At 38.6% G+C, this 126,202-nt stretch overlaps 7 protein-coding genes and 1 non-coding gene across 12 annotated transcripts; 5 read left to right on the plus strand and 3 right to left on the minus strand.

The window, feature by feature from the left end:
• Positions 1 to 2,117: 2,117 nt before the first annotated feature.
• On the minus strand, positions 2,118 to 61,182 carry LOC137943982 (lysine-specific demethylase JMJ17). Of its 4 annotated transcripts, none has more exons than XM_068789454.1 (35): positions 61,080 to 61,182; positions 58,747 to 60,123; positions 53,169 to 53,226; positions 52,946 to 53,068; positions 51,951 to 52,008; positions 51,734 to 51,870; positions 51,292 to 51,450; positions 50,878 to 50,964; positions 50,532 to 50,714; positions 49,134 to 49,286; positions 48,851 to 49,039; positions 48,563 to 48,628; positions 47,572 to 47,667; positions 40,357 to 40,440; positions 40,151 to 40,267; positions 32,204 to 32,411; positions 32,057 to 32,121; positions 25,252 to 25,310; positions 25,020 to 25,151; positions 24,774 to 24,933; positions 23,700 to 24,035; positions 16,373 to 16,555; positions 16,221 to 16,282; positions 8,634 to 8,709; positions 7,799 to 7,948; positions 7,588 to 7,718; positions 6,040 to 6,160; positions 5,891 to 5,964; positions 5,171 to 5,315; positions 4,462 to 4,611; positions 3,985 to 4,080; positions 3,809 to 3,904; positions 3,524 to 3,732; positions 2,963 to 3,220; positions 2,118 to 2,639 (listed from the first exon to the last, which is right to left on the minus strand). In XM_068789454.1, the coding sequence occupies exons 2-34, from the start codon at positions 60,081 to 60,083 to the stop codon at positions 2,986 to 2,988; spliced, it is 5,535 nt and encodes a 1,844-aa protein (XP_068645555.1). In that variant the 5' UTR covers positions 60,084 to 60,123; positions 61,080 to 61,182; the 3' UTR covers positions 2,118 to 2,639; positions 2,963 to 2,985. The 4 variants fall into 4 exon arrangements, with proteins under 4 accessions (XP_068645555.1, XP_068645554.1, XP_068645556.1 ...); XM_068789453.1 differs by having other exon boundaries at positions 2,946 to 3,220; XM_068789455.1 differs by lacking the exon at positions 2,118 to 2,639 and having other exon boundaries at positions 2,898 to 3,220; positions 16,373 to 16,552.
• A 2,250-nt stretch (positions 61,183 to 63,432) lies between these two features.
• Positions 63,433 to 73,047, plus strand: LOC137943983 (probable serine/threonine-protein kinase BSK3). Its single transcript, XM_068789456.1, has 11 exons — positions 63,433 to 63,859; positions 64,345 to 64,742; positions 64,822 to 65,039; positions 65,516 to 65,651; positions 65,846 to 65,979; positions 66,072 to 66,177; positions 68,068 to 68,153; positions 68,356 to 68,544; positions 71,184 to 71,348; positions 71,506 to 71,619; positions 72,296 to 73,047. Exons 2-11 carry the CDS (start codon positions 64,661 to 64,663, stop codon positions 72,539 to 72,541), a joined length of 1,476 nt encoding a protein of 491 aa, XP_068645557.1. The 5' UTR covers positions 63,433 to 63,859; positions 64,345 to 64,660; the 3' UTR covers positions 72,542 to 73,047.
• Positions 73,048 to 75,199: 2,152 nt separating this feature from the next.
• Positions 75,200 to 80,740, plus strand: LOC137943890 (glutamate--cysteine ligase, chloroplastic-like). The gene is made up of 16 exons (XM_068789312.1): positions 75,200 to 75,284; positions 76,733 to 77,046; positions 77,452 to 77,602; positions 78,118 to 78,225; positions 78,376 to 78,468; positions 78,611 to 78,694; positions 78,775 to 78,843; positions 78,923 to 78,993; positions 79,092 to 79,160; positions 79,250 to 79,343; positions 79,518 to 79,607; positions 79,695 to 79,775; positions 79,893 to 79,985; positions 80,248 to 80,328; positions 80,398 to 80,467; positions 80,567 to 80,740. The coding sequence occupies exons 2-16, from the start codon at positions 76,742 to 76,744 to the stop codon at positions 80,653 to 80,655; spliced, it is 1,548 nt and encodes a 515-aa protein (XP_068645413.1). The 5' UTR covers positions 75,200 to 75,284; positions 76,733 to 76,741; the 3' UTR covers positions 80,656 to 80,740.
• A 150-nt stretch (positions 80,741 to 80,890) lies between these two features.
• TRNAG-CCC (transfer RNA glycine (anticodon CCC)) lies at positions 80,891 to 80,961 on the minus strand. Its single transcript has one exon. It is a non-coding gene; the product is annotated as a tRNA-Gly (tRNA).
• Positions 80,962 to 81,016: 55 nt separating this feature from the next.
• Positions 81,017 to 83,464, plus strand: LOC137944508 (pentatricopeptide repeat-containing protein At1g06140, mitochondrial-like; the record flags this gene model as incomplete). Its single annotated transcript, XM_068790193.1, is given in 3 exon segments — positions 81,017 to 81,068; positions 81,071 to 81,561; positions 81,962 to 83,464. Coding segments are annotated over 3 exon segments (2,046 nt in total), but the record flags the coding sequence as incomplete, so codon positions are not given.
• Positions 83,465 to 83,970: 506 nt separating this feature from the next.
• LOC137944346 (uncharacterized) lies at positions 83,971 to 88,091 on the minus strand. Its single transcript, XM_068790004.1, has 3 exons — positions 88,044 to 88,091; positions 85,120 to 86,969; positions 83,971 to 84,506 (listed from the first exon to the last, which is right to left on the minus strand). The coding sequence occupies exons 1-3, from the start codon at positions 88,051 to 88,053 to the stop codon at positions 84,177 to 84,179; spliced, it is 2,190 nt and encodes a 729-aa protein (XP_068646105.1). The 5' UTR covers positions 88,054 to 88,091; the 3' UTR covers positions 83,971 to 84,176.
• Positions 88,092 to 96,476: 8,385 nt separating this feature from the next.
• On the plus strand, positions 96,477 to 114,617 carry LOC137944044 (uncharacterized). Its single transcript, XM_068789540.1, has 23 exons — positions 96,477 to 96,677; positions 97,783 to 97,947; positions 98,715 to 98,871; positions 98,964 to 99,048; positions 100,301 to 100,340; positions 100,431 to 100,679; positions 102,219 to 102,318; positions 102,406 to 102,480; positions 102,707 to 102,805; positions 103,003 to 103,119; positions 103,216 to 103,331; positions 104,919 to 105,018; positions 105,251 to 105,609; positions 105,780 to 106,107; positions 106,218 to 106,408; positions 106,694 to 106,912; positions 107,072 to 107,258; positions 110,775 to 111,025; positions 112,135 to 112,227; positions 112,317 to 112,418; positions 112,531 to 112,888; positions 113,279 to 113,416; positions 113,624 to 114,617. Exons 3-23 carry the CDS (start codon positions 98,740 to 98,742, stop codon positions 114,248 to 114,250), a joined length of 3,966 nt encoding a protein of 1,321 aa, XP_068645641.1. The 5' UTR covers positions 96,477 to 96,677; positions 97,783 to 97,947; positions 98,715 to 98,739; the 3' UTR covers positions 114,251 to 114,617.
• Positions 114,618 to 117,598: 2,981 nt separating this feature from the next.
• Positions 117,599 to 121,400, plus strand: LOC137944051 (4-hydroxybenzoate polyprenyltransferase, mitochondrial-like). 2 transcript variants are annotated; one of them, XM_068789552.1, is made up of 9 exons: positions 117,599 to 118,063; positions 118,408 to 118,543; positions 118,991 to 119,112; positions 119,691 to 119,760; positions 119,848 to 119,997; positions 120,063 to 120,198; positions 120,309 to 120,405; positions 120,558 to 120,629; positions 121,118 to 121,400. In XM_068789552.1, exons 1-8 carry the CDS (start codon positions 117,648 to 117,650, stop codon positions 120,622 to 120,624), a joined length of 1,194 nt encoding a protein of 397 aa, XP_068645653.1. In that variant the 5' UTR covers positions 117,599 to 117,647; the 3' UTR covers positions 120,625 to 120,629; positions 121,118 to 121,400. The 2 variants fall into 2 exon arrangements, with proteins under 2 accessions (XP_068645653.1, XP_068645654.1); XM_068789553.1 differs by lacking the exon at positions 118,408 to 118,543 and having other exon boundaries at positions 117,959 to 118,063.
• Positions 121,401 to 126,202: the final 4,802 nt, after the last annotated feature.

The following is a 126,202-nucleotide window of genomic DNA, read 5'->3' on the forward strand; positions in this document are numbered from 1 at the left end:
CAAAAAACAGCTAACCCATTTAATTATTTGTCTAAGATTCTTTTCTATATTTATTAACCTATCATATACTCTTATGAGGAGAGGAAAAATGAGAAAAAAAATTATATAATAACTTTCTCATTAACTCTTACATTCACACTCAAAATATGTATCAGTATATGTTTAGGGTTAACAATAAAGACCGCGTAAATAGATTCCACTCTCTTCCTACCTTTTTAGAACGAAGTTGAAGTCAAGTTTATGCACCGGAAAAAGAAAAAAAACTACAAACCCTAATTTTTTGGAGCTTCTCTCTTGATCATTTCTCCTTCATCTACTATCATCAAATTAAAAAAGATTAATTTTTTAAAGAAAACCAGTAGTTCCCATCATTTTATCTTCTTTATGGTAAGGGTTGTGAACCCAATATAATATAAGATTCTGATAAGGTTAAGTAATGGTCCCCCTTCTTCAAACCAACATCCCATAACTTAATTGCTCCCAATGGTAACATTAAAGAAGCAGAGTTGGAGTTATATAATAATTAATGACAAGGAGGAAATAGGGTACCAATGGGCAGCCCCACTAACTGCTTTGTGTCTCCTGGTTCCCTGCTGCCAATATATCAGTAATAGCAACAGCTGCAATAACACCCAGAAAGGCAACAATGATAATAAGTTGGTAGCAGTGGCTTTTAATTACATCAAGAATTCATTCTAATCACATGGTCATTTGATGAGACCAACTGGGTGGGTTGCTGAGTGAAAGAGACTGCAGTGCAAGTCCTGCCATGAAAATGCTGAATTGGAGCAGCTGAGAAGAGGGATTCTACTGAGCTGCTGTTTTTTTTTTTTTTTCCCAATAGATCAGTGAGAATTACTGTCAGTTTTTACCAGTTCTTGGTGTGTCGGTTTTGGGTACTGGGAGCTGTATATTTTTGCATGATGGTGTGCTTGCCTAATTGTATTACAAAACTCATTGAGGTTTGGTAAGAGTTGCTTTCAAACAGCTAGATGGATGTGAAGACAAAGAGCACTTCATCCATCTTGGAAAAGGACCTCTCTCTCTCTCTCTCTCTCTCTCTCTCTCTCTCTCCTGATTTATAGACTAAAGTGTCTGATTGAACTGTGAAAACCAGAATCACCACAATCGACTGAAATAACATCACTTGTGTTGCAACAGTTATCTAGTAATCTTTTGAGACTTTTCCCTTTCATTTTTTAAGAGGATTTGAATTGATTTGAGTTCCTTCATCAGGTGAAGAACACAATATTTCATTCAAATGTTAATCCAAATCAACTAAACTTGATCAGTAATGGAGAAAGGAAGAACAAGGAGAAGATTCTGTCTTCCCCAAGAAGGAAAGGACACTCTTAAGAAAATTGACTGTGTCCTTCAGTGCTCTAAAGTGGACTAGTGGTACCCATATACCTCCAATATAGGAAACATTTAGCAAAACATGGGGAAAGAGTTGAAAAAGTCTCTGGTCCCATGAGAGCCTTCCTACTCCCCTCCACACACACATGATCATGACAAGACTTTTGAGGCACTAGAAAGTCTCACCGCGTGCCATGCGCAAATCTCCACGAGATGTGCCGATGCCACCGTGTCCCCTGGATTTCGCACATGTGGGTCCACCCCTGATTCCCCCTCCACAAGCACTAAAATGGGCAATCTTGATATGGTTCTCTCGTGGAACGTTTTTTAGCCGGATTGTCAAACCATGAAGATTCCCCTTGGTGTGGACTTCTTTTGGGAATCATTCTTATGGTTGCTGTGGTGGAAGAGAAAATGAATCAATCAGCATTATTGAAGGGTTAGGTGTGCAATCTATCCCCAATTATGTAAAAGAAAGTGGTGATGGGATTTCGCCCATGAAAGACTTTTGACAAGAATGTGGGACACTACAGTGAAGCTTTCCCCATTTGATGTGATGCTACATTGAAACAATGACCGGATTTGCAAAATCTCCTTTATTGGATCCAATGTGCACTCTCTTGGAGACTTCAAAATGAAATGATTTGAAGTTAGTTGATTCTGCTTGCCCTGCCAAATCATTTATCCCTTCATTTATGCAAAAGGTCGTCAGAAATGCAGATTCACTATTGACAATGGTACCATTTGGCGAATTAGACCAGTCGTTGCTCAGTGGAGTTATCTGGATTCTTTAGATAAGATTACATGCACAGGATGATTCGTCCTGAGGACGTAACTATCCATACAAAAAGTAAAACTGCTGATTAGCCTGCAGCTCTTCACCTTTGCAGACAACATAAGGATGACTTTAGCTTTAGTTAAAGAGAAATACTAAACTGTTTGTGGCCCTTACCTCTTCTTAAGTTTTTCTCTGCAACTAGACCAAAGATAACATGTTTACCTCTTGTAATGATAATCTACATTTCTGTCAGGATTCATGTCAAACGATACATAGTGGATACAGAGTTGCCTGCCAAGGTTCCATATCAACTGTATTTGCTGGCACAGATCATTGCACCTCCCACTTAGATCAGTTCAGATCTAATTTTGTTTTTCTTTCCCTTCCAGATGCGTCTCTCCACCAGAATGACAAGTCCGTCTATAGCAGAAACGTGGAAAATCCATAGAGAGCTTTGGTGTACGATTCCCTGATGCACCGCATGCTTGCATTCTCAAAATCCCACCTGCATTCCAGGATACACAATGCTCGCAATCTGATTAGACGTACAGAAGACTCATCTTAGTAAATTTGAAGCCGTGGTTGATTGAATTTTAGATATACACTCAGTTCAATAGCCTGCAGTAGTTTGTCTTATGATCGTTGATCAAGATATAGACGTGCTCCACCTTGAAGTTGGGTAAGAAACAGGATTCATTTATAAAAGAAAAAGAATAAGTGGAAATGGGTAAACCTAAACAATGATGCCATTACGCTGCTATCATGGTTGGTAAAGGACTAGCTTAAATTAAATAAAAGAATGAATTATTACTTTATCAAAAAACGAACCATGACATCGAGAATTATTGTAATCAGATATTGTGGGAGAAGCTTTCAAACTCGCTACGTTTTCTAGCTGTTCTTCTCAATGGCTTCTGACTTTTTCTCCACAAAAGATCAGTTTCACTCGAAAACCTTAAGATGTTGACCAGATCTGTAGCAACCATCATTTTCTGCTCCAAACTAGACCTAGCTTTTGTGGGCGGTCTTCTCTTCAATTCCGTATGCCTAGGTGGTGGAGTCTGCAGACCTTCATCGGTGCTTGACCTGTGTAGAAGATATAGAATTTAACATCCTAACAACCACGGCTGTCACTTAATAGATTACCCGCAAAATATTGGGAAATTAAGTTCTAATGTCTAAGAAACAAGGGTTCATACTTTCACTCGTCAAATAAAATCAAACATTGATAATAGCAGGTTTGAGCAAAAACAGCAGAACATATTAAAAGAAAGTAACAAGAATTTATCTTATTTTCCTTCCTTGAACCAATACAGATACTTAGAATCATTGCTACGAGTCAACAAGAAACAAAAATTCGAGACTTAGATGCTCAAATGTCAACACTACCTGTCTTCATCACATGTCAATGGTGCAAGAGATGCAGAATCTGTATCTGGTGGTTTGCAAGCCGCACAAATGAAGCTCCTTGGTGATGGGTCCACCAAACTAATGCAATCAAAGTGATACCATTCATCACACCGATCACAAGCTATCATTGGTTTATGATCATATGGTTTTCGGCAAATACAGTAGAGCTCAGTTCGAACTCGAAGTAACTGCATATCAAGACAAAGTTAGAAATGGTGTTTCTATAATGAAAGTAGCACTGCCATATAAAATTTTAGAGCTAACCTTAAGTTCCTTCTCAAAATAGATGGGCAGATTTTCTCCTTCCCGAATAAGATTAAATATTCTATCCAACTCAAGCCGCTCTGAATCTGAAGCTACCTGAATAAAGCCAATAATTAAGAGGGTGGAGCTGTTTGAGTATGTGATTTACATTTACACAGAATGAGCTTGTACCATACTTTCTTGGCAAGACTTGCCCACTGCAGACCTAAGTGCTTCACTTCGGTCAACTTTTTCATGTAGTAATCTTGAGACGATATATTAATTGCAGTTCCCTGTCAAATCAACATTAACTTGGCTTAGCAAGAAATTCCTTTACAAGACAAAGTAGAAAAGCATGACCCTGAAGGATCCACTGTAAGTGGTGAAAGAACAAATGCACCAGCAAAAATGACACAACCATATGACTCAAACACAGCAATTGGTCCTTCATCGAAGTTCAAGCAAGCATGGAGTACTGAAGCTGATTTCTTTTCAATGTATATGATGGTTGAAGTCAAAAAAGACCACCAGGACATGTACCCCGACTACGCAAAAAATATGACGTAAACATCTAATAGAACTAGAACAAAACCTTGTAAAGAAGCACAAACATCCATCATGCCTTTTGATGTGTATTCTCGTGTGTACCCACACAGAGCAGCATAGAAGCATACCTCATCCAATAAGTGAAGAATCTGTTCAATGGATGGCTTGTTGGAACCCTCTAACAGCTTTATGACTCTCAGTTTCCATGAATGCCGGGTCAGTGCCAAAAGAAGGTTACAACTACCTTCATGGTCATACACACCAGCCATTGCTGCCACCTGGACAAACAAAACTTGTTCACATCCAAAAACCTCAATGAAAAATTAAGCTAACTTTCTTTTGAACATTGTATTAGCACCATGAAGATACAAAATAAGGTAAATCATAATTATGAAGATACTCAATATGACAAGCGATAGTGACACAAAGCTTGACTTTGTCAATGCAAGACATTTAAATGAAAATATTTGCCCACCAGTTAAAGTTTGAGCCAAAATTACCCATGATACAGTAACCTTTCTTTAGTCTTGTCTCGCAAGCCAGTCAATGGAATCCATTCATACACCAGCAACCTCATCTTAGATCCCAAGTGGAGGCCACTGGATGGTAATTAGGATGCCCACCAGTGGGTGCTCGTGAAGTTGCCCCACATAGGGTAGACCCACTGACTGGTGCACCTGAGACCCACATTAGCCACATTATGCTACAAAAAGTCTTCCAAAACACAGAACCTCTAGCCCTAACAATCTCCAACCATCAAAAGAAGAAAGCAATTGATAGCTCCTAAGACTAGCCATTAACAAAAGGAAAAGGGCAGCGCAAAACAGAAGAATAAACCTTCAATGTGACCAACAGTCTTTTGGATGTACAACAGAGATCTTTCTGTGTGTGAGAAAGAACATTGTCCACGGTGTCAGCCAAGTGCAACTTGCATGCCAGAGATCGTTCCACAAGTTCTTCGACAAGATCTCTTTCTTCAATACTGCCAGTTATAATAGCTACTATGAAATAATATAACTATGATGAAGAAAGAAAAAGCAAAGACAGACATTAAAGTAGTCACACCCACTACATGTTAAATTAGCATAAAGCACCCCCACGATACTCATTCAGCCAACCATGCTACACATTGAAACCACTAAGGCCAGCCTGAGAGAACCCTAGCATGGATGAACCATCTAACAATACAACCAAAATATGGGCAAGTGACCATCAGATTCTGGCGAAAATCCAGATTTTGATGGCAAACTCAGATGGAAAGGCCATTGTCCAATTGACTTTTTTTACTATGGCCAACTTACAAACATCTCTTTCAATCAGTAGGACAAAACGTAAGATGGAGCCCCAATTCACATGGCATGGATCAAAGTTTCCAACATCCACTACCAAGAGAACATAATATAAGGAAACTATATGTTCATGAATATTTCAAATAGAGAACAAGATAGAAGAATGACATGAAAATGATACTGGAGAACAAGATAAGAGGAATGACAGGAAAATGATACAGAAAGTACCAATGCATCCTCAACTGGACAAGAAAACGTGAGACATTACCCTTCATAAAGATTCTTGGCGTCATGTAAAAGTTCTACAAACATCTTCAATCTGGGGCGGTTTCTTCTAGAAAGCTGTAACATGAAAAAAATTACGTCAAACAATGCCATTTTGTCCAACTAGGTAGACGTCTTCACAAATTTACATACAAGATGCCATCCTGATTTTCCAGAAATAGATCCACCGTCCATGCAAAGACAGAAAGGGCATATGTATTCTTTAACTCCACTCCCAATTGCAAGCGATGGCCCCACACATGACAGATGGTACCTACACAAATCAATTAAATTCCATGCCTTATAAGAATAACTTTAAAATAATAGCTAAACAACACATAATAGTAATCAAATATAACAGTCAAATAGACTAGAAAAAAATGTAAACAAAACCTCTAAAGACGAGCAAAAAAAAAATAACCATGTCGAAGTCCTTTAAAAACGAAAACAAAAACAACAAAACTATCATCAAACTGTCTGGGCTGGGAGCAGTTTCAAGTTAAGTGGATAAATATCAGATGCAACTGTAACGCAGAATTCCTCTAGGATTTCTGATAGATCAGAGATGGCCGATGGTTAAAGAAGCTCAACGTCATGCCTAATTCACTGCAATTCAGGGAAGACTAACTTGAAAAAAATAAATTCTTTGTTCAAAGCCCAAGACTGTTCATTTGGAGAAGATGTGAGAGCAGAAGTCACCCCTTGTTGTTGTTTTCCAATTTTGCTACTTTTGCTAGATAAAGTGAACGAGATGGCATGATATCATTCATACTTTCAACCTCATATTTTCCATTGCACTTTCGGTATGTTCATTGAAGCTTAGTAGTAGTAGTACTATAATAATGATAACTAATGTTAATACTACTAATAAATAATACTAAAGATAATAACAATACTAATGATAATAACAACAACGACGACGACGACAAACAGGAAACAATAAATAGATAAATCTAGAGAAAGTAGATCACCAGAAATAAACTTCCATTCTCTTACCAAGGAAATCCTTTTCAGCCATGCAATAGCCTTTACCTTAAGTGGGTTCATAACGTTTAATGTAATAGAAACTGGAGAACAGCTTTGAACCGGAACCTTATTTTAGTTACTGACCCATTCTAAAAAGAGGTTTAATAGACAAAAGCCAAATCGCCGAAATACAAAATGATTAACACAATCAAGAATCTACCATCTAGAAACAACATAAACCAAGAACTAACTAAATAACAAGAAGGGACAAGCCTTTCACAGAAATTAATATTAGTGCTCTCAGAATTAACTGTTCATACTAGTGCACAGAAACTGGATTTTTCTAGGAGGTTGTGTTATTTGGTGCAGGGACAAGCACTCAAACACTTGTCAGGATGACCTCACTAAAAAGTTTTCTCCGCAAAGGGCTCAGCAATTGATTCACAGGCCAGGCCCAGTTGATTTGAGTCTTAGGTTCACACCACTTCATAAATATATCGCAACCATTCTCAGAAAAAAAGTGATCTCAAGTTCTTAATATTGCAGTTAATATAATATGAATTCATAAGCAGAGCAGATGATGCAGAGATCCAAAAGGCATCATTTTTTAACACAACAATGCATAAAATTTCTTGGAATGTAAAACATAAATGCATCCTCACAGATTTTGAAAACAAACCAATATACATACATTAACCAAATATACAAACATTAGAAAAAAGTTAAGTACCTTACCAGTTCTTGCAGGTTGAACAAGCCAATATATCATGCTCAGGGTTACTGGAGAAGCATAAACAGAACACCATACTCCTGCAGCTCTCAGACTCGCCAATTATACACAAACTTCTATCCAAGGTATTTTTAATCTGCAAAAATATAGAATGTAGATGAAAAACAGAGCCTCAGGAACCTTACATCACTTTATAGTAAGCAGAGGAGGTAATACCTTTGTGAGAGCAAGAGACAAGGAGCCCAGATCACCAGTAATGGGCACCACCAGGTCCTTGCAACGCATTATCCACTTGTCAACTTTTGCAGTCTCAGATGTGACTTTGTGCAGCTCCATACTATCAAGTGCATCAGATTCTCCAAGATCCTAGATTTATCCACCAAACAGATGAGCAGGGGTAGAGAGAGAAAGGGAGTCAGGGAACAACAAGGTTTTAACTTAAAGGAAAAATTTTTGTCAACTAGAGTACAATTTGCTTCCAAGAGAGAAGTGAAGTTTTTTAGTTTTAACCATAATTCTATCTGGAAGAACATTTGTTATTCCGAAATCACTTTCATCTTCCACATGCTTTACATCCAAAACGGATGTAACTGAAACATGAGTTCTTTGTATATAAAGGGCACACTGGTTCAAAACAAATTGCGATATCAGCCCTACTCAAGTATATTAACTATTTACATAGAAGTACCTAAGTTTTATATATATACACACACACACATATATTTTACATAAGAGTCCAATTTTATACATAATGCCTTAAGCTGTAATGAGGAAATCAAGATAAGCTGAACCAAAATAGCAAGAAAGGAATGTATAAAGGGTCTTTTTGCAAACTATTATAATAAGAGCAGGCATCAAAGCAAAAAGTAAAAAAAAAAAAAAGAAAACACCCTTATCATGCATGGATTTGCAAACTTTTCAACATAGTAGTACCTCCAACAGAAGAAACAAAGTGAATAAAGACATAAAAAAATAAGGATCCACGATTCCTTGACTGCAATCCCACTCAGTGATACAAAGAGATTATCTTAACCTTCGCAACGTGATTTACCTTGAGTTCTAACAACAATGGCCATAATTGCTTCCCACTGCTACTGAAGAACTCATTTACCTTCTGTTGCCAAGACCTGCATTTAGAAATTTATGGGAAATGAAAAAAACTACTAAACGAAACAAAACAAAGATGTCTTTAAGAACAAATGGTAAAGGGAGAATGATACAAAACATGGGTCTTTCGAAAAAATTATGCATTCAGAACAGTCAAATTATGTATATTTATTCATAAGGGGCATCCTTATCATTATAAATTGTTTATTTTCTTTTTATTTCTTTTCAATCTTTATATCATTTGCAATTAAATTTACAAATAATAGATTTAGGGATCGACTTGTTCCCTGATTAGAGTTTTCTCGCCAAAAATGGGTCAATATGTTGCTCATCACCTTCCACATTTTCAACCTATTACTTGCTAGTTTCAGATCTTATATAGAATTAGAGCAGGCATGGACCCTTTCCGGGTAAGAACTCTCTAATTCCTTTCTTCTCCCTCCTTCCACTTCACATATTCAGATTGGAAAAGCTAATTTATTTTTGTCTCCATGACTTTAAGTTTCAATCTTTCTGTCTTTTCTGCCACGACCTTAATGGTTGATGGCCATATGACTGCTGGTGTTGATTAAGGCAATGACTAGATGAGCTAATTATCAGAAAAAGGAGTAAAGTGCTGCTCCGGTTTCTTCCTATTTTCCATTAATGTCTTTTTAGTTGGTGTTTGCATAAAAATAGTGGATTGTTTGGTGCAGTAAGATTTCAAGTAGGATCAGTTTTAAGTATTTATTGGAGTTGTTGCTAATGCTATCTTGCTGTAATTTGTGCTGGTGGGTGCATATTCGGAATCGGGGTGTGGTCAACTTGTGAACCTTTGGCTCAAGAGCCACATGGGGAGGTTTCTAGAATGAGTTCTTAGGTTTAGGTCGCACAAGGGTATGGTGTTCAACATTCAAAAACGGAAAGAAGAAGAAGAAGAAGAAGACGTTGTGGGTTTGTTCAGTATTGTTCATTGCAGCAAAAAGGAGAATAACATTTAATCCCTTAAGAAATTTGATGAATGGTCTAGGAATAATTAACTTTTTATGGCTGGTTCTTCTATGGTACAAAAACCCATGTCAGTACTAATGCAACGTTCTAGGGGGCTAAAGGTGTTTTGGATGCTCTGTCAGGAATTCCCATATCGATTCTAGTGGTATTCATTGTTAGTAGTTGTACTTGCCTCTGGGGTTCCCCTTTTATTCTGCTAATGCAATGTTCTAGGGGGCCTAAAGGTGTTTTGGGATGCTCTGTTAGAATTCCCATATCAATTCTAATGTTACTCGTTGTTAGTAGTTGTATGTGCCTCTGAGGATATCCTTTATCACAATAAAATTTTCACCTTCTCCCCTGCCCCTCAAAATAAAGATCCTATAGACAGATGCCGGGACAAGCTCAATAAACATGCATGGTAGGATTTCTTTGCCAGAGACCTTAATCCATGTTCACCTTGTTCATCCATGGTTAAGTTGTAAACCTAGTTTAGTCCTTACTGAATTAAAGCTAGGGTAAACATGCAATTAAGAGTAAGGGGCATTCATTATACAGATGCAGTGCTGGCATGGGATACCCTACATTAATTACTAGGTTTAAGCAGTAAGGGAGTGCTAGAGGGGTACTTTTTGTCATTAAAGGGAATTAGGGTTAAAGTTAATTAAGAAATTTTAATTAGGGCTAAAAAAAGGTCACATACCATATGTTGGATATTTGGGTTAAGCCTTGTTCCATACCAAAATGACTAGTCACTTAGGAGGCCTATTACTCAACTTCTAACCAAATAATTTTTCATCTCATTTTTCAATGTGGATCTTTTTTTCCCACTCAACACTCCTTACGTCCAGGCCTACACATAACTACGGGTGGCACTGAACCAAACCGACTCACAAGCTGAATTGAGCTCGACTCAAGAAAATCTCAGCTCAATTCAGTTTTTACTTGAGCTTGGCTCGAGCTCAAACTTGGAATAAGGCTCGTTAAATATAACCAACTGAGTTTGAGATTTTCCAAACTCGACTTGTCAGCTCATAAGCCGACTCGTCAACATAGATTTCTTACAAAAATACTCTTTACCTTAATTGCTCTCATCAATTCTCTTTTAGTTGGTTGATGATTTCTCTTATTTACCTCATACCTCAAAAGACGATCGACCATTTAGTCCTTTTGGGTCCCTCAACATCCGATGTTCCTGTTTGCAAATGGAATAAAACACTATTGATGGAGAAGTTTACTCTTTCTATTAGGTTTATTAAGCTGGCTATTGTACATTAGTATGCCTCTTGCAAAGTCTTGGACTCCTCTGCAATAGCGTGCAATTCAATGGTACCAAGCTCATCACCAAATTTCTTTCTATTTATTTCTGTAACTTTTTATTTTTTTTAATTTTAAATGTATATTGAGCTTGAACCAAGCTCAAGCTCAAGCTCAAGCTTGGGTTTGAGTTATTTAAAATTGTCAAGCTCAAGCTCAAGTTCAATTTAAGGCTCAACGTTAAGCTCGAGCTTGAAGTCTTAAAGGTCAAGAATAGCTCAAATCTGCACCAAGTTCAAGCTTGGCTTGACTTGATGCCACCCCTATACATAACAAGCTCGAGACGTGGGCAAAAACCGTCTAATGGGGCACAAACCATAATGGGACACACAAACTCCTTCATGGAGCCCACAACATACAAACTCCTACCTTATGGAGCACATAATACACAGATAACCTAGGGAGCACAAGCTTGGCCTTTGCCCACATACACAGCCTACTCTGATACCATGTTGAATTTTTTGGGTTGAGCCCGATTCCATCCCAAAATAACTAGCCACTTAGAAGGCCTATTGATCAACTTTATAACCCACTAACTTTTTTCTCATTTTTGAATGTGGGACTTTTTTTCCCACTCAACACTTTATTGGAGAAACATTTGTTAGGGTGACCTAATTTATGTTTTCTTTGCATCTCTTTGTCCCTCTTATACACAAGGTGTGGAATGTGGACTAGCACCACTAGCCCCAAAATGTTCAGCAACATTTCAACGTAAAGAGGACAGTGTCATGAACATCCCTAATGTGTTTGGTAAATCATTCTTGCTAGCCTGTTGCCCATAGTCATTTACGAATGGAGCAAAACAAGGCTATTCAAGCATTATAAATTGGATGGATAGCCTCACCTCCCACACATGGACAGGTTCATTAAATGAGACAACCAAATCAAAGCCAATCTGATAGAAATTTGAATAAAAACTCAAGCCTCCCAGTGTTAACTCAAACACTCACACGGTCGATGAGAAATTCAATGATCAGCCAAATAGAGTTAAGAAGACAAAATGATTGCAAATTGAACATGATTTTTTATGACATGGGCAAGCTACTCCAAGGGGACCAGACAACAACAAGCTAGACAATAGCAACGCTGAAGACTAACTAGTCCGCAAGAAACGTAATGCAAGTCCTATGCCCAGAGGAAGTTTGCAGCCTACACTCCCCAAACTCGACTTTCTACAATTCAAGATCATCAAGGACCCAACCATTGGGCTTACAAGACAGAGCAATTCTTCAAGTTCCACCAAACCAAGGAAAATCAAAAACTTTTATTGACCTCTTTTTATTTTAAAGGGGAAGCTAACAAGTGGTACTTTGCAATGAGACCAAGTCTAGATTGAGAGACCTTTGTGTGCGCATTATGTGTGATCCTTGGGCAACCAAGTACAAAGGGTTCAATATTTCCCTATCAAAGCTCAGACAAATGGGTAAAATCAAGGTCTATCAAGCAGAGTTCGAACAATTAGCGAATCACATCGATTGGTCATGGACGACAGAAGTTGCAGAACTTGCTACAGATATGCAGGTTTACTAGCCAAAAGCACAATAGAAGAGATTGAATTATTGCCCATGCATGTGGAGCACCAAGCAGCATTTCATGTCCATGAGAAGCTGAATACCGGAAGCTTTGTTAACTTGCCTCGAGCACCTACAAGGCCAACAAATGCAGCTCCTGTAACAACTACAGGGCCAGTTCCAGCAAGTACTTAAAGAAGGTGAGAGATGGCGCTTATCTGCAGCCACATTTGGCAGCTTCACCATCACTGAAGCCTGAGTTGTTATCTATGCAGTGTTGTATACTTCTTCAGGAAAGCCGGGCAGAATGCAAACAAACCTTGCATGAAGGTCGACCATGGCATTATCCATGGGAATGGAAGATCCTAAGAGTGGCAGACTTATTTGGAAAGTTTAATTAAACAAGCCTCAGTTGTAGGCAACCCCCTTTGCCATGGAGCCTCAGTTGTAGACTCAGCTGTGTTTGGCAATTTGGGCTTCCTCCCAATCATTCTAAATATAAAATTTAGCTTTTGGATAATTCAACCTTCACTTTCTCTTTGATTCACCATCAGACAATGAACTGCTGCTTGAAGCTCATTCAAATCAGACTCTGATCAGCCATAGCCCATATATACCAGCAGTAAATCCATCCATCCATAAGGAGCATCTTGTTAACAGGTTTCTGGAGCTATACTGAACCCGAGAAGGCTTTAGTACATACTACAATAGTCTGTCAATCAATTGAAAGGAGTCTCATTCGTTTGAAGCTTCGGTGCTGCTGCTTGCAACAAGCTTCCCACATGACCTTTGATACTTCTAATGTTGGTTTCTTCACTAGAAAAATAGGATCAACAAACCAATTGCTGTGTTAGAAAGTAGACTCTTAGATTTTTCTTCCAAGGAATAAACTAATGCAAAAAAAAAGAAAAAAACAATTCTTGGTGATGAAAAACCTGAGAAAAGTCGGTTCTAATGCCAAATTGTTAGAACCACCTAAAAAGAAAATAAGTTGGTACCTGAACTCAAGAAAGGGAAACTTGAGATGATTTTTTGGGGTTTAGAAAAGCTATTGGCATGAAAGAAAAAGGAAGATAAATGGTGAGATTGAGGGGGGAGAGAGAGAGAGAGAGAGAGAAGGCTACAGGGACCAAGCTGGCCCATACAATCATGTGGTCATCCATTTATACATTCCTTTCACATTGTCAGTCAAGTACAAAACCTCTCCTCGAACAGCTAGCACTCCTCACATAAACCAACTCTCTTTGTTGAAAAAAATCTGTGTAAATTCTTAAAAGCTGTATCATTATTAGGTAGCCAGCCCAAACTCTGACCTCCATTACTTGTGCTTTTTTATTTTTTATTTTAAATAAATGAGAGTTTTATTAAGAAAGCCAAAGAATTATAAAGCAAGGTAGAGGGGTACTCCCTCGACACAAGAGATTGAAGGTAGGCACCCTGCTTAGCAGGTGAGTCGGCTAAAGAAATACATGAGACCAAGAACAGAGAAATAAAGATACAATGTCAGGAATTTGGTGGAAGATGGTCTTGTGTCTCCAAGGCGGCTCAATGAAGGAAGAACACCAACTAATCACCACCTGCAAATCACCCTCGATGAGGAAGGGGCCACTGAGATGGTCCTGAAAAATGATGAACCCTTGGAGGAGGGCAAAGAACTCTGCAGAAATGGAATCCGCAATACCCATCAAACCAGCATAAGAGGTGAGAGAAGCAACAGTTGAATCACGAAAGAACTCAGCAAACCCAGCAATGCCTGGATTGCTGCAAGCGCTTCTATCGAAATTGAGCTTGATCAATCCAGCCAAGGAAGTTTCCATGCAATGTTGGTAGGAGGGCGAGAGGGGGCAGACGTGTTAGCCAATGCACACCAGTTATTGCAGAGAGAGGTGCCCATCAAGCTAGTGAACTCCTTGGTGTGAAGCCAAGAAGAAATCTGCCTAACGATGATGCAAGAAAGCTCATCAGCATTTCTGAGCTTACAATTAAATCTTCTGTTGTTACGCTCTTTCCAGAGAGCCCAAGGAATATGGGCATGCAAAGATCAGAATCTTCCCCAGCTTAGGTAGCGAGATGCCTAGGATGAGCCGACTAGGGCTGAATTGCAAAATTGTCAGAAATGACAATCAATACATTTAAAATACATGGCTACTGTATCTCTAGTCATTGTTTCGTTCACTATTTAAAAATAAATAAATCAATCAAACAGTTGATTAGGGTGAAGCTGTTCTCCCTGTATGTTTCCCTCTTTTTTACTTTTTTATAACAGATTTCTTTCTCTATGTTAAATGGCCAAACTCCTTTCAGGTCTAATTTCCTCAGTCCCTCTCCATTGTTTGTATCCAAGCTTAGGCATTGTGTCTCCTCAGTCAACAAAATGCCTTTTTCTTGCGTTAGTATCACACAGAAATAGGTGTAAGTGTTTTCATGCAAAGTCTTGTAAATTGTGTTAGTGCTAACCACACACTCTTTAGTAACACAACCTATTTTTTCCAAAGTTGGTAATATTACTGATTCAAATTTTCCATCTGCATCCTTTTTGTTGCATGTTACTTTGAAGGATGGTCGAATGTTATCTCCCCCCAATCCACTTCAGGTGTACATTTAGGAATAAGAACGCACAAGAGGCTCCTGAAGGTACTCTTAAACAATCATCTGCTGGATCAGCTGAAACGAGCTGCTGCTTCAGGGATTAGATTGTTTTCCCCTCCTTCAAGTGTGGTACATCTTGCTCCTTATAGTCCTATGAACCTTTCTTTTCTCTATCTTGACATAATCTTCTCCTCATTGAATTCCCAAAGAAAAATGAAAAAAAGTCATCCACTTCAATTGCAGCTCCATCTATTCACTTGTAAGCTATTCTGATCTAGCATTCCTATTGCTCTTTAGAATGATGTCAGGTCTTCAATCGAACATTAACTATCGAAATGTGTCTTTTCATGTGCTGTCTATTTCTTATTGTTCTTTTGCCCTGTCCTTATCTTCTATTTTTGTTTCAAAATCTCCCGCAGAAGGCTTGGCTCATCTACCTAGGAAGAATAAGAAAACGAATGCACGCCTAACTTTTCAGAAAAACATGGGAACTTGCTGAGCCTCCTATGAATAATATAAATAGCTACGACTGTGTATTTGCTATTAATACCAGTTGCTTGGTTTGGTTCAATGGTTCAAAGCCAACTGATAAAAGCTATACCTATGCATATGGGGTTGATTACCTGAGTATCTATCCAGTGGCTCAACTTTGTTCTGTTCTTATTATTATCTCTGTTGTTGTGAACAATAGCCTGTTTACCAACTAGATGTTTAACAGTCATTTTTTTACAGATTTCTCAAAGTGTTTAAAAAAAAAAAGCGAAAATCTTATTAAAAGAGGAAGTCTTCTTGGGGCAACCACCAAGGTTTCTAGCTCAGGGCAAGATAAGCACAGTATGCACACTAAGAAAAAAAATTATGATTTAAAATAAAACCAAGAAGCATGGTTTGACAAATGCAGTTGAGTTTTGTTGGAATTTTGTTTTAAGAATTCTTTCAAAAAAAGTCGTTCAGATCACTTCACTTTTGTGCTTAACATGTAGCAGATTATTTTACAAAGCACTAAAGGAAAGCCAATAAATCAAACATAACACAGTATTTCTTTTTTTTCTTCTTTTTTTTGAAAGAAGGAACACAACATTTTTGTGTCACTTGAACGAAAACTAAACCAAGGAAAAAAGGAGCTCAAACACAAAAAAACTTACTTATGCTTCTCGATAACAGTAACAAGTTCAGTAACCATTGCAGATAGTGGAATTTTGATTCTCTGAATGTTGAGGCATTAAAAACAAAAAAAAAGTAAGTGAACAAAATATGGGTATAACAATTAGTTGCAAAGCAGTACAGGAATTAATACCTGAGCTTCTTTAAGAAGTGCTTCAACATCACTTAACTTGTACCTTTTCACAGTACTTGACTTAGAAGTTACCATAGAAGCTTGTTTCATCCACTTCACTCCATCAATTAACGCACTCACAAAGATGCTACTTTCATAGGCCTCAGGAAGATGGCCTGCTTCCTCTATCAATTTATCCACCTTCTGTACACCAAAAGTATGTATCAGTTTTCCAATGTAATGATAGGCATGTATTCAACTTAACTGCTCTAACCAAATTACCACTACCAAAACTTTGAAGATCTCTAACACATTTTCAGCATCTTTGTATAGGAGGCAAGTCACTATGGTCATAGCAGTGACAGAAACATAATGTAAGTTTATTTCAATTCTAAGAGGTATTTCTAATCCTTCTTTGTAGTAAGTATAGAACAGTAGGAAGAACCGTAAACTTTGGTTCAGTCATTTTAACAGCCTAAAATACTGCATCTATGCAACAACTGCTAAGTGAACAAGACAATATTCCTCTGTCTTCAATTTTCTTTTGAGAAGTTAGTTTTCATTACTTTAAAAAACAAAAGAATAGAGAATTTTGGAGAGAATAGCTCAACCCCTAAACAGCAAGGGGACGGGAGTCTCTAACAAGCATAGATTGGTGAGAGACACCATCCTTAGCAAGGCCATGTGATACATTGTTAGCTCCCCAATGGATATGCTCCCAAGTAATTGTAAACTGATTATAAAGGTCTTTAATTTCCTCAAAGACATAGGCAAGCCTCCCTTGGGGAGGTGACCTTTCCTTGGCTTATTATATTTGCTATGTCTCCTTCAATGACTAGCGGAGAGGAGAATTTATGGGTGTACAGCTTGCTTCCACTCAAGAGCCATCTGATCTGCTTTCACTGAATTGCACATGCCTAGGGACCCAAGAAAGTTTTTTTTTTGTTTTAAATAAGGCACTTTATTAAAAAGCCCAAAGGCAAGAACATCAAAAGGGGGGGACTCTAAAATTGAAGAGAACTCCCCTCCTTAGCAAGAGCATCAGCAATACAATTTGCTCACCTAAGAACATAAGTCCATTTACACACTACAAGACGAGACAATTCTGAATTTTAAAAAAAACAAGGTCAATGATGCCAAGAAGGATCCTTGGCTCTTAAGCACCAACAGATGACGTTATTTGTCCCTTAGACATGAAGGTGGCCTTGAAATTTCTTTGGAAGGTCAACAAGCCGTACCTAAGGGCCTTCAGCTCAGTAGAAGTTGAATTAGAAGTGCCAAGGGGGGCAGCATCTCCCCCAAATCATTGTGGAAGACACCCTCAAATCCGAGAGGCCAGGGTTCCTAAGCAAGTAACCGTCAAAGTTGAGCTTAATCCACTCCAACTCGGAGGAAACCCAAGTAACCAGAGGAGGAGCTTTCTTGGGGCGTAGGATAGAACAACAACCAGAGCCTAACTACTTCTAAGGAGACTGCACTGAATGTTTAAATAACTCGAGGGATTAGAGCCAAGAGATGTTGAGATAAAAAATCCGATCCGTAACCACTCTCTAAGAAGAAGAAGCTTGTTGAAAATGTCTCTTGTTTCGCTCATACCATATGCCTCAAACAATGAAGCGAGGCAAGCATCGAGCATAGTTTTCCCAAGCAAGGGAAGAGGAAAATGCAAAGAGTGATGAAGCTGACGAGCGAGCTTGGGAAACAGAGAGAAGTCTCAAAGAGATTGACAAAGAAGCTCCAGATTTGCCAAGAAAAGCTGCAATTGATTAGGAGATGATCAACAGATTCATCAACAAGAATACACAATATAAAATTTACAGTAAATTGTCACTGATTAATATCCAATGCACTCCAAAGAACTTGATCTTCAATGCGACAGAAAGGGACTGCTAAGGTGAGAAACTAGTGCTGTGAGAGGCTGAGGCCATCGTGAATTTCCCGTCCGGATCAGAACACCAGATCATCTTGTTAACACTGGATTGCTTGATGTAAAATTGATTTATAAGAAGAATAAGACTGCCAATAGCGATTGCTTCATTATCATTGTTAAAGAATAGTCCCACATGGATTAATGAATACAAAGATCTTTAGTTTATTAGCTGGGAAAGAAGTTTCCTAAGTTGGCTAGTCATTTTGGGATAAGCCTTGGACCCAACTTAACATTGTATCAGAGCAGGTACTTATATGTGGGCCTACACCTAAACTATACACTTGTAGAGCCACAAAAGAGGGCCTAAACCTAAACTATCCACTTATAAAGCCACAAAATAGGGCCTATATCTAAACTATCCACTTGTAGAGCCACAAAAGAGGACCTATACCTAAATTATCCACTTGTAGAGCCACAAAAGAGAGCCTACACATGAAGGGGAGTGTTAAGGAATAATCCCACATGGATTTGTGAGTACAAAGATCTTGAGTTTATTAGCTGGGAAAGAGGTTTCCTAAGTTAACTAGTCACCCAACTTAACAATCATTGAGCACTCTCCAAAGATAGGCATCCCAAGTGATATTTTGTCGACTGTTATGGCTAATGAAATTGGCAAGCATAGTGTCTGGATTATTGGCCAAGCTGCAAAGATGAGGGTAAGCAATCTTTACAGATTCAATGAGGAGCCATGGGTGAAGCCTAATGCTACTACTGTTGTCAACTGAGAAATGGATATAGAGTAGTTTTATACCAGCTTATTTTATCCAGAGATAATCTCAAAAATGTGAAGTAGAGCTTTGATGCGCCAAATTTTCTCTAGAAAACCTTCTCCGAATATGATAGTATCATCAACAAATTAGACCATTGAATTATCTAATCTGTCATCTATAAAACAAGGTTAAGCCAGTAAAGTTCTCTTGCTACTCGGAATAGACCAGTAAGACCCTCAGTGATGATTTTAAAGAGGATAGAGGATATAGGAACTCCTTACTGGATCCTCCTAGAGCCCCTAAAGTAACCGCACGCACTGCCATTTATAAGGATAGAGTACTTTGCCTAGGAGATGCAACTTTGGACCCCTTCTACATTTTCTTTCTTTGGTACAAGCACAATGAATGATTTGTCCAAGTTCTTGAATGTAATCACATTTTTGAAGAAGCCATTCGTCATCTTCTCAAAATCCCCAACAATACAACTCCATGCTACTCTAACGAATTCCCCATTGAACCGTCCAACCCAAGGGCTTTATCCCAAGGCATCGTCATGACAACAATTTCAGTATCCTTCTAGGTGAATGACTTCTCTAATTCCACCCATTGAGAATCATATAGTCTTGCCAAGGTGATGCCCTCAAGGAAAGGCCTATTATGACATTCCTTGTATAGACCTTCCTCAAGGTGGTCGAGAGCATCAATTTGGAATCGCAGATCATCTGCCTAAGCGGAAAGGGAGACACGGTTGACTATGGGCAATTGCTTGAGCTTTGCTCGAGAAATTTTAATTTCATAACAATGAGGCCCCCAACATTACCATCAACCGAACACTCTTTCCACCACGATTCCCTTCGGCCATATCAATCTTAGTTTTCCAGCCAAGAGTTCTCAAACCAACAAGGCCTTCAACCCCAAAGAGCTTGTTTTGGTGTCAAGGAGAATTGGCCAATGATCAAATACCACCTTCCCCAACACCATTGTGGAAGAATCAGCATAGACCGGAAGCCAAGACTCCATTGCAATGAAGTGGTTGAGTTTGGATAGGACTGGGTTCCTTTGCATGTTGCTCCATACAAAAGCCTTTCGAGCTGTAGGATTTCCTCAAGACCACAGGCATCGATGAGATAAAAAAAAATACACTTGCATCGAGGAGGCAATACGACATGTTGGAGGAGATTTTTCATTGCAAAAATGAATAGAGTTGAAAACCCCGACAAGAAGCCAAAGAGGGTTCCAGGAATTGAATGCTTGAGTGAGCTCCTCCCACAACTCCGATTGACGTCTATAGCCACTCTGCCCATACACACCCCTGAGACACCATGAAATGCCCGCTTCCTTGTCTTTGAATTTGATAGCAAGAGAGAATTCCTTGAAGTTAATATCCAGCAACTCCAACACAACCTTGTTCCAAATTATTATGATGCATCAGCCCAACCGATGGCATCCAAGGTAATCCAACCTGGCTGAGGGTTGTCACATAAGTCCCTTAGAATTGCTTCAATCATGGCGTGAACCTTGATTTCTTGTAGAATGACCAATTGTGCTTTCCTCTTCTCTATGATAGCTCTTATTATGGACCTCCTCTTGGATTTGACAACTCCTCAAATATTCCAGAAGAGGAGAATCATTTCCTACCTTTCATTTTTTTTGTTACTCCTTGTTTAGTCACTTTTTTTTGCAAAGTCAAGCATCTTAACCCAAGCATCCTTATTGTTAAGGAATAGTCTCACATAGATTAGTGAGTACAAAGATCTTGAGTTTATTAGTTGGGAAAGAGGCTTCCTAAGTTGGTTAGTCATTTTGGGATGGGCCTTGGACCCAACTTCACACTCATCATATATTCTTTTTGACTCATAATAGATTCAAAAAAAGAGCCAAGCATTGGCTGTCCTCCTTCTAATTTCTTTGTTGGGAGAGCTGTCATGGATCTTCTTTTCTCCTTCCTCGCCACAAATTGTCTTCTCTTGCTAGAGAGACTCAAAGTGGTTTGCTTCAATCTTGCCCCAATCTTCATTGCAGATGCTGGCTGCAGATAAAGAACGTCCTCCGTGGCGGCATTGGGATATGTATTACGATATATGTAATTTAATTTCTTCTTTAAGTTGTAAATGGAATTATATTCCTAGATTTGCTAATCATTTAGCAGATGCCCAAGCTAAATTAGGCGTCTCTCTCCAACACCTTGTTGTGGAAGGAGGCACTGTTTAGCAAGGTATTGTAATCTCTCTTTTCTTTTAATTCAGCTTACACATCTCATTTCAAAAAAAAAAAAAAAAAAGATGTTGGCTGCAGATAACTGATTAAATTTGGCAAGCCTGGAAGGCTCTCCCTTTGGGGAAGAATAGTTTTTTGAGGAGGAACCAGTACTATGGGAAGGGGAGGAGACCATGATTTGGCCAAGGTCTATGTAGGGAGAGTTGTTGCATAAAGAAGGATGGTGAGTTTGTGGAGATCCAAGTGTACTTGGCCAGATGTCTTCTGGGTATTATAGACAGGAAAAGTTGGTGTCAATGGAGATTGGAATTATGGGGCTCCGATGTTCTAAAAAGTGTGTTTTATTTTCGCCTGTTTCAGGTTCGTGGTTGATTGGATCAGTTGGGCTTGATGAAAATTGTTGCTCAATATTTGGATCGGGGTTGATGGGAGGTGATGTTGGGGCTGGAGTGTTAGGCTGGTCACCAGTTCAAAAAAAAAAACAAAAAACAAAAAATGACGTTCTTAAAAGTCCACTTAGACCACATGAAAGTGTGAAGAAATCCTAGGAGGTGAGACTTCTATCAAAAGGCTCACATGCTCAATCTGCAAGCCACACTGCTCAGAAAAGTGAAGACCATGAGAAGTCTGACAGATGTTAGAGCCATAACAGATCGGATAAAGCAGAAAATGAATGGATAGGAATCACTTGAAATAAATAGTAAGGTGATAGAATCCATTCTTTTAGTAAAGGGAGAATTTAATTAAGAACGAGAAAGAATACCTTCTACAAAAAACGAGAAAGAATACAAAAAGGAATAAACCCAGCCAATACAAAGTTCAGCCCAAAATAAAAGCAAGCTCAGCCTGTATCTAAAGAAAATGAACTACCCACAACCATGTTTTGTAAAGTAACCCCCAATCAAGCTAAAGAATCAGCAATACAATTAGGACTTCGTACTAGATGCTTCCCAACAAAACACACCCCTAACAACGGTAACAACTCTCATCACGAACATGAAATGGGGGACTTGCCCAAGTTGTAGGACAACTAATCACCACTACAGAACCCCCTTCCATGATGATGGAAACCACAATTAAGACAGTAATTTAGTTTCTTTACTCAGAATTTCCTAGTTTTAGAAAGCTGTGTTTTGTCATTCGTATTTTTTTTTATGGAAAGTGTGAATTTATAAAGATAAGTAAAATGTTACAACCTAAAGGGGGGGGGGGGGGGAGGGGACTCTCACCACATCAAAAGTTTGGAGGGATGTGCCCCATTTAGCTTGAGCATCAGCAAGATGATTAGCGGATCTAGGTACATGATTCTAAATATCAAGAAAGATGTCCCAATGGCACCAGGCAGGAGACTTGGACTTGGCGCAGCAATCAATAATCACTTTAGAGTCACCCTCAATGATGAGGGGACCAGAGAAACGATCACGAAAGGATGTTAGGTCATGAAGCTACCCAGCAAGTTCCGCCGAGGTGGAGTCCGAGATACCCAAGGGGTCGGCGTAGGAGAGAAGGAGGTTGATGTAGTTGTCATGGATAACACCAGCAAACCCCGCAGGCCCAGGACAGCCGAAGGAGCTACCATCAAAGTTAAGTTTAAGGAATCTGATAGGCAGAGGGGTCTAGGTAACCATAGTGGGAGGGCGAGATGCCCCAGCCATAGCAGCGAGAAGACACCAATTTCCCTGAAGGTAGGAGCTTCTTAGATGGAGGAAATCTTTCTTTGTCATTAGTATTACTACTTAATAAAACCAACGTTTTTTAGTATCTTCTTTCACCAGAGAGACTTTTCTTATAGCTTTCAGATTTTCCTATTTTCCTATTTCACATTAGTTTGCATTTATTACAATTTTCCTATTTCTAATAGTCTTTTATAAGTTTTAATAAGTCCAACATCTAGTTGTTTCTATGGGCTCCCCCATTCAGATGTTTCTATGTTACCCTTCTTTCATGTTCTACTTTTCTCTTTTTTGTAATTAGTATTCCAGCCATTACTTTTGTACTTTTGTACTTTTGGCTCCTCTTAATAATATATCTCCATCATTCACCCAAAAAAAAAAGTCTATAGGAGGCGGTAATAAGATGGTGCAATTTTAGTGTAAATAGGTCTATTTTACCCAACAATTCCTTGTCTTTATTCTACATCAATAAAAATGACACAAAATGAAGGAGTAAAGTTCTTTTTGAGCTTTCATCTCTTCTCTGCCAGTTCCTGAACACATAAGCCATATGACCTAGCTAAAAGTGAAGCATCTAGACCAGTCATTGCTGAATGGGTATAGCTGTCAATTGGGGCATGAGGACTTTCCTCTCCCCCACTCATTTTTGTTATTTTTATTTATAAATACAACATCTCCATTAGTTAAAAAAAAAAAATACTAGAGTAAAAAGGCAGTATAAATTTAGTTGTCAATAAGTTACATATTAATTCCTTGTATTTATTATAAATCAATAGATATATGGCACCAAATCAAAAGAGTAAAGGCGTATAAATTACCTGGAATGAGACAGTAGCATAGGAGAGAGTAAGAGCCTTCAAACACCATCGTAGAGTAGACAGTATGTTTTGAAGCTTAGGCAAATCAGGTAAAGCAAAACCTAAGGAACGCCCAACTTCCAGAAGACTGGTAACCTTAGACATTAGATTCATAATTCCTGCAGAGTCTCCACATTTTATGCTGCGAAACATCTCGTTCATATCAAATAAGGAGTTCACATGCTTAAGCAAGGAGTAGAATTCACACTCCCATCCCTCTATATTTCCAAGAATGCTTTGAAGTGTTTCTGAGTCTCCCAAAGAGACCTTCAGATGTTTTGATCGGCAAACCAACTCCTACAGATAAAATAAAATAAGATCAAATGCTGGAATAACTTCTCAGATTCATGTAATTTTAGTTCAACTTTACTAGGCTGACAGTATAAATTATCTTTTAGAAGACTAAGAAGTACTGCATGTTGGACGCACACATCAAAACATGGATCATTCTTTCTGAATGGTAAAACATGGATGATTTTGATTGATAATCGTAGCCATAAAAAATGAGTCTTAAGTTTGGGTGGAACTCAGAGGAATTACCACGTAGCAGCCAAGCAAAAATAGAGTCAGAACAAACACTCTTCCATTATTCCACCTCAAATTTGATAGACTCGATTATTTTTCTTTTTTGAAAGGATGAGACATCAGAATTAGTTGATTCATCATAGAGTTCATTGAATCAACTAGTTGGAATCATGATGCTCATCATTCAAACTGACCATCAATTACTATTCCTTCATTAGTTGGGTCATTTTATGCAGGGGACAAAATCAAGCAAAGAGAAATGTTAAATATTATGGCAGTACAATGTAAACACAGAATAGCTGATTCATTAGCAGCTTTTTTAATTAAAAAACAAGAAGGATTAGCAGATCAACAAAACAAGTTCACTGATTCAAGTAGCTGGAATCACAAAGCTCATCATTTGCACTGAACCACTAATCACTACTCTTTTATTAGTTGAATCATTCCAGGATGGAGTCAATGCCAACAAAGGAAAGGTAATTGAACATTATGAGAGTAGATAGTAGAAACCTTCAAGGCATCAACATTCAGCAAACAATTTGAAGCATGCTTAGAATGAATAGTAGACATCAAAAAGGGTTCAGACTCCTGTCTCCATGATTCAGCCACCGACACTGCATCCTTAAGTTCTTGAAGAGAAGGCAAAACCACAAAGATATTTTCCGCCAACCTGAAATGCAATAATTTAGGTAATGAATAAATAAAAGCTGAAGAGCACTATACACATGCACATATAAGAAAGAATTGAATCCAAACCTTATACAATCCTCAAATTCAGACATCTGACCACAATCACTAAGAACATTTTTAGCTTTTTCTTCCCAAGAATAGGCTGCTTCAAGGACTTTAAAAATATTAACAAAAACCTCCTCACTCTCAATTTTTAACCTGAAAAGTTACATTCAAGTATAAACAGCAAATATGATAAAAGCACATTATTTGTTAAGCAAACACAGATATTGCAAGTGTGGAGGCAAGGATAACATACGAAGCAGCCTCCTTCACTAATTCCTGAATAACCTGCAATGGCATTTTTGTAGAAAGTGCCTGCAGAAAAAATAGTTGAATGCTTTATTTAAAGAATAACAGAAAAAGTAAAGATCGAATGTAATTGTATAGAATAATGTAATAGTAAGAATGCCAGCTGTGATAAAAAATACATTTGTTCCTTCACAACTGGCCCGCCTTGAAGGATGAAGTATACTATTTCTATAACAAAAGCTAGACAGTCTAGGTGCATAAACCATCAACTAGGTGAATAGGTCACTTCAGAAGCGGAAAAGAAGAAAGAAAAACACTTAGTTTTTCCATATGATAACTTAGTAAGTTCACTTACTGGATACAACAATGAAGAAAGTTAGAAGATTTACAGATAGAACTTGCCATACAAAGACAGTTCTAAAAGAACATGTAGAAAATATGTCCCTTTACTTGTGTTTTTTCTGTTTTATAGGGTAATAAGCTTTCCATATAAAAGAGCTCATCCGTACCAAATATAAAGAATGACAAGAATGACAACTTTCAACTAACAGACTAAGCCCACTAACAACTAAATAAATTACAGAAAGGGCAATGCTTTTCCATTCTCAAAAATGACAAAATTGAGTTTCAACACTCCATCTCAAGGAGGCAAGTAGAGAGTTGTTATTCACAGCTAGGTAAAACTTTCCTGAACTAGACTGTTTGTCAAAGGCTTTGCAAAGATCCTACCAACTGATTCTCAGAAAAATATACAGAGTAGAAATCAGCATAGCTCTTATCTATTGCTGAACAATATAACAGTCTAGTTCAATTTAATTTGTTCCTTGATTTGTTTTAAACGATGAGGAGCAGTGATTCAGAGGAAGAAGATAAAAGGGAAACGTCCAATGGGAAGAAATGGTACAAGGTTTCCCAACAACAACCTGGTTGGATGATCCTACACCTTGCAGGACAGCCAGCCAACTGATTTGCTTCCTAGGGAAAATACATCCATGCAATAATAAGCTGGGTACCAATGCCAATTATCTTGTCAAAAAAATAAATAAATAAAGAGGTGACCCAACCAAAGTGGAGGAGAATGCCTAGAAGCCCTGTTGAGCCACTGCAGATTCACCATCAACTAAGAGCAAACAGAAGAAAGAATCCTGAAAAGTCTCTAACTTTAAAGGAGAACTCATAAATCAGCCTCCAAAGAGTTCCTAAATGGTAAAGATATATAAGTTTGAGGGCTCCAACAGGAAATTATTGTCCCATGACCTCCCATCAAAACTTAATTTCACTCATACCCCACTTGAAGGAGACTAAACATGCATTCATCCAAGAGAGTGGAAGCTGGTACAATCCTCTAACTGTACCAGGTGACAACTCCAAGGAGATACCTGATGGGGATCAAAAGTTTCCAGTTCATTCAACTAAAAAACAAAAAAGATATTTGGCTTTTTATTTTTTTGAATGAGATGATTAATTAATCACGAAACAGAATACAAACTAAAGGAAGACTCCCTTTACAACAAGAGATTGCAGCGAGACTCCTTGTCCAGCCAAAGAATCAGCAACAACATTTGTTGACCTAGGTATACGAGTCCAATACAATTAAAATAAGAAACAATTTTAATGATCTGATGAAAAATTGTCCAATGATGCCAAGGTGGATCAGCAGTTTTTGAACACCAGCCAATGACAATCTTGGAGTCTCCTTCAATAACAAGAGAAACATTGAAATGGTCACGAAAAATGAGAAGCCCCTGAAGAAGAGCAAACAACTCAGCTGAAGTAGAGTCTGAAATTCCCATAGGTCCTAAATAAGTAACAAATTGAGTTCTAGGAAAAATAACGAATAACTCCTCCAAATCCACTCTGACCAGGATTCCCAATAGCACTACCATCAAAATTAAGTTTTAAGTATCCAGGAGACAGTGGAGTCCAAATAACCATGACAAGAGGATGAGAAGGAACAGTCGTATTGGCAAAGGTGTTTCAGTTGTAGCAAAGAGAAGAATCCCTCATACTAACAAAGTTAGGTTGAATTATTGGAAGAGTATCGACTGAGATCTGATATCAATTGGGCATTGAGAGAAAAAATAAGAGGAGCAATGTGCGACTCGTGACACGCGACGAGCAACGAGCGAGTCGACCGCCGCAAGTAGGGGTGGCTTCGAACTGAGGCAGCTCGAGTTCGGCTCGGTGCCGGCTCGGTTCGATTCATTATCTCTCGAGCTCGAGCCGAGCTCCGAAATTGGCTTGTTTAAATTAACGAGTCAAACTCGACCGAAGCCCGGTTCGGTTCGTCGGCTCGAGGTGAGTCGGGATCGGGATCGGGAGCAGGGGAGCAGGAGCGAGGGGGGGAAAAAATTTTCCTCCCCTCGTCACCACCAAGCCCGTCCCGTTGGCTGTTGTCACCGCCTCTATCGTCGTCAACAACTGCTCACCGGCCGCCTCTGTGGCCGTTCGTTCTATTTCTTCCTCTCCTCGCCATCGCCTCTGTTTCCGTTGCCGCCGTCATCGCAGTCGTCATCCCTGACGACAGGTCCTCCCCGGCGCCGTAACCCCTTCCCTCCTCGTCGTCTCTGCGGAAAACCAGAACCAGTAAGTTCAGGGGAGAAATAATCTCCCCCCTCGCCCGCGCGAAGATGATTTCGCACATGCGAGATCATAAAGTAAAAAAAAAAAAAAACTTTTTCCTTAAACTCTCCTTCCTCATAGCTCTTGAAAAAATTAAAAATACATTTTATAGAAATAAGTTTCGATGACCTATTAGTATCTCATGTTTTTTGTAAACATTTTTCTAATTGAAAATTCTTATTCAAAAATCATATAATTTTCTAAGTAAGATTTTCCTACGAAGATGGGGTATAAAACTGTATAGAAAATTTTTGAATACGTATTTAACAGTTGATGCTGTAATACTTTTAGCATGAAGCAATTTTCATTGCAATTTTGTGTTTTGACATTTTATTTGATTAAAAATGTATCGATAAGTACAATAATATATTAGATTGATTATTAATTTTTATTTATTTCCCTAGAAGAGGCAATAGTCCATTTAACTTTCCTAAGAAAAATTTAAAATATTTCTTGTAATTTTCTAATAAGTCACTAATAGTAATAGGATTTTATTTAAAGGATTTATAGTTTTGACTTGGGTGATTGTAAATTGATATTGATATTTCATATAATTTTGTTGCGTTTGATTATTGTATGGAGTTTATTCATAATGTTATGCAGTGTATGGAGTGTTTAGACTATTTTATGGTGTGTATGGAGTGTATAAACAATTTCATGGAGTGTTTATGGAAAGTATAGACAATTTTATGGAATGTTTATGGAGTGTTTATGGAGTGTGTATGCAGGTATTATGTATATAGATTATGCCCAATTTTAAGTAGAGGTCATGCCGAATTTTATATAGGTATTATATTCATAGATTATGCTCAATTTTAAGTAGAGGTCATGCCCAATCTTATACATGTATTATATATATAGGTTATGACCAATTTTATGTAGAGGTCAAGCCCAATTTTATGTAAAATGTATATATAATTTTATATACAATTTAAATTATATATATTTTTTGAAAAATTTTAAATGTATGTTAAAGTTCAAGCTCGGCTCGAACTCGGTTAAAATTTTTGGGCTCGAGCTCGATAACAATTTTAGGCTCGAGACGAGGTTCGGCTCGAAGCTCGGATCGAAATATTTAAATCAAGCTCGGCTCGAACATAGGCTGGTTCGGGCTCGGCTCGGCGCCACCCCTAGCCGCAAGCTAATCAAGCGTAGAGAGACCAAAGTGAGGAACGAGAGGCGCCGGAGCAGGAGGGACAATCATCGTCCCCGATCGGAAACTCCTTCCGATCGCAATGAACATCACAGTCGCCCTCACCGCTGTTCTCGTGGAAGGAATCTGACGGCCCTTCCCAACTCCTACAGCCGGCGAGAACCAGTGACAGCAGCCGATGACGACCGAAGACATGTCGATGCTCTAATTACACCTCATTGCCGCCTTTAGGACGACGCAGAGAGGACTTCCAGACCTGGCAACCCAAGCAATATTCCAAGGACTGAAGATGACGATGGCGACACCAATTGGAGTACCGTTCACCACCGGAATCATCGACGATAGCATCCCCGTGGATCTACGATACCCCCCAATGCTCTATTGTGATTCTTTTTTGGCCCTACCATGTTGTTGTCACATGAGTGGCTCTCTGCAATGCTCCCTGCATTCGAGTGACAGAAAGGACAAGAGATCGAAGGGCTTTCACCACCATTCCACTGGCCGCCTGCACTTCCTCTTGCAGTTCTCAATTGCCACGGCTGCAGACCACGACTCCCTACCGCAAACCAAGGAGATCTAGTCTGGCCCTTGGCACTTCAATTTCCGCACGGACTGCCGGAGAGGGAGCGCTGAATGTCACATCGTGTAACACAGGGACCGCACCACCATGGCCAACATTGCCATACCAGAGGTCACCAACACCGGATTCGGCGAGAATAAATTCATCCAAACCATCCGTCACTTCCTCCCACCTTCACCGCCAGCCAGCACCCAATCCCCCCCCCCCCCCCCCCTGCGCTGGCTCCTCCAGTTCCAGCCCTGCAAAACCCAAGTTGTCACCCCTCGGGGCGGGACCACCCAACCATCTCGGTCCTCTCCCCCCCCCCGCATCTGATCCTTTCCGGCCTCGACCGTCTACATTGTGCTGCCTTGGTTACCTCTAGCACCCCACCTGCCGACAGCCAGCTCGTCTGTGACTAGTTTCCCTGTCAACTGCGATTGGATTACTGATCGCCAACCTCCTATCTTTGCCCGGGTGAGTGGATAGTCACCTTCCGTTCAATCGGAGACCGATGGATGGCGACTCGGCTCCTAGCCTCCACCCTCATCTCCTCAGTCCAAGATTGAAACCCTGCCTTGCACCAACAATGCCTCGGCCAACGGATCCAAATTGTGGGTCTCCCACCTGAGCTTTGGTAGGATAGCATATTTAACCTCATCACTAGCCACTTCGGCACTCTGATCAGATTGGACAAGAGTACCGCAGATGGTCGGAGGTTCGACCAAGCCCGGCTCTTCATCAACCCTAGCAGTGTCCATTCTGGGGCAACCTTCCTTCGGCTCAACACCAGCCAATCCTTTTTTTGGTTTGGCGTCACGTTCGAGGGCTTGTGGGAGACACAGTCACCTCCAACGGTGGCAGCAACAGCGACGAAACCCCAGCTTGATCCGTAGCTTGACACAGCACTGCCAACCCAGTGGGTCACCTGACATGCCAGCAGGCGCCCCCACCCCCCCTGTCACCACTGAGCCTCCTGCCACTCTGTCTACAGCTACCTACCCTACCTTTCCTTTCAGACCCTAACCCTCTGTAAAGCTCCCCCTACCACCCTGCCCCCACTTGGCTTCACCCTGCAACCAGACCCTCCCACTGCCTTTGCCACTTGGATCATTCTTCTCCCACCCCGAGGCCCCCCCATTCGGCGAACCCGCCAGATTGCCAAACTTTATGCCCCCCACTCATTACATCCCTCAACTACCCCCAAACAGCTTGTCCCCCACTCCTACATAACCAACCCCACGACTCCCCTTGTCTCAACCAAAACTTAAGAGCCTCCAGCAATTGGTCCCACCTACCTGCACCACCCCCCTCTTTCTGGTGGCCCCCCGTCCTGTTGCTTGCTCACCGCCTCTGTTGGCCACATACCAGCGCCAACACCATATTGCTTCCCAAGCCCCCTCTCCTCAGCTGCTCACCCCACTCGCCGGATGATATGGTCCTAGGTGATTTCTGCTTCCTTCTGCCGGATGACAGAAACCAGCAGTTTTACATGGCCCTGCAGTCTGAATGCGACCAATTCAATGAAAAAGCTTGGATTAACAGATTTCACCCAGACTCAAAAGATCACTGAGAAACAGACTGGGAAGAATGTATGCTAGGAACTGCAGAAATCAGATTGAGGGTAAACATATGCTCTAAACTGAAAATAAGAGAGTTTGATAAAAATAGTTCGGGATTTTCAAGACTCAAAGAACTCGAAAATCCAATACTTGAAAAGCTGAATTGAAAACTGAAATGAACTGGTCAAAATATAATTTTTGAGCCCTAACAATTGAATTGACTAAGCAACGTTGGTTCAGATAAAGAGAAGTTCAGATTAGATTGAAAAACAGATCACAACAAACCAAAATGATTTTCAAATGCTGAAATAAAATTAAAAGAAAAAACTTAGTGCAGTAGTTGATTTTGCTCTAAGACATCAGTTCTACAAACTAGTTTTTTTTATTTCACGCTAATAAGCTTTTTACATTAAGTCCTTACAAAAAACAAAAAATAACAACTTACTACAATCACCAACCCCCCCCCCCCCCCCCCCCGGCACACACACACACACACACACAACTACTAATTTAGAGTTTCAACTCGCCTCCAAACTAAGTAAATCAAAGAAAGGCACAACATTTAGTTTCAACAAATATATCAAAATGAGTTGTTCGCACAAGGATTGTGTGATCCGGGAAAGTCATGCCCAGTTAACCAGACTGAACTAATCATGATTGTGCAAACAGAACCATGTAAGATAACGTGTTGCCAAACAAAAGACAGAAGTTCAAAACTCTCAGTTAATTAGCTTATAGGGTTTAGAACTAGGATAAGCTTGGTTAGACTTTTCCACTTAAGCTGTCAAGAGGAACTTCCATCTTCAGAATCAAAGAACAAACTACAAAGAAACTAGATTGGAATAAACGAAGTAAGAGGTAACAAAGTAACACAAGAAAACTAAGCTTGATTCATAGACAGAAATTAGTTTGATACCTCCACTGCCTTTTCCCTGCACATTGACTTCCTTAACTCAGCTTTAAGTACAGAGAGCTCATCAACTGTTACACAAAGGAAATTCATCTCAAAGCCTAGATAAGAAGTCAAGAAACCAAAAAGGAAACATAGACAGATAAATCAAACCCTGTATTCTCAGTGAAGATCCTTCCTCCATAAGACATGTTAACTCCACAACGACATTCTTGTGATCTTCTCTTTCCGGGATCTTTACCAGAACATCGGTGAACCGACAAATCCAGGACAAAGCATCAGAATGATACTGTCTAAGAAGTTTCAACTCTGGAGTGTTGACATTAATACAATCCGCATCTTGAAGGAAAACTTCTAGGTCCTGAAGTAGAAGAATGCTCGTGACAAACAAGAAAGCCCCCAAACAGAAATAGAAATTTTTTATAAGAACATAAATGGCCGAAAGGGAGGTCACTATTGTGGAATTAAAATACTTGGAATGGACTTCCAGTACAAGGAAAAAGAAGAGAAAATACTATTCAATTCTCATAAGATAATTTTTAGCAGAACCAACCAATATGTCCATCATGTTCCTCTCAGGGGAATAGCTCATATAAAAATGTTAATTTTTTTTTTTAATTTTCTAATACATATATTATATTAAAACTAGAATCGTAACATAAATGAGAAAACAAAACTACAACACAAAACTACTGTTGTATAATGTTTTGAGAAATTAATGTTGTATAATATTACAATGTAGATGTCACAAATATTTTTGAAAAGCAAAATGATGTCAAAAATAATATAATTCTCTATTTTATTAAAACATTACTATTATTTTTTTTACTATTATGAGTCCATTTTTAAAAGAACATTGTCAGTAATATGACACTCCTATTGCTGTAATTTCTTTTTATTAGGATTATACTATTAAACATTATTAAAAGATTCACTTTTTTGAAACATTATATAAGATTTTATAAGGAGGCAAATGGGCCCATTTGCATAACCAGGCACCAGTGCCATAATTTGTGCAACCAGGCCTAGGGTACCATAGTTTACATGGGATCCCTTTTACAGGGGGGCACTCAAACATATATTTGGGACTGCCATCGAGCAGTCCATTTTGAAAGGAATTATTGACCCCACTCTCTTTTATAGAAGATATCATATTAAAAAATTATAATATCCAATGTGATATTTACAAGGCTATATCAATATTTTATTTTTTTAAGAAAGTGGTGATTTCATTAAAACAAAACAGAACAAGATTAGGCAGGCCTCCTCCTTACAAGAGGCGCATGGAGGGAAGCCCCCTGCTTAGCAAAACCGTCTGCAATTGAATTTGCAGATCGGGGAACATGGGACCAAATACAGGTAATAAAGGGGAGAATGTCCAAAATGGAATGATAAACATCCCAGTGACGCCATGGCGAGGGAGAGGGAGAGGAGAATCATCTGATGATCACCGCGGAGTCTCCCTCAATGTGAAGTGGCCCAGAGAGATGTTCACGAAAGATGACGAGGCCTCTGAGGAGGGCCTGAAGCTCAGTAGGACCGGAATATGACAAAAGCTAGGTACCAACCAAGTCATGGAAGGCCCCACCATAGCCCACCAAACCAGGGTTGCCAAGGGAGCTGCCATTAAAATTCATCTTGATAAAGCCCAAATCAGGGGGACGCCATTCCTGCAACTTTGGAGGCTTCGACGGAACTCCTAACTGGGTAAGGGAGCTCCAATTTTCCCTGAGCGAAAGCCCTAAAAGAGCCAAGAACTCCTCCATGGAGGGGAGCTAAGCAGAGATGTGGCCAATAATCAAGGAGATAACTCAGCCACGAGGGAGATGCTTGACGCTAAACGCATGTTGTTGCGCTCGATCCAAATGCCCCAAGGCATGACAGCAACACATGCAGAGATGATCAATCTCCCCAATTTAGGGAGGGGAATCCCAAGGAGTAGCCACTCAATCACAAGAATGTCCTCTTGCAGGCAAAGCTGGACACCGAACCGGCTGAGGATGCTCATCCAAATAGACCAAGAATACCGGCAGGTAGCAAACAGGTGCCGAGAGGTCTCCTCCTCCAAACCACAAAGAGGACAAGAGGTGCAAATAGTGAGATTGCCACGGCGATGAAGGTTGACAGCAGTGAGGATTTTGTTGAGCTCGGCACTCCAAAGGAAGAATTTGATATTCAGGGGAGCAGAGAGATGCCAAATAAATTCAACCTCGTGCTTAAGGGTAACTAAAGTCCAGCCCTTGATGAGGGTGTAGGTGGAGGAGACCGAAAAGGTACCACTCGCCTTCGGCCACCAAATCATCAAATCTTCCAAAGAGTCACGGGGCCTAGAGTCCGAGATCACCTCAAGGAGCCGAGAAGCAAGCAGGGCATTCACGTCATCCAATCCTCTACGTAATCGGAGATCCCAAGTATCTAGCCTCCAGGCATATGCAACCGACATATCGCACTGTGTGGCGGCCCGCCAGATACTGCCAAATGAGACCTTTAGATGCCCAGAGTTAACCCACCAATCTTCCCAGAAGCGGAACGAGCGACCATTTCCAAAGTGAAAGCGGATGCCCGAGTGGAACAACGGGAGGAGTGGAAAGATAGCTATCCAAATAGGAGATAGAGAAGCTCTCCTCCCTCTCAAGGTCCACCAGATCTCATGCGAATTAAGCTTGGATGCCACCATAGGTCTCCATAGATTATTGCCAGTAGTGTTGAATTTCCAAATCCACTTAAGGAGCAGGGCCATGTTCATGTCCTTGGAGAGCCTAGTACCCAAACCTCCCCTAGATTTGGGAGTGCATACATCTGACCATCTCACTAGATGGTACTTAAACTCAGAAGAGGTGCCTCGCCAAAGGAATCTTCTCATCATGCCATCAATTTGATTACAAATCGCAATCGGACAATGCATGAACGAGAGGAAATAGTTTGGGATCCCAGCCAAATAAGATTTGAGTAGAGTAAGCCTTCTAGCCATGGAAAGAAAATGATCCCTCCAGATAGCCAATCGGCGATCCAATCTGTCGATAATCGGACTCCATAAGTCCTTGCTGATGCGGGATGTAAAGAGAGGAAGACTGAGGTATGTAGTGGGAAGGGTAGATATAGAACAGCCCAAGAAATCTGCCATGGATCGGAGTTCGTCTATGTTGATGTTAAACCCCACCAGAGATGTTTTCTGCCAATTGACTTTCTGCCCCGATACAATCTAAAAAAGCCCCAATAAAGCTTTGATCTTCACAATATAGTCCAAGGATCCGACCCCGGACAGTAAGGTATCATCCGCATATTGGAGAAGGGGAACATCAAAAGTCTCACAACTACCAATCGGCCCAAGCCAACCAACCTCTCTAGCCCGATAAGTCATGGTCAAAAGAAGCTCAGCCACAATATTGAATAGGAGAGGGGAAAGCGGATCCCCTTGTTGAATACCCCTGTAGCCTTTAAAAAACCCATAAGCAATCCCATTGAGAAGGAGGGAGAAAGAGGCCGAAGAGACACATGATCTAATCCAACCCCTCCAACGGTCACCGAAGCCCATTTGACGTAGCAGGTCATCTAATAGAGCCCAGTTAACCCTATCGAATGCCTTCTCAAGATCAAGCTTCAAGGCAAACCGAGGGCTACAAGAGTCGGAGAAATGGTCGAGGAGCTCGTGAGCCGCCATGGAAGAGTCAAGGATGTTCCTCTCCCTTAGGAAAGCACCTTGACCATTGTGGATGACCAAGGGAAGGAGGGACTTCAATCACGGAGGGAGGAGCCTAGCAATAATTTTGTAAGAGCTGGATATGAGGCTTATGGGCCAAAAATCACCTGGCTATTCCACATTGTCTTTCTTCGGAACTAAGGCAATCAAAGAAGCCCCCATACTTTTGAAGGTGATGCCATTTTTGTGAAAACCTCGAACCATGTTGTGCATGTCCAGCTTAATATAGGGCCTAGCTCTATGATAGAAATCTCCATTAAACCCATCCGAACCAGGCGCACGATCACAGGTCATACCAAGAACATCCATCTCAATTTCCACCTCAGAGAAAGGGAGCTCAATCAGGGAGGCGGCAACATTGGAGATTTTGGCAAAGTTGAGGTGTTGGAGCTTAAGACGATGAGGGCACTCCTCTAAATAAAGATCTACATAAAACTTGATCAGAGAATCAGTAATGGAGGATCTGTCCGAAGTTACCTCATTGTCCACACACAATGAAAAAACTTGGTATTGGCATCTCCCTCTTCAGCCATCTGAAGCGGGTGCGTTGCTTCCATCTCACTTTCTCCGAGAGAAGAAGAGCAAAAAGACGAGCCTAAAAAGCAGCGCGAGAAGAGAATTCAGAGTTGGATAGGTACCTTTGTTCTTCAGCTTGGTCAAGGACATCAATCTAGGAAGTGAGAGATTTTCTCGGCACCAAGGGAGGACCTCAGGTTGGAGGCCCATGACTTCAACCTGCCTTTGAGAAACTTAAGTTTCTGAGGGAGATCCCATTCTGCACGATGACCATTGGCAAACTCAGATCACCAATCAGCAAGGAGGTGGTCAAAATCCGCCTCAAGTAACCAAGAGTGCTCAAAGCAGAAGAGGGCAGGACCCCATCTACCAAAAGATGTAGAAAGGAGAATCAGCCAGTAATCATATCCCAATCGATAGAGAACCCTGCCCAAAGCATCTTCATAGATTTGGAGCCAATCGCTACTCACAAGAAATCTGTCCAGCTTGGAGATAATAACTTGTTTCTACCCATTTGACTAGGTAAATGTCTTTCCAAACAGAGGAATCTCAACCAGCTCTGCACCCCCTATAAAGTCCGCAAAACTTCTCATGGAAACAGAAATAGAAGTGGCAGGAGGGGATTTCTCATTGCAAAATCTGATCGCATTGAAATCACCCGCAATGAGCCAAGGTAGTGACCATAGCTGAAGAAGATTGTGAAGCTCCTCCCAAAAAGATCTACGTTGTCAGTATCTAGTGGGTCCATATACCCCAGCAAGCCCCCAAGTGCAACCAAGATAGTGATCACGGAATTTCAGACCAATCAAAAATTGACCAAGGCAAAGATCTGTGAGATCGACCAGGCAAGCGTTCCAGAGAACCATAAGACCATCGGAATGACCCACCGCATCAATAGTGCGCCACTCCAAGGTAGGGCAGGACCACAATTCCTGCGCAATGGAGATAGTCATGCATTGACACATCATCTCTTGAAGGATCATAATCGAGACCTTGCAGGATTCGAGCACTCTACTAATAACGGTGCGCTTTTTGGGCAAGCCAACTTCTCAAACATTCCAGGATAGAACAATCATTTCTGGGCTCGTTTGTGAACTCCTGGGTCACCATCACTGGGCAAATAGCCTTTGCAGACTACTCCCATGAGTCTGGCAAGGTTAATAATTTGTTGCCAGGTATCATCATCATATCGATGCCGCTCCGATTGGAGAGTGGCTGCAATTTGCTCTGAACTGTCCTCCAAGGGAATGAGAGGAAGTGACCAAGGCTTGATCATGTCGATCCTGGTAAACCCCAAAAGAGTGAGGGGGAGTAGGAGCAGGGCTTCTACGACGCCTCTGATAAGTGGCGAGAGGGGTGTCCGATCTCCTTGGCTGTCTAGAAATGACCGCCGTTTCCACAGGCTGGGTGGCGGTAACAGTGACAGATCCAGAGTCCGTGAGGCCCAGGATAGAGCTATGCCGGGTTGGGGACAAGGAGGAAGGTTGTGTGCGCATTTCTAGGGGGGTTGTGTGAGGGATGGGGGGGTTTCTTTGGGAACCACTTATCAAAAAGGGGGGTTTATAGGCCTGCGAGAAGGGTCCAAGTGATAATTTTTTGGGAACCACTTATCAAAAAGGGGGGTTTCTTTGGGGATTGTTAATGGTGGTGGTGGTTGGGTAGGGTTCAAAAGGAAGGAAAAAGATGGTGGGCTGGAAGGGTTTGAGGGAGGCAATGGAGCCGGTGTGGCAAAAACATTAGTGGAGTGGGGGGTTGAGGGTTTGGTGCAGACAAGACTGGTTGTAATGGAGGGGGGGTCACTGCAAGGTTGACCAAGGGGCGATAGCTAGGAGTCCAAACATCCAGGGATGAGTGACCTGGTCTGGCAATGGTCCACTCAGCCGGATTCAGTGGAGATGGTGGTGGTGGTAAAAGATTTTGGTGCCCAATCAAGCCTCTAGCATCGTCATAAGCAGACAAATCATCAAAACCACCTTTGCCCCATAACATTCATGTCCAACCGAAAGCTTAAGATAATGGGATACCCTCCAATGTTGTTTTGGGATGATGAATATTCTCACCATATCCATACGGGACATCAAGGCCGACTCCGGAGCATGGCAAAGAAACTTACCAAAGCGAGTCGCATTCATTTGTAAGTTCTCCTCCGACCATAGCTCAATTGGGATGCCCCAGATCGATATCCACTATCCAAACAGGTTGAAGGGAGTCGATGGATCCCAGTCAGTAAAGCTTGCAAGCGGCGCTTGCCAGCATGATAAGGCGTTTAAGGCATTGGCCTTATCATCCATGGAGGCGAAGGAGATCAGCCATGCCAGCGGTCCCAAATAAGAAGCTCTTGGTAGATAATCCAGGGGTCCCAAATAAAAAGCTCTTGGTAGAGTCAAGCTCAGAACCAACTCGCAAGTCCGGCAGAATTCCAATTTGGGTCGACCATTATAGTCGTTGCATCATTTGCACGCAACAACCTTCCACGCACCAATGCGTCAGGGGGGAAGGAGATTTCCATCCCCTGTGGCATCTCAGCAAGGTTACCTGGCTCAGGCAAGACAGCCGAGGCAGCATTTGTAATTTTTTACAGAATTTGACCAGGGGACGCAATGCTGGCCAGGACCGGGGAGGTTGTTGTCGAGAATTTTTGTGGGGAGGGGGGAGATCTTGCTGGAGGTAGGTCGGATTCGGGAGACAATGCCTTTCCCGACCCAAGAGCGTAATCCTTGATCGTTGCTCGGAAGGTCGACCAGCCAAAGGAATCTTTCGATTCCGGAATGTAAATGCATCCATTGATTTTCTCCCCTCTGCTCTGGACGATTTTACATTCCCATTGATCTTGGTGAGTGAAAATAGAGAAGCGAAAGGAGATCTGGCCAAGCTGGAGCTCAGTGGATCTGGTTCGACGACTGTCAGTGGTTGTAACAGCGTCGAACTGATTGAGGAAGACATTACGGTCCGGTGTTGGAAAAGCGACGAAGGCCCTTCTTCCTTCGTTTCGAACCGTGATCCGGATCGATATTCCCGCTCTGTCTCTCTTTCGCCCAATCACTAGAGAGGAGTTGCTAAAGTTGAAGAAGGATTTCGTAGAACCAGAGCTACCTTCCTTCCTATTTTCCTTCGATCAAACTGTCTCCCATCCCGAATCTTCTCAATCTCTATCTTTAGAAATTTCTTCGGCCATCATCGTCTCAGAGGAGAGACATCTTCCCATTGGAGGTTCACGGCCTAAAGCGTAGGGGTCAAAGATCCGAGCACTGGTTTCCCCCTTCTCGAAGCGACGATCACTTGCAAGTTTACAAGAAGAGAGAAAGGGAGGGGGAGAGGGAGACGCGGAATCTTCCCATTTGATAAGCTTCTTTTTGTGGGACTCCCTCGTCAGAAGAGTTTCCGAAAGTCCAGCGAGGTCGCCGGAGCTCGTCGGCCGTCTTCTTCCACCATGGAAGGGGGTTGCGAGCCCCCAAGTGGGTAAGCCGCACATCGCTTCTCTCAACACATGTTAGCGCTTTGAAAAATGATAGCGCACATTACACAAGGCTATATCAATATTTTTTTTTGAAATGAAGGCTATATCAATATTACCATACTGAATTTTAACTAATGCATTTTTCGAATTGATAAAAAATTCAATGTTATTAAAATGGTATTCATAATCTTAATCTTCTTTAAAACTACATCTGAATAACATTATAGATAAATAATAAACTGAATAGTGAAATATGTTGACAACAGCACCCTATACGGAGAAGCAGGATACTGATTCCAGATTAGACACTAAGGGAATCCTATCTCCAAGAAAAGAAATTTTTCTTAGCAATATGTTTCTCACTAATGTCTTCAGTAGCATATTTCCAGTTACATATTTTGTGAAAAGCTTCATTAAGATTGCCCACCTGAAGAGTGATTTGACCATTTAAGAGCTCAGCACATCGAGTTTGCCATGACTCAACCTGCCTTAGAAGATTAGACAGCAGCTCCATTTCAGGTAGCTTAGAAGAAAGCTCTGTCATCTGAAAAAATCAACAGCATTAACAAAACCTATCATTATCTGTAAAAATAATACAATATCCAACTTCACATAACAGAACAAGAACCTAACCTCCACTTTCAGTTTATACAGCACATCGACCTCCACAAGGACAGACTTTGGCTCCAGACATTCTTTTACACTACTAATCCACACCTGCAGCAAAACAATTAGAAGAAATACATAAACCACAAGGATAAACTAAAAAATTATATAATTAACCTCATCAATTTTAAAAATAAATGTGTAAAGTTGGGTCCAAGGCCCATCCCAAAATGACTAGCCAACTTAGGAAACCTTTTTCCCAACTAATAAACTCAAGATCTTTGTACTCACAAATCCATGTGGGATTATTCCTCAACACTCTCGCTCACGTGTAAGCCCTCTTTTGTGATCTACAAGTGGATAATTTAGGTGTAGGCTCTCTTTTTGTGGTTCTACAAGTAGACGGTTTAGGTGTAGGCCCTCTTTTGTTTTAGGTGTAAGCCATCTTTTGAAGCTTCACAAGTGAATAGTTTAGGTATGGGCCCTCTTTTGTGGCTCTATAAGTGAATAGTTTAGGTGTAGGCCCTCTTTTGTGGTTCTACAAGTGGATAGTTGTTAGACCGACATATGAGTACCTGTTTTGATACCATGTAAAGTTGGGTCCAAGGCTCATTCCGGAATGACTAGCCAACTTAGGAAACCTCTTTCCCAACTAATAAACTCAAGATCTTTGTACTCACTAATCCATGTGGGATTATTCCTTAACACTCCCCCTCACGTGTAAGCCCTCTTTTGTGGCTCTACAAGTGGATAATTTAGGTGTGGCTCTACAAGTGGACAGTTTAGGTGTAGGCCCTCTTTTGTGGCTCTACAAGTGGATAGTTTTAAGTGTACGCCCTCTTTTGTGGCTCTAAAAGTGGATAGTTTTAAGTGTACGCCCTCTTTTGTGGCTCTACAAGTGAATAGTTTAAGTGTAAGCCCTCTTTTGTGGCCCTACAAGTGAATAGTTTAGGTGTAGGCCCTCTTTTGTGGCTCTATAAGTGGATAGTTTAGGTTAGGCCCACATATGAGTACCTGTTCTGATACCACGTAAAGTTGGGTCCAAGACCCATTCCAAAATCACTAGCCAACTTAAGAAACCTCTTTCCCAACTAATAAACTCAAGATCTTTGTAATCACTAATCCATGTGCGACTATTCCTTAACAAAATGTAGCAAGGAAGGAACTCCTAGGATAAGTAAATGTACTTCAAAGATACATGTTAGATTGGTTTCTTTTTTTCAAAACAATGAATGAGATTTTCTATGAAAATAATTATATTGAGTTGTTATTGGAGGCAAAAGTCATATAGAGAAGACAAAATTGCACATCATCAACAGCTAATCCAATATGAAAAGCCATTTTGTGCAAAACATAGGAAACGGCTATCTCAACCGTCTAATCACTGATCCAATATGAAAAGTCATTTTGTGCAAAACATATGAAACGGCTATCTCAGTTGTCCGATCTTTTCATGTTTCGCACCAAATGGTTTTTCGTATTGGATCAGCCCTCTCATCAACAACCAATTAAAATAGAACCTCAACATAGAGCCTCATACAACCATGTCATTCTTAGAAAAGGAACTTGTCTTAGAAAAGGAACTTGCCAAGTAACGTGTGTTGTAAGAAGTGATTTTGAAGAGATACTCTTCTTCATCCACAAATTTTTTTGAGATTAATGAGAACAGCATTAAAGAGAAAGAAAGAGATTACAAGAAATTAGGCCATAGAAAAAAGGGTATTAAGAAAAAGGCCACCCATATAACAGGCAAAGACAATAACAAAGCAAACCAAAACTGCAAAAGGAAAAAGAACAAACAGCCAAAAACAAATGGACAAGTAAAACTCTCCACAAGCCCAATCAGAGAAACAGTCATCCAAGCAAGCTCATCTGCAATGCCATTTGCACTTCTCACAGTATGCAACCACTGTAAATAAAGACCCTCACACAAGTCAAGAACTTCATCATGCAAACTCCAAACCCGCCATAGTGGCCGAAGCCCAAAGGAGAACCACCCTACCACAACAATAGAAACATCTCAATCTCAAGAGCCATGTCAATGTGCTGCCTATAAATCCTGAAACCACACAATAAGGCCTGAAGCTCAGAAGAGAACAACCCTACCACGACAGCAGAGTCACTCTCAATCTCAACAGGCATGGTAAAGTGTTGCCTATAAATCCTAAAACCACACAATAAGTCCACGCAAATCCATAATGTTGTTCTATAGGTGAAAAAGATGCTAAGGTCCCAAGTCCTTCAACACCCATCAGAGGACAATTGCCAAATCTCCATCCACAAGGAGCTCAAAAAAAATTACCAATATATACCTTGAGCCTTGCAAAAGAAGCCCTCACACAGTCTCAGTAGAATTGCAATGACTAAAAGGAGCAGCATATACCATAAATGCTCCTGTAATAACCCCAAACAAAACCATCTCTTCCAATCAAGTTCCATTTAGACATAACAGCAAAGTAAAGTTTCAACCAGCTAACAGATGGTAAGCATCATTAGTTAAATGGTCTCCAGCCAGATGTCATAAAAGGGCCACCAATTTCCCATTGTTTCTAGCAATAGAGCTAGGCCAACGAACAAATTCTTGGAATTTGTTAGGCCAAAACAAAGGAAGGTGCAGGATCCTCTTAATCACTCCCTATTTGAAAACAAGGACCAGAGATGTAATTACTGCCACCTGGAATGTCGGATTTCACTACTGCTGAGACTCATGTTCTCCTCCATGAGCTGATTGTATATTGAAGACCCTTCTCTTGTCCAGTTATTGTTGAAGGTGATTCCATAACTGCTATCTCTTGGGCCAAGGGTGAAGGGCAATATGCCTGGAATTTCCACCAGCGATTTATGGAAATTGAGGACCTGGCTGCTTCTTTGACAATTGAATGGTCTCATGTGCTTTGGTCAGCCAATTTATTTGCCAACAGCTTTGCAAAAATGGTCATTCTACTCTGATGGTAAATCTAGAGGAGGATTTCCCTTGATTGAATTTTTGGTTGCTGCTTTGCCTTCAGATTGTTTTGCTTGTTTGTTGTTTGCTGGCTTTGGTCTGCCACTTTTTTTTTTAATAAAACACAATAAAATAAAATATTGACCACTAAAATTTTAAATCATTACTAACAGTTCATTCTCATATGGACTTTGTCATGCTCTGCTTTGTGGTTTTAGAATTTTTCGCATGGACGGTGATTCAGCAGTTATAATTAGTTACTTCTATTCTAAGGGTTAATGGTTTGTGATGCTCTTTAAGCAGTTATTATGTGACTCTATTCCACTTAAGGGTTGAATGCTTGATTGAAGTAAAGGTCTGAAGGAAATATGTCACCTTTTACAGGTGTCCAGATGTGCTTGCGCAGACAATGCTAGTAATTGAATAGCAATTTGGTGAATGATGGCAATTAATTAATTAATATTATTTGGTCAGATGGGAGGCGGTTTGTTTGCCAAAGCGAATGGGAGGATTGAGGATTCGGAAATCAAAGGAAATGAACCAAGTTTTGCTCTTAAAATGGATTTGGAAGTTCAACACCATTTCTTCTAATCTTTGGAAGGGAATGGTAATTGATAAATTTGGTTGTCCTTCTTTATGGTGGACTGTAGGAGGTAACAAAAGATGTCTATCGCCAATCTAAAGATCACTATATCTGCTTCTTCCTACTTTTACCTCGGCCATCAGATTCTATGTTGGAAACTGTAGATCCTTCAAATTCTGGGAGGATTGATGGGCGGGACAGGAACCTTTACATACCTCGTTCAGGAATCTTTTCTCCTTTCTTTACGAAGAGAAATATCGGTAGCCGATGCTTTCGAGGGGGGTGGTTTGAGCCTGCACCCCCGAAGAGGTCTTTCTGATACTGAGGCATTGGAGGCAAGTCGGTCGATGGAATCTTTGCAATACTTTAGCTTGAGATCATCGATAGATAAGCTCATCTGGTGGCCTGACAAAAGTGGTATCTTCTCTGCGACCTCTGCTTACGGATACATCAACAGCTGGCATTTAACTCAAAGGGAGCATGAGATATATATTTTACATGGCGCCTTTGTGCCCTACCAAAGGTATAATTTTGTGCCTGCCAAAGTAAGATCCTCATGGCAGATGTGCTTAGGTGGAGAGGCCACCCTTCTATTGATCCCTTTTGTCCTTTCTGCAATACAGAAGTCGAAACCACCAGCCATATCCTACTTCAGTGTTCTTTTACGTAGATAGTGTGGACTTCCATCCTTTGTAAGATAGGGCTGCAATTTTGTATGTCAGAGGATCTGATCACCTTCAGCAATTCACTTGTTCTCTGCCTGTACAGGTTTTATTCTGTGGGAACTCTGGAATGAACGCAACCGCATGCATTTTGATGCTAAATGTGAATCCACGGTGAGAGTTGCAGATCGTTTGTCGGGCCAATTCTCCGCTTGGCTTAGCCTTCTCCTCCTTTGTGGATTCCTATATCCGAGATAATTGGAGCAACTTGGCAAGGATGCGGATTGGCGCCAAGGTCCTGGTCATGCAAGCATGGACCCCTCTGGAACTTGGTTTCCTCAAGTTGAATTTTGATGGTTCTTCTCTCGGTAATCCCAAGATCGCTGGCTTTGGGGGAATTATTTCAGATCCATCCAGTAATCAATGTTTCTCTTATGCTGGCCCGTTAGGAATGTCTGACTCAACGTAGGTTGAGCTTCATGGCCTTCTCAATGGGCTTCGTATTTTTAGAGACAACTGTAGTGGCCCTCTTCACATTGAAGAAGACTCGAATGTGGTTATTGGATGGTGCGATTGTGCATCCCTCCCCCCCCCCCCCCCCCCCCCTCTGTGGCGCTATTGGGACACTTTTCAAGAGATTCTAGATATTGACTCAATTTTTTTGTATTTGGTTTCACATTCCGAGATCTGCTAATTCAGCAGTTGATGTGCTTGCTAAGTAGGGAGCATACCTTCAATCTCTTGTTGTTAGGGTTTTGCTCCCTTGACCTCTATATTTTCTCTCTGTTCAAAAAAATAAAAAAGATTGTTGGCAATTAATTTGCTGGTGTTCTACTATATAGAGTTGCTGAAAATTAGTATCTACCAAATCCTAGTAGTGTACATATGTTGTGGGACCCATAAGTGTCTTATTCCTTATTAGAGTTCAGGGGCATTTTGATAATTTTACTATGATGTATTGTACCTTGATGTTTTTTTTTAAATGGTGATAATATTAATTCAAGAAAGACAAAGAAACATTAAGGGAGGTTCCCCTTACAACAAGGGATTGAAGGGAGGGACCCAATTTAGCACAAGAACTTGTAGCCGAATTGGCTGATTGAGCATGGGACCAGGTACAAGGAATAGAGGATACAAGATCTATAATGTCAAGATAAATCTGCAAATGACATCAGGTTGGGAAGGTGGAGGCGCACCAACCGATGATGACCCGAGAATCTCCTACCACAATGAGTAGCCCGCTGAAATGATCATGTAAAATGATAATTAGGGAAGTCCAATGATGTAATTTTTATCATTTTTTCTTACTGTTTAATTGTTGTAAGTGGAGTAGGTGTCATAACGGCAATATGGACTTCTTCTTTGTAATTCACATAAGTTGCTTTAGTAAGAGGGTCAAAGATCGACTAGACACCCTAACGAGACTGAATTAGATGCAGTACCTTTCTTTCCCTTTCTTCTCTTTTTTCTCCTCTTCTCTTATTATGTTTAATCATCCTTTCCTTAGTTTACATGGTATCAGAGCAATGAATCCACTTGATGGCACATCGTCTAAAATTTGGGAATTCTCTCGAGGGAAAGTTTCAATCTTTTTCTGCTGATTGGCTTAAAGGTAGAATCTTTTCATCTCTTTGTCTGCTAGAACCTTTAAGGTGATAGCATGTGCTGTAAAGCAGACAGTTTTATGTATTTCAGTTCCCCAAGAGGGTTGCGTTAAGGTCTTTAGGTGTCACTATTTTTTTGTTTCGATCATCAATATTGTGCTTGCATCAGCATATTTATGAGTTGAAAATCATATTGGATGCATTAATGAGTAGAGATTGGTCTTCTTGTGTATGTACTGAGGTAATTGACCCCTAGGTGTGCGCTGGTGTGAGCCCCACAAGTGGATGTGCAATTGTAAATGCTTGAAGCGATGAAGTGTGGGTTGGTGTGCTGGAATTGAAATTTTTTGTGACAATTGATAGTGCTGGATTGAAATTCATAGAGGTATATCAATGGTTGATGCTGGTGAAGTTGTTACACCTTCCAAAGGATCAAGTAATTCAGATTCTGAGTCCCATACCATTCAAATAACCTCTACTAAAATGCATGGAAAGAATTACATTAATCAGTCCTAGATATGTTAAAATGCTTCTCAAGGTCAAAAAAAAAAAAAAAAAAAAGCTGAAGCTTCTTAGTGAAGTTCCTTCTTCACCCTCAAATGATGATTGAGAGGTAGAAAACAGTCAAATTATGACTTGGCTAGTGAATAGTTTAGAGGAAAGTCTAAGTGAGCAGGTTATGAGTTATAACACATCAAAGGAGATTCGGGACACACTTAAATCTATTTTTTTCCCAAGAAAATAAATTATCTACAATTTATGACCTATATGGAAAGTTTTTTAGTATGTTGGAGGGTGAGAGGTGTCGTGCAAGTGATCATTACATTCCATCCTTTTACTAAAGATGCTATTAAGCTCAGGAAGCAAAAACATCAGACTCAGTCTACACAATTTCTAGATGGATTGGGGTTAGAGTATGAAGTTGTCCAGACACAAATTCTGGCTTAAGATGGAGATAATACTTTAGACAAAGCTTATAATCGAGTTCTTCATGCTAAAGGAATAGTGAGAAATAGTAAAGTTGTTGATTGAGTGTTGACTCCTTTCCTTGATTTTGATGATAACAAAACTTAATTAATCTAACAATTGCAATTCAAGCATTTTAAATGTATTTCCTTCAAGAGACACAAAACTCAAAGGTTTATGCAATGAACCAGCACAAGCTTATGAAAGACCTCAAACCTCATAGCATGTCAAAATGTTCTTGAAGAAGCACCCTCAGAAAGAAGAAGTAGAGAATTGAACACTAGAGTTTAAGAAGCCTTGAAAAAATCTCAAAACTCAGTATATGTAAGAGAGTAACCACATCCTTCCAAAACTTGAGGTACAATGAAAATTTTAAAGCTTTAGGGCATATTTGAAGAGTATAGATCCTACCGAAACTGATAAAATATGAAGAGTATAGATCCTACCGAAACAAAAACAAAATGCAAAAATGAGATCAACCACCTTTGCAGAAGATATTTCTCTCACTAGCCTTATAGTTTCTTCTATAAAGATTGGGGATTCCACAACTCTGGAGAACAACAGTTCAAGCTCAGAAATCTGTAATTGCAAACAAGAAAAGAAAAAGGATTCAGATTCAAGTTTCACATACAGATTCCAAAAATAACTTTTCTTGATCGTTAATGAAAATTATAAGTTTGTACCTCCGACATTTATCTTGGCCATTCTGGCTCGTATAGCTCCATAAGAGAGCCATATTATCTTGCTTTTGCAACTATAGCTTTGACAAACAGTTACAAAATTTAATTTGACTACACAACCCCTACATCTGAGGGATAAAATTGACAATCCAAAGACAGGTCTCCCTCCCCTACCCAGGTAATCCTACTAAGGGCCTAGGCGATAAAGTTCTGAAAGCGTTAATTACTCACACCCCTGAAAAATGCTAAAATCACTCGCACCCCCTAATCTTAAAACGTTTTCAGACCTCCTTTTTCATTGAAAAGACAAGTACTCTCGGTATAAAAAAATTGTAGACAAAAAGCAGGCCCACCATTTCTCTACCTCCCTTCCCGCTGACAGAGAAGAGAGAAGGGGTGGACACCAAACTTAAAATATTAATCTTGAACTAGGGGCTCTTATGACCTTTCAAATGAAAAGGGCACATAAGGAAAATTCAAAATCAGGGGGATGAGATTAATTTGCATTTTGCTTAGGGGATGAGAGTAATTAACCCTTCTAAAAAATATTGACAAATAAGGAGAGAAAAAAAATGACACAAATAAAAGCATAAATAAAGCATGACCATGGCAGACCTTTCTGCATTACCTATGGCCAAATAAAAAATATATTACATGATTGAACTTGAGAAAATAAACATGAAAAAGATGAAACACAAAAAATATGAAAGAAAATGTGAGAAATATATAGGTTAACAGAAACAAGTAACATTTCAGCTTTCAAATCATAAAAAAAAAAAAAAAAAAGCACGCACATGCAAATGAGATGATAGAGCAGATTTTATTTGAGAGAGCAACATGCTTGCTTCTTCAGCATACACCTGTACAGACAATTCAAACAATTCAACCAATGCAAAATAAGTTCATCCATTAGTTCAGTGCAAATTAAATTCATTAACAATAAAGCAATAAGTAGTACTCAAGGTAAGAATTAACAAGTCCATTTTTCTTGATTTCTACTTCAGAAGGTAATTTTTATTTATATACATGGCCACAAGATATTCCTTCTGAATAATTAAAACAAGGATTTCTAGATTTTAAACCTTCAATTTAGCAAGTCCAGGTTCGTTACAAGGAGCTGGATCAACACTCAGGAAATTCTCAACTTCACTTAAGGCCACTTTCCCTTCAACCTCTCGATTGCATATCCTGGACTCAATTTTAAACAGACAATTCCTTACACCAATTGCCCACTTCTGAGCCTCAGCCAAGCTTCTTGCCAAGTTACGGACCTACAAATAAAAAATCTTTCACATTAATAATTGAGAGCAGAAATTGGTAGGAAAAAAATAGTTCCAACGCCATGGTGAAAAAGGAAAGATCTACCAAGTCCACTTCATGTCCAGCCCAAAGAAATCGTTCTGCTTCTTTTAGTGCCTTAGTATATGAAGAATCAGAAAATGGAATCTGCAATATGATAGACGAACTTGACAGCCAGTCTTCCACCAGTTGTGCAAATGTAGCAAATCCACCATTCACCTGCATGAGAACATAGGAATCTTAGCCTCTGCAAGAGAGCCCACAACTCAACTTTCATTGGAATCAGACTGCAAGATAGGGCAAGGTATACAAGATTGATTTGACCAGCACAATCATGAGGACACCACCACCCCTCCAACTGACCCAAGACTTCCCATCAATTACCATCAAAGTCAAGCTCCCATATGAGCCTATGCACATGCACGAATAAATACAACATTCCATACTAGCCATCCAGCCGAAATTAAAAAGCTACTTTCTAAGTAATAAACACAAGATTTTTCTAATCCTAATCCATGTGGGACAATTCTAACACTCCACTATAGGCTCTCTTTATAGCTCCTACACATGAACAATGTTTGGGTGGAGACCTATGTAAAGGTACCCCCTCAAGTACCATTTTAAAAATGGGTTCAGGTCCATCCCAAAATGATTAACTGAAGTAAGGAGCCTCGTCCCTAGTAATAAAAACAGGGTTTTTCTAATCCTAGATCCATGTGGAACTATTCTAAGAGAAGTAAAAAGAACTGAAAACAGCAAGGGACCTTTACATACATAGGCTTTTATACTTGCAAGCTTCTAGTTAATTACGATATAAAAATAATCGGTAGGGACAGATGAAAAGGCATAAAAGAGACTGAAAAATGATCACTTTCTACTCAACTGAACATTTTTAAGTTTCCCACAATTTTTCACTATGAGATAGAAGCACATCAATTACTCTTTATAGACAAAGCACGTGTTACTCTCTCAAACAAAAGAAGAAGAAAAAGGTTAAAGCACATGCAGATATACTAAAACAAAATGTATTTTGGTCGACACAGTGTTACAGGCAGAAACTAAAATGCATCAAACATGCTTATTGTTTCTCATTCATCTCAATCCTCTTTTCCTCCTTTTACCTTCTTTTTTTTTTTTAAGAAAAAGCACGCTTTATAAAAGCCCAAAGGCAAACGAGAATCAGCAGCACTATTTGCTGATCTAAGGACATGAGTTCTCCTTTTACCTTTTTTTAGTGCTAGATATTGTTTGAAACAGTAAGCCTCTCGGCTTTAACCAACAACCCATGCTAATAAGCATTCAGATTTGGCCACAGAGAACAAGGCTCGAGTGACTAACTAATTTTTACAACAGACAGACGATATGACACATTAAGATTCAGCAACCCAGGGTACATTTAAAGTCAACAGAGAAACCAAAACTAAGCCCCTTAACTAAAACTATCCCAGGAGTCGTTGAGGAGACCTTTTTGGTGGCAAAATCAGGTTCAATGAAACATGAAAACTGATTGAGGGGCTTCTCCTCCAACATGCAGGAACTAGAGGACTCAGAAGTAACCGTGAAAAGCAAGTCCTCAAGATCTGCAAGACTGTGACGGTAAAGGAGCTGATGTTTCTGAGCTTTGCATTCACAAAGGTGTTCCCAGTGCTGAAAGAATTACAAATTTGATGGTTAGCAATCTTTCAACTTTCAGGAACCTCTATCTTGTCACTTGGTTGCACTATACCAAGTTTGATAAAGAAGTTAGATCAGACAGAAAAAACAATTATTTACATCAGAAATGGATGAACATAAACATAAATTTGCAAACCTCTAAGCAAACAAAAGCTGTTGGTCGGCAGCTGCAGACAACGGCAGAGAGATACAGATACTGATGACAAATAATGCACATTGGATCCTAAAAAGCAAAAATAAAGTGAAAATTAGCACAACGCGCATCAATATAACAAAGTTTTCAGAGTAGCAAGCCCCAAGAAAAGGAACAGAACATAATAATAGAAACTAGCATAAAACATACAGCCACCAAAAAGAAGTGGCCCAACATTTTTTTATTCTTTTTTTAGGATTTCTTTTGTCGAAGTGGCCCAGTATTTTTTTATTTTTATTTTTTTTTTAAATGATGCTGATTTTTATTAAGGCAAAAGAAGTGGCCCGGTATTGAAACAACTATTTATGCCTTTCTCTCTTTCAAAAAGTAAAAAGAAGGATAACAGAAAAGAGTTACCTCTTCAGTGCCTACATACTCCGGATGTTTCCGAGGAGACATTGGAGATGACTTGCTTATGCCACTTCTCCAAAGTTGCTCTCTACACCTCTTCTCCTTGGCAAATATTCTCTGCAGTTCCGCCTCCAGATACAATTGCACTTTTTTATCAGAAGTCCCCTGTCAGGTTAATCACAGAAGAACAAGAGACAATGATCAACAAACAAGAAGGAACAAGCATGCAACAGTAGTTTACAACAATATGATTTTTTAGGAGAGTATTTCTATACAATATTTACTCCAGGAGCCAATGGATTCTAACTTTCATATTATTAAAAAGCATAAGAAAGAACGGGGGAAAGAACCAAAAGGTCTTGTTCTTGTTTAACAGATTGATGGAAGCTCTACACGTGTAAAAGTGAACACATAAAAAATGTTAGACATAGGTCTGTGCAATTGCAACCTTGGCCACCACACACAGAAGCTCTTCATGGGATAAAACAGCAGCCTTGTGATACAACCTATATAAATCTGCCCCATAACCTCCATGAGGTAACCAATCAGCAGGAGCAAAATTAACCGCCTCGGCACAATTTAGTCCTGGAAAATGCAACAAGGCTTAAGTTCATGCCAAAACAGCATACACTATAGGATCAGAGAAACTATTATAAAAAACTTACCAAAATTAAAACCACCATGAAAGGACCTGGGGAAAGTGACAACAAAATTTCCTGGTTCCTGTGAAGAGAGCAAACGAGAAAAAATCCAGACAACATGAGCATAAACTGAAACTAAAAGAATAAATAAAGTAAAATAAACGAGTGGTACAAAAATACAATTACTTAAAACTATTCAATTTTCAGATGCAGAATAAGGAAAAGTAAAAATACAGACAAATGCTCTGTGGATGTTAAAAAAAAAAAAAAAAAACTGTAGACAAAAAAAAAAACAGAACAAACTAATGGCAAACATGTTGCCGTAGCATCAAAGCCTCTGTCTTGCCTTTAAGGCAATGCTTAGTGTCTATTGTTTTGTTACATCTAAAAGAAGATAGATAATAAAATAAGCATCCAAATGTTAGATATTTTCACAACCAAAGAGAGGCCAGCTAATGTCTCTTTCACTATAGATGGCGTTTGTAGACAATGCTGTTTGTAGACAATAACATTTTTTTCCCATTTAGCTCCTTCTAGCATTTCTTCTGTTAATTATTCTTTTTTGTGTTAACTGGGTAATAATGTCAAGATGCCTAATTTCTTCAAACATTTTCTGCTATAGCTATCCTTTTTTTTTTGGTATTGAATTTGTAATATAGCTAACATGGAAAGAATCAAATGAAACGTCTTTATATACATTAAAAATTTGTTTCAAACTACGTTTTAACTTTTCCAGATGGAAAAGAAAATCAATAAGAGAATTGATCTTTTTCTTTTGGAATGTTGAACCCCATAACCTGGTGAGACGTAAACCCAAAACTTGAAAGTAGAAAACTCCAACTGCTACACATGGCTATTCAACCAAAGGTCAGATCCAGCCCAATCCACATAAGAAAATGATCATCACAATTTTTTTGAAAAGGATCACAGGACTTTGAAACAAACATATTCAAGCAATGAAAAAGGCTGCACCTAAACATTCAAAAAATGAACATTATTATCCAAATATAAAAATAAACCTGCAGTACGCCATAGACTGGGACCCCATTGTCCTGTAATACAGTTGGGTTAAGCATTGTAACAAGTTGGAAAAGCAGATCCGGTTGCACATCAAAAAGATCTGGGAGAGTTTTCCGCATAATCTACAAAAAGAAACAACACTCTTACTTTTATCTCAACCAAATAACTGAGTTTAAATACTTCACTTTGAATAAATCAACTGAAAATGCTCCTGCATATTACCAGCTCAAACGATTGGGCTTCACCACCAGGAACACTGTACCAGCATTTTGGCTCCCCCCTAAGGAAATGCCAGCAGTAATCCAATCAACCATTAACAGGGAGAAAAAGAAAGTAAAAGCAAAGATGTTCAGAATAAATAAAAAAATCAGACAGCAAAAAATGGCAAAGATAAGTCCCACCATTTCCCACCTGCAGGTCATCTTCTTCAGGTTTACCAAGAAATACCAGCAAAGGTTATCAATTTGAAAAAAATAAAAATACTCTAGTTAAGAGTACAAGGTAAGCCATGTTTTCAACAATGAGTAGCAAATAGAATTGATGACAACAAGAAATGCATCTTATTGAAGAGATTTCACATGAGATTGGAGCCTATAAGAAGAAACAGCCAAGCAAAAGCGAAAAGTTTAAAGGCAGGTGGCCTGAATATTTTTAAGTCTAATACAATAATGTTGACTCCCCATCCTGGTTGAGTGTCTATAGAAACTTCTGATCAACTTTTGACATAGTCATTTTGCTAGCAGCCTATAAATCTAAGTATCTTGCAAATCCAATGGATGACTAGCAAAAATTTCAGACCACATAGACAGCCTAAATTCATCTACTAAGATCCCCCTGCAACTTTGAGTCTGTACATTTTGAGTATGCAGCCTCACTAGAAACAAACCTGCCTGATGTTTGTTCCCTTTCTAAAGGTTTTTTGAACTGGATTTCAGCTTGTGTCACCAGCATCTTATGCATCTTGCATTGTGATTTCTCTTGCAATGAAGATCAGAATCATCTGATAAAATTTCCTACCTTTTCCACCTCACTTGGAGCAAGGTCAGTGCAAGTTGAAAGCTTAAAGAACTCAGGAAGCATAGTCCCAGACATTTCTACCCCCTTGAAGATAATGCAAGTATTGTAGGAAAAGCAACAGGTCATAATCTCTAAGGAGAAAATGGCCCTTCAACAGTTGATTCATTCGCTACATTCCCTATCCTTGCACAAGTCATTTGTAACAGTTCCCACCAAGCCGGTGCACCTGCTCTCAGTCTTCAAACAACCAACTTACTTTTTCACTTTGTTAGTGTCAGTGAAGTCAAAGAAGCACTCGACCTCAAATAACACCATTTTTTGAAAGTCCTCAATATGAAGCTGGCCATGAACATCAGCAGTTCAAACCTCATCTTTAATTGTTTTCATGCCAATCACGACCTCTAGGTTGTCTTGGACCAAAGCGTCTTCCTCTACCAACTCTGTCAACTCCTTGCTTGATGATCTCACCCACATTGCTATAATCAAGAGAAAAAAGGAAGTGACTTCAATTTTGTTAAACTAATGGTAGATTTTTTAACTGTTCAACCACAAGCTTCCTCATGGAAAGTGCAGCTCTAAGCTGTTGATTTGCAGTTGTGCAATAGCTTCTACTATTACAGGAAGACATTGGCCTGCAATCTTCAAGAGTTCGAAGGGTCTCTCTTTGTAAATCCATCATTTCTTACAGAAAGAGAGCATTTTCTCCGTAACCATTGGTACTCATCGTCTTAAGTAAATCCAGATGACACCTAACATAGTGTCTAGCTATCAAGAAGGTAAAAAAACCCTAAGCTAGGGTTCAGGTTTGGGTTCCGGTAACAAAGCTGCAGCAATAACAGAAGAACCAGAACTGGAAATTTGTGCATTAAAAAGATATCATCAACAAGACACAATGTCTTCCATTTAGAGAAAAAAATACTTTTTCAGCAAATACCTAGCAGCCCTATTAGCACCTTAAAGGTAACTAAGACACTTAAGGACCACTTACTACGTCTAACATCTAAAAATGTAAAGGTAAAAGTAAAACTATAGGACCAAATAACTTCAAGAAATAACCGACCACTTGGAGGCTTTCATAGGCTTGCCTGGTTTACTCCTTACTTGCTCATTCTCATAATCAAATGCACCCGCCCACTTCACCATACCATGAAACGACACTAAAGAAGCACCGATTACATGGCAGATACTAGCAAAGCAGTATCTGTAGGCTATGCCTTGTCATGGGAGACAATGTACGTAAAGCTTGACATGTACGAGTCATATCTCTGAGGCCTTATTAGCCCTGCATGGAAATATGAATGACATCAAACACACCAATCACATGGCAGATACCAGCAAAGCAGTATCTGTAGGATATGCCTTGTCGTGGGAGACATCTATATGTAAAGAAATGAATCAAATTCTTCTCCTCAAGTGGATATGGAACTTCAATGCCCAGTGTGCTTCTTGTTGGAAATCCATGGTGTCTTTTAAGCTGCAATGTTCTAGTCCTTGGTGGACTGAAGGGAAGAGACACCGGCATTTGTCCCCCATATGGAAAACTCTCCTCCCCCTGCTTCCACTATTCAAAAGCACCACTTCATTCTTTGTTGGTAATGGTCAAAGACTCCTTTTCTAGCGGGATGCTTGGTGTGGTAACCGCCCCCTTATGGATGCTTTCGGTTCTCTTTTTGTCTTCTCTTCATGGCAAGACGCCCTTATTATAGATGTATGGCACAATTGATCTTGGGACTTCCACTATAGACAGAGTCTACGTGATGACGAGGCCAATGACCTTTGACCTCTTCTATCTACTCTTGCTCCTATTGTGATTCGGGGCCATTTACAAGATAAGATGATCTGGAAACTAAACAAGAACGGCCTCTTCTTAGTGGCCTTGGCATATTCTCATATCAGCAGCCCCCCCCCTCCTCCGAGCACGACACTACTGCAGCATGGAAGCTATCCGCCCCAAACAAAATTTTGTTTTTCATATGGACAGCCATCAAAGGAAAGATTCTTACTGCCGACAATCTTCACAGGCGTGGTTTTTCCAGTCCCAATGTTGTTTGCCCTCTCTGTGATGCAAGGAATGAATTGGTCCAACATGTCCTCCTCCACTGCAACTATTCTTGGAAAGTCTAGATGGGCATCTTTCAAATACTTAATCTTCATCATTTCAAAAAAAAAAAAGATAATCTTCAGCTCGGCCTTCCTCAAGAACTAATTGGAACTATTCGTTTGGTCAAAGGCACCCCTCTCCCCAAGCTTGGCAAAATCCTCTTCTACCTGTCTTGCCCTTGTTCCCTGGTGCATTTGATTGGAATGCAAGAACAGGCGTTTTAATCATGAGTTCAGCAACGTTGACAGGGCTATCAAGTTGGTTGTGGGCCTTATTCTAGCTGGCTTCACTCTCGTCATGAATTCTCAGCCATCATGGGGATGCCGCTTCGAATTAACTGACATATCTTCGCTCACATGTCGAGTCTGTCCAAGACTCCTGCCATGGTTGAATAGTCCCCCCTCTTGGCTTTGGGGGTGTCTTCCGTAATTCCTCGGGTGAGGCTATCTTGTCTTATACTGGACCCTTGGGGCTTGCTGACTTTACCACTGCTGAAGTCTCTACTCTCCTTCACGGCCTGAATATTTTCAAGGAACGGCTCTCCGGGCATCTCCTCATTGAAGGCAACTCCAACATTGTTATTAGCTGGGGATCGGGTTGAGCTTTGCGCCCCCCCCCTCCCCTCAGCACCACTGGCCTACCCTACCCTCCATCTCTTATATTGTATCTGTTATCTCTTGCTCTTGGAACCATGTAAACAGATCGGTAAACTCTTTTGCCGATAAATTAGCTAAAATTGGGACCTCCCTCCAATCTCCCACGGTTTGGGACGCCCCCCCCCCCCCCCCCCCTAGATGTCATTTTCTCTTTTTAATATAATCTTCAGCACCATTTCAAAAATAAATAAAAAATGCTAGTACTAAAACGCTAGAAAACGAGTTCCAATACTACAAGTCCAAACACACTAGCACACCTAAAAAATAGCCTACAAAAGCAAAATATCAAGTACTCAACCCATATCAAAAGGAAAAGAACTGCCCACAATAATATATAGCAGCGAAACTACACCCCTAGCTAGAGATTTTGCAACAGAATTTGTGCTTCTAAATACATGCTTGCAAACATCTGAACACCCTGACATAATTAACAGACTTCATCATGAAAGAATGTAATCACAATCGAAGTTTTCTCAATGAAAATATAAAAAAATGTAAAATATGTAACGCATAAATAGTAAATAACAGAAGTACCCCTACACACAAAAATTCACATATCTCCTAAAATATGGGTATGACTCTTGAACCATAGGAATACAAAAACATTATCTATCTAACAGACATAAGCTAGGATAAAACAACATTATTAAATGACCAAAATACCCCTGAACTAGTATTTTAACAATGGAATACATAAAATATATAATAAAGGTTATATACATATTTCGTAATATAGAAGTACACGTGTGAAAAAAAAATTGGCAATCTGTCCTGGAAGGGGAGACTTCCCCCCAAGGGAAGAGGAGGACAGAGGGACTGCCATCCTCACCCTTCTTTATATACAGAGGCACCGACACGTGGGAGCTTCAGAATAAAACATTGGGTAATTGCCCCTACCGCCGAAGAAATCACTAATAACTATCACAGTTGCACTGAATTCAACGAATCAACCAAAAAAATAAGGAAGGAAAAAGCATCACTCTTTTCTGCATCAATATATATTGCCAAATTCAATAGAGGCAGAGTCCCAATGTACTCCCATAGCTAAAATAACAGAACTTCTTTCTTGAACCCCCTAATCAATGAACGGCTCAAATGAGGAATCACCAACCTTGAAGATTGGATCATGTGTTTAGAGACATGGAAACTGCTGTAGCAATGTTTGGTTTCAAAGTTGTTCTTAGTTAGATCTCTTAATTCGTAGCTAATAGTCAGCTAAGGAAGGAGCCTCCTTCAACAGCTGCTGGAGGAATATCTCTTCCATTATATGCACTCTCAGCTGAGTAATCATATGTCCTGAGGGTTTTGTTCTTTATAGTAAAATACCACATTTTTTAATAGCAATAAATTTTATCAAAAGAGAGAAAACAATACATCGATGAAGTAAGATTTACAGGTCATATGGGGACAAGACAAGATGTTGATAAGAACTCTCTGATTTCACAAAAGAGTCGGCCAAAGAATTTGCGCATCCACAAAAGTAGATTTGAATGCAATCTGAAGGAAATGTCTCTCAAATCTCCAAGGAGGTTCAGTCACACCTTTGCCAAAGTTATTATGACCAATGAGTTGTAAAATACCACATCATTCCCCAGAAATGAAACAAAATAGTTCAATATGAAAGGCCTATTCTATTACTTACAAAGATTTTTAAGAATGAAAACACGATTCTTTAATAACACCACCAATGCCAATATTTAACTTTGCTTCATATTTCTTTAAAATTTCCTTGGAAGAGATATTATAGATTTTCAGTACACTAAACTTTCCTATTTACCTAGTAACTGTGATAGTATTCAGAGGATTTTCCTAGTCAGTATCCAAGTATGTTTAGCACATTTAGCAGCCTCACATTTGCCAGGGACTTTACCTCCTTTGCATGTTGTTTGTCTTTATGTTTTCCCTGTAATAATCTTTTTCTTTCTTTGTTGACAGATTAGATAAATAGACATTTACCACACTAAGCAATTCCTTCAATCAACTATTAACCAAAAACTTGCTAAAAAACATAAAAAAGGAGACATACCAGTGTAAATAGTTCATAGAATAAAAACAATGATCCTCAAAATGCCAACAGAAGGATGAAAATAGCATTCCAATGTACAGCCATGGCACCATGATTCCAGCAATATTGTCATGCACTGCCCTAAGCATGGAGCCCTCTAACTTTGGCAAGTTATTAAGATTCCAAGGACTACATGAGTACTTCCTCCATTCATCAGGCTCCACTGAGGCAGGTAATGGATCCCCAATATGAGGAAAACCACTGCCATATATAGATGTATCCAAGTCACTACCATACATAACTTCCACTTCTCCAGCTGACCCCTCAACAATTTCCCAAAATTTTTTCTCTATTTGAGCTCGAGTAGCAGACATGGTCCCAAACCATTTCCTCTTGGCCCGATCAGCCAATCGCCTAAAAGCTTCCAGTGTAAAATGCTTCCCTGGAATAAATCCAAAGCTATCCTTATTGGAATTAACACATTCCAAGCAATACCAATTTCCAGAAGGAACCTTTTCCAAAGGAGGAGAAAGGCAATACAAGTGCCAACCCTTATCACACCTGTCACACAAAAGCATAACTTCTCCATGCAAGCCACTCTTGCATTGCTCACATATCTGATCATATTCTTCTTTCTTCACCACTTTAGCTACCTTTATCTTTTCACCCTTAGAGTTCTTTCTTCTCCTCTTAACATCATTAACAATTGGAGCTTGTCCCTCAATTTTCCTATCATCACGAACCCGCTTGTAATTTTTCGATTTATTCTCATGGTTCAACTTACTAATATACTCTTCATAGTCAAACAAATGCTCCCTATATAGTTGAGACAAAACATGCTTTGAGCACTCAGATATTTTTCCCACAGAACAAACAAACCGAAAAACATCACCCCATTTCTTGTCCTTGACTACCTTATCATATCCGCCATATCGCTTCACAGCATTAAATAGCTTACACAAATCTAATTCCTGCCCCTCAAAAACTGCTTTCTTTTTGGGTCTTCTCCCAATATGCTTCTCCAAGAAGCAATTATATTCCAATTCAAATGTCTTTGGATCACATGACGCTGCCCTGGTCTGTAGCTGGTGAATGGCCTGTGATTTAGTAGGAAAGGTGAAGGACTCAAGGTCCAGGGCAAACGGCGGCTTCCAGCTCTTTGGAGGAACAATGCGGCAAATCCCATAAGACTCTGCTTCTGGTCTAATCTTTTCTATGAAGTCAAGGGGATTGTTAAATTCATCTTCTGTCGGGTAATAAACTGGAGCCTGGGGTACATTTAGAGCTCCTAACGGAGAGGTGCTAGGACAGTGCCCTGAAACCCCTTTCTCAACTGCCCTAGGTCTGCCTTTGCCCATCTACAGAGCAAAAACTCTCTGAACACAGTCCAAACTAGTCCTGTGGATAAAACAAAAAAAGGGCCTTATACATTTTTAGGATACTCTGCAGAAAGTATGAATAATTAGATAACTTTTGCACACTGTTTAACATATTTCAGAATTGACTAAAATGATAAAGAAACAAACTGGTTAAATGTTCAGAATGAAAACAAAAGCCATGCTTTTCTTTTTTCTTTTTTGCATCTGATTTATGGAGTTTAGACTGAAATCCTTCAAAAAATGGAGCTTAAACTTAAAAGAAGTGGAAACTGAAGAGTAACCTAGAAGCTTCACACAGTCCACTAGGGTTATTCTAGGGTTTCAGCCCAACTCTTTCAACTACGCTTCGATATATCACCAGTACAAAAACTTAAGAACACTTATAAGTAAATGCAAAAAAGTGGAAAACCTGGAATTTCTGAAAGGAAATGCAAAAATCACGCAAGTTCTATTTGCTTTGCGCCCTTCCTGGTAGTGCCAAAACTAGCACACTAATTCAAAATCCAGAATTTCTGTTGAAATTTTGAAAAAGGAAAAATAATAGGAAAGTGTGACAAAAAATATGTAATCAGACGTCAGGAAATCCCAGTCCAAAAGAAGCATAAAACATACTTCAGTATACATCTTATTCTGATATAACCTTCCGTACGAATTTCTTTCCAATAATAGAGCAGCAGAAACTACATTGACCATTCAAAAGCAACAACCAAATAATAACAAAATACTAAACAACCCAAATTCCGGCTCGAGCTTCGGAAAACAGCAAAACTGGTCAGAGCTTTGAATTCTGTAACCTAAAATAAAACCAATACACAGCCCAAAAAGAAAACAGTCCTCCCACTAGGGCACGGAGGCTTCCTTAGACTCAAACATATTTGACGCAAGCATTTGCACCTAAACATGAGAAAACTAACCATAGACCGCAAAAACCAAACTGAAAAACCAGAAATCAGCACCAAAACAACGAAAATTTACCTCGCAGTGTTTACAACTTTAGATAACAAACATCGCCCGAGATTGAGCTTCAATTGCGGTTTTTTCCGTTTTGAAGCCCGCGACGAGCGAGGGAGAGGAGAGTGTTCGCTTTTACCGTGAAGCAACGACCCAGATTGGCAGTGAAGAAACAGAACAAAAACCGGGCCACTTTTTTTAATTACTAAAATGACATTCCTTCGGTTTTTTTATGTTCGGTCTTTGCGCTTCGCTTTTCCGGGAAATCTAGGGGCACTGACCGTAATTCAGTGGGCCCCAGCGGTTTTAAGGATAAAGTCGCCCCTGGAGGGGCCTACTTGTAGGATCTTTTAGCTATATCTTTAGCCTTATGTGGACTCAAGACCCGATTCGGACACAGAAGTCCGAGTCAGATCGGACTCATTGTTTTCATACAATCTGGGGAAACAGAAATTTTTGGTAGGGGAGCTATGGTAAAAACAAACCAAAACTATCAATAATTATTTTTACACCTAAATATAGATAAAAATACCAATACTTTGTATTAAAATAATAATAATAATAATAATAATATTATTATAAAATATAAGTCAATTTTCATGTTTTGTGTACCATAAATAATGTACCAAAATAGTGAGTAACTAGAACGGTAAATATATATTGAGAGGGTTAATCAATATAAAAAGTTATTTGGTGTGAAATGCTATCTCAGCCATCCGATCATCATCAACGGCTATTTCAACCATCTAATCAACGATTATCTTAACAGTTTGATCAATGGCTAACTCAATCGTCCAATCATGATCGGATGGTTGAGATAACCGTTTTACATGTTTCGCACCAAATGATTTTTCTTATTTGATCAGCCTTATATGCATATATAAATACTCTATAAATATTAAACAAATCGATCAATAACTAATCTCTTTATCTTTTCTATCTATTTATTTTCTCTCCTTCAGTAATTCAAAAAAATTGTTGGGAGATGAGGAGAGGATCGATTAAATGAATTTACTAGATTTATAACATACCCTCTTTTTGTGTCAAATAGACAACTTGAGTGATCAATTTAGCACAATCAAATATATGGAATTTTGGGTAACCTTGGATGCCTAATGAGTTCTAAGACCAAATAAGGCCCAAACATTTAAGAGAGGTGGCATCGTGGTAAATAAAAAAACTTCTCATAAAGATGATACAATGATGTAATTAATCAAGAAAAAACATGTTACTTATGTATTTTCCTATATAAAACTTGTAGTGCCTTAAGGGCATTATGGATATTATAATATCCTCTAAAAAATTACAAAGAGAGGCCTTTGGCTCGGGGTAGACTATTCAAGCTTTCTCCCCTTCTCTTATTTCATCTAAGCTCCGAATTAGTTTAAAGGTTTTCTCTCTTTCCCTCACAAGAACCTAAATTCAACATATATATTAAATCAGTACCTAGTCTAGTCAAGACTTACTTGCATTTGCATGAAGTCGAGTTTTCATATTTTTATTTTTTAAAATTTATTTTACAAATAAAAAATTAAACATCCACCTTTTAATATGTGTGATAAAAGCCTCTAATTTCCGTTTCATACTATTTTTCCATCACTCCCCCTTACTATCTCTACATTGACCTGTAAATAAATAAAATATATATGAAGGGTGTTCCATTAAATTTCAATAAACCGCCCGCCTTTTTTTTAATTTCTCGAAAGTCCTTGCATTCACACTTGTTTTTTCGGTGGTCGTTACTCGATCAGATCAGACGTTCAGGCCCCACCATTCCTTAGCAGGACCACCGTCGTTGGATGAGTGAGTCCACTGCTAAGGTGCTAGTAGTGTCTTCTTAGTGCGTGTCACACGGTAACCAGTGGGGCCAATCTCGTAATTTCCTTTTACTTTTCGCCACTTTTGCTCGTTGATGGTAGAGTCATGCCGTGGCTGGCGTCTGCCGAGGCTTTTAACGAATTTTTAAAATATAATATCACAATATTATCCCAATTTTAAATATTATTAAGTTATTAATATTAATTTTTTATTAAAATTACAAAATAAAAAATCTTGACTTTTCTAGTTGTGTTTTTCTATTTTTTTAAATAATTAATTTTAATAATTTAGTGGACGAACAATGATTTTATTGTAATAAATTTAATTGTTTTTAAAAAGATCTGACAGAAATTATCCAATTTGATCTGACGGCTTTGGATGGAGACACGTGTAAGTAGAGCAGAGCGTGACAAGAGCAGTATTTCCGCCTCCCGACAGTCCTCTCTAGTTCGGCGCAAGTGGAACCTGCTTACAGCGACGAACACGGATTTTGTAAATAAAAAATGATTGAATTTGAATTTAACATTTTTGATAAAACAAAATGGCAAAAAAATGTAAATGATTGCGGCGGAGGCGTGCGGCGAGTGAAATAATGAGGGGCCTCTGAACCAGGTTTGGAGCTTAAGAAGGGGAGAAGAAAGAGAGAGAGCGAGGGGGGAGAGAAAATCAATGGCCGTGGAAAATGAGAAAATAAAAAAAGGGGAAATTATCAGTGATAGTAAGGAAAATACTGTGGGAGGAGAAATAGAAAAAGGGTGTTCTAGGGTTTGGAAAAATGGGATGTCGGTGACAGGAATTGGGAATAATTAAGCAGCCGTGGAAGACGACGAAATGGGATCCGATCTCGAAGTTCTGATAAGGAAGAACGAGACGGAGTAGGAGGGAAAGTTTTTCAATCGAGCGTTGTGTAGGCGGGAGGATTGATGGGTGGTAGGGGTTAGATCGAGGAGGGGGAGGAGGCGGAAAGTGGGTTTGATTCAATCGAGGTGAGTTTTTTGAGTTTTGAGTTTTTAATGTTGTTTTGAGTTTCGACGGGAGGGGGAGGGGGTTTGGTCTTGTGAGAGGTTTGATCTGTGTATTTGGGAATTGACCCTCTGAGCTGATCATTTGCTGCTAATTTAGTCGTGGCCATTGAATTTTTGGCTTGGAAAGGGTCATGTTTCTTGTATTTACTTGCTATTATTAGGAGGTACGAGTGTGCTCTTTGAAGTACACTTGCTATTTTGAGACGATATTCTGTTCGCAGTTAATCTGCTCTTACACCCTCACTGGTCTGAAATAGTTGAAGGGGGTAGTAAACGGAACCCGTTAGAAACTAGATTGAGTTTGTACGTGTGTTTAATAGCATTTGCCGTTGATAGTTTTTGACTTCGAAGTAATTTTGTTGCACTATTAGTTTAAGAGATTCAATATGAAATTTTAGCTGGATGTTTATTCGGAGCTAATAAGAGTTTATTATTCGTCGGAATAGGATGTTCTCTTGCCTTGCGGGTTAATTCTTCATCTGCAGATTGGGGTTGTTAGTGTATCTGGCGCCAAGCATTTGAATTCAGCCCTGGCTTTAGCATTCTGTGTCGTCAATTCTTGTTGTCTTTTACCTCTGATTCGCTACAAGTTTGGAGAAGACATATTCAGTGAGAAGCAACAACTCCTATAATAAGGATGAAACTGGATTTCATAAGTTTCTGATTCGTGGTACCTATTAGGGGGAGGAAGTTTTCTTGATTGAGGTGGCAGCTCTTGGTAATTGAGAAGTGATTGATTTTCAATACTCATTTCATACTAGAATGGGTTGCAGCTGTTCGAAACTCACACCATGCTGTTGGGGTTCTCAGTTCAATGCAACTGTCCTTGAGGCACCTGATGTTGGTGAGTAAGATTGATTAGGGGGATGGTATGACTTGATCAATGTTTTATGGGTAATTTGGATTGTTTTTTTTTCTTACAGAGAACGAGGAGAAAAATGATCTCGATTTGCCTCCATTTCGTGAGTTTGCTTTTGAGCAACTGCATGTTGCAACAGCCGGCTTTGCTGTGGAAAATATAGTGTCCGAACATGGGGAAAAAGCACCGAATGTTGTTTACAAAGGAAAGCTGGGGAACCACAGACGGATTGCTGTCAAACGCTTTAATAGGGCAGCTTGGCTTGATGCACGACAGTTCCTGGTATGTATTTTGCACAGTGGGAACTTTCATTTCTATTTTTGTTGCTGGTTTCTTGTTACTATTTTATTTCATTTGGTTCATATCAGTTTAGCTGGGTCAATAATCTTAATTAGATAGTGATAGTGCAATAAATAGTGTCTCTTTCTTTTGTCTTTGACTGGTTAGGCTGCCACTGTTTTGTGCTTGGACTTAGAAGCATAATTGCTAATGCATAACAGAAAGCTACATCGCTTTTGGAATCTATAATGCAAAGATAAATTTTGTGATCTCCTTCACAAATGCTTTCAGATATTCTGTCCAAGTGCACTGTTGTGGTTTCTATTAGTAAACGAAAGTTTAGGCATTTGTATTAATTGTCCAAGTAGAACGTGAACACATAATTGCGTGACAGATACTGTGTTACTTGGCCTTATTACACATACTTTTTGTTCCTTATGGATGTTTCCTTATATGAGGTATTTCTTTTAATATTATAGGACGAAGCAAGGTCTGTTGGTCAGCTACGGAACAATAGGTTGGCAAATTTACTTGGTTGTTGTTGTGAAGGTGATGAGAGATTGCTTGTGGCAGAGTATATGCCTAATGATACCCTAGCAAAACACCTTTTCCACTGTAAGTTCTGGATATGATGTGGTCTTGTAGTCTATGTATAAATTACTCTGATTTGCTCTAAATTTTGGTTGCAGTTTTCTGTTAAAAGTTATTGTTCTTTTTTTTTTTTTTTGTTGGAACTAGTGTTGGCTTTTGACATGTGATAAGTTACTGTTTTTTCTCAATGTTGTGGTTGGTTTTACTTTCTTGCACAGGGGAGTCACAACCTATGAAATGGCCAATGCGGTTACGGGTGGTTCTACATCTTGCTCAAGCTTTAGAATATTGTACCAGCAAGGGACGTGCTCTCTATCATGATCTTAACGCTTACAGGATTTTATTTGATGATGTAAGTGAATTAGCATTCACTACTTCTGCAACATCCCCTAATATACATCTTGGGTTTATGTAGTTCTCTCATTGTGGGTTAGCAATTTGCAGGACTGCAATCCTAGACTTTCTTGTTTTGGTCTAATGAAGAACAGTCGGGATGGGAAAAGCTACAGCACTAATTTGGCATTTACCCCTCCAGAATATTTGAGAACTGGTGCGTGTTAAATACAATTTTATGCAAGGGTCTCAGCCATGAATTTGGATAGTCTTTGTCATGTATCTTATCTGTTTTTGTTGTCTTTTATTCTTGTTATTCGTCATATTCTTGGATACTAAAATATACATAATGAGGGCCATCATGAATCTTGTTGACCAGCAGAGTTCCCAATTGAATCCAACAAATTATTGACGTTCAAATTGTTGATTCAACAGTTTTAGGTACTAATATTGTCATGTCTGTTGTGGTGGCAATTGTTTGCTCATCCGTGTAAGATCCCAAGGGTTATGGAGTCTTTTCTTATAACTGGGGTAAAAGGGGCCTTTTTAGTATGAGGGGTAGAAAAATCATTTTATTTTAATTAGATGAAGGAGGATATTTGAGGCATGTAAAACTAAGGAAAGGGCTGGAATAGAGTAGTCGCTCCATCTCCGGCTTTAAAGAGCAAGTGTCAGTGGCTTTGTATAACGGCTGAAATGAAAAGTGATTTTGCAGGCACATTTGCCTTGTGTCCTCCTTGCACTTCAGACCTGCCTAGGAGCAGCTGCACTAGCTCTGCTTCCTGGATCGCTCTGTTATGAATTTGTTAGAACCTTCCCTCAAAAGGACATGAAACGAAGGACTAAGCACTGGTAGAGTGCAATAAACGAGGGAGGAGTAAAAGAGACTTGGTGCAGGCTGGGAGAGCTTGACATGCCTTGAGAGATTTCAAAGAGAGAAAGAAAAGAGGCTTGGGCCTTTGGCTCAATGGTCAGATGGGGGGCTTTCAATTGTGAGGTCTTGAGTTCAAGCCTCACCAGGGGGTAAGGTCTGTGAGTGCATGTGTAATCAACATTCAAAAAAAAAGAAAAGAAAAAAGAAAGAGAGAATAAAAATACAAATGGATTGGGAAATTCAGTGCCCCCCTCTTGGACATTCTCTTCATTATTTGTAGATGTTTTTGAATAGAGACTTTGACTTGGAAATTATTGACATTGCAAACTTTGACTTGGAAACTTTTTCGCCAAAAAAACTAGGAAAATCATTCCTCATTATTGTTTTCATCCCACTAGGAAAGTAAAACCAAGTGAATTGGGAAAGTGCCATGCGTTGGTCTCTTCCCCCAACAAGGAAAGTGATCCCATGAAATAGGAAAGTGGTTGGTGGTCTTGCCTACTTGTTGATGACTACAGTACCCTTCTTAACCCTAATTACTATAACTTGATGCTACTACCCTTCATACGAAAGTTACCCTTTTAACCCAATTACTAGAAAAGACTCAATTACCCTTGGCATCTAACAATAGGTTTTCCAAATCTGGTTTACTAAAACTCTCTATGTAGTTCTTTTTGGTGGAGAAAAATTAAGGTGGTCCCAGCCCATGGTTTACACTGTAAGTAGGCTGTTCTAGGATAGTTCTGTAACCTTGTGTAAAAATTGTAGTGTAGTTAATGAGATCAGGGCCCATATGCCTGATCTAGGTGATGGTAAATATTGGCTTTTCTGATGTATAACTATTATGCTGAGCATCCTTGCAAAGTCAGTGATAGTGAAAAATCTAGGAAATGAAATACAGTAATTTTATTATATTTATAGTTCCTGACTTCAGCAGTCATGATTTGTCCTGAAGTATTGAAGGTTGTTTTAGCTTCTTACTTGCTAAAAACTGGTAGTTTGTTTTTAAGGAAAGAAACTACTAAAGTCAATCTGTTGTTCTAGTGTAATGAGTCTAACTTGATTGGAAGCCTAGAGAATTATATTGCCTTCAGTGATTGCACAATATTTCATTTAGTGATTAACATGTTCCCTATGATTTCATTTTTTTTCCAGAAATTATACCCTTTCGTCTTTCCATGAGTTACAAAAATTATGTTGAAGTAGCCACAAATCTTTGTTGTTCATTTTCAGGGAGAGTGACACCAGAAAGTGTGATATACAGCTTCGGAACTCTTTTGCTTGACCTTCTAAGTGGAAAGCATATCCCTCCTAGCCATGTAAGTACTTGATTTACTGATTGCTGCTTGAATGGTACTGTTCGGTGGCTTGATAGTTTGTAATTTGTATGGTATCTAGGATTTAAGCTTATTCTGTACACCTTGCTAAAGAAGTTCAGAACTTAAGTTTGCAGTTAATTTTTATGCTCATTTATCTTGTTTCTTTTTGTACTCTGAAAAGTATAGAACTGCTTATTTGCAGGCCCTGGACTTGATACGGGACAGAAATTTTCTGATGTTGACAGATTCATGCTTGGAAGGACAATTTTCTAATGATGAGGGAACTGAATTAGTACGATTAGCTTCTCGGTGTTTGCAGTATGAGCCCCGTGAGAGGCCTAATGCAAAATCATTAGTAACTGCTTTGACTTCTCTTCAGAAGGAAACAGAGGTAAGCTAGTTCTATAAACGAAAAATGTACAAGTTTCTTTCGAAATAGCTATCTATATCTGTGTTTCTCTCCATTTGGTTGGCATTGTTGATGTTATCAAAACACAAATGAACAAGTGGAAAAGATATTTTTTTTTTCATAGAGAATACCTCTTATGGTAACTCGTACTCTTATATCAGTTCATATATGAATTCTCTCAAGTTTCTCTTCCTTGCACATAATCCTTCATTCTGTGCTTCAACAAATTTTAGAACCTGGATTTTGTTGTAGAATTGGCATTGCACATAACCTGACTATGGATACGGATTTGGTAATACTGATGATGCAAATAACTTATCAGATTATTAAAATGATAAAAGTAATATTGTAAGTGGTATCCTTTTGCATCATTAATAAACCTGTGTGAACTCTCTTGGTAAACTTTTACATGGTAATTTTTGTTCAAGAACCCAAATTTTTTCTTCCCAAAACATATTCCTTCGTTCATATCTTCAAAAATTTTTAGAGCCTAGAATTTGTTGTAGAATCACCATGCCACATAACCTGACTATAGATATGGATTTGGTGGCACTGAAATTGAAGGTAACTTGTTAGAGCATGGAAAGAATGAAAGAAATCATGGTTGGGGTTCATTTACTATATGTAAACCTGTGTGAACTCTTGCTATGATAAAAGTTTCTAGTGATACTGCAGTTCATGGATAAACCTCTTGACAATGCATTGGCAAAGTGTGATATTACTATGTATGCTGAGGACAACAAGTAGGCTTTTAGGGACAAAATCCTGTATACCAATCATTTGTTTTACCGTGCAGTGGTAACTCTCCTCTAACTCTCCTTTTATTAGCAACACTTACAGGTTGGAGAAAAGATGGAAAACAGACTTTTTTGTGATCCAGTATCCTGATTTGGGTCATTTTGGTCAAGGCTTGAGTAGTTGGTGCAGTCCTCACTTTCACCACTCCAGTGGAACCTGTGTCTTGGGGAAACAATAAGGATTTGAGGGCAATGTTATAAAACTCGAGTGGGTCACCTACCTCTTGAGGTTGGATCTGGTCTAACCTGGTTCCAACTGGGGTCAACCACTGGTTGAACCGGGATGAGATCACAATGATGTCATTTTAACTAAAAAATTAAAAAAACTCAGGTCGATTTGCAGCAGGCAGGGGAGGAGGGGTTTGCAACTGAGAGGGAAGGGGGCAAAGCCCCACCCCTCCCCTTTTTCTGCTGGCTGGGGAAGGGCTGTTGGCAGAAAGGAGAGTGGCAGTGCTTTGCCGCGTGGTTTTTGCATCTGGAGAGAGGGAGCGAAGCCCTACCCCTCCCTAGTTGTAGAAACCAGGAGGGTGAAGTCCTGCCTCTTTCCCTTTTCTGCCAGTTAGGAAGGGCTGCCGCCTCGTCATGTGGAAGTTGCCCCTCCTCCTCTCTGCATTGCTCAAGGGAGAGCTCTCCTTTGGCACGTGCGATCTGGTGAGTGAGCTGGGTTGACTGGTTGACTGGTTAAACCAACCAACACAGCATGGTTTACTGTGTTTTGACCCGGTTTTGGTCTTGATTATGTTTGACCTGGGCTGGGCTTCGGGTCTGTTTGAAATTTGCTGGTCTTGTTGGGGTTTTATCACAGAGTTTGAGAGGAAGATTAGCAAAATTGCTTTATAAAAAAAAATATTAGGGGAATTGGTAAAATTTGTACAAACGGCTATGGGATGCTTTGGTGGACATCAATAAGAATGATGACCTCTGGGGAATGGATACTTATAGGAATTGAATCCCATGGTTTTGGAGACATTAGTGAGCACCATGTGGATTTCTCATGTTATGCTTCTCTCATCCATTCTTCTACCTAATATTAAGTCTTTGGGCTTATATAGTTGTTCGAGGTCCATAAAGACTCAAGAGTTGTAAGCTGGGCAAGAGATGGATGTAATTGATCTTGGAGGTTTATGTGCTATATTGCAGTGTTGCTATACTGGCAAACTGTAGGAAGCCACTGGGCTAAATAAACTTCTTGTATAAAGAGTTCTTTCACCTAGGGAACTTGTGTTGCCTTGGTTGGAGCTGAAGTGGTTGATTTACATTGTGTGGTTAGAGTTGATTGGCCGAAGCAGCGATTTGGGAAGCAGATAGTGATCCTCTTGACAAGTGTGTCAATGCAGTCATGCAGAGGCAATTATAAGCTCTTAAATGACGGATAAGAAAGAGGGCTTAAAGTGCAAGCAGCAGCATGATAGTGGTGCGGTAGAAATTTATCCAGCTTGGAAGTTATTTTAATTCTTTCATGGATTGCTAGATAGCATATTTGAATAAGTTGTCCTAAGTGTCCTACAAAGAATGGGTTTGGTAGGAAATGGACGTTTAATACAAAGTTCTATCTATCTTCTTGGCCTCTTTTTCTCTCCTAATGAATATTATGTTTAGGGTTCTTCCGAAGGCATTAACGCTTTTAGGCAAGGGGATCTCCTTTCTCTGTGCTCAATATTGTGAAAGGAGCTCTATCAGCCATTTTTCAATCTTTTGATAAGGAAACAATTGTCGTTTGGAGGTGTTATACTATTTGCACTTCTTATCCTATTATTGTAAACCTAAACTGCAGGTTCTGGACTGTAAATTCTCAAATGCTAATATTCACGTTGTCTCTTGCAGGTTCCTTCATATGTCTTGATGGGTATACCGCATGGGGATGCATCGTCACTACAGCAACTGCAACTGTCGCCTCTTGGTGATGCTTGTTCACGAATGGATTTGACTGCTATCCATGAGATTCTGGAAAAGACAGGCTACAAAGATGATGAAGGAACAGCAAATGAGGTATTTAGTAGCTACATTTATTCTTAAAACTAGAGGATGTGGATTATGATTGGATGTCAGATTGGGCAGTGTTGTGTGTGTGTTTGTGATGAAATCAGTTTCTCTTTTATTTTCTATTCATTGTTGTCTATTGAACCATTGTTTCTTTTCTATGCAGCTGTCATTTCAGATGTGGACTGATCAAATGCAGGAGACACTGAACTCAAAGAAGAAGGGTGATTCTGCATTCCGTCACAAGGACTTTAGAGCTGCGATTGATTGCTACACTCAGGTTAGAGAGCTTCCTTTAGGGTCATAGGTTCTCTTGCTTCAACTTCTCTAGCTAATTTGGTTAAATAATTAAAAGAAAGAAAGTTCCTTTGTTGAGCTCTGATTTAGTTTTAATGCATTTTAAAAACAATCAGGGAATTGCTCCTTTAAGTTATCTTTATCTCCACTCCTTTCAAAGAAAAAAAGAAAAGAAATGCGTTTGCATTTGTTGATTAGGAATAGCCATGACAACAGAGAACTTGCTTGAAATAGGCTAGAAGATGTTTGCGTTGTTCATGGAGTAGCGGCAGGGTTGAGGGAAGGATCTGGAAGTCATTATGAGACTTGTTAATCACACTCTGTGCATGAAGAAAGGAAAAAGCCTGTCTTAGGATGGGTGGATCTGGGCAGGGGTTGGGTGGTAATTTTAAGCAAGAACAGGATTTGGAGGAAAAAAAATCGGCCATGAAATTGAGATGGGTTTTTCAAAGTTCACCTTGTTCCCTTATTTGGGAAACCTAACAGGACATGGCTGTAGAATAAAATGTTATTTTTAAGATAAAAATTTGCATGAAAATGAGTTCTTAAAGCTTGGATCGACCAATCTAATATGTATTGTGTATTCTTCAAGAGCTGGCCTATACTTGATGAAATGGGAATTACGTATTTATCAAAATTTCATCTTGTACGTTTTGCAGTTTATAGAGGTTGGAACTATGGTTTCTCCAACCGTCTTTGCACGACGTTGCCTATGCTATCTGATGAGTGACATGCCACAACAAGCCCTAAATGATGCAGTGCAAGCCCAAGTTGTATCTCCTGCATGGCCAACTGCATCTTATCTCCAGGCAGCTGCACTTCTTACCCTTGGAATGGAAAATGAAGCTCGTGAATCACTAAAAGATGGTTCTTCTTTGGAGTCTAGAAAAAACAATGCTCAATGATTTGGAAAAAAAAATACAAAGAAAAGGTGAATATAGAACGAGGACAGATTTGTAAAAAAATGGGACAAAACTTCTGAACAATCAATATCTGATGGCATGTCCTCCCCACAGTTGAATGGACTGTTTCCTGGCAGCATCAGATAGATCCTTGTTTAGAATTTATAGATGTGTCAGATTTCAAGGTTTTTGAGGGATTGTATGTACCGTGTCAGAAAATGAGAAGACTGCGGGGAGATGTTATTCTTTTAACCCAGGAGTGAAGGATGTGTAAGTTTTCCTTTGGTGGGTATACTGTGGAAATATTGGCTCATTGTTGCCCTTGGTGGAAAAAGGGGAATGAGAAAAGGAAAGAAAAAGAAAAGACCTGTAATTTGTGTACAGCAACTGGTTTGGTGATCTCCAATGCTGTTTGTTTTCTCTTTGTATCTTCACTTTGTTTTGCTCTGAAGCTTTTGTATTGATGACTTCTAGCTGGTGATTATTTCTGCTGGGATGCTTGAAGGTTTTGTGTGGGTGCCTCAGGGTGCTATTGTGGCCTTTATCTGCTGTCTGTTATTGTGAAGTTTGATCTAAAAATTCAAGTAATTAGCAGAACGGTTAAAAAAAAAAAAGAAACTGTGCAACACAGCATTCTGTGAACACTTGTGTAGAACAGTGTGATTTGTATCCCAAATAGGAACCATCAACATGGGAGTGAGTATATGAGGTTTGATGATTTTGATTTGAAAATACGTTTTTTAGTTAATTAAATAATTTTATTTCTCAATTATTTTATTTCCAAATATAATACGAATTTCTTTTAATCCTGTTCAAGCTAATATAATCCAAATCATAAATTTAAATATATAATCATTAATAAAATTAAAATAAAAAAAATTTAAAAACCAAATATTGTACCATTAAAAATATTATTTTTTCTTGACGATTTAGAGCTTGTATATAATAAGAAACTCTGGGTTACTTTGGTATCTTAAATTAGCTTTGCTAAATACCATTGTAAATTCTTCATAAAATCAAAATTTTCATATGTCACTAGAAAATGGAGTTTTTTCACGACTTCTTGCGAAGATAAAAGTGTTTTTTATCTAGCGAGAAAATAGGGAAGGAGAAAACCTCATTTGGATAGAAAGAAGAGGAAAGAAGAATTTTTTTTTTATTCCATCATTTCACATTCATCCTTGGGTAAGTAAAACCGATTTAAGCCCTACTTCTCCGAATAATTGTAGGGAATTTTTAGTTTTTTCTCGATATATGAGTAGTTTGTCCTGTTGAAAATATATCTATTCGCTAATACTAAACAATTTTGGCAAAAGATATGTTTGCAATCCCAATTGAAGATTTTCTTAATTATATTTATTTTGTTTTCTTATTTATGTTAGAGATAATAAAAATCAAAAGAAACAAAAATCATCTAGAACTTAATTTTTTTTAATAACTTTTTAAGAGTTGTCATTGTTCTTCAAAGCAAGACCAACTTTAACTCCACACGTCTTATTTTCTCTTGTCTTCTTTGATGTAGCCAAAAGGGAATTGGGGCATGGTCCCTCTCTCACCTCTACCTTGCTTTCCTTTCATGGAAATACCTTCAAAACATAATTGAACCTTTTAAATATTATTGAGATCTAGAGAACAAAACAACTGGTTAAATCAAATTCAAATCTAGTTAAAGAAGAAAAAGACTTCTGCTAGTCCTATTAGTGAAGTTGACTTGGACCAATCTACAAATTGAGCCAATGAATAAGGTAGCCAACCAAATCACTCAAGACATGGAGAATTTTCTCTCCTTCAATTGACAAGGAGGAAGGGCTACACTCCTCTTAGTCGGCATCGACAAGAACGGAACGTAGATAAGGATGAAGAGGATGAAGACATCGACTCTCTTTCCACCATGGGATGAGAGGGAGCCACCCCTACTGAGACCGACTTTGGTTTTTTTTAATTTATTTAATATTTTAAATTAATTTTACCATTTTTTTATTCATATAAAATACAAAGGGTGTGTTTGTGACAATAGGAAAGCATAGAATAGCATTTGTTCCTTGTTTTAGGGCGATTTTTTTTCTTTTTTAATTATTCTTGATTCCTTTCACCTTTAAAAATATTAAAATGATAGAAAAAATAGTTTACTATTGCTCTAATAGACTACAAGAAAAATAAACCTTATTTTTTATTATTTATAAAATTTATTTTATTTAATATAAATAATAATTATTTTTTCTATTATTTCTATAACAACACAAACACAAGAAAACAAGTTAAAATGGAATTTTCAATAAAAAATAATAAAAAAGAAAATAACTTTCTTTCATTTTATTTTCCTATGGGGGCACTAATGGGCCTTAATTAATGAAATAAATTACTCTTTGTTTTCCCACCTGCTCAAAGAGGGTGACCCTAGTAGGAAACACGTGTCATGTCCGAATCTGAAGCTTCGCTTATATTAACCATTATTTGAGCGCAGATCGTCCGATCTGGTCGGTCTACGTCAGCGATGACCAAACACGTAAACCGGATTAAGCACGGCTGACGTGGTCGTGGCCTGGCTGCATGTGGGGTCCACGCACTGGGGCCTTCTCGAAGGCTTAAAGCCTCTTGTCAGCACTCAGCCGCAACATCGTCTCCCACTCGAGGTGCACGCACCTCTCTGTTCGCCGTTCTCCCTTCTCCTCCTCTTCGGTTACCGGAATCCCTCATTCCGTAGCGCTCCGTAGATTCTTTCGTCTGTCCACTCTTCAAGTCCGAGGTAATTCCAGTTTCCTCCGTTAATGATGACGTTATTCTTTTCATTTTTAATGTACTTGTTGTTTTTTGTGTTGCTCGTTTGGTTTGAAGTTTCGGTTCTTGAATTTTCGCTGCGTTTGGAGCTCTTAGTTTTACGGACTCCGAGTGAAGCCGTGGTGTTGTGTAGTCTACGCAGTGATGTTGTTATCTGGAGTTCGATGTTTTCTGATCTGCGCAGTGTGCTGGAGTTGATTTCAAAGTCTAGAGTTATGTTGTTTTCGAATTCTATGATGATTTTAGTTGAAGATCAATCGTTCCTTCAATGCTGCGACAAGAAATGACTATGTGAAGAGGCGGAACCTTCTTTTGCTTCTATTAGTGGTTTCAGCGATTTTATTTTATTTTTTGTATTGTTTTGTTTTCCAAGTTTTTTTTGTACGGAGCGGAGTTTGTGGGAAGCAGATTTAAGTTCGTAGTCCTGTACATGTTTGTGTATGATCTCCGTTGGAGAGTTTATTTCGAGAGGTGTATTTGCGGTTCCTTTACCATTGAGCTTCATTTCATTTATCTTCTAGCTGGTGTTCATTTCATCTATGATTTATCTGGTGGTTTCTGTTCGTTGTTTTTGCAACATGTCAATTGCACGACCTGATATATCTAATTTCAGGATATGGCATATTTGAATTGGCTCTACTGTAGTTTATTAGATTTTCTATATCGTTATACTAACTACACATTCTGTGTTGATTTTTTAAAAGGAAATTTAGGAAACACTAGCATCCATATATGATTTAGGACATGGTCTTCAAATGAGATTTAATAGATCATGAACTTGTAATATGAAAATTTCTTGGACACGTTTCTACTAAACCAAGGGCTATGGCTGAAGCTAGGACTGTTCAAATGGGAAGTACTGCTAGGTTTGATAAAAGAACTAGAAATAGTTCTAGAAACAGGGGATCTGATGATTTTGGCTAGTGCTAATGAAAGAGGCTCACCAACTAGGTACAAACGGAATCTTATGAAACTATGCAGGGACTGTCTGAAAGATTCAGGACTTTGAAGAAAAAATGAAATAGGACAACTAGAGGAAATTTCTCAAGCTAATTTAAAATGTGTTACACACTGTTGCCTAGGGTTTGATGCAGTTACACTGCCAACCCTCAAGAGTCTCACTTGAAGAACACCCCATTTTTGTTAGTTTCCAAATGAGTTATAAAGTAGAAAGGAAAACTTTACTTCTGATTCTAGACTCTACTTATAAGTTGATTAATTAACTCTTAGATCTATGGTCTTGAGTCTCCTTTAGTTTCACCAGGGTACATTAAAAAACATTGCATGTAAGAACCACCTTTTTTCTTTTTCCCTTTTTGGAGGATAGCTTTGCTAATTTTCGTGTGAATATTTTTTTCTGTTTTATCTCAATTATTTTGAACTAATTATTGTTGTTGATGCCAATTCCTTTCATAGGGTTACACGATGGCACTCATTTCTCAGACTATGCCTTCATATTGCATGTATTCAGAGATACCACAATATAAGTATGAACAAAATGCAACTTTAAAAATGTCGAGTACTGTGGAATGTAATGCTCTTTTAAGGAATAAATCATTCAGGAGAGAAAGCACTGTAGCTCTTTCGTCCTCAAGAAGCAAAAGAGTGCAGCGTATGGTTGTTGCTGCTAGTCCTCCCACAGAAGATGCTGTGGTTGCAGTGGAGCCCTTGACAAAGGAGGATCTTGTGGGATACCTGGCATCTGGTTGCAAGCCCAAAGACAAGTGGAGGTACACATATGCTTGATTTAATGGAACAGGTTTTTAGTTATAAGGTATATCTTGTCTGTATCCATTTGTGAGCACTATGGTTAACAATAGGATCAGACACGACTTTTCTTGTAATTATTGTTATCATCATCAAACATATGCTGGACTGACTGCCTGATATTATTTACTGCAAAATTGAAGATAACCATAAAATTCTCTGAATGCAAAATCGTGTATTTAATTGCTATGATATCTCTAGCCTTTTCATCCACAGGGTTGTCCTGGAACACTTTTAATTTCCCTCCAGTTGTTTATTTTTTGGCTGACTGTTTCTGTTTATGGGTCCCATCATCTGTGATAGCTTGGTTCTTCTGTGTCTTTTTTGTTGCCTTTCCAGAACTTGATTATTTAATTCCGTTTTGGCAGGATAGGTACTGAACATGAAAAATTTGGATTTGAACTTGAAACTTTGCGTCCCGTTAGATATGAACTAATTGCTGAATTGCTTAATGGCCTTGCTGAGAGATTTGATTGGGATAGAATAATGGAGGGAGAATATATTATTGGGCTCAAGCAGGTGACATATGTCTTCTTGTTGGTATTATTGTTTTCAGACTATGATTAGTTTACTAAGACCTGAGCTTTGATTGACTTAGTAAAAAAATATGTCTTGTCAGAAGCTCTCAAATATTTGGGTTTAAACTACTGGATTGTCCTACCGATAGCAATAAGATTTTCAGGCCTACTCTTTGTGATTAATAGATTAATCCGCACCAGTCAAGCTTAATTTATTTGATATTCTTATTAAACTCAATGATCTTGAATGTCTTTATGATGCAACATGGCTGGTTTTTTAAGGACAATTAAGTGGCAAAGTACCACCATTTGCATCTTTATGGTAATAAAAATGGGCATGCAGGGTTAGAATTGTAGTCCTTTTGATTGCTGTCCTGCTGCACCTCCTACTATTCCAAATTTTTTTAAGATGTTCTATTATCTAGTTACTGTATTCTTCCTCAAGTCGAAGTGTTCAAGAGTGGTTCCTCGTCCTCTATCGAACATACTTAGCTGATGTGTATAATGCTCAAACAGGGGAATCAAAACATTTCATTGGAGCCCGGTGGCCAGTTTGAGCTAAGTGGTGCACCACTAGAAACTGTGCACCAAACTTGTGCTGAAGTTAATTCACATCTTTACCAGGTCATTCCCTTATCTTGATTTAAATATGCTAATGCTACACTTCAGGTTATGTGCATAGCTTTGTTGACTCATTGGTTTTATATTACGACTCCTTGTGCTAACTGGGTGATAGTTTGCTCTTACTGACTGTTTCTGTTGGTACTTGAACAGGTTAAAGCTGTAGCAGAAGATATTGGGATTGGTTTCTTAGGAGTGGGTTTTCAGCCAAAGTGGGAACTGAAAGATATACCAATAATGCCCAAGGTACTTGTGAGCTCTCTGTGCAGCTTTGAGTTATTCATGCTTACTCTCTAGCTTTAATCTGAAAGTTCATGTTTACTGTAGAAATTCTTCATTCACATTTTTATATTGCTATTTTTATTGATTCCCTGGTATTCTGGAACAGGGAAGATATGATATTATGAGAAGATACATGCCAAAAGTTGGTTCTTTAGGACTAGACATGATGTTCCGGACTTGTACTGTTCAGGTTGGTTGTTGACATGGATTTGGAAACATGATCACAGGTCAAGCAGCAAACAACTGTAAAAAGTTTTTCACTTGTGATAGGTTAATCTTGACTTCAGTTCTGAAGCAGACATGATCAGGAAATTCCGAGCTAGCCTTGCATTGCAGCCTGTAAGAAGCTTTTCTGCAAGCAAACTTGATCTGGTGCCTTTACTTTCTTTGTTTTCTCACCATTTAGAATATGAAACAGATAGCAACTGCTTTGTTTGCAAACTCACCTTTCAAAGAAGGAAAACCAAATGGATACCTCAGCATGAGAAGGTTTTTCTTCTTAGTTTATTACTTTTTGTGTTGATGAGTTGCTCTTGATTTATGTTAGGTATTCATCCATTTTTTGTCATTTTGTTTTGAAAGTACAGCCATATTTGGATAGACACTGATAACAATCGTACTGGGATGCTTCCTTTTGTTTTTGATGACTCATTTGGGTGTGCTCTCTCTCCCACTCTCTTAGCATCTGTTAAAAATCTCTTTCTGCCTTTGGCTAATTGAGGCTGCCCTTTTTTCTGTAATGCAGATTTGAACAGTATGTGGACTATGCTCTGGACGTTCCAATGTATTTTGTTTATCGAAATAAGAAGTATATTGACTGTTCGGGCATGTCCTTCAGGGTTATTATCTTTTCCCAAGTGCTTTTCACTTCATGCTGTCTTCCTGTTTGAGCCTCTTCTCTTCAGTCTCAATCCAGTTAATTTTGTTCTTTCACCTACATTTCATATACTTGAGTTCGTTCTCTATATAACCAAAATTTTGGGTAATAATAGTGATAACAGACGTCTTTGCAGGATTTTATGCATGGGAAGCTTCCCCAAATTCCTGGGGAGTTGCCAACACTATATGATTGGGAGAATCATCTTACAACAATTTTTCCTGAGGTTATATCATTGGTTTTAAGTGTTTGTTCTGTATGTACTTGTCATTTGCGACAAATGCAAGTACTAAACTGTCATTTTGCCTGATAGGTTCGACTGAAGAGGTACTTGGAAATGAGGGGTGCAGATGGAGGACCATGGAGAAGAATATGTGCTTTGCCTGCTTTTTGGGTATGTCAAGTTCTGATGCAGTTCTGTTGTGAATCTCAGCTACCATATGCACTGTATCTGACATTATGAATTTCTATCGCATAATATTATGGGACCTGGTTTAATTCTTTTTCGCAGGTAGGTTTATTATATGATGAGGTTTCCTTGCAAAGTGTTTTAGATTTAACTAGTGATTGGACTCCAGAAGAAAGGCAGATGTTGAGGACTAAGGTAGCATATATTCTGCTTAAACCTGTTCACACAATTTTGCTTTTGCTTGTTACTTCTGGTTGTTAACATGCGTTTCGATTCATAAACTCCCAATAAAAAATGGGCTTCTGAAATCATGTTAGGGAAAGCTGGTAACCGAAATCAAGATAAATAATGAATGGGTTATCCATGAAAGACTATGCACGCCTGGAACTGCTAAAAGCATCTCTTTGAATTCTACTTTCAAGTAATCTACTCTGAAACAGAAACCGTATTTCGACAGGTACCATTAACTGGCCTGAAAACCCCGTTTAGAGATGGATTGCTAAGACATGTGGCTGAAGAGGTCTTGAGGTTTGCTCAGGTAATTTGAACAATCGCATGGTCCTCTCACTTTCTCCCACAATCACCTTGTATCTATGACATTTTGCAGGAAGGATTAGAAAGAAGAGGCTACAAGGAAACTGGGTTTCTGAAAGAAGTGGCTGAGGTAGTTAAAACAGGTAAATGCTAAAGCCACAGCTGCTTCTCACTTCTGAATCGAGTAAACATGTGAAGTTCTTTACTGGGCGGCTCTAACCATGCAATTTGTCTTGTTGCAGGCGTGACACCTGCTGAAAGGCTTCTAGATTTGTACCATGGAAAATGGGGCGGAAATGTTGATCCTGTTTTCGAGGAGCTACTCTATTGAGATTGAATGTACCCAGGCTATTTTCGAAATAATGTGGATCCACTTCTTCCAAGAGTACACTCTACTATATTGAACATTTTTCTTATAATTGTCTAATTTGATCATTGAAAATTAATTTGTTGGTTCCATAGAAAAATTGAGTCTTAAAACCAAATTTAAACTTCAAAATAAATCAAAAGAAAGGAGTGGAAAATCAAAACTTGATCCCAATTCAGGAAAAAAGAAAAGAGCTTAATGCGCATCCAGGGAATCGAACCCTGGTCAGTACCGTGGGAGGGTACTATGATACCACTACACCAGATGCGCTTGATGACCAAAGGTTCTGTTTTTTATTATACTTGATGACTTAAACACCTGATATAACGGCGTGAAGTGCTGCCACTGCTTCCCGTGACAACTCAACTCCGACCTCCGGTCCCCATCCCCCGCTTCCACTTCTTCATGGTCGGCTTCGCCCACTTCACGTCCCGCAGCTTCAAGACCTACAGCGCCCTCACCATACCCGAAATCATCCAACAAATGTCGGACACCATGAACATGATGTGCGCAGCCGACCCCCGCCACAGCCGCTACCTAGCCGCCTCCGCCATCTTCCGTGGCTGCATGAGCACCAAAGAGGTCGACGAGCAGATGGTCAACGTCCAGAACAAGAACTCCTCCAACTTCGTGGAGCGGATACCCAACAACGTCAAGCCCCGCGTCTGTGACGTGCTCCCCACGGGGCTCCCCCTCTCGGCCACCTTCATGGGGAACTCCACTTCGATACAGGAGATGTTCAGGCGGGTGTCGGAGCAGTTCGCGGTGATGTTCCGGAGGAAGGCGTTCTTGCATCGGTACACGGGGGAGGGGAAGCGATGCAGGCGAGACTCGGATGCGACGCTGACGGGACACGGGCAGGACGTAGGGGTGACTCGGACGCGACGCGGCGGGAAGTCCTCCCTTTACTCCTAAGGGACACCGGTTTAATCTATTGCCTTATTCTCAACAATTCAAGGCAATTAGGGGGAAATAAATTATTTTAACATATATCTACTGAAATTTTACACATTTGACGGTCCTGAAATACGGATGCGACCGTTAGTCTCTTTCGAGTTCCATGCAAACACTCCTGGGAGCCAACCGCTCTTTTCTCCTCCGAGCTCCTCTTTTTTTCTCATTCTCTTCCTCAAGACGATTCTCAGATATTTCTTCCTCTGTAAACTTTCAGAGTGCTCTTCTCCTCCACCTGGATGTAATAAAAAACGGACTCCAACCCGACTGCTCCGTTGCCACTGATCTTCTTCTTGTTTACTTTTCCAATGGGCAGGTCTCCATAGGCCTCTCATTGTTCAAATTCTTCTTCAGAAACAAAACCCAGTTGCTTAACTACCGAATTAAAGAGCTGTCAGTCTCTGGGCTGGACAATCAAGTTATTGATCTTTACCATCTTCTTCATCTTACGAACGGCAAGCCCGACAATTATACTTTTCCTCATGTCCTGAAGGCCTGTGCGAGACTGTCTGCCATTGAAGAAGGTGAAATTATTCATGCACAAATTCTTAAGCTTGGATTTGAGTTTAATGTTGTTGTTGCAAATTCCCTCGTTGATATGTATTCTAGATGCGGGTCTTTAATATCTGCCCGTCTTATTTTTGATAAGATGCCTGAGAGGAACATGGTTTCCTGGAATTCAATAATTTCAGGTTATGGATTTAATGGTTATTTCGGTATAGCATTGGAGCTCTGTAATTTAATGAGAGATGAAGGATTGAGATTAGATCACGTAGGTTTGAAGATTGTTCTACCCCTTTGTGGTCAACTAGGGGAACTCAAGCTTGGTAAATCTGTTCATGCCAACATAGTAACTTCGGGCTTGGGTCAGGATACAGTTTTAGTAACTGCAGTAGTGGACATGTTTGCCAAGTGTGGCGAATTAAGTCTGGCTAAGAAACTATTTTATTGCCTTCCGTGCAAAGATGTGGTGGCTTGGAATGCAATGCTTAGTGGGTATGCACTAAATGGAGATCTGCAGATGGTGCTGAAATTATTCCATAGCATGCAGATTCATGGTGTAAAGCCTAGTTTTGTTTCTGTGCTAATCACCCTGCAGGCTTGTGCGGATTTATCAATTCTGGCTTCAGGAGAAGTGATTCATGGATACATCATAAAACTTGGTCTTAATTTAGATTTATCTGTGAACACTCTGTTGGTAGATATGTATTGCAAATGCGGAAAACTGATTGCAGCTGCTTGGATTTTAAATGGGATTTCTATTGGAAGTGTGAACTTATGGAGTTCTGTCATACATGGTCTTGGCATGCATGGGTATGGAGAAGCTGCTCTCATGGGTTTCTTCCAAATGCTGAAGAGAGGAGTGGTACCAGATGAAATCTGTTTCCTTGTAACCTTGTCTTCTTGCAGTCATGCAGGATTAGTAAAGCAAGGGCTGGGACTTTTCATTTATATGGTTAACCAATATGGGATTCAACCAAGAATGGAGCACTATGTGGCCATGGTTGATTTGTATGGACGAGCAGGACTTATCAGTGACGCATTTGAGTTCATACGTCGGATGCCCGTCGAACCAGATATCAGTGTTTGGGGAGCATTTTTTGGTGCTTGTAGAATTCACAGCGAGCTTGAGATAGGTCAAGAGTTTGGGGAGAGGCTGGTTGAGTTGGTTCCTAGAACAGCAGGGTACTACAAGCTTCTATTGAGCTTTTATGCTGAGAATGGCAATTGGCATGATGTGGAAGTGATCAGAAGACTGATCGAAGAGAAGAAACTGGGGAAGAACTCAGGATGCAGCTTGATTGAAATGAATGGTTAAAAAGTGGTAGAGCTATTGAGGGTTCATATGCGGGTTTGCAAGAAATGAGCACCAGTTGGCTTCAGTGCATCTGCTGTCTCCTGAGCCAGAAGTAAGAAAGTCATAGCCTGGGCAAATCTAGGGAAGATAGCTGAGCTTCTTTAAGCTCTACATCATCATTAATGGTGTTTGCTCTCTCCTGCCAGTCCTTCCCTGGGGTTGGCATTGGTTGCTAAAGCTTTCAGTGTTAGACTCGGTGAGAACTACTACTATTTTGGTAAAGGAGGAGCATCGCCAAGCCTTGTCTACACAAAATGAAGCAGCAAAAGTAGCTTTCTCATCCTGTGCTGCCATCCCCACTTATGGACCCTCACGAGTGACAGTCACCTGCATTTTGCTGGCAGCTGCTTACCTTTGAAAACATCTGTAGTCAATGCGAAATGTAAATCATTGTCTACCTCCTCAATGGTAGGCATAAATCAGAACTCTTCTTCATATATTCCTTTTTCCCTTACTAATAACAGATATGGACAAAGTTGTTTTCTCTATATAAATCTTGTCAGGATACAAAGAATGAGGCAACGGTAACGGTTCAGCTTGATGGGTTTCAATTGATGATGAAGAAGCTAATCGAAATGGGGCTTATTTACAAGATTTCCTCTTCTAAATTACCTAAATGATTGTTTTCTATGAAAGAGTTTATTCTACTTGTACAAGTGATGTTCGATGTAACCTAAACCCGTCCAATGGGTGAGAATGGTGGGTCTAGTGCAAAAGAAGGTGGAATTTCTTCTGCCTTCTTCATAGCTTTTCTCTTTTCTTCTTCTACCAATGCTTCAATAAAGAGTCTCACTTCCTCTTCAAGAAGAACCTTGAGTGAATTGCACTGCAGCCTCTGCCTGGTTTTCTCTTGTCGAATCGCTGTTGAAACCTCCTGGCTGTGCAAAAGCGCCACACAGATTGAGAAGGCTTGCAAAGAAGATAGTTGGGCATGAAAATCAACAGAATACTGTCCTTCAGCAATTACTGTTATGACTAATGCAGGTATCTTCTCTTTGGTTCCCTACGAGAAAGAAAAGAAACATAAGATCGTACGATAATCTTGTAAACGCATGCAACTTGTAGAACGCAACAATTTTATACACCACGACGGGGCATTGTTTGATAAAAAGTCAGACAAATCTGTTGCCATGAAATTTTGGGCCTCCAGATCGATAGCCGCACGGATGGTTTTAGATACATGTACCGGCAAATTGGACCTCACAATTGATCTAACCAGTTAACTCTTTAATAGAAGGTCAAGTGTCCAGAGGAAAGAAACCTCATATCAATCATATGCCTAAAAAAGCCAAGTCAGTAAGATTATTTTAGTTTAGTTTAGCTTATTAATGTTAAATAGCTTTCGTCTGGTGGGTTTTGGGCAATCTTTCAGAGAGGTGCCTCCAATTGTATAAACACCAAGCTGTTCATGATCATAGAAGAAATACCCATTCATCAACATTCTACATAAAGAGATAACCCCAGCCCAAGAAGAAAAAGCACATGATTAACTCCCTTAAGATTATAGTTGCAGCACTCAACAGATTCCACTCTGATGGAATTATCTAAATGGACTTTGGAACATACATGATCGGATCTCAAAATGTGTACACTGTTACATTAGATAGGAAGCATACCTGAAGAAAAAGTTCCAAGGGTTGTTGATTCTCCAAAACGGGGCAATCCATCAAATTTTCAACAGGACTGTCAAAAACCACTAGTGGGCAACCCATATCCCATCCACCACAATCACAGCCTCCACCAGATCTCCACCGGTCAAGTAATGGTGAGGATCCACACTTATCTGTGCTTGTTAACCCATGAGTCCCAACTGGAGTCACAACCTTCACTTTACCGGGACTTCTTTGGTCAGAAGTAAGAAAATCAACAGGTGTCTCTGCATTCAGCCCCACATTGCCTTTGTCACCTATCCTGTGTTTTGAGATGTGCCTTCCTTCGAAGGGGACCTGTGTCACTATAGCTGCAACCTCAAGATGAGGATGAAGATCTGTAGGAACCCATGGGTGAGGGGTAGAACCATTTGGTTCACAGTGATAACCATGCTGGCTTTCTTGAGATGAAATGCTTTTTCTAGCTTGTCCAACATCATATAATACAAACTCTGTAACTGTAGAGTTATCCAGTGACTCCCCATTTTTGATTTCTGAGCATAAATAACAGGATACCTGCATTTGGCCTACCATGAGACACTGTCTGTGTTTATCTTTAGCTCCCCATCCATTATTATCACTGTTTTTTCTATTGTAAGAGTGGAAGGTGTAGACCCAGTTACAAGCTTTATCAGTTCTCCATGTTTTTGCAGAAAGAACATCTTCTGGATTTTTCAGTGAAAATTCAAAAACTGGAACTCCATGGTTATGATCCAGTTTAAGCAGACCATGAAGATGAACTGGAGAAGTATGTGTCACCAAACTTGGGTTTTTATTGACTGAATATCCATCAAAAGCAGTCATTGGAGCTGTCTTAGAGAAGTCATGTAATAAGGATTTGCAAAGTGCCCTTGGTCTCCGGTTCTTGGGGGATTCATTATCACTGGACCCACCACCAAGTTTGGTAGAAGAGATGGCTGAGCTCTGCTGAGATTTCGATTTCTTAATTGGATCAAGGATCTTTCTAAATGGGCTGAATTGACCCTTTGTGTGGGGTTTAGACTGATCAATATCTGATTGACAGGGAGCATCAGGCACTCTTATTGCCTCAGATAAGGACTTTGGTAAAGTGAGAAATGGATACCTTTCTAAAAGGCAGTTACCATCATTTTCAGGAGTGGATGTTAGATCACGTTTTAACCTTGGCTTTTCCGCCAGATCTATTTGACCTGGCTCAGCAAGTGTTTTAGCAAAGCGACCCAGTGGATCCCCCTTTGAGTCCAAAATTATCTCCAAGAACCCTTCACACAAATCATCACTAACCACAAAATCATCACTCTTACACTGTTCTTGGGAGTGACAGAATGAGAGATCTAAAAAATTTGGAGAACCAGGTAGCACACTGTGGTCTGTGGATGCCAAATTCCGGTCTGCATTGAGAGATGCAAGCGGCAAGCGCTGCTGATAAGGGTTCACCTCACTTTTGCTAGGTGGTGCTAAAGAATCAATAATGGAGAAGGATCTGGAAATATCACTATTTCGAGAAGCTTTTATTTTCTTCTTCTCTTCTAGAAGTCCCATCTTTTGCATCTTCCTTACTGTTTCTGAGCTTTGATATATGGAACCCCTCTTCATATCTACAGGATCAGTAACTCTATCATGTTTTGCAGATAAACTTTTACAAGTGAGACTTGGAGTGTTGGTGAAATCTAATTCCATGAAGTCACTGTTGGCATCTTTTAAATGGTAGCTCCTGCATAATAGCTTTTCTTTTCTCTCCCTCTCTTTAATATTGGAATGAGAAATTTTGGGGCTTTGTCCACCTGTTTGAAAGCTTTTACACTCTACAGCTGAATCTAACCCCATCGATGAATGGCCTGCAAGAAAAGGAAATAAATTGGTCAGGTAACTGATAGCAACAACTAAAAAAAAAAAGGAAGAGAAACAGCAAATGGCTAATAAAAACAGCTTGAATATGTATATTCAGAAATGGAATCTGCATTCAAGCACAATATTATTCTAAATACTCTTGAAGACCTTCCAACAACTCAAAGTCCATTAGCTCCATACAAACATAGTTCTTCCAAATGGAATTAACCGAACTCTTTAACCTTACAGAATGGTCAAGCATAAGAACAAGCCGTGTTAAGAGATATCCAAGTACAACAATCTGAAGATATTTAACTTAGTAGGAAAACATAGATTAGTAAGTCACCTTAGCAATCAGTAGAAAGAAAACACTGCATCAGATTTCATAAATAAAAAACAGAAAGGCATAAAACGCCACGATTGGAAATATAAAGAGCTCAGACAGGACTACCAAGATGCAAGGCTTAATTGTCACGAGTCACTTTTCTGAGGACACTTGGCAGAAGCTACGGACTAGAGCAGGACTTAAGAGAGAGAAGACGATGAAGAAGAAGACAAAAAAAGGGTCCTTCTTAACAGAGACTACACCAAACATCAGCAAAAATGAGAAACCCAATTGAATGGACGAACGCCAGAAAGCAATTAAAATACATAACAATAAATTTGAAAAATTATGAAACGATCAGAAAATACTTGACAGTGAACTTAATACCGCCTTACTCAAATTAAATGCCTTGATATTATGTAACGACGATCAAACTTCACAATCCATCAACATAAACGACAATCAAGTCTCACAATCCGTGCAAATAAGGACGACGCCATAAAGGAAAAAAAGATAAGGATTTGCATTCACACGAAAACATAACGAGGAAAGACAGAAATTTAGGGGGAAATGCTAATTTCAAGTTCACCAAATTACTTCAAAACCATTTATAACCTTGAAGAAAATCAAGGGAAAAGAAAACTACGGCAAGGACACTGCTAAAGTAAGAAAGAACATTAAAAAAACAGAACAAAATCAACTAAAACAATCAAAATTAAAATAACGACGACACGAAATGCCAGTGACCCATTCATACCCAAAATCATCAAGGAAAGAAGTTTGCACAGGCCCTCAAAGGAAGACCTCCTCCTTGCTTTCACCAGTGACAAAGTAACCAAACTAAAGAGTTCCCCTAGTATCGAGGTAATCGATGAAATGTAATCAGAGAACAAAAGCGTGTCAGTTAAATGGCAAACTCGGATCAAAGTCCAGCAAAACACATTCCAACATCCAGCCACCCCAGCACCAAAAAAAAAAAAAACGCCCCACCTCTTCCACTCCCTTGGAAGTCCTATCCTCTACTAACGAACCACAAAAACAAAAACAACCATTTAGAAGACACCATCACGCTTCCTTGCATTTCAATCAAAACAACACAAGCTCCACCGAAAAAGCCATACCACCAGATCTAAAGTAGAAGAACGCGCATGAAACGAAAAACCCATTCTTCCTCATTCCTTCAAGCTCCAATCCCAGAATTCCCCACAACCCATTACAGAGGACCCACTGCACAAAAGCACCGATCTGCAACTCAGCACACGAAAGCAACAAAAAGGAGAAACAACGCACTTACTGAAACCAACTCTACCAGAACCCGCCCACGAAAACTCGCCAGCTGGAACGGAGCCTTCCGAAGTGAAGACAACGAAAGAAAGAGACCCCCGGAAGGAAAACGAGAGCACCAGAGAGAAAGAGAGACAAGAAGCTGACGGCGTCTGGTTTTGTCCGCTCAAAAGCGTAGGGAGTGATGATAGCTGATATCTCCCGAGTCCCCACCTCAAGGCTGCATTAATCTTTCCTTAGTTTCCCCCCATTAAGGTATGGCGAGGAATCTGCTGCAAACAAAATTACTAAAATACCCTGATATATTTTTATAATTTCTTTCTAGGATTAATTTGAAACTTAGATATAATCAAGGTTAGTGTATTGGTGTTTCCCAAAATTACCAAAATACTTTAAAATATTTGTTATAACCTTTTTAGGACTATATTTGACTATTTGAGACTTAGGTGTAACAAAATAAATTGAATTAGTGACAAATGTATCGATGATGTATAATTTTTTGACTCATCAAGTTGACTCGTTTTCAACTAGGCGAATCGATTAGTAGATCCAACCATCGAACCAACGAGTCCTCATCTAACATAGATTTTCATGTATCCGAGGTCGAGTTCGAGCTTATTTTAACTTTTTGTTTAATCTAATGACATATTAATACAATCTGATACATGATATATATCACCACCCACTTAAGAGGGAAATTAGTATTTTAATAAGGGCAGTTTAGTCATTTGGGAGGTTCATTTAAGTAAGAGAAAAGGGTTTGGATAGTGGGTGATGGAATAAGCCACCTATGCAAAGGTGGAGAGAGACATAGACCATTAATCCTTCCAACCCTTAAATGTCTCCTAACATTAGGTAATGTGGTCCACTTATGTGGTTTGGATAGTGGGTGATGGAATGAGCCACCTATGCAAAGGTGGAGAGAGACATAGACCATTAATCCTTCCAACCCTTAAATGTCTCCTAACATTAGGTAATGTGGTCCACTTATGTTCACCATATGTGGACCCAATTCACTAGACCAAATTTTTCTTTAGACACAACTTGCTTTCCCATTTTTTTTTAACTTAATTAATTTGTACCCATGAGTCTAGTTGACAAATGAGACACATAGAAATGGACCCCATCAAATTAAGTCTTAATACCATATTTGGGAACTAAGGAAGTTTTTTTAAGCTCTCCAGTTGTCCCAAATCTAATTCGATCGCAATTTTTTTATCCTAAATGGAAATTGCAAGACTTAATTTTATGTAAATTAAAATAAATATAAAACGATTAAGAAAACAAAAAATTATCGTAATAAAAATATGTATAATTTTACTAATGAAAAGTCAAATATATTTCTAGTAAATGCTCTTGTTAGATGGAGGAAGGTTGTATTTTCTTCTTTCTTTTGGCTTGTTTACATAATATATGGCCTAGTTGAAAAGTTAAATACAAAATTAAATTTTTGCTAGTAATTTAATGGGCCTAGGTGACACATGGCATTTGGTGCAGGACAGGGTGACTCATGGTAATGGTCTTATATATGGTGGCATTATTAACTATTTCCTTTCTTGCATGTTTCCTTAATTTGGTGAGGTTAACATTTTTTGGCAATCTATTAATTATTTTTTAAATAAAAAAATAAAAATAAAGAATTAAAACTTTTTTTTACTTCTAAAATAGAAAATCAATTTTTTTGAAGGTGTCATAGACTCATAGCTCTCCCTATTCCTAATTGACCCAAGGACTTCTACTCTACTTAAAATTATTTTTAAAATTTTTATTACAAAATATATACCATTTATATGCTTCAAATAATGCTTATTTTTTATTAAAAATTTATCATAACCTAATTTTCTATGAAGCATGGAACTAAATATTACTTACTCTATACACTTAACTATGCCCATAAATAATATGTACCACACATGTGCTAGTGAGCTCATAGGCCACACAAATATACATTGATTCATGGGCGATAAAAAAAAGGGAAAATTTAATGTTAACACTTGAACATTTGAGCTAAACTCTTTGAGCGATTCTTCGAGGTGTGTCTCGATGAGACAAAAATTAATAATATGTAAGACTCGTATGAATGGTTTACCCTAATTTCTCATCTCGTGTAGAGATTCATTTTAAAAAAAAAATCCAAGAGTTTTATTCGAAACACGGGTTTTTTCTTATACTAACTCATAAATTTAGTTTCAAAATTATGACAAAATTACTTATAACATGATTATTCTTTCGTGGTTATACAATAGTAGAGGCTCATTTAAAAAAAAAAAAAAAACCCTAGAGTTTTATTCGAAACACGGGTTTTACTAACTTAAATTTAGTAAATTTTTACAATCTATTATGGACATTAAATTTATAATTCCCGTCTAAAACGTCCAAATTCATAATAAAGCATTGTTGTTCAATTCAATACATGTCATTCAGGGGTTGGCTTCATTGGTTCATTACTCATTTGTGTCATTTTGGAAAATTAGAGCGAGTATTACGATAACTCGAAGAATACTTGAACAAGTTTCTAACTAATATTTTTTTTAAAAAATTAAAATATATTTATATATTAAATTAATTTGGAAAAAATAGACCTAATTTAGATATTATTGCTTAATTTAATTAAAAAATTGAGTCATAACCAAGGGTATTGGATTCTTAGAATATTATTTTTATGTAATATTGTAGCATAATTTATTCACTAGCGGCATTTTCGTAATTTCATTTATTCAACCTAAACACGATCGATTTCAAATTCATGAATTAACTTGTGTCATTCTGGATATTGCTTGGGGGTATTTCGGTAACTTCGTCGCCGGATTCCCGATTGCCGACAACGGCCGTGGGTCGGGGTCGCGAATAAGTCCCACGGACCGTACTGACCGACTTAATTGGGTTTAATTAAAGAAATGGGGCCAGATGAGGGTGCACGTGCTTCGAGGGCGGGTGGGGAAAAACGACGCGGAAAGAGATTTGCCGGGTATTGGCCGACAACTCATTTTCTGGGTCAACTCTCTTTCTTCTCGCGGTATTTTGAACGCTATGAACAGGATTCATACTCGTTGCCAATTTGGTGATGATTCTTTATATGGGAATAATTAAAGAATAATTGTGATATGGCATTTTTTTACCTAATATTTATCCATTACTTATTTACATTGTATTTTTAGCCCTATATGGCTGGTTGAGCCTAGTGGAGGAGGACCCTCTCCCAATATAGAGAAGGGACCCCCTTCCTTGTCGATTTCAATTCTCCATCTGTGGGGGAGGAGCCCCTACCATCCTTATCTCTAAAAAGATCTAAAAAAACCCTTTCGGTTCTCCGGTCTCTTCTTTCATTTTTTTTACATATCATTTGTTGACACTAATAATGGGTTAATTGTTGATCAAACCGAACAAACCTTGTTCAATCAAACTAATACGATTTGTACCAACAATATGGGCAACCCTAATTGCACTTTGTTTTATATTTATTTGCATTGATTATGTCATTTAAAACCTTAAACACATTGATGTATTATATTATAATAAGAAAAATATAAAATAATTTTTCTTATCCATGTTAGGTACCTGAAAAATCTAATAGAGACGATTAATGTAAATACTACAAGATTTGAGCTAGTATGGTCTTGTAGATATATGAAGATATTGTACTAAATATTTAAAAAATATAATATGTGATATGTATAAGTTGTATAAACAAACCCTGTGATGAAAACTTATATAGCAGGCCGAAAACCTATTCAATTGAAAGATACATCAAATATGACATAATTCAACATATTAAACTCTAGTAGTACTTACCTCATACGACAAAAGACACAAAGACAGAGAAAAAATAATATTTTTAAACATAAATTAGTTTTTAAAACAACCTACAGAATAAGAGCATTGTTTTTTTCAATAAATTAATTTTTGTTTTGTTTAAATACATGATTATACACTCATTATACCCTTTTTTATTTTTTATTTTAAAATTTTCTTTTATTATGTGCTTTTTATAAATAAAAAAACTCTTGCATTAGAGTTATTATAATTTTTTCGTAGGCAAATAACCGACCAAACTAGAGATGCCACACCTTAAAGAAATCACAAACGACAATGAAGAAGCAGAATCAGAGTGTCCCATATGATGAAGATTTTAATATTGTTGGCACATCTATTAAGTATAATGGGATGCTTAAAGTATTATTCATATTAAAATCAAATAATCCAAAGGCATCCAAGGAAGTATCATGGAGGATCAATTTATTAATATGATACCCCTTTCAATTTTTTAAGCTAACTTTGTTCTTGCATGTCAAATTTGAAAATAAATTAATCAATAAATGTTATTCAATTATAAACAAAGATTAGTTTAAATAAAGGTAATTATATGATATGATGCTTTCACATGAACATAGAGGTTACCCAAATAGGTCCCAAAATGCTCTTCAGGTGGTTGGGATGTACCATTTTAATTGTCTCAATGGCGAGTTTGGATTTTTTGTAATGTTAGAATTTTTACTTTGTGGCTTAATTAGAATACTTTCTCACCAATTTATTCATGTATTATTCGATTATGTGGAATTCATCGATTTGGCTATTGATCATTGGGAGATTGGAATCATATTGACATTATCCCTAGAGCCTAGTGTTCAAATTTTCGGCTGGGATTGATAACAGTGAAAATTGGGGTAATTCACTTAAAATTTTGTATGTTTAGATGGTTGCATATGCGGTGTCAGATGTTGGGCCATGCAGTGATTTGGTGTTAAATCTCTATATAGACACATGCTGAGGGAGTCACTAATTCTAAATGTTGGTTATTATTATTCTAAAATAATGTTTTATAAATAAATAATATTATTAGTTTATAAGTACTTTTCTAAAGCACTATATCATATAGCATTGTCACACTCTACCTTATGGGACACTTGCATAAGCAAGTACAATATTTACTTACAATATTTACTTATGATGTGGCATCTTACCTGGAATGGCATCATCCGGTTGAATTTCATTTGCATTAATAATAAGAGAACACAGGCAATGATAGAAGTTGGGAAGAAGAAGAGGAAAGAGAGGGGTTTTGATGTTTTTATCTTGATTTGGTTTCGGTTGCCATGTCAACGGAAGAAATTTCCACGTCGGCTACCACGTCACACGTAAAATTATTTACCTATGACGTTGCAAGTACACTTAGTAGCACTTAGTTCATCAATTAGACGAGCGATAGCTGCAACAGTAGCAGACGATCTGTGCCGGCTTTTGAGAATTAGCTTATCTTGCCCGCATTTTTTGGTGAGATCGGTCTCTTCCTATCTACAAGTAGAATTGAGAAGGAGATTGGAGATTTGACAGATCATCCAATGGAAGCTCGTTTCTCGCGCTAACGTCTTTTTCTGGTTCGTATGGGACAGAGACTGGATCTCTGCCAAAAATGCTTCGGTTGAGGGCATGTCACCGTCCAGTGATAAGACTCTGAAATTTCAGCTAAATCGAACGCATCCAAAGCTTGTAACTGCTGATGCATCGGATCACGTTTCCGTATGAAACTGGGAATGTTGTCAGGTTTCCTTCATCGCCTTCGTTTGTATCCCTGTGTTTTTTCTAGTATTTAGAAGTTTAATTTCTCTCTCTTCTGTCCTTTTTCTTTTGGTGAGTTATGAGCTTGATGCTGCTGGTGTGGATGTGAGAAGCTTGGTTTGGAACGAAGCTAGAAAAGCTTGCCGAGGGACAGTCGGTAGGAGATAAATTTTAATCTTAATTTTAGTGTTTCTGCAGATGTTCTTTTGGATTAAGAAACTTGTTAGGTTTTCAGAGAAATTCTTAGTATATGCTCGTTTGGAGACACTTTGATTTCAGAAGATAATAGAAACGATTTTTTGATTGATGAATCATACTGCTATTCATTCATTCAAGTCGGATTGGATTTCGGACTATTTTGGTTGAATCACTTCCGCGTCTAACTTCGTCAATTCAATTCGAATTTTCATGTATCAAAGTTAGGTCCAATCCGAATTGAAAAACCCTGCTTTAAACCATTTTTTTGGATTGATGAAGCAGACAAATTGGATTTTGGACTTTTTTTTGTCGAATCTCTTCTTACTCACCTTGAAACTAGTTATTGAACTGACGAGTCCTGATCTAACTTGATCAATTTAATTTGAATTTTCATGTATCCAAATCAGGTCCGATTCGAATTGAAAAACCCTGATTTACACCTGTAAAGGGCAAGAAAAGGATGTAGTTCTTTTCACTAGTATGCTTCAGTCAACTAGAATTATTAGATTCCTTATTACCTTTAATGAAGTCTTTAGCAAAAATGTTGCAAGATTGTAATCCATAAGTCTGGTAGTCACCTGGAGTGTTGTAGATGTGATTTCTCTTTTTAATTTATGTGGAACATAGGACATTGCACCATGTCCTATGTTTACTACTAGGTTAATAATGATCCTGTTTTATGTGATGGGTTCACTTAGTCCCATGTTACAACTGGGTTACACAATGATATTATACTATGTTATAGGTTAAATTACGTATATGTTATTGCTAGGTTACACAGTGATAATGTACTATGTTATGAGTTTAATTACATGTATTTTATTATTTGGTTACATAGTGATGATGCACTATGTTATGGGTTAACCTGCACCTATGTTACTTTCCGACAATGAAGATTGTAACATTTATCGTTTATTTTCAATTAGAATTCATCTATGTCAAACCCATAATGACAAACAAGAAGTTAAAATGAAAAAAAGATAGTAGGAAAAGGGATTCATTCCCAAAATGACAAAAGAAAGTTAAAATGGCTAATTAATGTGTACTTCTTCTTCAAGATTCTCTTATCCACAAAATGGAATGTTGACTGGATGAATCATTTTCTAATGCATCCATGTGGGAGAGTAAGGACGGCAAGAGCGGAGAAGAATAGGGTTTCGCCTAAGGGTGACATCAAGTCGAGCTAAACTTGAATCTGCATATATTTGAGTTTGGCTTTATTTCAAAACTTCGAGTTTGAGCTTGAGACCATAAATTTTAAATGAGTTTGAGCTAGGTTCGAACTCTAACCTACAATTAAAACTATGCAAATAAAAAAAATTACAAAAATAAATTAAACGAATATTGTGGTGACCTTGGTACCATTGAATTGTAAGGTATCAAAGAGGAGTTCAAAACTTTGTAATGAAACATAGTAATGTATAATAACCAACTTAATAGACCTAAAAGAAAGAACAAACATCTCTATCAATAGTGTTTATTCTATTGGCAAACGACAACATTAGATGTTGAGATGATCGATCGTCTTTGAGGTTTAAGGTAAATAAGAGCAAGTATCAATCAACTAAAGATAAACTTGACAAGTGCAATTAGAGAAAATAATATTTTCGTAAAAAAAGTCTATGCTAATAGCTAACCTGGAGCATAGCTTGTTATTTATTTAATGAACCTTATTTCAAGTTTGAGCTCTATCCGAGCTCAAGTAAAAACTAAAATGACCGAGCTTGAATAGTTTGTGAGCTTGTTTGGCTTGGTGCCACCCCTAGTTTCGCCCCACGTTAGCTTTAGGTGAGCGAAGAATAGCAAGTAAAAATGGGGGAAAAAGGAAAAATTTGGGATTAAATGAGTGCAGAATAACAACTTAAAAGGGGAAAAATGAGGAAAAATTTGGGGATTCAAAGGGTTGGTCGATAACACAGAGTTTAGGGTTTAGGGAGGTTGAGTTATGTTTTAATTTTTCAAAACTTATTAAAGAGAGAGTGGACCACAAATAAGGGCCTTTTCGTAGATATATTGTCATTTCGTAAATGGTAATTTAAGAATAAAAATATTTGTAAAAAGTAACTTGTAAATTTTTCACTTACAAAAATGCCAACATAAATACCAGTGAATTCCTTTGCTGCTTTCTCTCTCTACTTTCGAGCGAAATACCTCTTCGTCGCCGATCTCATCTTCCTTCTCTGGGCAGCGAAGCGGTTGACAACGGGGGAAATTGACGAATAACAAGAGAAGTGAAGAAGATTGTCCGAAAATTAGGATCAGATCTGTCACTCCTGCCTCCTGTAATTTGTGATTTGAATCAATCTGCCGCCAACAATCTCTCCGGAACTATAAGTTCTCCGAAGAAAATGAGGTAGAAGAACTATTTCCCCTCTCATTATCATGCTGCCTTCTTACATCCTCTCTTCCTTTATTAAAAGTTGCAATTCCTCTCAGTGAATTCTCCTTTCTCATCCTGCCTACTCTCTGTTTCTCGTCCTCACTATCACTCCACCTGTCGGCGACTTGCTATCACACAATCTTCTACTCCTCTGACTCTCAATCTCCCGTTCCTTCTCTGGGAGCAATGGCCCCTCTCATTTTCAGTCTCTCCACTTTTAAATGTTCACTCTCAAAATTTGTACCCAAATCAGACATAAACGAAGTAATAGGATTTGACCCTTGGACAAATACGATCGGAGAGATTGTGATTTCCTTCTTGATTTCTTAAATTTTGTCTGAAATTTATTGATTTTATTGTTCGATAGAATCTGATTTAGATAGTCAACGAATATCTGTTTCTTACTTTTTGTTGTTGTGCCTTTTGGTACCTGGGCGTGCTGGATTTGTTGGTCATGTTTGTTTGTTTTTATTATTTTAGTGAAAGGTCCAGTCCACAAATTAAAGCTGTGGGCACTTGAAGTATTGACCGTTGATCCGTTTTTTCATGGAATTATGATGGTGCATCTTAGCCTTATTGTTTTCCCATTTACTTTTCCTGTAGTCTTTTCAATGTGACCCAAGTACAGTTTTGTCTAGTAGCAGGTCCGTTGGATTTGATTTGTCTTCCGTAGCTTGGTTTTCTGATAGTTTGGAACATATGCTAGTTCAATCTGTTCTCATAATGTCTGATGATATTTCTGACATCAAGTCACCAACTGACTTAAAGTCATTTATGTCACAACTTGCAGGTAGTAAGGTTCTTGTATACCAGATTCGTATTAGTTGTGCTAGCCTGTGTTTTCAATGATGTTTCCAATCTATGGAGGGAATTGCTAGCATTTTTTTAATAAAAAAACGACTTTGTTGGAAAATTTCATTGCTCAACATGATGACTTTCAAGGTCTGTGATATGCTCTAGTTTATCTTACATGCTTTTGAAAGATTACACTATTAGGTACTCTGTTGAAAATATTAATCCTTGTTCTTTTTCTAATCTCTCTCACTCATTCTCATCTAATTTTTTTCATTATTAACAGGTTAAAATCAAGCTCTAGGGTTAAAAGAGGATCATTGGCCTTGCTTTTTCGCAGTCAATGAATTTCTTGGTCTCTGTAGATGCTGATGCACATGTAAGTGGCTGACTTGAGCAGTATTTGATCGTTGGCTGAAGAAAAAGTCAAGGTTCATTCAGGCACCTCCAGGTTGGTGATCCTAGTTAGTTGGACTTGTAGCAAGTTCAGTTCCACAAAGACCAAGTGCACCTGATGGTGGTCCATGAAAGTCAAATTGCTATTTGTGATGAGAAGTTTGATTGCCTGCGCTAAGTTTTCTCTGTTTTGATTTAAGAAGAATTACTTTTCTTTCTTCTTAATGTGGTTCTTTTTGTGGTTCAAAAAAACATGTCCAGTGCTCCTTCTTTCTTCTTCTGATGGAAAAAAAATACTTTTATCAGGTTTTATTTATGTGATTTTTTATTTTACTAATAGACAGTGGACTCCTAGCGAATCTGTCTGCATCAATTTCATGCATAATGTACACTTGTGATGGTTTGCTCCATGATGGTGCAATTGTTTTATTTGATTTGGACAGTTGAGGCTGTAGTGTAGAGTTGCACCTGCTTACATCTCACCTTCCATTCCTAGGTGTATTTTTCTTTTGAGTTAATTATTCTATAATTCATATCTTTATTCATTATCACCCAAATTTTTGTTTTCATTTTTCTTCTTTATTCATTAATCATCTTTTTGGTGGCAACATCATTTAGGGTCACTATTCCAAATAAAACATTTTGTTTAGATTTAGTTCACTGTCAGATATGGTATTTATAATTATGCACGGCTGATTCATTTTTGGCATCTTATTTGGAATGTGTAATAGTTTTTTTTTTTTTTTTGTGTGTGTGTGTGTGTGTTAATTACTTTGTTTGATTATAGAAGTATCTCGTGAGTAATCACCGATTTTTTTGAAGGCAGACATATTGAATCTCTGTCAAAATGCTTCGATTGAGGGCGTTCCGCCCATCCAGTGATAAGATCGTGAAAATTCAGCTACATCCAACGCATCCATGGCTTGTGACGGCTGATGCATCGGATCATGTATCCGTATGGAACTGGGAACACCGCCAGGTATCCTTAATGGCCTTCTTTCATTCATATCTCTTTTTTTTTTTTTAGATTTTTTTTTCAATCTCTGTTTTTTTTTTTTTTTTTGCTTTTAGGTGATTTATGAGCTTAAAGCTGGTGGTGTGGATGAGCGGCGCCTTGTTGGAGCAAAGCTGGAAAAGCTTGCCGAGGGAGAATCTGGTAGAAGACAACATTTTTTACTTATACTTTTCACCATATGTTCTTTTGAACTAAGAAACTTGTTAGGCTTTCAGAGAAATTCTTAGTATACGTTCATCTGGAGTTGTCATTTTAAAAGATATTACAGCTTCCAGCTGTTATTGGGCATGAAAAGGTTACATGTCTTTTCTGTGGTCTGCTTCAGTCAATAAGAATTTGTTAGGTTCCTAATTACTTTCAGTGGAGTATCATTACAATAAATTCCAGAAGGACATTACCATGGCGAACATGGAAGGAAGTTTTAAAAAATGTAGAGTCTATCGGGTTCTTAATGATCTCCAATAATAATGCACTTCTCTACCCGTGGCAAAAAATCTTTACACGTGAAATTCATGGTCAGATGCTTAACCATATGCTGTGGGGTTGTAAGCTGGTGATCACAATTCCCTCATCTAAGAGTCTGTAGTCACTGAAATATATCACTTCAGTTGCTGTAGAGTATGGTCTTTTCTTAATAAATAGGACTTTGAGCATTACTCAACTCAAATTCAAGTACTTTAGATGTGAGATCGTCTTTTTAGTTTCTGAAAAATGTTGCACCAGGTGTGCTAAACCAGTACAGAGTTTTTCAAAACTCAAACACATCACTCTCAAACACATGCTTGCGACATTGACCTACATCATCACTATCCCTGTGCACTTAATATTTTTTCCCTCAGAGGAGTTTAGGCAATACAAGGGCCAAATATTATGAGAATCTTGTCGACGTGATGCCTTTTCCAATTTATGGTAATAAATTCACTATTTTCTCAGCCAAAAGAAAAGTGAGGAATGATTCATTTGTGTCCTACACGTTATTCCGTTTCACCATGAACTTGTCTGTCCTACTCAATTAGGTGTACTAATAATTGTGTGGTCTATACTATAATAAATTGGAGGATAGTATGACCAAAGTAAATGAGCTTTAGTTGCCTGAGCATTTGGATATAATGTCTGTGCTGCTGTTCAGTTTATGGAAAGCATAATGACTGCTGACCATGTAAGTGAGTAATTTCTTGTTCACTTCAAAATCGTGACTTGAAGTTGCTGGAATCACTCGCCCCCTTATTTCAAAATTATGCTGCTCCTGTCCTTTCTCTCACAAGTTTTCCTAAATTTATTATATACCTGTGTGCTTCATTATTATGATCTTTTATTGAAACATGTTGGTCTGTGTCTTTATTAAGAAAAACAATCTGTGATCTTTTGTCTCTTTCACTTATGTGGTTGGCAGAGTCCAAAGGAAAGCCAACAGAGGCTATGCGTGGAGGCAGGTAGTGGATTTTTTTTGGACCATTTTGTTTTTACAATCAATTTCCTTTGTGGAGTTGAAACCCACTATTGGATGCACATGGATCCTTAAGTGTCAAGCAGGTCACCTTTTATGATGATGATGTACGCTTTTGGCAACTATGGTGCAATCGCTCTGCAGCTGCTGAGGCTCCCACTGCAGTCCATCAACAGTCTTCTGCATTTAGTCCACCTGCTCCAGCTACCAGAGGAAGGCACTTTCTTGTCATTTGCTGTGAGAATAAAGCTATCTTTTTGGACTTGGTTACCATGCGGGGTCGTGATGTTCCAAAGCAAGAGCTTGATAATAGATCTCTCCTTTGGTAACTCCTTTCTTTTCCTTCGAGTTCTTGTGGACTGACTATTAAAGTATCATTTTGAGCTCTTTTCTTATTTATTTATTTATTTTTTTGGGAGGGAGAGAGTTATGAGGATACAAATTCATTAAAAGGGTTCAAAATAGAGAAAAATGTAGAAAATACATATGAAAGATGGAATAAAAGTAAAAGGATTGATGTAAAATGATGTCGCAAGGGTACCGAGTGTCTGAAAGCGATGTGCTGATGGTACACCCCTCTTGAGTATCAGGTATGCTATTAGTGTTTCTAGGGTTGTACTTCTATCTATCAATAATACATCTTCAAAGATCCTCAATCTCGTTGAAGTATCGGTTGTTTCCTTAAGGCTCAAGTGATGACCACCATGAGTCTCCTTCAACAATGAGGGGGAAGGGGAGCTGTCACGAAATAGCTAGAGGTCCCCAAGAATTGCCCTCAACTCTGACTCTGGTTTCTGGTGTACTCACATTGTTGAAAGGGGGCAGAGAAGACAAGGAGAGACTCTCCCTGAATCCCGAATCACTCTCTCTCCATCTGCGGGTCCAAGTAGCATTTCTAGTTATTCCATGGATTTCTGTTTGCAGTTTGAGTTTCTATTTCAGGGGCAAATCTGCCCCTTAAATTGAAGCTGCTTCTGTTGTACGTAATTCTTATTAACTTTATAAAAGTGGTTGTTGCGGAACAAGTGCAACTGTATGACTATATGGAAGCAGAGGTTTTGTGTATCTTTCAAAAATAAAAGCTGCAACATACTACATTAGATCCGCTTTTATGCTGGCATCCATTTATGGCTCTAAATACCTCAATTTCTGTATTGTTGGAGATGGTGCAAGGATTCTCCATGTTGAGTTATTGGTTTTCAGAAGTGGAGGTGTTGCAGCAAGTCATAATTCTTTTTTTTTTTTTTTTTGAGAATGACGATGCTTTATGCTGAAAAGCAGTTATGTTATGACATCTGAAGATACAACATAAAGTACAAGTAGCTCCAAGAGGTATAGCTCAAGCTAGGGGCCGCAGGCTAAACTGGTTTTGAAAGCTCCATTCTTTGCAAGGTGGTCAGCATCCGAGTTTGCTGCCCATGGTATTTTGCACTAGGCAATGCCCCAATCTACTGAGATATCCTAATTTCATCAAATAGGCTCTTTAGCTTCTGTGGGCCTAACCATGTGAGTTATTATGGTCCTGTGGGGCCTAACCTGTAATATGGGCTTTGGGTTGGGCCAGCCTAGTATGAGAATATGTGTTATAACCTAGCTTTCCTTTTATAAAAATTCTGGAGCTTTTGGCATATTGACTAGGTACTTAACACCATGATTAATTGGTAATTAAGAATTTTTTTAAGAACTTATTTGGAATACTAGATGTGTCTCAGTTGGGTAATTAATTATTTCCTTCTTGATGCACTAGACTGAATTCTGTAAACTCCCTGTGAGGCAAGGTTGGGGTTGCTGTGAACAAATTCCTTCTTTTTGTGTCTCCTGCCATGTTTTTGATCATATAACATTTGTCTTTTGGAACTTGCAGTATGGAGTTCCTTTCTAGATCTTCAGCTGGTGATGGCCCCTTGGTTGCATTTGGTGGATCAGATGGCGTCATTCGAGTTCTTTCAATGATTACATGGAAGGTCCTGATTAGCCATCAAACTCTAGTATGACCCATTATTGTTTTTCTTACCCATGTTATCTTAATTTCTTTAAATTCTATTCTACAGCTTGTTAGAAGGTATACTGGAGGGCATAAAGGATCAATATCTTGCTTGATGACATTCATGGCCTCTTCTGGTGAGGTAATGCTTTTTGCATCCAATTTCATGATGTTGTGCTTTATGCTTAGTCATTTAAAATTTTTTATGAAAAAGGGACAATATTTTAATTGATTTTATGAATCTTGTAAAATGTTTCTTCCAATAATGGTAGTTTGGTGACTGCTTTTAAGCGTTACTGTTGGATCTACCCTAAAAGTCATTGCTTGACAAGGATTTCTGGCTTTTTTGGTTTTTTCTTCTTTTGCAGGCATTATTAGTTTCTGGTGCTAGTGATGGTTTACTTGTAGTATGGAGTGCTGATCATGCTCATGATTCACGTGAACTTGTACCCAAGCTGAGTTTGAAGGTAATGTTTCTAGTTTCTCTTTTTTTTTTTAAAACAAAAAAGTTCGTATTCTATGCTTCTATTTCAATTGTTTCCACAAATTACTGTTTTGGTGAATATTTATTAAGAGTTTTTATGCCAGTGATGAACTGGATACTGAATGCGAGCATGGATCTTGTCCTTGCTTTTCTACTTACCTCTATTGACCCTTCTTCAAGGCTCATGATGGCGGGGTTGTCGCAGTTGAGCTTTCTAGAGTAATGGGATCTGCACCGCAGCTGATAACTATTGGTGCCGACAAAACTTTAGCTATTTGGGATACCATCTCATTTAAGGTGTCAGACTTGCTCTTAGTATAACTAAGTTTTTATGAGTCACTCTACTGGCATGGTGGTCCTTTGACATGTCTCTTGCTTGCTTCTGTTGTTTAGGAGCTGAGGCGTATAAAACCTGTTCCCAAACTAGCCTGCCATAGTGTGGCATCTTGGTGCCATCCTCGAGCTCCAAATCTGGATATTCTAACCTGTGTCAAGGATTCCCATATTTGGTATGTGAAAATTTCCTCTCTAAGTTTTATCTATCTATCAAACTATCTATCTATCTAAGATAGATAGATAGATAGGTAGGTAGATAGATTAAGCTAGCTAGCAAGTTATTTTCAGCAATAATTTTTTTTGAATTTACCAGGTTTGCTGAGTTGTGTGCGTATTGGTTTTATACAACTCTCATTTAACGCATATCCAATGCATGAAATAAGTGTTGCCAGAACTGGACTAGATTGGATGTTTGAATTGTTTTCTGGTGGAATTGGGCCCTTGTCTGGTTTTTAAATCACAAAACCTGGCAGAGCGAGAGAACCTACTATGTTGGTGGGTTTGGATGGTGCAACTGTTGAACCAACAAACCGGCCCATCCAACCTGATCAGTCCCTCACTCCCCCCTTTCACATACAATGGAGAGGGAGATCCATCCTCCACTGTTACAGAAAGAGGAGGGAGAGGGAGTGGGGGCGCTCTATCCCTCCTTTTAATGAGAAAAGGGATGGGAGTTGGCACCACCCTCCACCTCTCTGTCATGCAGCAACCAGGGAGGGTTCCCTCCTGCACAAGGGGGAGCCTGGCCTCTGTTTAGAGAGCAGAACAGAGGAGATCCACCCTCCCCTTCCCTCTTCTTCCTCTAACTGGAGAAGGAGAGATCTGCTTAACGTGATGGCAGGGAGGGTAGATCTCCCTCCTCTCTGTCTTCATTTTACTTTATTGTATCACATACACACACACACACACACACACACGCACACACACACACACACACACATATATATATATATATATATATACACACATATAGAGGGCTGATCCAATACGAAAACCCATTTGGTGCAAAACATGCGAAACGGCTATCTCAACCATTTGATCAACGGGTATCTCAACCATCCGATCAATGACTATCTCAGCCGTCCGATCAATGACTATATCAGCCGTCTGATCATTGATCGGACAGCTAAGATAGCCATTTTGCATGGTTCGCACCAAATGACTTTTCGTATTGGATCAGCTGTGTATGTGTGTATGTATGTATATATGTATGTATGTTATTACGTAGTAATAAAATATTGCATTGTATTCATATATCTTACATGTGTGATTTTGTATATTATAACATGTAGTTATGCTATTTATATGAAATATAATGACAGTATATTGTTAGGATAATATATAATGTCATATAACATAAACTGTTTATGTTATTCTAAAGTAAATATTATACATGTAATGTATATAAAATGTAATGATATATTTTTCATAAATATAGCCATATATTATATAACATACCTGTTAAAGCTGGTTGAACCAGTTTACTAGAACTGACCACTTTTTCTTTCTCAATGGCTGATACTGTTTCGTAAACATCGCATAAAAATATGACCATTCAAAACAATTAGTATGTTGCAATATATGGGATCAGATTTTTGACATACTGAATAACAAAACCATCTGGCAGAAAACTGATGCTAGTTTACTGGATTTTTATGTATAGATACAGGTGCCTGACTTTATGTGTCAAATCTTGGAACTAGTTTTTTCAATTTTTGCTCAATTTTATACTGTTGAGAAATGTCTTTGATATTCTGTAGGGCTATTGAGCACCCGATTTACTCAGCTCTGACAAGACCATTGTGTGAACTGTCCTCGCTTGTTCCCCCTCAAATTATTGCACCTCATAAGAAACTAAGGGTATGTCTTTGTTTATCTAGAATCCTTACAAATAGTTCCAAACTGTTTAATAAAATTTTAATAGATAAATGAAATTGTTGAGAGTATGATTGTCTTCCTCAAGTTTTCTAACTCAAAAAACTCCCTGGATACCATATGATCAAAATATTTTATTATATTCTGATTATGAAGCAGATCTAATTTTGTTTATTTTTTTGAAATCTGAGCGGAAGATCTCACGTCGCTGTTTCAGGTCTATTGCATGGTTGCACATCCTTTACAACCACACTTAGTTGCAACTGGCACTAATATTGGTGTCATTGTTAGTGAATTTGATCCTAAATCTCTTCCAGCTGTGGCTGCATTGCCATCCCTGCCTGGAAGCAGGGAACATTCTGCAGTTTATTTGGTTGAAAGGGAACTGAAACTGCTTCAATTTCAATTGTCTAATGTGGCCAATCCATCTCTTGGACCTGCTGGATCAATATCTGAAACAGGAAGGACTAGACCCGATTCATCAGAGCATTTGCATGTGAAGCAGATAAAGAAGCATATTAGTACTCCTGTCCCACATGATTCATATTCTACCCTTTCTGTAAGCAGTTCAGGGAAGTAAGTTGGTGATCATACTTTTTTTGCATGGTTCTGTAATTCTTTTTTTATATCCTCAGCTGGCATATCATGCTGTAGTTTATTGGCGTGTTGCTTGTGATGACCTACCTGATACTCTAGAGCTTGAGTTTTCTATGAGTCTTTTTGTCACTATATTGTTCTGGCTGCAGGTATCTTGCAGTTGTTTGGCCAGATATCCCTTATTTTTCTGTATATAAGGTTCATGACTGGTCAGTTGTAGATTCAGGGATTGGAAGGCTTTTTGCTTGGGATACGTGTCGTGATAGATTTGCTTTACTTGAGACTGCATTGGCTCCTAGAGTACCGCTTGTTCCTAAAGGGGGCTCCAAAAAAGCAAAAGAAGCTGCTGCAGCTGCAGCTCAAGCTGCAGCAGCAGCTGCTAATGCTGCATCTTCAGCCACTGTTCAAGTGCGGATTTTACTAGATGATGGGACATCTCATGTTCTAACCAGGTCCATTGATGGGCGTAATGAACCTGTATGTTTCTTCTGATTGAATGGAGTTAATTTGATCTAAATTTTGTTACTTAAATTTTGCATGGTGGTGATTAAAAGGGTGTATTTTTGTCTTAAATTTGTTTCTTGTAGGTTATTGGTTTGCATGGAGGTGCATTACTTGGTGTTGCATATAGAACTTCCCGGAGGATTAGCCCTGCTCAAGCAACAGCTATCTCATCAATTCAGTCCATGCCATTATCAGGCTTCGGCAGCTCTGGTGTTCTTCCAACTTTGGATGGTCCAGTTGCTGAAGGAGCACCACAAAACTTTCAGCTATACAGGTCTGATGGACTCCACCAATTTCATGCTTTCATTCTGTCGTTATGTTTGTTTTAAGAAAAACAACTTTTGCAATTGGACTTTGTTCTTAGAAGCAATTTGTGGACTTCTATCTTTCTGAATTCCATTTGTGGTTTGTTTGCTTTTGTTGCATGCATGGTCTCTTTCACTTTTCTCATTAAAGGCTACTTGGTACAAGATTTGTGTATTCTAGTTCTTGATGATAAATACCAACTTGTTCATTATCTGCCCTGTATACTTGGGAATTACCATGTTGAATGTTGCAGTTGGGAAACTTTTCAACCTGTTAGCGGGATTCTCTCTCAACCAGAATGGGCAGCATGGGACCAGACTGTTGAATACTGTGCATTTGCTTACCAGCAATACATTGTCATATCTTCCTTACGTCCTCAATATAGATATCTTGGCGATGTAGCAATACCTTGCGCAACCAGTGCAGTTTGGCATCGTAGACAGTTGTTTGTTGCTACTCCAACTACCATTGAGTAAGTTCTAATGAATTTTGTGCTTGTCATCTCAAATAGAAGCTTGGCCTCTAATTCTAAGATCTTCATCATGGAAACTATAAGCATAGTGTTACAGAAGTTTCAGTTTTTTTTTTTAAAGGTTTTTTATCTGTCTGTTAATTGTTTCAAGTACTTCAGATGTGTGTTTGTGGATGCTGGAGTTGCAGCCATCGATTTAGAAACAAAAAGAAGAAAAGATGAAATGAGATCAAGAGAAGCTCAATCCAGAGCTGTTGCGGAGCATGGGGATTTGGCTCTGATCTCAGTTGATGGCCCAAAACTTGAAACAAATGAAAGGGTTTTGTTGAGGCCACCAATGCTTCAGGTATTGACAGTTGGAGGATCTTTATCATTCTTCTTCTTCTTTTTCTTCTTTTCCTTTCTTTGAGTTGGGGGTCAAGTAGAAAATGTAGTCATCATTTCCTTTTGCTTTCTGGTTTGCTGGAAATCCTGTTGTTTTTAGTGTCAGCTTGATTGCTTGAATCTGCTCTTTTTTTTTTTAATTGCTGAAAGTGTGAATTTTCTTGAGAGAAAAGGTAAAAAGTGGCTCTGAATGGAAAGCAAAAATTACTGCATCAGAAACAAAAAAACAAAAATAAAAAATGCATAATTTAAGTCCTTAAAACTCATGTTAGGTGAACTCAGTAGCAAAGAAAACTTTTGTTGTTTAGAATGGTTGCTGGACTTTAATATCTCAGTTATTCTGTTGTGTGAAAAGTTAGAGAATGAGAGGAAGGATATGGTTTAGACGTAGAATAATTCTAGAATAGAAAGTCTCATGAGAGAAAAGAAGAACTTACTCTCCCTGACATGTCTATCCTTAAATTTGTAGAGAGTCCTACCTTATTACATCATTAAACTCCTCCCCTAGTCATAACAGGAAACCTACATAGACGTAAATTCAGAAAAGGAAAGCCAACATAAACCACACACTTAGAATCTTACCTAAAGTAAACTACCCAAGTCCCACTTACACCCAAGCATGACTTGCTAAATTAAAATAACATGTACCAAGACAAAATTACCCATCCAAATGCTTCAAGCAGGAGACCACTATTTTTTTTTCTTTGAGTTGCTTCTATTCGTGGTACTTGTTCTTCATGAGACTCACCTTAGACTCTATGAAACCATCTTCTTTTACATGTTGCATTCTTGAGAATAAAAGAGCATGAGCTGTTATTTGTCTTCAGCCAAACCAAGGATTAAAAAGATGGGAATAGTTTGTTGAGCTTTTCAAAATGGGCTGCAAATTGATGAGTTTTATCATGTGCAGAAGTAATAGGTGATGCATAAACTTTTCACAAAAAAAAAAAAAAGTGATGCATTATATAGTTATTCCTGCATCTGATGTTTGTAGTTTCTGAACTCACCTGTGAAACACTTCATAACCTGGCTTGTGATTAGGGCTTCAGGCCTGGTTTTGGTTGAAAGGCTGAATCTTACAACTAAATTGTCTGGCAATTGCTAAATGCTAAATCGTCTGTTTTGATCTGGGGTGATGCATATGAAGATGGCTGGGGATTTGAAGAAATAAGTTCAACCATAGCAGTGTGCATAATTAGGCTATCATGTGATGATGTATGGCAGTTGTGCTGGGTAAAAGAAAGAGGGTTTAAGGTAGAAGTATGCTTTTGTCTGAAAGAGGAAGATTGAATATCTACTGGTTTTGTTTAGCTTTATTATGCATGGGCCGACTTCTTGAACTTGAGAATGACAGGTGTAAGTTTGACATGTCCTATATTTTTGGCTGTAAGCCAGCTGATACCACCTCCAACATTTTTTCTCTTTTGAAATTGATATCGTCTTCAACATTTATATTCAAATTTAAAGCATAGGCTGCTGTTCTAAGCATTCTGAGAATAGCTGTGATTCTAAGTTGGTATAAGTAAAACTCTTTTCTTGTGCAAGTTCTAATGCATTTTTTAAGTTTCCTAAATAATCAGTTAGTTTGAGAGATCAAGGTACACTAGGAACTAACATCTGTTGTTGTTTCTATAGTTGCCAGTTCTTATCAGGGTAATGGCCTAGAAGTAAAATATGGATGAAAAAGTTCATTTCCTGGATTCCTATTCCTCATTTTTTAAAATCATAAGAAAATGAAATCTCTCATGCAGATATGAGAATATCTGCCTGGATTTCTTGATGTTCTCTTTGAAAAAGGGAAATAGCAGTATCATGAATGTTCTCTGTAGCCACCGCCCAAGCTTGGTACAAGAACATTGAAGATTACAATACCTTTGGTCTTTGATGTAGTCCATCATTTAGATAATATACCGCAATTCTCTCACGTTCTCCTCTAATCTTCTTCATCGAGAGGTCCTGAAAGACACATATGAAGGGAAAACATCATGAAATTGTGTTTTCATTTAAACTCAATAAGAAGAGTTCCACTCGATTTGTTTTAGTTCATTCAAACATTTGGGGTCCATGTTGAATCATCAATCAGGTTGATTTTCATTATTGTGTCCTTTGTTGATGATTGTGGTTGTGTTAAATAGATGTTACAACAAGCTGGAAATTCATTGTGTACTTCATTTTGATCATGGGAGAGAATAATTGAGTACGTCACTTATTTTTGTGATTCTTGTGGTATTCTGTTTCAAAATTCCTATGCTTATACTGCATAACAAAAAGGAGTAGTTGAGAGGAAAAATGACATCTTTTAGATATTATTTATACTCTCCTTTTCCAGTTAAGGTACCAAATGTTTTTGAGGTGATATAGTTCTCGGAGCATGTTACTCTATCAAATCATATGCCCTTGTAGTTCTTTATTGTAAAATTTCTGTTCAAGTATTACAACCTAATCTACCTTTGTTTCTTGTCCCTTGTGCATATGGTTGTACTTGCTTTGTCCATAGCTTCAGTTCCCCAACTGGTAAATTATCTCCTTTATTCCATTATGAAAAATGGTTAGTGCACCTGTTGGGGCAGGAATTCTTTACCTATGATATGGCAACCTAGAACTACCTTTCCATGTCATTAGAATAGTCCCCTCTTTTGTGGTTCATCTTCGCTTCAAACCTTTTTCTTCTCGTTGATTTCATTCACGACTAAATATTATACAACTATTTTTGTGTGTTCACCCAGGAAAAAGTCCGAGCTCCTTGTATGTCAGTTGCACATTATTTTCTATGTTGGGATCACAATAGGTTGGGTCGAGGTTAGGTTTGGGTTTGAGAATTTGGATGCCACCCCGCCGACCTATACTTGTTTAAACCCAGGAGAGGGTTATATTTTCAACCCCATCCCTGTCTCGCTCTGTCCCATGAACCTCACACCATCATTGACTATTTTTCCCTTTATTCTATTAATGCATTTAAAAGCTTTACTATTTTCATTTTTTTCTTCTCTTTATGTTGTCAGTTTTATATAAGGTAGATATTGACAATAATTTGAAAGCCGTCTTTCCTGTAATGCTATAACTCACTTTTTAATTCCCTACAAGCTAAGGTTATCAAAGTAATTTGCTAGCTTAAGGCTAAAATTTACTTTCCTGAAATGCCTCTCTTTTTCTTTCTGGTTTTGTATTTTGAAATACTATATATTATGTAAAATACAAGGGTATATTCATAACCGAAACATAAGCTACATAACATTTTGAGGTTAACCTCATATTTGACCTACCACATGTGGATTTTTTGAGGTTAACCCGAAACTCACCCTGTGGGCTGTGATATCACTCCCTGCATGAAGTGTGTCATGTTATGTTCCTTGAATAATTTGCTCCGTTGCTTTATTTCACTGTCCTGTTCGAGCTCCTGAGTATGATTGGTTTGGCTGGTTCATTGTGGTAGATTTTGTTCTTGGTTAATGGTTAAACATGCTGCTTTCTTTTCCAGGTTGTTAGATTAGCTTCCTTCCAACATGCACCATCCGTGCCACCATTTTTAACGTTACCAAAACTATCTAAAATAGAAGGGGAAGAGGCAGTTCCACCAAAAGACACGGAAGAAAGAAAAGCTAGTGAGATAGCTGTTGGTGGTGGTGGGGTCTCTGTGGCTGTCACTCGCTTTCCTCCTGAACAGAAACGTCCTGTTGGACCCCTTGTTGTAGTTGGTGTCAGAGAGGGGGTGCTTTGGCTCATTGATAGGTAATGAAATCACTTTCTTTTCTTCTTTTTGTATGCTTTTGTATTCCTTTGTATTAACATGTCATTGTTGCATCTTGTCCTTGCAAAGGCTTGTCCATTCCAATCTGTTTACATAGGTTGAGGAATATGAAGCAGCTATTTTTATATCAGATACTAGTTTGACAAATGTATAGTTTAAATAAACTTTATTAGGTCACCCAATCTGGGTCAATATCAGATGTCTCTTATACTTCAGCAATTTGCCCACCCGTGCTGTCTATATTAGGTCTTAAGTGAAAAATAAGTGGATGGTCAGACATGCCCTTCTCCCATATTCAAGTGTAAAAACCGTGAATTAAAGACCTATAAAAGAAATACATAGCAAAATGGATTAAAATTACAAAACTACCCCAGGCATCACTTTTAAGAGATTAGCTATGCTCTCTGGGTTTAGATGTTAACACTTGCTCTGTTTTATGAGATTTAAACTTGAATACAAGATGTACTTAATTATCAAACTTTGCCTAATTATCGGTTTGTAATCAATAAACTACAATAGCATTCATATGTATAATATAGTAGCAAAAATATGTTTAACGATTTTTCATTAAATTTGTGTGGCCTTTTTTTTTTTTTTTGAGATGGGCGTGGCGCAATTCGAACTCGCAACCTGACGCACCTAATGTAAACAGAATACCACTAGACCAAACGGCCTTAGGTTATGTGTGGTCTTTTGTTAATAAGCTGTCTTGTGTTTGGGAGCTCATACCCTTGTGGTACAAACAGTTATTGAGATTTGAGGCTTGCACCTGGTCTAAAAATACATAAGTTGAACTTGGATACTGAGAAGTGAATTTCATTTGATTCTGTATCTGAGTTTGTGGATATTGATCTTTTCTAGACCGATGGGATTCTTCTCCAACCTCTCTCTCTCTCTCTCTCTCTCCACACACACACACACACACACACACACACACTCACACACATATACACAGAGAGGATAGTCTGTCATTAGCGTGATGGGTCATGACATTATTGTTTAAGAAAATGTCTCAGGTGACCATTTGAGCTGAGCTGATAACTTGTACTAGTTAAGAAATGTCAGTTACACCTGACTGCCATCATTTCAGGTACATGTGCGCCCATGCCTTATCCCTTAGCCATCCTGGTATCCGTTGCCGGTGTCTTGCAGCTTATGGTGATGCAGTTAGTGCAGTGAAGTGGTATGTCCATGAAATGACTCTAATTGATATCAAATACTTTCTCTAAATACTTTAATAAAAAAAGAATAGCATTCTCATTCTTTCTGCAGGGCAAGTCGGCTTGGTAGAGAGCACCATGATGATCTGGCACAGTTCATGCTTGGCATGGGATATGCTAATGAGGCACTTCACTTACCTGGGATATCTAAAAGGTTAGAGGGAAAACAAAGATCTAAATGTTTTATAAGAATTTTTATTGAATTTGTTGTTAGGATTTACTGTGTTAAACTAATAATCGCACTCTTGTTTGTCACTATTTCACAGACTGGAGTTTGACCTGGCAATGAAGAGTAATGATTTGAAGCGAGCATTGCAGTGCCTTTTAACAATGAGCAATAGCCGGGATGTCGGACAAGAAGTAGCAGGGCCGAATGTTACCGACATTCTTAACTTATCTGCTACACAAGAAAACCTAATGGATGCAGTTCAAGGGATAGTAAAATTTGCAAAGGAGTTTCTTGATTTGATTGATGCTGCAGATGCGACTGGACAACCTGATATTGCTCGCGAGGCCCTCAAGAGGCTAGCTGCTGCAGGGTCCGTAAAAGGAGCTTTACAGGGTCACGAGTTGAGAGGGCTGGCTCTTCGTCTTGGAAATCATGGGGAACTGACCCGGCTGTCTGTATGTTTTTCCTATGATTCATAATGTCATGGCACATTTCTGATTAGGTTTATTAAAAAGATTGCATAGACTGGTTTTTGGTGGGGTGTGGGCTGTGGTTAGTTTGTCTGCAGGTTTGGGTAGGGAATGTAGATGACACGAGTTTTTTAGTATAGTCAAGTTTCAGGTTTAGGTGCCGTCAAGGCACCGGGTGTGTGTGTTTGTATTGTATATAACACGAGTTTTTGAGTATAGTCAAATTTCAGGTTTAGGTACCTTCAAGGCACCAGGTCAAGTTAAGCCCCAGCGGTTTACAACTATTGTGTTTGTGTGTGTGTTTGGAGTGGTGGGATTTTCAGACGGTTGACTCTTTTATATTCCAATACCTGATATGTGGTTCTTGTTTTGCAGGGCCTTGTAAATAATCTGATAGCAGCTGGACAAGGTCGTGAAGCAGCATTTGCGGCTGCAGTTTTGGGAGACAATGTGCTGATGGAGAAAGCATGGCAGGATACTGGAATGTTGGCTGAAGCTGTATTACATTCTCATGTAATCTTCCATTCTTGTATTTGAGAAATCTATACTAATTTCCCTGTTACTATATCGAAATCGTGCTACTTTTGCATTTCTAACCCCTGAAAAGATTTAAAGTTCCCATCTGTATTTCACTTCAACTTGTCATGTTTCAAAAGCCAAGCGTGAGGGGATTCTTGAGTTGAAGAGGCTCACTATCTGACCTTGTATTCTTTGATACAGGCCCATGGACGCCCAACACTGAAGAGCTTGGTTGAGGCTTGGAACAAGATGCTGCAAAAAGAGCTTGAGCATACTCCAACCACAAAAACAGATGCAACTGATGCATTTTTAGCCTCTTTAGAAGCACCAAAGCTAACAAGTTTGGCTGAAGCTGGAAAGAAACCACCAATTGAGATCCTTCCTCCTGGAATGCCATCTCTTGCTGCTACAATGGCAATCCAAAAGAAGCCCCCTCCTGCTTTACTAGGCTCACAGCCGCAACCCATTGTGCCTTTACAATTAGAGGCTCCTCCTGTGTCTGCCCCACCAACCGCCAGTATTCAAGCCCCGCAAACATCGGCCCCAGCAGCAGCTTGTATTCAACCTCCTGCAACACCTGATCCACTTGGCCCTCCAACAGGCACTGAACCGAGCAATCCAGAAGCAAGTGATCAACCAGCAGCACCCCTAGTCAGTGACACAAATGCTTCCCCGGAGCCAATTAATGACCCACTTGCACCTCCACCTGTTGGTGACCCACTTCCTCCTGCCACACCTGTTGGAGACCCAGATGCTACGGATCCTTCTAGTGGTGACCAACTTCCTTCTACAAGCACACTAACACCATCTGTAGAGGCTAGTACATAAGCAAGCAGGAGACATATTGTGCATGAAATTTTTACTTTCCCCTCAGCGAGGAGCCTGTTTTGGTCCTTGAATTTTTTTTGTGTTCATTTATTTGTAGGCTTGAGTGTCTCGATGTTTGTTTTGTATGCTTGCCAGAAGGAAAGAAGTGTGATCCGATTGTTCTGTAGTTTATTAGTCATCTTCTGTGTTATACTAATTCTGTGTTGAGGCAAATTTCTTGTAGCCAGCCCGAGTTGTATCTGTATATTATTTTGAGATTTAGAGAGGAAAACTTTTATTTTTTGGTGGAATACCTGTTAACTATGAAATTGTTTCTATAATATGGCCCTATCATGCCATATTTAATGTGATCAATTTGACAATTTAATTTGCATTGGGAGCTAAAATTTTCAGGAAGAAGCCCGTTGAGCAGCTCAACTAGCTTTCTTTCGCTCTAACATTTACCTTGTCAAATTTGATTACAGGCTCTCCTCAGGTTCCAGCCTACGATTCGCCAGAAACCAACTCAAGAGGGAACAGCGACGGCTACAAGCTCTAAATAATAGCAGCTAAGTTTTTCTCTGCCACTTGATCTCTTGAAACTACTTTAATTCTTGTAAAACTCTCAAACGAACACCAGCAGTCTAAACACAAGTCATATCAAAGCTTCCCCTTTGCAAGAACTAGTCGGAGAGCAGCAAGAAACTTTACAAGGTACTCTATATTTGAGCTAAAAAGAAACTAGAGCTACAGGTTTGGTTTCTGTTTTTCTCTCCTTTTTTTTTCTGCTTGTTCAAAGTTTTGTCTATAGGGGGTTTCCTGTTGTCCTTTGCATGCATGTAGTTGTATTGCCTTTCTTTTAAAGTTCTATCCATATGGAAGAGAAGACTTAGACACCAATAGGTTAGGTTTTATGAGATGCAACGCTATCTTCATGTTGTTGTTTTCAGATTGTATTAGTGTTGTTATGTTGTTATCTCTATGATGTTTTGTCTTCTCTTTTTGAAATTTTCGGAAAAGCACAGTCGAAAACCATTGTATTTACTTTCCAAAGCACTGTTTTTTTGAATCACTGGTTTTTCTTCTAAATCATTGTTTTTTCTTTGGTTTTGCAAGCTGATATAATTATTCTATTATAACTTGGGCTTTATATTTTTCTCATTCATCTTTGTAGGGTTTAAGGGGAAGTCCAACTAGATACGTCCTATAAATGCATAGAGAATCAAATTTTAAGAAGTAGAAGTGGTCTTTTTTTTTAAATTATTTAGGCATGCATAATTTTGACTTTGCAAATGACATAACTTTTGTCTTCCATCAATGCATTACTAATCTATTTTGAATCAAATTTGTTTTGCTGCCTTTTCTGTCTATGTTTCAACTACCATACCATGTATTCGACTCCTATTTCTTGAAAGTATTAGAAATGGAATTTTCGAATGCATTTGACTTCCTCTTGCTTATGTACTTGACTCATTTGATGTGGACTCAATAGGGTAACTCGATTTTTTTTTTTTTTTCAAATTCGTTTACACATAAGTAGTTCACTCTTTCTATTGGTGTTTTCTTTGCCAAAAGACACATGAGGAAGGGGCCCTCTCCCTCCATCTCCCATCGAACTATTAACGAGAAATAGAAGAGAGAGGGGCTTGTGCTCTTCAGGTGGTGGTGGTGGTGGCGGTGGCAGTGGGGTGTTCCCCCTTCATTTTTTTCTTATAGTAAAAAAAAAAAAAAACAACCGGTGTGTTTTACTAGGCAAAGGGGAGAAGGGTCTCTCCTCCCCTCCCACTTATTTAACAAGAGGGAGGAGAAAACCCTTCCCTTTCATAATATCCCAATTACTAGGTAGACCTTTTTTTTAGTAAGAGAACAATTTACTTGTTGTCCATTACAATGGTTCAACTATTGAACCAACAAAACCAGTTTTGAAGCCATTTTTTTAACTCTCTTTGAGTCTTGATCTTATAACCCAGTGAGAGAACCAAGTCTAATTGAACTCAGTTCAACCGAATTAATCTGAGCAAATCAAGTGTAATTGAAGCCAATTCAACCAGTCAATCTAGTTCAAGTACAAAATATTGCTTTTGTCTCGCTATTTTTATGCATTTTTGGTGATTTAGTAGTTGGATAGTGTTGTATCGTTAGTCTCGAAGAAAATTTGATTCATCCTACCCACTACCCAGTGCAGTTTTAGAAAATTGAAACCGAGTAACTTCCATCAATTTCTTCTTCCTCTCATATCCAATTCCCTGCAAACATGTGTAAATTTCTGGGTCACAAACAACCGCTTTTATCTTCCTCCTCTCCCTGCAACTCCCTCTTTCACTCTCTCCCTCACGGAAAACAAAACCAAACCATGCCCACGTCTTGTTTTCTGAAACCCCAGAAAGCCACTTTTACTTCTCTGTCACTCAAATGAGAAGTCCGGCTTCTCCCCTCAATACTCCTCCGAATCTCTCTTCGCACTCCTGTCTCGGTCACCAACGTCCCAAACTTCTTCTTCCCTCTTTCACCATCCCTTCCAAGCTAACAGTTTGTAGTGTTTTGTTCTCACTCACTTGGGTCTCCTCCCGACTCTGGTTCCGAGCGGAATCTCGACCCAATTTCCCTTTTCAGGTCTATCATCGACTGGGCCGACGAGATTAAAGAGCAGGGAATGCGGAAGCGCCGCCTGCTATACAATCACGACAACTGGCAGGCGCACCGTAGCTCCCTTCGCCACGTACGCCACCTCCGCTCCAGCCTCACCTCTCGAGTTATTCTCTCCCTCGTCCCCCCGGTGCTCGTCTTCACTGCCTTCGCCGCGGCACTGGCGACGTACAACACCGCCGCGGCGGCGCAGTGGTTACCCGGGCCGTTCCCGGTGCTGAGGGCCTCGTCGCTGCCTTACCAACTGACTGCTGCTGGTTTTCAGGACGGAGGCGTCGTATTCGAGGTTCGAGGAGGGGAGGAAGATCTGGGCGCGGGTGATGGTGGGGACGGTGGATTTTTCTCGGGACGTGATGGGTGCAGTGGGGGCGGAGGTGGATTTGGCCTTGAAGAAGGCTTTTCCTCAAATAGCTATTGATCATGATCGGACGGCTGAGATAACCGTTGATCATGATTACACCAAATAGTTTTTCTTATTGGACCAACCCTTTTATTATATTTTTATATTATTTAAAAATCTATTATATTAATAAAATAGTTAGTAAAAATTAGAGAAAGCATGGGTGTAATATTTGAATAAAAGTGTGGTAAAAATTATTCTATAAATATTAATTATTTTATTATTTAAAAATTATGCGCGTAAAATTTTATGTATTTTTTTAATAGAAATTAGAAATTTTGTTGGTTTAATTTAAAAAAGAAGTGTGAGAGAAATTATTATAAGTTTTCAAGTTTGTCACTCCGCAAAGAGCAGGAAAACCAGCGAGCAGCGATGGGGTTTTCCCGCGCTACTCGATTGCTCAGACGATCTCCTTTCTCCTTCACCCTGCGACATATTGAAAACCCTAAAACATCCGACACCTTCTTCAGACGTTCGTTCTTTCATCATACGACGAAATCTTCTTTTCGTAGTACGAATTTTAGCTTAGATGGCGGGTTCAATTCTTCGCCTGGAAGGATCCATCCCTTCCATACAAACCGTCAGTCTCTTGTGAGCATTTCTTCTGCTTCAGAGGTTGCTAGCCAAACAAAAGGCAACGGCAATTGTGGGAGGAACGATGAAGAATCGAGAAAGGTCTCTTCGTCGTGGATTGATGTGTATTTACCGAAATTAGTGCGTCCTTATGCTCACCTTGCTCGGTTGGATAAGCCAATTGGTACGTGGTTGCTCGCATGGCCATGTATGTGGTAGGTACCCCCCTATTCCTAAGTCGATACTATTTCAACTTTTCTGCCTCTGTTGAATGATTTTCTTCGTATGTAGATAATAGTTTGATAAGTTTTGTATTCGAGATGATCCTTGTTTGCATGAAGGCTTCTAGTTATGCGTCTTTGGTTTCTTCTCTGCGTACACTATAATTCTGTCTTCTTGTACTAACACTGACTTATTTCCCATGTTAAACCACATTACTTCATCGATTGAGTAGGCCTTCTCCTGTCTTAGGAGACTTGATTGCCTGTTCTCGTTAGCGACAACCATTGTTGTTTCAGTGCTTACTTTCTACTCTCCCAATCTCTTAATACGTTCCTAGGTCAATTACCTTGGCTGCACCTCCTGGAAATCTTCCTGATTTAAAGATGATGTCATTGTTTGCATGCGGGGCATTGCTTCTACGAGGGGCTGGCTGTACAGTGAATGACCTTCTTGATCGTGATATCGATACAAAGGTGCTGCATATCTTTTTTCTCATCCACATGTATTGGCATACTCAGCTCATTCTGTGTAATGAAGTAAAAATTTAGACGAGATTGCTGTAAATTAAGACAGTAAAAGAGAAGAGGATAATATGAGGAAAAATAATGGGAGGAACAGACGAGAGGATGGAGTGCTAAAACACTCAGAAACAGTGTACTGAATTGAGTGAATAGTCTGCTTAGTCAAACAAATTAACCGGAGGCAATTGCTTGATTTCACCTGTTCAGTGGCCTTTTAATTCACTTTTTAATGTATCTGTTTGCTATTTTATTTAATTTCCCACTTGCACTGTCTTCCTTTTGCGAGCAGATCATATCAGGGTTGTTGCCTCTGTATGTTTGATGTTGTGAATCAAACAAAACGACTGATATGAGTTGGCCAAGGACCAAGTACTTACTTTGCTCATGATTTTATGGTAGGTAGAGCGCACAAGGTTGAGACCAATTGCAAGTGGTCAATTGACACCATTTCAGGGGCTTACCTTTCTTGGACTTCAACTACTCTTGGGTCTAGGGATTCTCCTTCAACTGAACAACTATAGGTAGCTGTTATTATTTTGCAGCTGTTGTAAGGAGTTGTTATTCAATTAGTTCCACTATTTTCTGCTAAAAACTCACATATATTCTTGCACAAAAACTGCACATATGCTCTTCCCTATAGCTTTGATACATAATTGTTTAGTTGTGCCTGCTTGCATGACCCAATTGTCATCTCCCATGGGAAGATCTGACCACTATTCTGGAGTCTTTTGATGCATAGTTTGTTTTGCTTGACATAGGAAATCTTCTCTTCCCGTATAAACTTTTTATTTCAGAGGGCTAATGTCAGGATTCTCAAGCTTTAGGATGGGCCATTGATAGCCAAAGATGTCTAGGTTCTTTCACTTAACACTTCTAGATTGCTTATTTGGTTGAACTCATCCTTTGTTGTCATTGTTTACTTGAGGCAAAGGGTTGATTTCAAAATCGTGGCAACTTCCTTTTAAATGGTTTATGTAGTTTAATGGCAACTTTCTTAATGTCAAGCAACTAGTCTATTGGTGAGAATTAGTCTTTTCTTTTTTTTATTTTTCTTTGTGTGGGCTTTTCATGCTTAATCTTCACAATTATTGATCTTCAGCCGTGTGCTGGGGGCTTCATCACTGCTGCTAGTCTTCTCTTATCCGCTAATGAAGAGGCTGACATTTTGGGTATGTCTGCACAATTTGTTCAGAAAGTTGAGTTAAAGGTTTCTCATGATCATTTTCAAAAAGTTTCTCATGATATATTTGTTGCAGCCTCAGGCATATTTAGGCTTAACATTTAATTGGGGAGCTTTATTAGGATGGAGTGCAATCAAAGGAAGCTTGGATCCAGCTGTTGTGCTCCCATTGTACTTTTCTGGTGTATGTTGGACCCTTGTGTATGACACCATTTATGCTCATCAGGTACATTCTCCAAACTATGTCCCTCATTGGTCATTTCTGTTATCTGAAATTGATTACACTTTCAGGACAAAGAAGATGACTTGAGAGTAGGAATTAAATCCACGGCTTTGAGGTTTGGGAATCACACAAAGCATTGGATTACTGGGTTTGGGATTGGATGCATTAGCAGTCTTGGTCTCAGTGGTTACAATGCAGAGCTTGGTGTGAACTTCATGTGTCTCTTATTCCCATCAATGACTTAATATCCAAAACTCAAAATTTCATTTTCAAATTTGGCATGTATTGATTGTTTCATGATGATCTGTGTGCAGAATGGCCGTATTATGTATTTCTAACAGCTGCTGCAACACATTTAGGATGGCAGATATGGACTGTTGATTTGTCAAATCGTGCAGATTGTAATAGAAAGTAAGGGCTCTATACCTATGAAGCAGAGGTGTCCATTGTGTTAGCAGAACTACCCAATTTTTGTTTCTCGTGTTTGAAAATGGATGTGAAGCTTCACCGCTTGATCTTGTACTTAAAAAACTGTAGTCACTAATCTCTATCTGTTCTTTCAGATTCGTCTCTAATAAATGGCTTGGAGCTATTGTCTTCAGTGGAATCTTACTGGGAAAGCTTGCATAATAAAGGTATTGCTTGTGTCCATAATTTTATTATTCAATTATACCTTAATAGAACACTTATTTTCTTTAAAGACAAAATCATATTTGTGGAGTAGATACAGTTTTGTGCAATTATATTCTGGTCCTAGAACAGGTAGCGTATGTGGATGTGTTTTTTTAGCTGTTTTGAATTACTTCCAGAAAAAAAAATTGTATATGCTCAAAGATATCCTCTTTGTAGGCGTTTACAAAACTGTCTGTGCCCTTACAAATATTTATTTACTTATTGGCTATTCTATTGCAATGGGTTTATACCTGGATCCCCAGCCATTGTGAGACTCGAACCTGAGACTTCCTACTAGAAAACTCCCACGAGACAACTGAGCTGCAGTCCAAATCTCGCCTTTTACAAATATTTTGCTTGTATGACATGTCTTTAATTTTCAAGCACAGTACCTACAAAATATTTATGCTCAAACAAAAATATCCTTGTAATATAATGTTTTGACTTGCAGGCTTTATACGTCATTTCGTCGAAACCTACATTAATGATGCCAACCAGTATAATAACCTATTCTAATTTATGTGTACATGTTCAATTATCTATGAATCCACAATAGTTTTTGTTTTTGAAATGGTGATTGGCTTTGTTGCTCCAATGAATTGAGAAAGAGTACTAAGGATCCACATTCAATGAGTGATGATATGGCTGCATTTATCATGAACTCTTGTAATTTTTTCATGTTAATATTTCCTTTGTGAAGTACAACGAGCATATGGAGCTCCATTTGTCACCAATTCGTTAGCAACATAGGAACCCTTGTTGCAAATTATGTAGTTGTCTCCATAAACTTCTCCAAAATTTGTCCAGGTATTTTCCCCTAGGAATGACAATAAACAGTTGATTTAAGTAGTTCTGAGGACACAAACCAGTTTCAAACCAGTTTTTACACAAAGCCAGTGATCCACCTGGTTTACTAATTTACTTCCCTGTGCTCTCGTATCCTGATTCCATTACCTAGATAGGCTAATGGCATGTACTTGATCTGCTTCAACTGTACATTTTCTTTGACAGAAAGACTACCTGACATTTATAACACATGTTCACCTAAGTGGTAGATCGACAACATGACTCACAAAATTTATAGCCCAAAAGGTAACCAACTCAAATGAAACAAAAGCAAAAATATGTTTTAGAATCAGTGGTCATTGAATATCATTTTTCATTTTCGAAGATGTGAACAGTAAAAAAGGGGAAAATGAAAATAGAAGATTAACATAAACAAATCTGTATCCTTCAGGAGTGCCACAAGGACGATAAACTTCTGTAATTAGAATTAGCCTGATCCTCTAAGCTACAGTCCTCAAGCAACCTGGCCAGTCTGAGCCATCACCAAGCAGGAAAATCTTACAAATTGAACAAAAAAGCAAAGAGAGAGATCGGAGAATCTGCAAAAGAAAATTGCACAAAAAAAGTGTAACTAAAAGATGAACTTTTACAATTTCATGAGTATTAGAAACCATAATAATATGACAACCCATGGTTGATCTAATATGAAAAGTCATTTGGTGCGAAATATTTGAAATGGCTGCGATAGTTGTTGATCATGATTGGATGGTTGAGATAGTGTTTCGCATTTTTTGTACCAAATAGTTTTTGGTATTGGATCAGTCCTTGATGACAACCTGTGTAAAAGATGCCCATCCGATTCAAGTAAAGCTTTACGAAAGCTCATAATTATCAAAGACGAATGGTATCCCTACCAGGGCTGGTTTAAGATCGATATCCTGGGAAAAAAATGGTTTAAAACTATAATCATCATATAAAAATCGTTTTTCCCAGCATGGGACTAGATTGTGCTTTAGTCTTTGTCATTCGGATTTTCCTTCCGTAATCATCGATTGTTGCAATCTTGGTCGAAATGCTATTAGTTACTTCAACGTCCATCAGAGTTTTACCGGCAGTTTTGGCCTTGACCTGTGCTTTACTCGATACTTTCATTTGCGGAGTGGTTTTGATAATCCCCGACTAGGGCTTGTCAAATAACCCGTATCCATTCTAAAACCTTAGCAACGCAAACAAGGAGTACAATCTGGCAACAGGTAAACAGCAAAATGGGCAACAAACGAATCCAAGAACTACTAGAACAAAAATCACCATTCTAAAACGGAATCAACACAAATTTGAAGTACACAAGCAGACAATTACAATCTGGCATTCCAAATCAGAAATTCAATCGAATAGATACGTTCGATCAGAGAGCAAGAAATGTACCAACAGGAGAAGATAAAACAAAAGTTGTTGAGACATAAATAGGGGAAACTTAGTGTGTTCGATGTAAAGTGCTAGTGCATTGGAAAGTATTTCTTGTGTTAGTGTTAGTGACCAAAATAGAAAATGTAGTAGACTTAAAGGGGAAGCGAAAAATACTAGAGCAAAATGGGCAACAAACGAATCCAAGAACTACTAGAGCAAAAATCACCATTCTAAAACGGAATCAACACAAATTTGAAGTACACAAGCAGACAATTACAATCTGGCATTCCAAATCAGAAATTCAATCGAATAGACACGTTCGATCAGAGAGCAAGAAATGTACCAACAGGAGAAGATAAAACAAAAGTTGTTGAGACATAAATAGGGAAAACTTAGTGTGTTCGATGTAAAGTGCTAGTGCATTGGAAAGTATTTCTTGTGTTAGTGTTAGTGACAAAAATAGCAAATGTAGTAGACATAAAGGGGAAGCGAAAAGTACTAGAGCAAAAATCACCATTCTAAAACGGAATCAACACAAATTTGAAGTACACAAGCAGACAATTACAATCTGGCATTCCAAATCAGAAATTCAATCGAATAGACACGTTCGATCAGAGAGCAAGAAATGTACCAACAGGAGAAGATAAAACAAAAGTTGTTGAGACATAAATAGGGAAAATTGTGTGTTCGATGTAAAGTGCTAGTGCATTGGAAAGTATTTCTTGTGTTAGTGTTAGTGACTAAAATAGAAAATGTAGTAGACTTAAAGGGGAAGCGAAAAGTACTAGAGCAAAAATCACCATTCTAAAACGGAATCAACACAAATTTGAAGTACACAAGCAGACAATTACAATCTGGCATTCCAAATCAGAAATTCAATCGAATAGACACGTTCGATCAGAGAGCAAGAAATGTACCAACAGGAGAAGATAAAACAAAAGTTGTTGAGACATAAATAGGGGAAACTTAGTGTGTTCGATGTAAAGTGCTAGTGCATTGGAAAGTATTTCTTGTGTTAGTGTTAGTGGCCAAAATAGAAAATGTAGTAGACTTAAAGGGGAAGCGAAAAGTACTAGAGCAAAATGGGCAACAAACGAATCCAAGAACTACTAGAGCAAAAATCACCATTCTAAAACGGAATCAACACAAATTTGAAGTACACAAGCAGACAATTACAATCTGGCATTCCAAATCAAAAATTCAATCGAATAGACACGTTCGATCAGAGAGCAAGAAATGTACCAACAGGAGAAGATAAAACAAAAGTTGTTGAGACATAAATAGGGAAAACTTAGTGTGTTCGATGTAAAGTGCTAGTGCATTGGAAAGTATTTCTTGTGTTAGTGTTAGTGACCAAAATAGCAAATGTAGTAGACATAAAGGGGAAGCGAAAAGTACTAGAGCAAAAATCACCATTCTAAAACGGAATCAACACAAATTTGAAGTACACAAGCAGACAATTACAATCTAGCATTCCAAATCAGAAATTCAATCGAATAGACACGTTCGATCAGAGAGCAAGAAATGTACCAATAGGAGAAGATAAAACAAAAGTTGTTGAGACATAAATAGGGAAAACTTAGTGTGTTCGATGTAAAGTGCTAGTGCATTGGAAAGTATTTCTTGTGTTAGTGTTAGTGGCCAAAATAGAAAATGTAGTAGACTTAAAGGGGAAGCGAAAAGTACTAGAGCAAAATGGGCAACAAACGAATCCAAGAACTACTAGAGCAAAAATCACCATTCTAAAACGGAATCAACACAAATTTGAAGTACACAAGCAGACAATTACAATCTGGCATTCCAAATCAAAAATTCAATCGAATAGACACGTTCGATCAGAGAGTAAGAAATGTACCAACAGGAGAAGATAAAACAAAAGTTGTTGAGACATAAATAGGGAAAACTTAGTGTGTTCGATGTAAAGTGCTAGTGCATTGGAAAGTATTTCTTGTGTTAGTGTTAGTGACCAAAATAGCAAATGTAGTAGACATAAAGGGGATCCAAGAACTACTAGAGCAAAAATCACCATTCTAAAACGGAATCAACACAAATTTGAAGTACACAAGCAGACAATTACAATCTGGCATTCCAAATCAGAAATTCAATCGAATAGACACGTTCGATCAGAGAGCAAGAAATGTACCAACAGGAGAAGATAAAACAAAAGTTGTTGAGACATAAATAGGGAAAACTTAGTGTGTTCGATGTAAAGTGCTAGTGCATTGGAAAGTATTTCTTGTGTTAGTGTTAGTGACCAAAATAGCAAATGTAGTAGACTTAAAGGGGAAGCGAAAAGTACTAGAGCAAAAATCACCATTCTAAAACGGAATCAACACAAATTTGAAGTACACAAGCAGACAATTACAATCTGGCATTCCAAATCAGAAATTCAATCGAATAAACACGTTCGATCAGAGAGCAAGAAATGTACCAACAGGAGAAGATAAAACAAAAGTTGTTGAGACATAAATAGGGGAAACTTAGTGTGTTCGATGTAAAGTGCTAGTGCATTGGAAAGTATTTCTTGTGTTAGTGTTAGTGACCAAAATAGAAAATGTAGTAGACTTAAAGGGGAAGCGAAAACGAAGGCGAAAATGAGTAAAAGTGCTAGTGAAAGTGAAATAGAAAATGAATTACTTTTTCGTGTTAATTTGTTCGACGTAAAGTGAACTGGAAAGTACTTTTTTGTGTTAGTGCCCAAAATGGAAAATGGAGTGGAAACAAAAGAATGAATTATTTTTTATAATATACCTAAACAAACATGGTTACTTTTATAATAAGTAATTTAATGTAATATTAAAATGTATTAACATAATAAATAATTAAGTAGTGTGCTCAATGAAAAATGCAGTGTAAAGTATTTTCTTGTGTTAGTGTGTATAGTAAAAAATTTAGTAGAAAGTGGAGAATGAATTTATTAATAAAATACTCTAATAAATTTAAATTTATCAAGATAGTTTTATTTAAAATTTTAATTAACAAAATAAGATAAATAATATTTTTAAAAAATAAATAAATTAAATATAAAATAATATTCCTAAACAAACACGGTTACTTTTATAATTTCTAGATACTTAATCAAATTCTTACTTTTACAATATCTAAATTATCACTCTTAAATTAGTAATTTAAGATACTATTAAAAGTCATAAATATAATAAATAAATAAAAATAGTGTTTTATTAATAAAATAAGATAGATTTTTGTTTTTTCTAAATTAATACATTAATTACCAAGCAAAAAATATATATTTATTTAATGACTTATTAAAAATAGAATACTTAGACAAAAATATACTTGATCAAATTCTTACTTTTACAATATTAATTATCACGCTTAAATT

Source organism: Aristolochia californica, unplaced genomic scaffold, assembly GCF_029961685.1.
Source record: "Aristolochia californica isolate CCGP_79_NKW_82.1479 unplaced genomic scaffold, dmAriCali1.0.hap1 SCAF_11, whole genome shotgun sequence".
Lineage (NCBI taxonomy): Eukaryota > Viridiplantae > Streptophyta > Magnoliopsida > Piperales > Aristolochiaceae > Aristolochia > Aristolochia californica.

Bases quoted from the DNA above. Each gene is read 5' to 3' on its own strand.
- LOC137944044 (XM_068789540.1), top strand. From the start codon at position 98,740: ATGCTTCGATTGAGGGCGTTCCGCCCATCCAGTGATAAGATCGTGAAA. The intron at 100,341-100,430 runs GTAGTGGATTTT...TGGATCCTTAAG, and splicing joins GAGGCTATGCGTGGAGGCAG to TGTCAAGCAGGTCACCTTTT. The intron at 111,026-112,134 runs GTAATGAAATCA...CCATCATTTCAG, and splicing joins GTGCTTTGGCTCATTGATAG to GTACATGTGCGCCCATGCCT.
- LOC137944051 (XM_068789552.1), top strand. From the start codon at position 117,648: ATGGGGTTTTCCCGCGCTACTCGATTGCTCAGACGATCTCCTTTCTCC. The intron at 118,064-118,407 runs GTAGGTACCCCC...ATACGTTCCTAG, and splicing joins CTCGCATGGCCATGTATGTG to GTCAATTACCTTGGCTGCAC. The intron at 120,406-120,557 runs GTAAGGGCTCTA...CTGTTCTTTCAG, and splicing joins CGTGCAGATTGTAATAGAAA to ATTCGTCTCTAATAAATGGC.
- LOC137943983 (XM_068789456.1), top strand. From the start codon at position 64,661: ATGGGTTGCAGCTGTTCGAAACTCACACCATGCTGTTGGGGTTCTCAG. The intron at 65,040-65,515 runs GTATGTATTTTG...TTAATATTATAG, and splicing joins TTGATGCACGACAGTTCCTG to GACGAAGCAAGGTCTGTTGG. The intron at 68,154-68,355 runs GTAAGTACTTGA...GCTTATTTGCAG, and splicing joins AGCATATCCCTCCTAGCCAT to GCCCTGGACTTGATACGGGA.
- LOC137943890 (XM_068789312.1), top strand. From the start codon at position 76,742: ATGGCACTCATTTCTCAGACTATGCCTTCATATTGCATGTATTCAGAG. The intron at 78,695-78,774 runs GTTGGTTGTTGA...CACTTGTGATAG, and splicing joins TCCGGACTTGTACTGTTCAG to GTTAATCTTGACTTCAGTTC. The intron at 79,161-79,249 runs GTGTGCTCTCTC...TCTGTAATGCAG, and splicing joins GTTTTTGATGACTCATTTGG to ATTTGAACAGTATGTGGACT.
- LOC137944346 (XM_068790004.1), bottom strand. The intron at 84,507-85,119 runs GTATGCTTCCTA...TCTTTCTCGTAG, and splicing joins CCTTGGAACTTTTTCTTCAG to GGAACCAAAGAGAAGATACC.
- LOC137943982 (XM_068789454.1), bottom strand. From the start codon at position 60,083: ATGGGCAAAGGCAGACCTAGGGCAGTTGAGAAAGGGGTTTCAGGGCAC. The intron at 53,227-58,746 runs GTATGTCTCCTT...GCATTTCCTTAG, and splicing joins TCTATGAACTATTTACACTG to GGGGGAGCCAAAATGCTGGT. The intron at 6,161-7,587 runs GTAAGGTACTTA...TGATTTGTGTAG, and splicing joins TGTTCAACCTGCAAGAACTG to GTACCATCTGTCATGTGTGG.